Here is a 144,179-nt window from a genome sequence, read left to right on the forward strand (position 1 = left end):
GAGATGCTTGTGGGGTCCCTTCCCTTGAGAAAAGCAAAACCCAGGGAGTGATGCCCCATTGCTTGATGCCTCTTCAGAGGACAGCTGTGATTTTCTGTCTCAAGTGGCTTCATGTTGCTCCAACCAGCAGGACTTTTCCCCAGCCACAGTGGTGGAAACCACAGAGGTAGCTTATATTTTTGCTGGGGATGAGGCTGATGCAAGCACATTTCAGCTCACCAGTGCCATTTGTCCTTGGTTTACCGTTACTCACCTCCCTGAAATGCATGGGACTTGTCAATCCTGAACATGCTGAAAGCAATGAGATAGACTTAGTGGTAGCAAACTTGTCACAGTGACTGTGTCACTGGGTATCTAATAGAATGTATTTTAAAGGACTATATGCATTTTAGTGCATGTATTTAATATATTTAAAATGTGTTTTAGACTGTACAAGTTTTCTGAGCTCCGTGAGGAAATACGATGAAAGGCACTGTCCCCTGATGTATTCCAACAGCTCCGATGTTTAAACTCTGCCTTTTGTTGTGAACCTCAGCATCCCTCACTGACACGTGTTTGTGCAGTCACATAGAGTATTATAGGCACCAAGTGTTACAGTTTCAAGCCAAGCTTTGGGAGACTTTATGTGTTTGTGATAAATCCCAGGCCATTAGCGATTGCTTCATAGGTTTTTTTTCGACCAGGATATTATCAGCAGCCTAAGTGGATGCTTTCTACTGTATTTTTTTTCATGTATCCTTTGTGGGCAGAACCACATAGTGAGCAATCTGTGTGCTCCAAACAAGATAATGTGATGATACAGTGGACCTCCTGCTCAGCTGGAGATTGCTAAATAATATATGGTATTCTGGTGAGATAATAACCCAAAATGGAGTGAATATTCCTCCCTGCAGCGTTTACATCAAATACTTTGTGGACGAAGAAGTCAGAGATAGTATCATCTGATTGGAGAACAGAAAATACTTGAAAAGGGGAGAGAAAAGAGCTAGTAATTGAGATGATTTTACATTCTTGAGCTTGCAAGGCTGGGAGGCCATGGGATGAAAGGGTATGGAGGGAATAATTTGAGTTATAAAGTGTGGGCAGCAAGCTTGCTGCTGGATGAGTTAATGAGCTATATGAAAATCGAATCCCCAGCCTGAGAACCCTGTATTGAAGATGCTCTTCCTTGTGTTTTTCTTGCTGGCTATCAGCAGGTACTAGAAAATGGGATGCATGGCAGCACGGGTTTTGCCATAGATGATGCCAGGCCAACCCTCTAACACCTGATTTCTTTCTTTTAAAGGGAGGAGACTTTCTAGGCAAGGAAAATAGAGTGGCTGCGGTACTCCTGCCTTCCCTAAAGCATTGTCCGTATGCCAAGAGGATATTACAGTGTGAGTTTAAGGGTCAGTGGCCTGGGAAAGGCTGCAAAAGCAAGGGAATGTGTCAGAGGTCATATAAAATAGGGCAGAGTGCCATACTGCACAGGGTGAGCTCATGAATTTGGGAAATGAAGCAGATTTTCTGCTGAACTGAGGGCTCATGACTGCAAATTATGAGGAGAAAGACCCTGGTGCATTCTGTATGTGCAACTTACATGCAGCGTTGGGGGGGAAAAGCAAAACATGAGCCTAAAGTGTAGTAAGCAAAATAGAGATGAGGAAATATTGAAGTACCCTGTGGAACACTGAGGAGATCTCTTTGGGAATATGCCACTGTGTACTGGTCTTTGCTCCAAAGAGGCTGAGTTTAAATCGCAGCAGGTGCAGCAAAGGGTCGCTGGGAAGGGCAGGGGAAAAGGGACCTATTTTAGGCAAGGAGATGAAAAATATAATCTGTGTTTGGCCAAGGAGGTTGAGGGAGGACGTGATGCCTGCCTATAAATACAGCAGGAATGTAAACACCAGGGAGGGAAGCCAACCGATTTAGCTCGAAGGGCGATGTCAGCAGAAAAACAAATCACTCTGAACTGGGCTGGAATAAATCTAAAAGGAGATCAGTGCATGATTATAGGATCCTGGGACGACTGGGGCTAATAGGATTGCTGAGGGTGAAAGACCTCAAAACTAGTTTTGAGGCAGAGCTTGTTAAATTGATGAAAGATCTGACAGGGCCATTTCTGCTGGCAGCAAACTGGGGGCTAAGCTAGGAAATCCCTCTGGGTGTGCATTAGTGTGAGGTCCCTGGCTTCCACCCACAGCTCTTCAGTGACTCTAAGCTTATTGTAATATTAGTAATGACTATCATGAGTTTTAAATCTTAAATTTTTCCCCATGCCTATCTAATGCCATTTGAAAAAAAAAAGAAATAAGAGGAATATCTGAAAATGCCTCCTTATCTCTGGATGGATATACTGGAAAAAATTCTTCCTGTGAGGCTGCTGAGGCCCTGGCACAGGATGCCCAGAGAAGCTGTGGCTGCCCCATCCCTGGCAGTGTTCAAGGCCAGGTTGGATGGGGCTTGGAGCAACCTGGTCTAGTGGAAGGTGTCCCTGCCCATGGCAGGGGCTTGGAACTGGATGGGTTTTAGGGTTCCTTCCAACCCAGACTTGCCTGTGATTTTATGTAGCAATGCAAAGCCACTCATAAATGAGCTCACAAGGCCCTGTGCTGATGGGCAGAGCAATAGCAGAAATGTTACTAGTCCCTGAGTGCTCAGGCGAGTTAATGAGCCCGTGCACAGGTCAGGTGTGTGTCATGCCTGTGCCAGCTCCTTTCAACTGAGCTGTGTCCCAGCAGTGCTGCTTTTAGGAGCATGCAGAGAGTGATAGAACCAGCACAGCTTCAGCTGGTGAGGCAGGCACAGATGGGAGGATCTGGTGGGGTCTGGCCATTGCAGAAGTGGGTCAAGCAGTGCTGCAGGCTGCATGGTTCTGTGCCCCAGGGACAAGGCAGGCAGCGGGGGACTGAAGGGACCAGGATAAAGGACACTCAGTTCTGCTTTAAGGAAGGATGCATGGGGGAGTGTGGGCACAGCCAAACCACTCTGAGGTGCTGTGTACTGCTCCTGTTATGGGAACCACAGTATCGCATTAGTGCTTTATAAACAACAGCCCAGAAATGGGCAAAATTGACTTTTTTGTCCAGTTAACCTGAATATTTCCTGCAAGCTGAGAGCCTCCAGACAGATGAATTGTAAAGTCCTCTGTGTTTTTTGCAACAGGCCCTTGCAGGGAGATTTGCAGGCTGCCAGCCACATATGGGGTTTTGGAAAGGGTCATGCGAGGGAAGAGGGAGAGGCTACCCTGGGGCAAAAGGGTGTTTGTTCCACAGCAGGAACAAACCTAGGAATGATTTTCCTACTTTTTTCCCTAGGCGTTTTTTTGCTAATCAGATGAAGCTTGCAGATCTGCTAATTCGTTGGACTGGAATATGCTTAACCTCGTGATGAAGGTCTTGGGATAAAGCATTTGGGAGACTGTGCTGTTTGGACAGGGTTTGCTAAAGCTTGCGTGGGGTTGCAGTGACCTAATTACGACTTAAGGGAAACTCTGGCTTTGTAAGTGGGCTGGGTTTCAGATAAACTAAGAAGATACCTGGACTGTGCTGTCACATGTAGGATATAACATTAAATGAGCTTGTAAATTAGATGGCTCTCATTATAAAAGGGCAAGTTTGATGAACAGTTCCTGAGAGCTTTCCCCAGAATGATGCCTTTGACTTCTGCTGCTCATCTTATTATGGCAGGACAAGGAGGCTGGGTTGATAGGAGGGATAATGAACTGCTGATAACGCTGAGCCTTGGAAGAGCATGGCTTTGATGCTGGCAATAAAGAGCAATCATTTTGCCTCTGAGCCCAGCACCAGTAAATCTATGCATGATCACAAAGTTTAGCATGGCTGCTCAGGAGCACAGCAAAACCATTATCAGGCCCTGGGGGGCTGAGCTTCCCTTGAAAGTCATGGTCAGTGTTGGTGGAGGTTTTGGGCAGGTGTCATGCCTAGTGTCCTACTGAGGCTGGCATGGGCAGGTGAGTCACTTTTGGGTGTATTTACAGTCAAACCCAAGGAAGTTCCTCACAGCATCTCCCCAAAGTCTTCCCAGAAGCAGAACACCCCAGCGACCAGGGCTGGCACAAGCCATGGTGGAGGACAAGTCAAGAGCACTTGGCTAAGCCCTCAGGATGAAGGAGCGCTGTTTCTTCCTGCTAAAATGATCTTGACTATTAAACCCCAAGCCCTAGATCTTCTCAGCCTGATGGTATCACTTCAGAGGCACAAGATGATTCTCCTTGAGCTTTCTACTTTCCAGAACAGCCTGTGTTTCAGCTCAGCCTATCTGTGACGGCTCTGTGCTCCGGCCCAGCCAAGCGCAAAGGCTCTGGGGATGTAGGCAGTATCTTTTCTGAACACCAACGGTTGGAGGATCAGAGATGTCCATCACATTGATCATCAGGTTAGAGCAATTTTGACATGCAAGGGATAGATTTTGCTGAATAAGAAAGTTTTTTTTACCAATCCTGCAACTGAAGATGAAGCCCCTTGCTTCACATCAGCTGCATTCCTGACTCTGGTGGTCACCCTCTCTGGTTTATTGGAAATACACTAACAGATATGAGGAGAGCCTTGGCGGTTAATGGAGAGGACCTATCTTTATGGGATCTGTACTGGATTCCCCAGGGAACGCTGCAAAAGGTTTCCTGAACTCCTCTGCTCTCCTGGAAGAGGTATTAGGCTCTGACACATATCTCCAGCCAAACATCCCCAGGCAATTCAGATGTTCATGGTTCATGAACATCGTAGATGTTCATGGTTGTCTCTGGGACAAAGAGACTGATGCTCTGAGCGTCTGTGAGTATATCAGGCCCAAAGCACTTTCCTTTTGGACTAATATTCTTCTGTGCCAGAGATTAAAAGCTGCCCCATGCACTCTCCATTTTCTTTTCCTCATCTTTCCCGCACTCTTGGTCTTTGCCCACAGGTTTGTCAGGGCCAGGACTACTCCTCACAGTGTGTCTGTGCAGGTTTAGGCAATGAGGTTCCAGTGCTGGTTACACCCCTCAGCAGGAACCAATATTCCCTTAAGCTGGAAACTACATGAATAAACCCTTAATTTTTAGCACCCTGTGCGGCTTTCCTGACTCTGACTACAGCAGTTAGCAACCCTGTAATTGTCACTGTAATTATAGGGGACTTGGAAACCCTGAGCCCTGCCAGAAACATAACTTAATCTTTCCTGAGATGTTCCTTTTGAGGGCTGAGCATGGGGATTTACTCTTCTCGTGGTGGCAGGGACCAGCCCTGAGCCCAGCACTGGCAGGGAGGGTGTGGGTGGTTGCTGTAGCCTCCAGGCATGTAACAAAGTGCCCAGGTAAGGGTAGCACATAAGCTTGTTACAGGGGCTTATTCACCAGATGGACGAGCTGTTCCCAGGTAGATCTCATTTTTCATTAATATGCCATTAGCCTTATTTGTGTGCCTTGCTCACCTCTGGCTGTATCAGTCTGGCAGAGAGATTGTGTTTCCAGATCAGCCTGTCCTTGGCATCGCATTGCCAAGGAGCAATGGCTCCTCACCTCCCTAGATAAAAACAAGCGGTGCAGGATCTTTGACTACCTGGCTATGGCCATGTCAGCCATGCCAGCCTGCCCAGGGCTTGAGACTGGTCCCAAATGTGGCACTGGGTCATGGTTTCAGAGCTATGGAAAAGGCACTGCTCCCAGAAGCATGGCTCTGCCTTCCCTTCTCTGGGTGATGTGCCGTGGGGTGAGAGGAACTCTGTAGCGACAGGGATACAGGCTCCAGGGACAGCCTCCTCCTCACTTCACCTGCAGCCAAAATCAGGCTTGTCAAAAATGAATTAACCATGTTGCCCTGAGAGGCCGTAGATGCCTCATCCCTGGAAACATTCAAGGCCAGGTTTGACGGGGCTCTGAGCAACCTGGTCTAGTTGAAGGTGTCCCTGCTCATTGCAAGGGGTTTGGACTAGATGACCCTTAAAGGTCCCTCCCAACCCAAACCATTCTGTGATTCTATGATTTGACTGCAAGAGATGCCAAAGGTTTCTGTATCTTCTTCAGGTACATCCTCCCAGCATTGAAAAAAAAACCTGGGAGCTCAGAGCCCCTGGAAGGGTATCTGTGAGCTCTGCAGCATGTTGATATGAGGACAGGTAGGTGACACAAAACCTGCAGCACAGGGGAGAGTGATTCTGGACCGGGAACCTGCTGGGTTCATCTGTAGCATCTATCAAACTCCTCTGAAAAAGTAGAGCCTGTCAAAATCCCTCCTCCTGTGTCATTCTTTCTTAAATGTTTTCTGTCAGTACATTTGGTTCTCCATTTTCCACAGTACGTACTGAAATGAGGGATTTTATAATGATTCACACTGTGTTCTGCTGAGCAGCTTCAAGCAGCAACCAGGGAGTCTGTTAAGTAGGCATCCAGCCCGGAATATTTTGTACACTATCTAAATGCAGTGCTGTAATTAAAATACATGCTTGAAATAAGTGACAGAGGGCTTGGGGTTTGTTTTCTTTTTCACTCCTTTAATTTCCAGGGGAGGATAAGGAAAGGCAGGTTGAAGTTGCACTGAAGTATTAAAAGGCACAAGAAGCATATTTGAACAAATAGTATCTAACAATGTGGGCCGATGGAATTACTTTCGCTGCTAGATGTTCAGTAATCACCCAGGGAACTTTATGTCTGATTAAAAATAATTATTTCTGGCATTAAATCTATTTAGAATTACTTGGCTCAATTCATCTCTTATTGCAAGCTGCTACCATATGCCTGGTTTGTTGCGTGGAAAAATGTCTCTTTCTTTCAGATAAATAATGCTTAGTAAATATTTAGAGATGAATGTTCTGGATCAGTGAGCGTCTATTTTTTTCTGACAATAAATATGTGCAAATGAGCTTGTTTTTGGCAGCAGCTCTGCTTGAGGCAGGCGCTATATGGGGCCAGATTAATCCCAGTGTAACTGTGCAGAGGCTGTGTCGAGATGACTTACCACAGGGACAGCAAAAGGGTCATTTCTGCTGCTGAGCAAGTGAGGCAAAAGCAAATTTTTACAGATTTTCAATCTATTAAGAGCAGTATCTGCAATGCCTTCGCAGGTACCTGGATGTTTAGCAAATGCCATGAGTTTCCTTTGTAACTGCTGCAAAAGTCCCAGGAGGACCTGTGGGACATGCGGAAGGGCACGTGAGCTGGATCCCACATTGTGTCTGGGTCTGACCCTGCTCCCCAACACCTGGAAGGAAGGTTTGCCTGAGGAGGGGGACACAAAACCTCTCGGCATGCCTCAGACTCCCACCTGCCTGCCTGCTGCTGTCGCAGGCTGGTGGGGCTGGACAGGACCATGGGTTATTGCTCCTGAAGCTGTGTGATGGCAAGGGAGCTGATGCTTTGCTTCTTTCCCCTTTTACACATCAAAAGTGCTGCAAGGAAACCACTCATCTCAGTGCCAAGAAACATATTTGCTGAACACATGTAACCACCAGCACAGCTGCTCTGGCTGGGTCTTGGTGATTCACAGAAAGGGACCACAGCGAGGGCTGTCGGAGAGTGCACAGAATATTTAGAAACACAGTTTCCACATGCAGTGCTTTGTCCAGAGGCTTTAAACAAGATGATGATTCTATGATGCTGTGAAATCACTCCTACTAGTGAGATAAGGGGCTTTGCAAGAGGTGGGAGTTCAGCCAGACCCATCCCTCTGCTCCTGAGACACCTCCCAAGGAGCGGGGCTGTCAGATAGCATGTCCCAAATGATGCATTTCTTTCCCTCGGGATATGTACAGGAGGGGAGCTGCAAGTCCCAAGCCTCCAGCTGTCTTCACCGACGTGCTGCCACCTCTTCGTCTCCGTCTCCCTTTTCTTCCAGGCAAATTAAAACTGGCAGGAGATCTCAGTCCTGCCTGGCTTGGGCTGACTGTCTCAGTGAAGACTCTTCGGATGCATTTCCTTTGCATTCGATTAGATCACAAAGGCAAACAGCGAGCATTAATGAATTCATTCGTTTATGATGACAATACGTTTTTGAGTCCTGCAATTGATTTGCCAAGCAAGCTGATAAAAAGAGCAAACCTTGCATTATTTACTGCCCCGAGTCTAAAGGTAATGTCTGAATCAACAGACAGAGGTTGTTTGCTTTTTAAAATTCAAATGAAGATAATAATAATCTCCTTGCCAGGAGGCTGGCAGTCCACTGCAGGAGGGGTTTTACCCACCTCTCTCAAAAAGATGTCATGGCTTAAGGCCAACCTGAATGACCTGGTAAAACTAACTTGTATTTGCCCGAGTTTCAAGGTCTGCACTAATGCATAGAGTGGCAGATGCAGGGTCATGTTAAGAAAACTCGAAACCAGAGCAAAAAGGCTTTTGACAGTTGGCTGAGTCATCAAGTCCTCGTGGTTAATTAGGCATAATTCCTAATTAAAGTCACTATTTACCTTGGAAAGCAAAGGACTGGGCTGCTCCTGCTCTTGCTGGGTGCAGGGCTTGGCTTTGATGTGTTTTCTGAGGATGCTGAGAGGAGGATGGGTAACTGCAGGCAGACAAGAAACCAGAAACTAAGAAATAGGAGCCACTGGGAGGGTCAGAGCTGCTTCTGGCTCTCTGGGGTTTCCTCTGCACTGTCCCATGTACAGTAGCAGGATGTGATAGAATGGAGAGGGATGAGCAATGGGAGTCCGGCTGAACACAGGCTGGATCAAAACCACCCCTGTGCAGATTAATAAAACAAATACACAAACAAAAAGCAGAGGAGTAAAGAAGTTCCTTTATCTCTCTGTAATATCGGGTACTGCAGGACACACCTCTGCCTCTGTGTTCACCCCTAGAGCAGATCGAGCAAACCCTCTGTTTTCCACTCCAAAGAGCATGTTCAAGCCTTGCCCAAAGAGGCCATTACAAAAGCAAGTCAAAGCCTCGGTTTAAACCAGCTTGTTTAAATATTTTCATGCTCCACGTGGTTAGACTCCAGACTTTTACTCCCTGATTACTTTAGCCTGGAAAAAAAAAAAGGGGATGTTGGATGGCAAAAAGAAAGGCCTGATTCACTGGTGAGGGCAGGGCACTGCTGAACACAGGGTGCTACAGTTTCCCCAGGAATGCTTTTGGGTCTCAGAATGCCCTGTAGTAAATAAAAATGACCAAAGATTGCCAAGGCACATGGGAGATAATTTGACCCGACCTAACAAGTTACAGGGTGCTGTTTGGGAGAGCAGCATTCAGGGGATGCTCCTGGCCACAATTAGCAATCATTTGTGGTTATTAATGAACAGCCAATGCTTTCAGCACCATCAGATTATTTTTGTTCAGGATCCCGAAGTGACTTTGGGTTTACTGGGCATTCCCTTCCCTGCATGCCCATGATGAGAGGTTGGAAGGACCCTTCCCATCTTGCTTCTCCCTCTGAAGTGATGGCTACAGGAGAACACCAGTGCCTCTGGGGCTATGCTGATTCCAGGATCAGCTCCAGCTTCATCCACAAATTACTTATGGTCATTACTGGCTTTCTGCTGCCCTGGTGTCTTTGGGGTGTCTGGTGTCATGGCAATGCTCAGCAAGGAAAAACCTCCCAGCATGCTTGCCTTGATACCCAGAACCCTATTTTCTTAGTTTTCCTGCAGCCAGGAATGTGCTTGCAGGAACCCCTTCACAAGCCACAGACTTTGATGTCTAGGGAAGAGACCAGGGAAATCTCTCCCATACCCTACATCTGACAGGCACTTATTATGTCCTTCTTCCCTTTTACTGGTGACATGGGGCCTTTCTGAAAGCCTTCCATGGTCACAACCATCTCTCCATGGCCATGGACCAGGCACAGGATCAATGTTTTTTTGCAGAAGATGATTTTTAGGAGGACAGAAGCAGATGACAGTGGCATGCACTCTTTCCAATCAAAGATAAACAAGGGTGCCCCAAATAACTCTGTTCTTGCTGGCAAGGGGTATTTTTAACTAGCAACACAACACAAAAATAACACAGACGGCTGGAAAAAAAAGGAACGTCTACTTTTTTGGGAGATGGGTTTGCTGTGTTTCATGGGGAAAGCAAGAAGCTTCTCTTCTGCAGCCCTCTCCCGGCTCTCAATCAGCCACACCATTCCTAGGAGGTGCTACCCATAGTGTTTGCATGAACGTGGTAGATGTTTTTAAATGGCTGCTATAAAGTAATCAAGGTTGAAAGGTCAGGCTTGACTAAAAGCAGCTCCCAGGAGTCTGCTTTTACAGCCTTGCCATGCCCTAAGCTAAGAAAAAAAGAATAGGTTAACTTTATGGGTCCACTCAGCCAGAGATACCTTGGACATCTGGGTGCTCTGGCTAGTGCCGTCAGAAGGCAGAAAATATATCTCTGCCCCAGTGCCACTCTAAGAAGTGACCTTTTTGCAACACTCCTGCCTGAAGGCTGCCTTCCCCATTGTGCAGCAGAGCTAAGGCTGCCATAGACCATGCCAGGAGCAGGGCTGAGCCTGCTCATGGCAGGAAAAGGGCTCTGGTATGTCCTTTAGGGTGACCGGGGTTTTCTAGCTGTCATAAGAGCCTTCATGGCTTTGGGGTAATTTATGTACATGCCTGTCAGCTGGCTTTTCCTTTAGAAAAAAGCAGGAAACAAGCTGGGGTAAGGATGGGATGTACAGCACGTGGGGAAGTTTTGGACAGAGCCTTAGACCCCTAGGCTACGTGAGGCAGGCATAAACTGCCAGGGATGTTATATATTCAGGTGGAAAAGCAGGCGTATCTTCATGCAGATACATGCACACACATGCATAAGGGAAATTAAGCCTCTTTCATACTTGTCAGAGCTTCATTTGGGGAGAGCAGTCGGGAAAAAGAGTGGCTATGGAGAAAAAGCAAGGCCCATGCTCATAAAGAAACCCCGTGCTGGAGGAAAACCGGCTCCAGTCTCGCCAGCACCTCTCTGTGTTGTTGTGATGTGAGTCAGCTGCTTCCCTCCGCCTTCCCCTCCAGGATGAGTAATTCAGCCGTGATAACCTTTAACGAGTCCTGGGGACTGTCACAGCTTCATATTTAAATGCAGCCTTGTGTTTTATTATCAGAGCCCAGGATGGAGAAAAAGTGCCGGTGTAGGAAATGTGGAAGGGTCTGCTGGAAGTTCGAAGGAGACACCCCCAAGAAATGCATTCAATTCCTATAGCAGCATCTGCGTTCAGTGGCAAGGGAGCCCCATAACTCAGCCCTGTTGAAGTTGCAGCAGCCTCCAGTAAATCTTATTTGTGTTTTAATGCTTAAAAGCTCCAACAGCTCCGAGAGCCCTTGCCGCAGTGTTGCAGCACCTGGAGTAAGCCTTTGCTGAGCTGATCCTTGCGGTGCTGAGGCTGTGCCTGAAAGGGGAGGTCTGGTTGCATCTTGTCCCTTGAAGCAGCCTGGCAGTGGCAGCAACTCAGTCAGACCGCGTGGACCAAATGTACATTTCTGGCTCAAACCTGGCCACTAGATTTTCTTAGGCTGTGGGCTTTTTGCAGGATGGGTTGCTTTCATAAAATCATGGAATCATTTAGGTTGGAAAAGAGGCTTAAGATCACCAAGTCCCACAATAAACCTAATACTTCCAAGACCACCACTAAACCATGTTCCTAAGTGTCACATTTGTGGCTCCTTTTATTTGTACAACAGCTGGAGAGGTGAGTTGTGGCCCATGATTTGGACATTTTTTGTATCTCATGCAAATAATGACCTAAAGCACCCTGGGCTGAGTCCAGTGGGTGCTGAGATTTCCCAGAACAGGTCCTGCACTGTGAGAGAGGGTAGCAAAACTCACACCAATCCCTCTCCCTTTCAAACTCACAGAGAAAGTATCTATACTGCATAACTGATGTGCCATAATTGCACTTGGGTTGGTGAATCAGAGAGGCAAGTAATTTATGTCAAGATTTTCCCCTCACCCCTTGCAAATTATTATGTACTATATTGTCATTATAGGATAATGATTATGTCTAATAAGTAGTTTTGGGTGCTGGCATCTCTTTAAACTTTACTGCAGTGATTTCTTTGCCTGTGCAGAGGTAAAGGCAGGCAGCAAGGTCACACGGACAGGGAGGGCTATGTGGCTGCGCAAAAGGAGATGGCTTTTGGAGCTCAGAATGAAAGGAGCCATTGTGTGTGCATGTCTGCTGCCTGGCATGGGAAGGGCTTGGTGGTCAGCTGGGCTCATCATGTGTCAGATCTGAGCACAGTTGCTGCCCATTGATTTTGGGATTGAGGGGGTTGTTTGATACACTGGCGTAATGCTTAGCCCTTGCATAAACAAGGGATGCTTCCAGATTTGAAGTCATGGGGTTTTGCAGGAGCATGTGGTCACTCAAGGCACTGCAAAACCTTAGTTGTGGTCTTCCCTCTGCACAAAAGGCCTAGAAAGATGCTGGTGGCAATGCAGATGGTGAAAAAGAAGATACAAAGAGAGCAGGATAAGATGATAGCCATAGGTGAGCCATTTTAAAACCAGTCTTGTTCCCAGTGACTTGCATGTGTTGGTTGTGTTGTGCCTCTCTCATATCATAGAATCATAGAATGCCAGGTTGGAAGGAACCTCAAGGATCATCTCATCCAACCTTTCTAGGCAAAGCATGACCAAGGCTACATGGCCCAGCACTCTGTCCAGCTGAATCTTAAAAGTGTCTGGTGTCGGGGAATCCACCACTTCCCTGGGGAGATTATTCCAATGGCTGATTGTTTTTATTGTGAAAAATTTTCCTCTTGTGTCCAGTGGAATCTCCTCAGGAGATTGTCTTTTCTGTGGGGCATCTTGTCAAAAGGGAGTCTTCATCTTCTTTGTAGCCACCCTTTAAATACTGGAACATGGTGATCAGGTCTCACTGAGCCTTCTTTTCTCTAGGCTGAGCAAGCCCAGCTCTCTCAGCCTTTCCTCACGTGGCTTCCCAGTCCTTGGATCATCTTTGTGGCCCTTCTCTGGACCCTCTCCAGCCTGTCCACATCTTTTTTGTATAGTAGGGACCAAAAGTGAACACAGTATTCCAGTTGCAGCCTGACAAGAGCTGAGTAGATGGGACAATGACAATTGTCACCCTCATTCTCTGCTGGTAATGCCCTTGTTGATGTAACCCAGCATCCTGTTGGCTTTCCTTGCTGTTGCCGCAGCTGCACTCTGTTCACTCCTATTGAGCTGCTTGCTCACCAGGACCCCCAGGTCCCTTTCCACAGAGCTGCTCCCCAGCCAGGTAGATCCCAGCCTGTGCTGCACTCCTGGACTCTGTTTACCCAGGTACAAGACCTTACACTTGTACTTCCAAATGTTATAGGTCCTACACTGCAAGCGACTGTCCCCAGAGATGAAGGGCACACATGAGCCGTGTTACCTGGCCAGTGGCTGGGTGACTTCTTGTAAGCTTTGAGTGCCCATGAGCAGTCCTAATAAGGGTGAATAATACAGTTGCCATCTAATACATTAAAATATAAAAAGCCTTTTTGTTGCCCAGATCTTCTTACCTAACTCAGTTCCTCCACTACCTGCAAAGCAGATCTGCATGGGTTATTTAAGTGTAAAGTTCATTTTCCATGGCTACTGAGCAGTTTCAAAATACAACAACTCAAAAATCCCAATGTCAAACTAAAAAAATAAAAAAAGAGTGCTTTCTGTAGCCTGCTGATTTTTTAAAGTCTCAGCCTCAAGATCTTAGTGGGCTTGGTCTATACTTGAACAATTGCAGTTCGTGAGACTAGATTTGAAGGACTTTTATCTGTATATTAAGTCTCTGGTATTCAGTTATGCGTCACTTGTATGAAAATTGAAGCCACCTTCTCCCTCAGATCTCCTGCTAATAGTGTTGCTTTAATTTGGGCTTGTTAATGGGCTGTGTAATTTAAGGACCAACCCCTATGTTTGAAGCATTCCCAATCACATCAAGTCACTCATCAGTGCTGACTGTCCTGCCTTTGCAGATGGATTTAGCTGGAAAAAGCAGGGGTCTCCAGAGCCAAACCACAGGTGGATGTCTCCATCTCAAAAAGGAGTTTATGCATATGTATGTTTGAGTGGCCAAAAATTCAGGGTCTGTGCAAGTTTATGAAGATGCAACACGCCTTTGGGAAAGTCTGTCTCCTTGCTGGAACAGCCCTCAAAACCCATGGTATCAGAGTAAAGAGCAAGGGATCAAATTAGTGATGCCTGGTTTGGCAGCTGATGCTCCAGCTGAGATTTCTTCTCTGGAGATGCTGTCCCTGGGGTTTTCTCTCCTGCTGCCTCCCTGATGGTCTGCTGGGTCCTTGAGCAGCAGAAAGAGGAGGAGGAAGACGAGGAGGGCTGTCAGACAGTGCTTGCTCTTTTGGGGATTTTACAGCACGTGTGCCTGCTCCCTGAGCTTCCTACCACATCCTTCTCTGCAGAAGGATCCCACTGTCTGTGCTGTCTGGTCCCATTCTTCCCCCATGGCTCCTACCTCACTGTCAGAAGAGCGGTCCTACATGTCCTTACAGCTTTAAATTCATCCACCTCTCACTGCAAGACACAAGAGCAACGTTAAGCACATGCACACATCTCTGCTAATTTACAATCCAGCTTGGGAACTCCGTGGCTTCTGGATGTTGCTGAGTGGTTTTGCCAAGCAAAATAAACATCATCCCTCCAGGATTCCAGCTGGTAGTTTTATTTTAGGCATTTTTCCCAAGTGGGAAATATAGAATCTACTTTAATTCTTTGCTAATACCTGTTTCTTTATGAAATATGTTGCTTAACTGAGTCATGGGGGAGAGGAATTACATCTAGCTGTGGAGTCAGTTCCCACTGCTTGGGGCTTATGTCATGGACAACGTCATTTCATCAGAACATAGCTGTTGTGGACACCTCACCAGCAAGACAGGAAGTTGCACTTATCTTGTCGTGTGCATGCAGAACAGGTATCTTCATGGTAAGTCCAGTGCCAGTGCCTGACTGGAGGATTTAGTTTCTGTGGTAGGAGGAATCTCATTAACACGAACTTCAGAGGAATCCAGCACTGCCAGCCAGAAGACAAATGCAGCAATGCTGTCATCATTTGTCAAATGGAGAATGACCTTTGCTATCCATTAGGATGAAATGAAAAGCTTTGGGTTTTAACTTTGTTAAAGACATGGCTGTCTTTTTAGATCTTGGAGACGGCGTGTTGCTGAGATTAATCAAATTGTGCATTTTGCTAGTGCTTTAACAGTATTGTTATTTAATTCAGTCTCTGTGTGATTTCAAGACAGCAGGAAGAAGAATTGCACTGAGCCTGCATACAAAATCATCCTGCTGTGGTCAATGGCTGAGGACGCAGAAGGGGTTTGGAACCAAGTGCCAACCTAATGTTTTTAAATCACATCCCTTGGATTCAAGTTACTTTTGGTCAGAATTAACTTTGAGTGTCTGTAGAGCTGTGTATGAATGCTTGGAAGAGCTCAGCTGCAGGAAATGGGTGCACCTCACTCTGGTCTGCTATAAATCTCCCCATGGGAAGAGGGTGTAGAGATGGGGTTTGTATAGCATTTCACTTTGAAAAATGTTGATGTCACAAGGAAAGGTGGCCATGCTGAAAAGAGGGAGAAGAAGTCATTGATCTGCTGGCACTGGCCATCAGAGAGGGGGCCCACAGAGGGAAGTGGGCAGGGGATGAGTGTCCTTTGCCTCTCAGGAGTGGCTGGAGCAGGGGCTAACAAGCTGACCTAGGGAAAGACATCTCTGGCCGTGGCAGGGACATTGGAATTAGACGATATTTAAAGGTCTTTCCCAACCCAAACCATTCTATGATTCTGAAACCCCACAAATCCTCCTGAGCTCCTTGGCCAACATCGCACATGACCTGCACCCAACGGCTCCTAGTGTGCCTGGCAGCAATTCCCTTTGTCCCCATAAGCTCTTCCCTGCTTTTTTTTTGGTCACAGTGAAGCCTACCTCCACCCTGGTGGTTGTGTGGGTTGATAATTTGAGATCATCTGTGTCCTGGACAACTCTTGGTGTTCTCACACCAAAAAGGAATCTATTTTTCTGCATACCCCCCCCCCCCCCAGTATTTCTGTTTTCATGGCAATTCATAAGGTGAGGACACTTCTGCTGAGCCATGCAGGCAAGGCAATAAAGTGGTGGCTGAAACCTTCTTGTCTTCACCCAGGAGCTACACCCAACTCTGCATCCCTGAGTTTCCAGCCGTTGCTGCTCTCTGGGAAGCTGGTTGCTGCCATACAGCCAAGTCCCATTCCCATCTGACTTGAGCGAAGGCAGAATAGGCCTGCAGCAAACAAAACAAACCCTAAAAATCTATGCAGCTGTGTGAATCAGTTTGAGGTCTCACCTTACAGGCTTCTCTGTGTGGTAGAACTGAAAAACTATGATTGGACCTCTGGTTAGAAAAACGACTGTGTTTATAGATTGTAACCCAACCCGTATTTATTTCAGTGTAGGTCTGTGCAGATGCTTAATGTAAACCTAAAAAGATCTTTTTCTTCTGCTTAATGTATCTGCTTATTTACAAACATAAATAAAATCTGCTTTAGAGTGTATCATGTAACAGTCTTGTTTTGAAATAACAGCAAGCATTGTGTTCCAGCTTGCAGATAAGACCATAATACTTTTGCATCTAAACAACCATAATGCTTTTGAACCTAAACAAGCTGCACATATATATACTTGCAGCTTCAGTGCAAAAAACAAAAAGCAATGACCATGAGTGCTGGAGCCTTGTAAATCAACTGAGCACCATCAGCTGGTCTGACAAAGAGCAGCTGATACCTCAGTTGGAAATCAATCCGTTAATAGACAGGTTTCCTTGTCTATTCCTAGAGTTAATACAAGTCTCTGCAGAGGATCTAAAACAATTATCTGGAAATACATCCTTGTTTGAGAAGGGTCTTTGGGAAGTGTCTATCTAAAGTTATATGAACTTTCAGTCTGCCAATGACATCGATGCAAATCACCTCTGAAGTGGACTTGATCCTGGATTTTTGCTATACCAAATACCATGGATATGTGCCATTTATTTCTGGTTACTTGTAATAAGAAAGCTTACATCACTCAATTGCAAATGCATATGTAAAAGTCATTCCCAGTGTGGACTGTGAATCTGCGTGGAGCTGCAAGGCACCAGATTCACATCTTGCTCTGGCCTGGCTCTCCCCTGGGAATGTCTCTGCTCTGAGAAACTGAGCTAGGAAGCTTGAACAAGGAAGGAGTGACTAAATATTGACTCAGAAAAAACAAAGATCCTATTTAGATGTAAATGAAAAGGGGTGGGGGGGGGAGGGGAGCAAACAGGGAGTTGAGAAGAAGGAAGGAAACAGAAATACATAAAATAAGAGTCTACAGGAAGAATTATGTCGTTGCAGAATCCACTTTCCAGGCTTCCCTTGGTGAGCTATCGGCAACACTCCACATATTCGTGCAGCCGGATAGCTGCGAGGCACAAGTACATTCTCCAGTAGCAAATAATTCCCTTTCCTGATAACATCTTCAGCAGGGCTTGGCTGCAACTGTGCAAGCAGCATGGATTTTGCTCTGAAGGCAGTGGGGGCAGTGTGTCAGGCAGCTCAAATTCAAAGCAAAAGCAATATATGCACCCAGGAGGGGAGGCTTTCAAAGGCACTGTGGTTTTCCTGTGGGAGACAGGCACATCAGTGGCTGGGGGACCTTTAAGCAGCTGCCTTCACCCTTTGTACGTTGTCTACATTCAGACAGCAAAGATGATAACCAAGAGCAGATGGGAGTGTTTCAGTTCTTAACAGGATGGTGCCTGGGCACCAGCTCCAGACACAGTCAAGTTTTGGGTGTGGAGAGGACTGTGGAAGAGACACAGGGCAGGAAAATGTATTTTTTTCATCTTGCTTCCTGGCTGTGCTGTGTGTCTGGGCTGCTCGTAGAGTCCTCTAACAGTATCAGCATGTGGACTGCAGACATGTCAGGTGTTGGTGCTGCCAGAGCCAGGTCCGGACACCAGCCTTTCTCATGTCTCACCAAGTCCAGCCTCACTCAGCTCACCTCAGCCAGCCCTGCCCACCCTTTCCATTGATTATTTGCAAGCAGACTTACGGACAACTAAATAGCCATATTGACAATTAAATGAATGTGCTCTATTGCAGATAGCAAGCATAGACATCAGCACTGGGCTGCTTCTGAGTTAGAGCCATGTGAAGGTTTACCCAGGAAACCCTGCGAATTTAAGAGAGTAGTTTCTTCTTTGCCAAAAATACAAGATGCACCTTAGTGTGAAGTGTCAACACTTCAGCATTTGCAAAACAGTGCCTGTCAGACCTCTCTGCGTGAACACTAATTTCTTATAGGTGGGGAGGCTGCGCAGCCCAACAGACAACTCTGGCCTTGGCCCAGCTGCTCTGTGACCATCCCATCTTTCAAATACAGGTTGTCCATCTGTGCCACCCATCCACCTTACTTTGACTGAGGAGTTATCACCCCTGGGTCTGAGAGCGTGTGGCTCCAGGAGTTGGAGTAGATCAGGTTTGGGAAGGTAGACTTCACCCGTCTCCCTGGTGAGCAGAATGAGTGTTAAGGATGTGTGAAATCAGGTTAAAACAATGTAATATCTATTGGTTTAGCTTTTTATTTCTCTTTTGTTGTTGTCACTAACAGTAACTGATCAAGACAAAGTGGAGTACTTGGAGAGAAGGGTAACTGTGCTTTCAAGGTCAATAGTTTTTCTGAGTTCCAGCAGGATAATAAAACATGAAGGAGCAAAAGTCAAATCTCTGCTACAAAGCCCTGAGCCTATGTCACAAAATCATGCCACTAGCATGGGTTCCTCTGCTGATGCTCACACTAGTCCAAGTGTTCGCATCAAGGTGTCAAACCTTGCAGGGTCCTGCTTGCCCACATTAGCTTGGCTGCAGCTCTCACCAACCAGAAACATCCTTTTCTTTCTCTTTGTTTTTTTGCCACTTGCTGGGAAAAGGGGGGCAAATGCATAATTCTGTCATCCAGGTATATGCGATTCAGCTGCTGCTCTGCACTGGAAGCACCAACACAAGGAAGGAACTCAGCCAAGGGGTCCTGCTCTGTCAGGGCTCCCAGCAAGCACTGTTTTTACCTGACTTGGATTTTCCTGCGGATGAAGAGCATGTTATCCTTGGAGACACAACCCAGAGCTGTGCTCGCAGACTGAAACCTTGGGCCCCGCACGCTTGTTGGGGAATGGCGCATCGGCAGTAACCTCTCACAGCACACTGTGCTTAGTAGCACACATCTGCGGGGGCCTCGCTGCTTGCAAGGGTCTCCTGCTCCACAGTGGGGGAAAATGTGATTTTCCTGTGTGTTTTCTTTATTTTTGGAAGGCCTTGCAGGCTGGGATTTGGAAGCTTTCCCAGTTTTTGCAAATAAAACCGTGAGTCTGTCTGTGGAGCGTTGGAAGAGGAATCTCAGGAACGTGGGAGCGTTCTCCCCGGAGCCGCTCTGGAGTTTCTCCTCTTGCTGCCTTGAAATACTCCTAAGGCGGTGGTTGTTCTGCACGTCTCCATGTGCTGGAAACAAAGGCAAAGTGGGACCTAACAACAATTTTGTTAAAATAGGCAAAGTTCCCCACCCAAAGCAACAGGATTGGGCCCTGCATTTACAGAACAAAAAGAAGGAAATATCAAGCTCATGTGAATACATGGTGAATACAGGACAAAATTAATACCAGCACCAGTCCCTGCTTCAGTTACTGCAATTTGTAAAAGACCTCAGTGCATCTTTGTATCCTGCTTTTCATGTCACCACACAAAAAAGGCTGTCTATCAGGGCACTTAACCAGCTTCCTAACTCTAATGGGAGTCAAGCAAGCCAAGAGATATTTAGTGAGCTGAGAGATATGGCTGTAGCTGTCTCCCAGGCTGTATATATTAAAACTTGGGATGTTCCTTTCTTGTTCCCCATCTACATGAAAGATGACTACAATCTACATGAATGATGATGACTAATCATAAAATTTTACAGAAATTTATATTTACATTTTACATAAAATTTTACGGAACGAAAGCTTATGGGCATGGTATTCCCTATTTTGTGAGTTAGGAGTTGCAGCCAGTTCAGGAAAGTGATGAACCCTGAAAAGAATAAGTTTTTATTCTTAACCAAGGACTGGAGCTGTGCAGTACTACCGGCAGGATAATCTATTTCCTCCAGGCTGCTGTCTTAAAAATGTCAAGAAGTTAAAGAGATTTGAGTAAAAATAGAAAACAACATCCTGGATGACAGGGGAAGGCTTCGCATCCGGTGGGGAACTGGGGAAGTCAGGAAGGCACCAGGCAAAGCCCAGCACCAACAGGGAGCCTGGCTCACATGGGGACCTGTGGGCTGGGTTGGGAGAAGGCGAAGAAACCCTGTGGAAAACCAAAAATCCAAACTGGCCCCTTTTCTGAGGAAAAGATGGGCTTGCTTCTGCTTGTTGTTGCTACTCTAGCATGCGCATGGGACCAAAATAAGATGGGTGCCAGGGCTCAGGCTGGATCTTGGGGCCAGTGGGACGAATGTGGGGGGCAAAGCACCTTATCCTGTCCACAGCAGCACCAATGAGCATGGCAAACCCCTTGACTTCTTGCACATGGGGCACCTCAGCAAACAGGAGCTCTTTTCCCTTTTAGTAGCAGTGAAGAGGTAACGCCAGTGACCCTGGGCTGGGGATATGGAGGCATGGAGAGCTAAGCAGTGGCATTTTTCCAGGGCTTCGTGCTGAAATATCATCTTGGGATAATTGAGTGAAGAAGACTCAGTCTGTCCTCTAACAGCAAATTAAACACAACTTTGTGGGTTTGGTGGTTTGCTGCCAAGTGCCAATACAGCTCCATATTAATAGCTTATGACAGGATTATTCTCTCTGTTTTTGGCAGGAAGGAGCTCTTTGGCCTTAATCCTGCTTGTGGCTAAGGCAAGAAACCCAGCACATCCCTTTAACAACAGCCTAACTCTCACTCCCAAATATTGCTTAAATCCCAGATTTTCAGAGATTAGCACAGTAGAATGGCCCTGCATCAATCCAAAAGTGCTTCAGGATGATAGAGAGAGGTGAGGACCCTTCCTACACATCCCAGATGCTGAGGTTTTGAACATGGATTCCCTTGCGTGACCATGGGCACCTGTCCTCCCCTCAAAAATAGAATATAAGATGTCAGGTTGTTAAATTAAGGGCTCTTCAAAAATCTGTTTATACCTGTAGCAAACTCAGCATTTAAATGCTTGAAAGGAGAAAACTAAAGAAATAGTGTTGGAAATAGAAAAGCAAAGGGATTTGAAGTGGTAGGTTTAGGAGGGCAAAGCACTCAACACACAACTAGGTCAAAACCCCTTTGGGGGGCATCTGGATAAAGGCTCCCACAGCATTAATCCTTTTTAAAAATCACAGAGTCCTGCCAGGGACCTCAGTGTTCACAGAGAATATACTTAAGTGTAAATCTCCAAATTACACATGTAAACTCGTTTCCAGGGAAATCCAGCATCCCACCCTTCCCTGTGCTTGCAGCGATGAGGAACTGGCCAGAAAAGCTTCAAGGGCTTGATTTTGGGAAAAGATGAGTTGCCAGCGCTAGCAACTGATCTTCGCTGAATTGTACTGGCAGCATCACCAAAAATAAAAGCAGGAGTTTTCTCCAAGAGGGAATTTTCAGAATTTGTCCCTAATTGTCAAAGTTTTGACTGGATATGTCAGAATTTGCTGGTTTCTGTGTGGGCAGCAGGGCTAGGCTGGCACTGGATGCTTTTGGACTGGCCAGAGCTCGTGTTGGTGGGGGGGGATGGACAACAAAGATACGTGTGTGCAAACCACTGAAACCTCCAGGAAAAATGAGGACAGCCTTGAATTTTTATAAGGAGGTCAGCACAGCCATGGCTTTGTGCTTCCCACGGACCTGCGGACAATGTCCCTTCTCACTGTTACACATTTGCAAAGAGGAGGAGGGGAAATAAAAAGTCCAACTTTGTCTCCTTCGCTCTGATGGTGCCAGCCATGCCCTGTGGGCACAGAGGAGGTGATGGGGTGGCTGGGGTGGAGGTGGCACCCCGCAGCACCGAGCTGCTGTTGCTGCATTGTCAGTGCTGCACAGATCCAGTGCAAACTTGGGGAGGTAGAGATGTTTATCTTGACTTTACACTGGAAACTGTGTGTGGAGTAACCAGAAGTCAAAGCATGAATAAATAACTGTGGGGGGGAGAAACCCAAAGCTTCCTCGATGCTTGAGTCTGCTTTAAAGTTCTCACATGGCATGAAAGAGAGACATCTGCACTTTTTCTGTGTTCCTTTATCTTACCAAAAACACAGAGGAGCATTTACCCATACACACACAAACATTTCTGAGAGGGTGTGAGCAAAGAAACACTAAAATATTTAAATGTAGTACCACAGTCAGTCAATGACCTTTGCATATTTAGAAACTTTCTGATCATGGAAATGGCCTGTGGTTTCTGCTTTTGTTTTGCTTGCTATAGTCTCCATATGCTCCATTTGCATTCTGAAATTATAGATCATCTGCACTTCTCAAATGTAAAGATTTATAAGCAGCAATTGCAGGGTTAGGGGTCCAGGTGGTGGTTTGCAGGTCACTGAGGTTTTGGCTGCTGCAGATGGGACAGGCAGAGGGTGTAGCTGTGTAGGGACTTGCTAATGACTTGTAAGTTGGGCCAGTTCTTGAACGAGGAAGCTTTCTATGTCCCTGTTCCCATCTGCTCCCCAAAATCAGACTAATAAAACACAAAACAACTCCCTGATCTCACACAGGGCTGCCACAGCCTCATCTTCCTCATAAAGATGTCAGTGTGTCCCCACCGCTGGCTCCATCATGTGCCTGGAAATCAGCGGGTTTAACAGCTCACAGAAGAGAAAATGGTATGTGTCTCTTTGGGTTGTTTGTCCTATAATAAGGGGATTATGGCCACAGGACCACCTTGCATTGCTTTCGCCTTTTGGAGAGCCAACATCGTAAGACCCTGTCCCTCACCTATTAAGTCAATGAGATTTCTCTACCAGCTCTACAGTTCCTTACTATCCAGACATAGATTTATAAGGTTGATTTTGCTCTCCGGAATGCATTCAGACTAAAACATCTGAACCAAGGAGTCCTTAACTCCAGAAGGCAGATGGCGGTTTTTATTAACAAGTGGTTTCCTGTTCTTTCTGTTCCTTCAATAATGCATTTTCTGGTGCTGTAGTTAGATGTATGCTATATATATGATCAATAACACTTAGCAATGAATTCATGTTGATTTTCTTTCAGCTCACAGGCCTTTTTCATTCATTTTCTGGCTCTTAATGGCACCAGCAGGTATACGTGTGCACTTTTGCAGAAGAAAAATGTCTTGCAATCTTTTCATAGCTTCTTCTAGTGTTTCCATATAAAATCTTCCCTAATTTAACATAACTAGTAAACCTCAGCAACACATAACAGTGCTTTTTCCCTGTCCAAAAGGCAAGGAGCTCTCAACTTCTCCCAAGGTAATTCAGCTCCTTCGTAAAGGAAAGACATTTTCCGATGAGGTATGAGGCGCCTTCATCTCCTAACAATTCCAGCAAAAGCCAGTAGCAATCAGGGGTCTACCAGAACTGCATTTCTCAGCCATTACCTTATTGCTGTGCAATACAGTTTCAGCCATCCATCTGCTAAAGAACCCATAATAATGACAACTCGAGCAGTGTCTCCGCCAATCCTGACGATAGTGAGCCTTTCAGCTTACAAAGCTAATGGCTTACTAATTACCCAGCAGGTGTAGGAGAAGTGACCATCTATAACCATTTATACAGTGAAACCTCCCGTGACAAGGAGGAAGGTAGCACTTAGTTTCAGGAGCTGCTGTTGCACATTGACTTAATAGGATGTTGCAGGATATTGTTCCTTCTGCTGTATCTTCCTGACACCTGTGCCTGGATGGTGGTGGGGTTTTTTGGTGGGCTGTGCGGGGTTATTCTTTTTTTCCTTTTTTTTTCCCACTTTGTTTTTGATTTGTTTGTTGTTTTTTTTTTCTAATACTCAGATTTCAAGGTTTCAGGGACAGCAACAGCCTTTATCCATTGCCTGGCTGAAGGCAGCCTGGAAGCCTGCCAGGAGCACCTGGCAATGTACTTAGTAAATTATAGTAATGAAAAGAATGTCAAATGCTAGGAGGTAGTTATGAGTCTTTACTGATGTATATACTCTGAAGGCCAAATGCTGCTTTTAACATATTCAGATATAACCTGGCACCTCTTTACCCTAATACGATGCAGAGGAGCAAACTGATGAACTGTTAGGTCTTACTGGTGGTGAAGTCTGAGTTCCCAAACAGTTATCAGCTTCAGATCCCATTGCCCTTAGCAAAATGGTGCTTCTCTTCTAAAATTATATGCACATATCAGTGCTGCGAAGACTGCAAAAGACAGTGCTGAGGAGTTTGGGGAGATGAGGTGACAGGCCCCCACTGGCTCAGTGCTTTTGGCTGTGGAGCTGAATCCTGTTTGGGAACAGCACAGGTTGGATCATGTTGGGGATGTAGAGGATGTTTCTGTAACCCACTGAATTCTGGCTGAATAGGAACTGAAATCACTGCTGGCTGAATGGGTGCCAGGGGACCGTCTCTCATTTTTAATATGCAATAATTTCTAAACTGCATTTCATTTCTGTAGCGGAAATATGTGAAAACGATGTTTAATTTTAAGTGGCTTTGTGGGTGTTCATGCTTTGCTGGTGGGTAATATACTTCAGCGTCTGCAAATTGGGAAAGTTTTGGGTGTGAGGTTCATATTGCTGACATAGCAGGGCTCCTTTTGACCACATGCTCCTCAAGCATCCCCTGAAAAGCAGATTCCTTGGTTAATAAAAAATAGTTCTGTGATACCAGCAGCTAGATGAGGCTTTCAGCACGTGCAGAGATCAGTGCGATTAGCTGACAAGCCCTCGCAACAGGAGCCTTTCATACACAGGCTGATGTAGGGTAAACCAGAGAAACCAGAGCCAGGCTGAGATCATGAAGACAGACTTTGCCAGAGCTCCAGCACTTGAAAAGCAGAGCTCCTCTCCCACCTTATATCCTGCAATGATTTGGGTGTTTTCATTCTGTTCAGTGGGAGAAGTCTGGTTGACCTGCGGGAGTGCTGAGTATCTCTTTGTGAATGGGGACCCAGCCATCTGCTCTCGAAGCTGCTCTCCTGAAGGATCCGGAGCACCACCGGCAGGGATGGTTCCTGTAGCAGGACAATGTTGTCCAAGACTGAGAAACCAGTCTCACCAGCTTTGTCTGTGGGGATGAAGGCCAGAGCAGCAGAATTTCCCCTAAATTAGGTATAAGTAAATTATATGTCAACTGTCCCCATCCTCTACCTCCCACCTCTATGTTAACATTAACTTTCAAATAGAGACAAAATTTAAAAGGAAAAAGGGGCAACATCTTGGAGAGAAAAAAATCCATTCCCAGATGAGCAAGTGGGGCAGGAGAGACCATCCTGCATGTGGTGATTTGAGAGATGACTTGACTCTGGGCTGCAGGTCCCCAGTTATGGATGGACCTAGATCCTCCTGGGGAGAGAACAAGAAAGGCAACACTAAGATTTGGGTTGCCAGTGCTTCTGATTTTGGCAAACACATGCAAAAGGTGTTTATATCTCCTTAGCTATCACAAGTCCTTTAGGAAAGAAGCTGTAAAAAGAGTGCACAGTGCCGACACTGCAGGGAAGATGGGTAAGTGATATGGCACAGGGCAAAGGGCTGGCTCTCCTGGGCCATAGGAAAAGGCATACAGACCATCCACCAGAATAACCCATGTCACTGGAAAAGACCTACAGAAGTTTCCTGTCTCACTTTATTTGTCTTTTAGACTTAGGTTGATCTCTGAGCTGATCTTCCAAGAGAAGAACCTATAGTGACTGTAAAACCTCAAGATGTCTTTCCTGAATGATAATAGCTCAATTAGAGCCAGTCATTAGACAGATATGGCTAAGGTCATCTTCTCTTATGTACTTTACTTGGACATTTTCTTGCTTGGTCCTTCTATTCAAGGGCCTTGGTCTTTTGCAGTCAGCTTAAAATTTTTGGCTTCTCAGCAAACTTTCCCATTACAAGTTAGCTGCCTGGCCAAGGTCCCACAGTACCACAAAATCCTGGCAATATCCTCTCCCCAGTGTGAAAATAAGAACCTGTTTCTAGCCTTTGTTTTCTCTTGTAGTTAGCCACTAATCCATGAAGGCTTTCCTTTATTTCATGATACTTTTATTGCTTTGACAGCTCTTATGGTGGCAAAGCTTTTATGAGCCCCAGGTATGTGATACACTATCACCTTCCTCATCATATTCATCGACTGCTTCAAAGGATGTGAATGCGTTACAAACTTTGACTTCTTTCTGCAAAATATCTTGCTGCCCTTTCCCTGGTTTATCAGATTTGCCATCCTTAGGTATCCATACGTATCTATACTTGACTGTATTTTCTATGCATTTGCCTAGCACAGGTCAGACCAATTGGACCTTGATTCTTAAACTTGCCTCTTTAGAACCAGTTTCAAGTTTGCTATTTCTCATCCACTGTGGACAAATAGTGTTAATTGCTCATATAATTATATTTGAATTTCTTGACAAGTCTTGGGCCAGTGACATCTCACCTTGGCAATTTGTTCCTTTCTCAGTTTACCTCTTTATTCCAAAATCTCTGTTGGTAACAGTTGTATTTTAAGAAGCTCATAGTGGTGAAGACCCATTCCAGATAAAGGTGGTTTTGCTGTGCATGTCTCCAGCCCTGTCTCCCCATGCAGACACATGAGGGGCTCATTTACCCAACCAATTATGGTTTTATTTCACCCAGAACTTCTTTCAAGCTTCCACCACTTGCTCACAGCCCCCATGAGTCCCTTGTAGATTTTCTGTCTCTACTATGTTTTTACAGGCATCTTTATGCCTCTGGCAAACTGTTCTGCAATATCTTTTTCACTTGCTTTATTGTGGTTTTATATTTGCCAGTGTTTCTGCTATATTCTATTTCCCTCATTTGGATGTAGAATTTTGATGGCTATCTTTCTTGTTCATAATAGCCTTCTTCACTCTGCTACTTAACTCCTCTGCTTTTAGAAAATCCTTTAGGGTCCTTATTAAGGAGTGTTACATGTTAAAGCTGAAGCCTTTAACACACCTTTAAGCTCTGCCATGATACTTGAAAGTATTTTATACTTTTAGCTCTTCCATTTATTTTTAATGTAACTTCCCTTTCTAAATTTTAGGTGTTACTGTGTATCAAGACCACGACATAGCATGGTGGAAAATTAAGACAATAGCAGATTCAAAGCACTTAGACACCTTCCCAAATGTTGTAAAGAAAAGCAAATCTATTTTAGCCTAATCTATAATGGGCACTGAACCCCTGAAATACAGGACTGAAAGGGTCTCCAAAACATGCTAAGCTCAATACTGCATCATCATCATAGAATCATAGAATCACAGAATCATCGAATGGTTTGGTTGGACAAGACCTTAAAGCTCATCCAGTTCCAACCCCCTGCCATGGGCAGGGACACCTTCCACCAGACCAGGTTGCTCCAAGCCCCATCCAACCTGGCCTTGAACACTGCCAGGGATGGGGCAGCCACAGTTTCTCTGAGCACCCTGTGCCAGTGCCTCAGCACCCTCACAGGGAAGAACTTCTTCCCAATATCTCATCTAAGTCTACCCCTTGCCAAAAGCCCCTCTCCATTATGAGCAATCACATCATATTTTTTCCTGTAGTATATTCATTAAACCTAATTTTAAAGCATCTACAGCTCTTTCTTCTGCTGCTTTCACTTGGTGGCTGCTCAAAAGCCTTAGTCTCCTGCTAGCTGAGGACTTCCCAGCCTGAGAGGTTTGCACCCACTCAGGCAACACATGGTTGATCCTAACCTTGGAGCTGAGGCAGTTTTTCACCTTTCCTGGGGTTTATTACCTGCCCTGGAGCATCAAAGCCAGGCTGCTGCAACTCCAGAGATCAACTTCCCTAGCCCAAAGTATCCTGCACCCATGACTGAACATAGAACAGATCCTGCCCCTGGAAACCTTTCTAATAACAACAACAACTTACAGCTGGGGATTCAAACCTTTATCCCTATTTATGCACCGATCCCATGTACTGTGAGTTTCACGTGAAAGCTGCAGGTATGATGTGAGGGCTATTTACATCTTTCAATACTTTCTCTACATTTTAAGCCTGGTCCCTAAGCCCTGATTCATAGAAGTGCTGAAGTGCTTACTCAGAGTCCAGCACATATGTAAGTACTTTGCTGAATTAGATCCTTATTAATCTTCCTGCATTTAAAATAACTTTTTATTACATTTTAAAAATAAATGGGCATGTACTATTTCTTCATGTTTGGGATTTTTTCAAACATTTATTTTAATGCTCTTCTGGCTTGGCTGGATATCCTTCTATCCAGCCAAGCAGCTGCTTGTGCTAAACCTGGGAGCGAACTCCCTCTTATAGTGCCAATGCTGCTGGGAAAGAGCTCCATGTTATCTGTGATTACCACTTCCAGGGGGAAAACAACCAAACCTCCCTTCACCTCTCTGAAAGGCAATGCTGAATCCGAGATGGCAAGGCATTTTGAGTTGAAAAAATGCAGAATGCAGCTGTGGGTATATCTCTCAATTATTTCAATGGATCTGGGGGGAAAGGCCAGCCAAGTGTTGCCTGCAGCAGTTGCAAAAGGAATTTTTGGAGCTGGAGGAAATAGTGATGGTGGGGTTCAGGGCTGTCATTTGTGGGGGACGGGGATCTGTGCGATGTACAGCAAAGCTGCTCCATCCTCCTGGCTCTGCTTCATTAGTCAAAAATCTAAAATTTTAAAAATGTTTAATGTTAAAGCATGTTTCCAAGGCTGGGAGCAATAGGTCCTTGGAAATTGCAATGATTTGGGAAAAAATGACCCAGTAACCCTTAAAACACCTCATGGGGCTGGGGCTGAGCTTCCCTCTTCTCCCACCTGCCTAAAGTACCCTGTGGGGAGAAGCAGAATGAAGAGATTGTTCATGTACAAATGAAGCACATTTCCAAGGAAAAAACTTATGCACTACCACAAGCAGCAGGGCGTATCTTGCTGTCTCCCAAATGCGAGCATCTCAGATCTCTACAGCAAATGAGCTGGTTTGCATGCTGAAAAAAAAAGGTGCAGCCTTGACAAAAAGGTGTAGAACCTTGCTGCTATGAACCTCATGGGCAAGGCTCTGAGCAACTTTTCCCTGTTCTCTGAAAAGTGTAGTGTTAGACAAGAAAGTGGTAAAAAGGACAAAATCAGGTATTCAAAGTCCTTCCTTATCCACTCCATATCCATGTAGATGCTGTAAATCCAGCCACGTTAATGGAAGGTTTGACTTATGGAAAGCCCAGCTGAGCTTGGGAGTGTTTTTTGGAAGAGTATTGAAGTTTGTTTATGCCGTGCGAAAGCCAAGGTACTGCTAAGGTCTTGCTTTCGGGGGGAGAAATGGGAGAAGTTGAAGAGGATGCAGCCAGGAGGTTTGTTTTTCACACTGTTTTGGGGGTTGTATTTATTTTCTTTGACAGTGACTTACAGCCTGCCTTTCTTTTCTATTTAGTTAGGGCAATAAAGAAGATAAATCTGTTATAATTCAGCTCTCTGTCTTTAATAAAATCTTGTCTTCTTCACACAGCCCCTGGGAAGATCTCCATTTTTGCAGCCCTGTGAGATTGGCTGGGTTTTTCCATTACACCTCTTCACCAGAAACGACTGAAAGATAACATTACCGAGAAAATTAATAGCTAAATAGGATTTCAGGCAGAAGGAAAGCTTTTGTCAGGAGGAGAAGGGCTCAATCCTGACTCTGACCCTGCTGGCCCATGGGAGGATTTTCAGAGAAGGCCTGCAATTACTTTTGTCTTCGTTAACTGGCTCCCCGGTTGGAGACCTCAAACAATGGCTAATGGGAATTTCTACCCTTGACACGGATGGATGTGGAGCTGGTATTTGTTGGTTTTGTGCTTGTGCTGGGTATGGAGGAAAAGGGAAATTGAGCTCCCAGTGTAGGGGCCATGGGGCAGACACCGTGGCAGCAGCTGGTTGGGGGAAAGTCCTTGGAAGTCACTGTGGAAAGTTGGGAGTTTGGGTTCTTTTTTGCATCCTGATGCCTTTTTAAGCCTGATTCTTCACTGCACAAAGCTTGGGTTTCTGGGCACATGCCCACCAGCTTTCTGATGTAATGTCTTATCTCACCCAATTTTTTCAGAAATAAAAGTGAAAATCACAGAACCATAGAAAGTGATTTATGTGTTTGTGTTCGAGTGCTGCAAGGGGTGGGCTTTCAGGGACAGCCTATTTTTTTCCTTTTTATGGGGAGTGTTTGAAGGGAATAAAGAAGCCAAGGACCAGCTTTGGAGCAGACTGCGAAGCTGGGGATGGTGGTGGCACCTGGAAGGGTGGGTTGGAGCACTGAAAAGTGCTGCGTTTGCAATGGAGACGATCCAGAACCCGGATGTGATCTAGAACCCTTTCCCAGACAGGAGCTGACCCAGACTCCCAGGTGATCTACAGCCTCAGGCCTCTGGGCAGGAGTGTGTCTAAAGACACCCCCTGGATGCTGACATCCCCGGGGGCAGAGGTGATCTAGAATTCTACGTAGAGATCCAGCCTCCCAGTTGATCTGGAACCCAGCACCGCCCCCCTGCCCCCGCCGCAGCGCGGTCCCTTTAAGTGCAGCCCAGTCCCCTTTACTCTATGTTTACATAACACACCGAGGCTGTACCACTTCCAGGCAGCGGGGGGGGGTGTAGGGTGCTAGGACGGGGGCGGAGCGCAGCGGCGTGGAGCCCCGCCCCATTCGGGCTCGCCCCCTCCGCAGGCAGTGAATGGGAGCGGGAGGGGCGGGACTACGCGTGGCCAGGCGGCGGAGTGGGAGAGGAGGGGAGGGCGCCGCTTTGCTGCTCCCGCCCCCTGCCGCCGCCAGTTGGTACGTCCCCCTCGGTGCTCCGCCCTCCGCCCCCCGGTGTAGTGGCCGTTGTCGGGCGACCGCCGGCTCAAAGCGGGGCGCAGTGCGAAGCCCCCGCGACGGTGGGACGGCGGCGGCGGCGGCCGGTGACTGCGCTGCGGCCCCATGTTTTCCCCCAGCCAGGAGGAGCACTGTGCGCCCAACAAGGAGCCCATCAAGTACGGGGAGCTGGTGGTGCTGGGGTAAGCGCTGCGGAGGGGCGCCGGGGGGGACCGCGGTGGTGGGGGCCCGTCCTGGGGCCGGGGAAGAGGCGGGAGAGCCCTGGCCCCTCAGCACTGAGATAGCGCTCGGAGGTGCGAGACCTCCGGCGGGGACGAGGCGGGAGGGGACTGAGGGGTGGGGGGCGACGCTTCCCGCCTTTCCACCTCCCGAGCGCGCAGGGCGGCCGTGGGGTCCCGCTTGTCTCCTTGTCCCGCTGCCTGGGGGTGGCGGCGGCTGCTTGTCCATGCGGGGGGCAGAGCGGCTCGGCCCGGCGCCCGCGCGGGGCCCCGGACAAACTTTGTGCGGGGTTGGGGGTGCGGAGCTGCGGAGAGGGCGGCGGGACTCCGGCCCCCTCGTTCTGCCGGTGCCGCTCGCAGGTGCTGGCGAGCCGCGGTCCTTGGCTGCAGCCGCTTGCGGAGCGATCCCTGGCGGTTCCTCTCGTCGCTCCGAGAGACGGCGTCCTCCTTGCAGATTGCAGGGGAGATGACTTTGGAATTAGGAGGAGAGGCGGGGGGGAGGGCGAAGCACTCATATTCGGATCCGTAGTGGAAATGTTTATTTTCTCAGCTTGATATGGATCTTAAAGTAATCCGCTTGGTATTACGTACTTGCCCTGCTGTTAAAGCTTGAAGCCTTTCTGCTGAACGCTGTAGAGGCAGATGAGGGAGAAGCGTCTAAGACGTGCTTGCTGAGAGCCCTTGTGAACCTTAAAGGAGATGTTTAATTTTGGTAGTTTAATATGTAGAAACATACGGTTAATGGAATAATTTTTAGGAATCAGTGCAACAGAAGGGTTTCAAACCAGCCGTGAAGCAGAACAGTTGCATCCTTGCAACGCTATTCAGCCTCCCCCAGAATCTGTTACGTATTTGCTGCAAGGTCGTAGAAAAATCTTTATCCTGGTTTGTTAGGGACTTTTTCATTTTGTTTTGGTCACACCATTTCATAAAGAACTGTGTTCAGCTCTGCAGAAGCAGTGTTTGAATCTCTGGGAGCAGATAAAAAGAGCAGTCGTGACTGGGTACTCTTGTGTCCAATGCTGTTCCTTTTTTCCTGAAGGGATGCTAAATGTTTCTTATCACGAGACTAGGTCAAGCTGCAGTTACCATGGAATAAAATACAGCTATTGCCATGAACGTGGCACAACTGTGACTGGAAAAACTTGAATTTAAGTTGAGTAACTTGATTTGGGAGAAATACCCATATCAAACTAAATTTAATAAAGAAATAATCTTGCTGTTTCAAATGTGGAAATGGAGGGTAACCTCAGCTGTGCAACACTGTCTCTGATAATAAAGTCATAGTATAATGTTGAATCTTTAATTAAATTAGACTGCATAAATTGATGTTATGCTGCAGAGGCTTTTTGTGCACAGCTGGAAACATTTTCCTTTCTGTTGCTTACTATTTTTAGCAGCAGTTGAAAGTACAGAAGTATGAAATGTTTTGTGTTTGGCTCAGATCTTAACCTAGCAGTCTGGTGTGCTTTTCCTTTAATATGGAAACGCATTGATCTCAGCTTATCAGTTCTGCCAGAGGTCTTGATCTTCACTGCTGTGTTTTGAAACATGCTAATAACATTTAAATAAATTTCATGTGTCTTGAGTTTAATTTTTATTTGAATATCAGCTGTTCCCCAAAAACTACCGAGGTTGTATCTTCTGGATGTTACATGTGCTAAAAAAGCAAATAAATCCTCTTGTTCTTGTCGTACAATTACGAACAAGAAATCTGCAAGCAGGCAGCACTGGTCAGTGTGTCTCTGTGGGCTATACTGAAACAATGGGACATTGGCTGTAACAGCTTCCAGACGCCATGTGCCTGGTAGATGTAGAAACAGGTAGATGTGATGGAAGCAGTCTACGTAACAATGTTTTCCATGCTTGAACTGAAGACTGGGGGGGTTGAAATCCATTTGACACTTAAGGAGTTGAATACTGCATTTGCTTTCAGAGATGTCTTAAATGTTGCATGTAGTGCTGTAAATAATACAAATGTCTCTCTTTGGTGACTCAACGTTTGTGACTAGGAACCCTTGGAACAGCTTAAGCATCTGTTCAGCATTCTAAAAAAAAAAAATACATACCATACTCTTAATATCTTTTTTTGTATTAAAATCTTGTAATCTGGAGTTCCATTTAAATACGGCAGTGTAAATCTGCTCTCCTCCCTATAGTGAAACTGAGACTTGTGGACCAGCAGAAGCGTAGCATTGCAGCTTCTTGTTAGAGCTGCTTGATTAAAGTTGATAGAGTGATCTCACAGCTAGATTTAGAAAAGTTATTTTGAGAGACTGTGTGTGGTTTTGTGGGGTTTTTTTTCTTTTTAATTTTTTTAAAAAATGCTTTGATTGTGATGTTGGTGAGTAACTTCTGTCTTGATCTGTGGGACTTTTAAATTATGTGGTGAAAAGGATGATGAACAAAGAAACTGGCATACCTCATAAAGTCCTCTTTTTAAGATGACAAAACTTTATCTTTCAGTCCTCCTCTGTCTTCACAGTATTAAAGTATGGTTGTTGTATACTTGACCTTTAAATCAAGGGGAAGGTGTTCTTTTGGCAGTAGGTAGTTCTTCCACCGGAACACATTCCTGTGCTGTTTCACAATAGTTGTGATTGCTTGTCTGCGCATTAATGTGATCAGAGGGTAAAGCCTAAGGCATTTCCAGTCAGTCATTGCAGCAAACACATTTCTAATAACCTTCTCTCAGTAGTATGTTACATATCATCTGTTGGTGATGTGGCAGCGTATGTTTGGTTAAGATTTTGTTTGAGGTTTACATAATCAATGTTGTAGTGAATAAAAACAGTTAATGTAAATCAAGCCAGACAGGTCAAGATGGCTGGTAAAGAAGAGATCATCTGCTTGATTGTGAATCTGCTCGTGTACATCTGCTCGTGGCGTCATCTGTTCACAGAAGGCTGTGGATTTCTTGATGAAGCAGAAACATTGATATTTTATTTTTTGGGGGAAGAGAGATACAAATCTTTATTTGAAGTCCTGTCAAAGTGATAGCTTATTATGTATTTCTTGAAGCATGGGACTGGAGAGAATTTCAAAGGAGATACTGAATTACAGTATGAAGTATGTGAATAGAGTGTCATAGTGTTAGTAGGTTGTTTATCATAGCCTTCATCTGACTTCTGTGGTATCTGGTTAGTGCTAGAGGTGCATGTCCCATCCCCTTCCTCCCAGTACCCCTTTTTCCTCTGACTTTGAATTGCACTCTAAAGAACTTGTTTCGTCAGAATGACATTCAGGCCAGCAATGCTTTTTGTTTTGTGTGTGGTGTGTGCTGGTCCCTGGCTGTGTAGGGTAGCTTTCACTGAAGGCAGGTGTCAGTGGCCTGGTGCTGTTAAATCTCCCCTCCTTTGGGACTGTGTGATGTTGATGGGCAGCTTTAACTTCTCAGGAAAGCCCCTTGACTAAAATGATGTAAGTTGAAGGAGGAGTGTCAGTGAGGTGTAAGTTTTAGTTAATGGCTGAGTTCTCTAGCAGTGAAGGGATTTCATACCTGATGTTAGATATTTTCAGTGTGATGTATTGCAGCCGATCCTGAGGAGTTTTGGATGGGGTTTCTTACAGGTGTGTGCATGTAAATGTAATATTTCTTAGTAACTAAAGATTGCCGTTAGCTATTCATTAGTAAGGAGGCGCAGCCTGGTGCATCCTCAGCAGGGGAAGAGTTTTTCTTACCGATGTAATTTGTTTTGCAGTATCTAATAATTTTTTTAATTGAACTAGACCAAACTCTAAGGGCTGTCACTTGGTGTTGTTACAGTGGTCACTTGGAAATTGCTATCAATCCTTGATCTATAAATTTTCTATAGTCAACTGTTAAAATAAATGAATTTGTTAACTTACAGGCTGCAGCGCCTGAAGGAGCCACTGTGAATTGTTGTGAGCTTTTTTTAACATGGATAAACAGGCTGTAGTTCTGCTTAAACTTAACCCTTTGAAAAAACAGAATAAAATTCTCATCTGTGTTTGCAGTGATAAATTCCATGGTCACTTAGGGGAAGTTTTTCCAATTGATGGTCCATTTAATATGTGCAGCAAACTTAGATTTGAAACACGTCTTTCTGTGTTAATCTGAATTTCTCATACAGGCTTTTTCTGACTGATCAAAGTTGCTCCTTAACCTCTATCTCCTTGACAGGCTAAATAAAGTTCCCAAAGTGTTTTGTACTTTTAAGCACATTTCCAGTTTTTAACTTACCTGTTTGGCTTTTCATGGAACCCTTTTGTTAATCACCACCTGTGCAATTTGGGAAGAAGCTGATGTGGCTTTCCAGTAGCGTTGACAAATGCAGATGCAATATGGTGTCTCCGCTTGTCCCTGGAAGCTGCTCACTTCTGTTTATGAACCAAAGGCAGAGGGAGGATCATCCTGGCTACAGCATTAAACTGGGGACGTCTATGGCTTTGCTGTTTGATATCAAGCTGAAGCGCTTTTTAATGATTCTGTATTTTCCCACATTGTGTGGTATAGATACATTGGTGGTACTGCTTAGATGACTCAGGTTCTGCTGTTGAGCCTTATTTAAAAATACACTTTAGGCTTCCTTTAAAGGAGCATCTATAGCAAGTAATGGTAGCCACTCGTTAAGTACATTCAAGGTCATGATTCCATCTGAGAATCGTTTGCTGCAACAGTCATAGCTGGGAAGCTGCTGTTCTGGAGAAAATGATGTATTATTTTATTTGATATTGTCAGTGGCTTCTTGGAGACCTTTATGTCTTGTGCTTAAGTTAGGGTGAATCTTTTATGCTGCATATTGAGAATATGGGATCAGTGCCAGTTCAGAGCTTGCAAGTAGATTAATCAAACACCAGAAGTCTTGTGTCTGACTAGAACACTACTGCATGTAGAAAAATAGTAGAAAGGATTATATTTGAGGAAATCTTTTGTGGATTTATTTTCAATGAAAGCTTGTGTATGGCTGGATAGAGCACAAGTTTTGCTTCATTTAAGCTAAGAAAGAAAACATACTTGTGTTGGTTCTCTGGGACTATGTTATTCCATGGAGTACTTTTGACTTTGTCTCAGAGTATGGATTTGTAGCCAGCTGTAAGCTTTATTCACAGCATCTCAATACTGATGTAAAATCAGAAAGCAGAAATGTCAAACTCTAGAAACCAAAATCTGTATTTGTTAAAGCAAACATCATGTTTAACGCCTGTTATAAAAACCAAACAGAGTGCATTCTGCAAGTTAAACTGTAATCCCTTTGGTGTGTACAGGCAGTAGGTCACACATGTTCAAGGGGAAGACTTTTTTTTTTTTTTTTTTCCTCTAAAAAGATGGAAACAGACTGTTTGAGTAAACAAGTCTGAGAAATGTAAGGCACTGTTGCACTTCTCTTGTAGAACCAAAGAGCTGTGCCTTTCCTGTCTTGGCAAAGTCAGGGATGTGTAGTTTTCCATTTTCAGCTGAAATTTATTAATAACTTGTAAGTGAGCAGATATTGTGAAAGTCTGCTTGTTTCTACTTTAAAATATGGATATAAACCTAGAAATTACTTGCTAAGCTATTAAGATTTGGGGTTTGTTGCTGAAATCAGCATCTTGCTTAAGCTGTTTCATGCTCTGTCTCAACAGCAGGCTGTTTTTCAACTGTGAAACAAGGTTGCTTGAGAGCAGACTTTTTTTCCTAAGAAGTCAGGAACTTCTTACTATCCAGTTTAAATTATGGCTATTTAATGCTCAGTTATTATGGAGCTAATGCTGCTCCCTAACTTGGTTAGTCATTATTCCTCAGTAGTGAAAGCATGTATCAAGTCGATACTTTGAGAAGATGCAACTTTCTTTTCTTGTAATCTAAGGTAATGAGAAGCTGTGTGAGCATAGTATGGCGCTGAGCCTGAGCTGAAGTTTAGCTATTAGTTCAGAGTGCCAGCAGAGAAGTTTTACAGCTCTTTGCAAAATACTATTGACATGCCTGTAGGCAACAGCTGTTCAAGTAGGCTGAACCAGCCGTTGTCTTGTGGTGTTCTTCTTGCTGGTATTGTCTGCACATGCCTTGGTTCTGAATTTGTCTTGAGTATCTGTGACTAATACCGATATGAAACCTTCCAAAGGTGACTCCTGTAGCATGCTGTACAGTTGTAGTCCGACTTCATGCTTAGTTGAAGTGCTTCTTGTGATGTCATCTAGAGTTGTGTTTGGTTATTCTGCACTGTTGTACTTGTTTATTTGTCCTGTGATTGGCAAGGAAAGTGATGTAGAGGACCATTTAGTCTGAGCTCCCAGCTTGAAACAAAGACTAATTGGTTTCCAGGTGTAATTTGTGCTGTCAAATCCTGTTCCACTTTTACTATTTGATACCCTAAATCTCATTTGTGTTGAGGATGCTTTTCCTTTAATCAACAAATATCCTTATGTTTATTCTCACTCTGTCCCAAGGTTACCGCTGAGAAGCTTGCATGTGACTTGTCACAAGCTTAAACCTTGAGGGCCAGGAATGGGGATGCTGGTGTAGAGAGCATGCTCACTTCCAGAGACTTGTAAGGCAAAGCTTCTCATTTTGTTTGGTTTATAAATACATCACTAAATGGTGTCCTCACATTTTTTTTTTTCCACTTCTATCACCTGCATATGCTAATATTGTTTTGAAGGGGTCCCACTTCTCTTTTAGATTACTTGTTTTCCTCTTGACGAGATGCAGTTCAGAATTTTATGCCTCCCTTACACTTGCCTCATATTTTTTTAGACACCTACTGGTGTAGCTTTGTGCAGGTTAGTACTAAGTTTTGAGATCACAGTGCTATTTGCATTCTTGGAGGGGGGGCAGTTCAATACTACTTTGACAAACTAAGTAACATCTGGGATTCGACTGTTTTCATTTACTCGGTAGCCTAGAACAGGTTTTGGACCTCATATTAAGCAAATATTATAGTTAAGAGTAGCAGGGGCTTCTATAGTAGATCAGTATGCTTTGAGGGTAGAGGTGTAGCTTGGAGTAGTGCTGTTGGAGCTCTTCAGAGGTGGTAAGCTACTGTGCATGTTCTCTGGATGACCAGATGTGCCCCTTCTTGTGATGACTCCTACATTAACCTTGCACAGAAGGTTGCAACCTAAGTACTCAATAGTTGGGTCTCTGTGTGCTGTTGATGACTATATAATGGTTGCACTTCTGGCTATGAGATTTAAAACCCAGCAGAGACCTGGGGGAGGGAAAGAATGGCAGGCAATTAACTCTTTGGGGGGTTTTCGTAATGTCCAAGTAGGTATTGTGGTGCTGGGAGTTCAGCAATAGGAGTAACCTGTCTTCAGGTTTGCCTGACTGTACAAAATAAGCATCTTTCTACTGCCCTTCCCACAAACAGCACTTGTTGGCTAGAGTTAGAGCTTTAGATAAAGAATACAGGCCTTGTAGGGCTTGCAGTAAGCAGCAAAGCTTAAACAGTTGCAATATAAACATCAGTCTTTGAAAACTTGTTTCCAAGGGGCTGTATGGTAGGAGGGCACAGCATCTTAGTGTGGTTGGGTTATGGATGATACATGAACAAGGTGACACTGGGCTTACACTGTCTAGGTGTAGCTTTTACTTGCTCTGATTAGTATGACTTCTGTTCCTAAAACCAGCAAGTATCAGCTGTTTCGCACTGAGGTTTTGTTTAGTTCTTCCAAGGCTGGAATATGAGGTCGGTCGGAAATGTGCATGTGCTTCATAGTAGCAGCAGTTACTAGCTCATGGTGAAGAAATAATAATTCAGCTAAAAGCTCTCCTCTGTTTCACAACAGAAATGTCATATAGATGAAAGATTGCAAACAGCAATTGTGAAAGCGGATACAGACAACATCTACAATGCTGAAGAGTCTGTTGTATTAAAAGCGGAGTGGTTTTGAGATGAGCTCAATTTGATCAGGCATGATATGAGGGTGCATATTGCCAAAGAACCTATTAGGTATACTTCTATCAATAGCAATTCATTTTTCCTGTAGGGAAGGAAAGTAAGCAAGCCTTGTTTTATGCTTCTGGAAGCAAACTGCTTTGGGGGGGTTCCCCCTCATTTAACAATATCATCTTTAATAGTGGACTTAGGCACACTGCACATCTCAACCTCCCTGTACATAAAACTAGCCTACTTCAAGAATGATGAGCTAGATGTGGGACTGTTCTTAATCTAATGTAGCAGAAGGCTTCCTATATTGGGGAATGGCACGAATACCACACATGCCCTTATGAAGCATTTGGCAATAAAGGCCTAATACTAATTTGTCATATTTATCGCTTATACTGTGATACAGCTACATTACTGTGTAGTGACTAATTGCATTAAACAGAGACAAAAGCAACCAGTTATACAGCAAGACAAACACTGACTCAAAATGTCAGTTTACTGTGCTGCATCTCCAGGGGAATGGGAACAGGCAAAAAAAGTTAGAGATAGCTGGTGCATAATAAGTTTAAAAAGGAGAAGGCCAAGAAGCATTTATGGTCTTCTCCTTGAGTGTTATAACGTTAACTGATCTCCATTGTTGAAAAATTCCCTTTTTTCTCTTTGCATTGAAGGAATTGACAAAAAGGAGATGTTGGCATCGTCTTTCTTACTGATAAACGCTTTTGGAAGGCAGTCTTCATGTTACTATGTAGTGATGCACTTAGGCTTTCAAATTACTATTCACCCTCAAATATGTATGCTATCTTTATTTTAGAATCCAGTAAATCTATAAACTGTCATGGAATGATTTTATTCTTCAGACTGGATGGCTTTAGTAATGCCTAAAGAAATAGGTAGTCTTCAAACTGATGAGGTGTATCCTCTTAAGGCATGTGAATGTCATGAATGAAGAAAAAATGGTAATGACTGTGAAGACAATTAGTCACTGTGTGAAACTAAACTAAGTGAATTGAAGTGTATAAAAGCTTAAATCTCCTCTTGCGTATTGCAAATAAGCTGGAGACCAAATGTGCAAACACTCTAGCACGTGCCTTTAGGAAGAGTGAAAGAACTGTTTAGTCTAGATGCAGAAGTTAATGGGCTGAAACTTTGATACAAGCACAGCTGTATTTCTTCATGTGCGACAGCATGACCTTATTTTGATTGTTGATGTCTGATTTAGTAATGGTGGAGTCTTTGAAACAGGAGTAGTGTGTGTATGTCCTTCTTTCATAAGGGAGACCAAACTGTTGAAAGATACTAAGAAATGTATGGTTCTTGCTTCCCTGCACATCCTTTGACAAGGTTCTGTACCTCACAGATGACTGGTTTCTTTTTTATGGAACACTGACTAATAATAATAATAAGAAATGTTGTTCTGTTTCCAACTTGCCTTCCTCCTAGTCCATGCTTGACCTCTGAGAGCAAACAGCTGTGAAACTCAGTATTTGGATTCAAAATTCATTTTGCCATTGGAGAAGAGTCTTTCAGCCCAGACAGGATTCTTCACTTTGTAGCTGTTCTAACCTTTCTGCTAACAGATGTGTAAGACCTACTATGCATTACTTTCTGAATCTTAAAATTTGCTGGATAGTTTCCCAGTGCATCTGGGAACTGAGTTTTGAATTTGTGAGTTTTAGCATGTGGTGTTTTGTTGTACGATGGGAGAGGTCACAGAGCGTTGCTGTGGGTCTGTACTCCCTCTAGCAAAACAGCAGTGAAGGTAGAGGATCTCTTCTTAAAAGTGTTGCCTCATCTGATTTTGCCAGAAGATTTTATTGAAATGTGCTGTCAGTACCTCAGTGGTTTTGGCCAAAAAAACTACCGGCAAATGGAACAAATTGGTCTTGGGGCAGATCTATGAGGAGTCCAGCTTTGCTTGACATGAACAGCAGAGTAATTTCTTCCATTGAAGCTGAATCTGGAGAAGGAAGTTTGGCAATAGCCAAATGGGTCAGTCTTGTGTGGATTTTTACTTTTTTTAAATTTTTTTTTAGCTGGTCTTTGCTGGACCAATAAAAAGTCTGAAACACAAGAAACACTTCTGAACACCACTGACAAGCAGATGCCCTTGGGATGGTACTGGCATTCCTCAAAGTTATAAGAATGTGCCACTATGGGCAGTGATTCTGGAAGCTGCAATGCTTTTGTGTTATTGATGATGTGGAGATGTTTTCCTTAGGTAAGATGTATTGCTAAGGGTGCCAGGGTAGAGACTGCAGACTACTCACTTATTTTTACGAATGTACAGTGCCATTTCTTTCCACAATTCCAAAAGCATTTCTTAACTCTTTTTGGTAGTGAGCCTCTGCACCAGTTTAAAGCCTTTGACAGAGCTTTCCCAAAAGCTCTAAATATGTTCCTCCTCTTGCCTTTGAGTGATAAAGAAGGCCTTCTTTTTTCTTCCTGGTATTTTCAGTCTGCTTACTGTCAGAGCAAAAGAGCCTTAACTTTTGACTGTTCTGTGCCTTACTTTCAATCTTTGGGCACATAATACTGCTGTTACACTGCTGGCTCAGCTGTGCCTTCTCTATTTGGTTGCACAATCATACTTGCAACTGTACTACTTGAGTGCTATCAAGTTTTATATTGCAAGTTTTGAGTTTCTGGCATGCAGAGGCTGGTCTAATACAGCAAATACCTTTCCATGTAAGGATGCAGGGAGACTACAAAGTACAATTCCCTCTGTAAGCAAAGCTAGGGTTTTAGTAATTAGCAGGGTCTAAGTCAAGCTCAGACTACCTTCCTAGTTTATTATGTGCAATGTGACTTTAAATTCAGTTCAGGAATTGGCTTCTGATCATGTATTGCTAGTTTGCACCTTAAATTCCTTAGAGGAGGCTGGTTTATATTAAGGCTTTAACTGCTGGAAATCTCTCAGCATAGAGAGAACAATTGTAAAGTAATACTTTGTTAAAGATCTTTTTGTGGCAAAAGTGATTTGCTCTTTCTCCTCTGGGCATTTTGTAGCCAGTGCAGGCCGGCATGCAGGAACTGGATTTGGGTTTGGCTAGATTCCAATTGCAGACTCTATTCAGAACCAAGCCAGGAAGAGTATAGGCTGATTTGTAAGTTTTAGGTAGAGATGGCAGTTGAGAAAAACAGCTGTCATAGTTTGTAGACTGATGAAATTTGTTATGAGTATGTCAGGTAGTAGAAATGTGATGCTTTGTGCTAAGATCAATTTGTCATGTATAAGTTAAGAGAGCAAAACAGTTGAGATAAACTAAAAATATTGGTAGATAAGCATGTATGATATTCTTTACTATACAGAAAGTGTGTAATGATCTGTAAAACCAGCTACTCTTTCATTAAAACCAGATGTGCAAAGTGATGTTCTCCCTCTACCTGCTACTGTTCTTGTCTGTGAACTAAGTGAAGCCTGTGTAAGTGATGGTAAGCAATCTATCATTTACTTAAATGAAGGTAACTTCCCACCTATGTTCATTACTAAGTCTAAAGAGTGGTCTGGTTGGGGATAATACAAACTTTCCATTTTCTTCCTTCCTCCACTTGTAGATTTTATGTATGCTATTCATTCTCTGCTTTTGGAGAGAGGAGTTTTATGTACAGACCTATGCAGAGCCTGACAGCTGGTTTTATGTTTAAAAAAAGCTATAAAAATGTATATATTGGTATAGCAAGCAGTATTTGACACACCTTTTAGCTTCCTGTTATGTTGTTTGTTTTTTTTCTTTCTCTAGAAGAACAAAAGTCTAGATAATGACTGTTCACATATGCAGTTTGTCTTGGCATTAATTAAGCTTACTTAAAATTTAGATAAGTTCTGATGAGGTGCTGTTTCAAACTGATCATGGTAACTGCTCTTAGCTTCTAGAACTGCTTGTATTTAAGTGGTATGGGATGAACTTTTTAAGGATCTGATGCTCCTTTGAGACTGTAAAAGCTAGAAGTTAGATGGGGGCAGAACAAGGTAGTTGTTTTGTGGTGATGACTCAAATGGATGGAGTGAAGTAGATATCTGAGGTAGTTACTGCTCCTGGCTGTCTAGGCAGTTGTTTTGTGGGAGGACACCACATCTTCAACTCCACTAGCAATATTAGCTCCCTGTTCCAGTCATTTTCCCATCTGCCTCTGATGAATATGCTGTGATTTACTGAAAGATGTAGCGACAGGAAAGGTGGTAGGCTGTGGCTGGAAATGAAGTATGTCACTGAACAGATTGTATTCCAAAGCCACCCAATGCTGTGTGAGCTCTACTGAGGAGAGCTTATAAGATGAATGAGCCTCCCGCCCCCCCCGCCTCATTGGACATCAGGGAATCTATGTGACTTGATTCTTACCTCTGAGGAAAAGCTTCAATTTGACCTGTCACCTTGGTAGACAAAGAAGGAATCCAACTGCAAGACATGTACCCAGAGGAAATCTTACTTAGCTGGTTCTCTGACTCATGCAACTCCTTGGTTTCTGATTATTCCCTTTGTCACTACTAATGCTTCCCCTCTACTACCTGCAGTGATGGTGGGATGTCAACTTTGAATGGGAATGGACACAAATGTTCTGGCAGTGCAAGTAACTATGGGGAAGGGATTTGAATGTAGAAGTGTTGCAATCCCTAGTGGCAGCCTGAGCTGTACCATAAGGTCTGTTTGTGGAGAATACTTCAGTAAATGTTCATTGTGTTCTATGTGGAAGTCAGTACAGTGCCTTAGGATGGATAGTTACCATAAAAAAACCATAGTTTTCTGGTGGTTATTGGGGTACTAGAAAAGCCTTAATGTGCTTCCTGGAGCACACTATGTAGAGCACAAGTCTTGTGGTGATACTTAACTTTTGCTTTCAATCAGTTCATCTCTGCTTTTTCAGTGGAAAAATGATGTCCCTGAAGAACAACTCTGAGTGTCTAAGTTTTTTGGAAAACAAGCTTTTTGGAGGCATTTTAAACACAACCTTGTCGTGGTTTAAGCTAGTCGGCAAGTCAGCCACACAGCTTCTACTCCCCCCCCCGCCCTCCCTGAGGGATGGGGAGGAGAATCGAAAGAATGTAACTCCCACGGGTTGAGATAAAAACAGTCCAGTAACTAAGGTATAACACAAATCACTACTGCTGCCACCAATAATAATAATGATAAGAGAAATAACAAGGGAAGAGAATATGATACCACCTGCCGAAAATGAGCCCGACAGAGAAGAGGATGTGCCTTTCTGGGAAACACCCAGTTACATCCCCAGGCATGATGTGCTGTGGTATGGAATACCTCTTTGGCTAGTTTGGGTCAAGTGTCCTGTCCCTGCTTCCTCCCGGCTTCTCCTCCTCCCTGGCAGAGCATGAGACTCACAAAGTCCTTGGTCAGGGTAAACATTCTGACCAGCAACTGAAAACATCGGCTTTATCAATATTATTCCCAGGCCGAAAGTCAAAACCACAGCGCTGCACCAGCTACTAAGAAGGAGAAAAAGTGACTGCTGCTGCTGAACCCAGGACAGACCTGAAACTTTGAAATTGCAAATAATATATTTTAGCAGCCTCATTCTTGGGCCTCTCGTGTGAGATCAGTTCAGAACTAAGACTAGTACGCTGTGTTACTCAACATAAACATTGAGTTTTCTGGGTATGAAAAGCCTTCCTTTCCAAGTGGTTGTAAAATAGCCCAGTTAAGGATATTTGTCCCTGGCCAAAACTCTGAAAGGAGAAGTTTGTTTGGGATCAGTCCAGTTGTGAATGCCTCTGTAGTGAACTGCAAGCTTGTTATAATGGGCTGAGTTTTTACAGACGAAGATATTGAAGCAGATTGATGGGTGTGTTTTTGTACCTCATTCTTGCCTTCTGTTACCCCTCAAGGTGGCAGAGTGATGGCATCTCTCACTTGAGAGATTTCTTAGATTAAAGAATCAAAGTTGTAGGTGTTCCCATCCCTGGCAGTGTTCAAGGCCAGGTTAGATGGGGGTTTGAGCAGCTTGGTCTAGTGGAAGATGTCCCTGCCCATAGCAGGGGGTTCGAACGGAATGATCCTTAAGGTCTCTTCCAACCCAAACCATTCTGTGATTCTATGAAATGCTATAGCGCTTTTCTCTGCTTTTGGAGGAGGAAAGTAAACAATTGTGGGAGACCCTTACAAATACTCTTATAGGTATAATGTGAAAATATTGACAGAGTAGCAAGGGAACATGCTCTTTATTTTCTAAAATGCTTATGCAGTATCTTTAGGTGGGTAAGGAGGAACAGGTAAGAATTTGATTTTCTGGAAAACCCACATGAAAAGGAGATAGACTCTGTCTGTACTAGCGTATCGTCATGCACTTGCGGGGAGTGGGATGGAAAATGCCTTGGCATTGCAGTGCTTCTCTATTTAGCTGAAAACAGTGTGTCATGGCCAAGGTGCTCATACGGAGAATGATGTTGGGTACAAAAACTGGAGGGCAAAAGGGAATCTCTGGAGCCAGCCAGCTGTAACCAATTACTTTATTTTTGTGGCTCTGAACTAGCTCTCTTTCAGACATGCTTTACTGGGGAATCCACTTCCAATTTGAGACTTGGGCTCATGAGCTTTATTTCTGCAGCTGAATTTCCATTTGGCTTACAAATGCTACTTGTAAGTCCTGTAATACTGTTTGGAATTACAGCCTGTACTTTGGGAAGCTGCTTCAAACAGATTCTTCATTTTTTTTTGTCTGGTTTGCCCTGTAGGTCATCCTTGCGTTTAAAACTAAAGAAATCTAGATAGAAACATATGGGGTGGCTTGTTTTTTGAAAGCTAGTGAACAAAAATAGTATAGTAATAGTATGCTGACTGTCTTTGTGGGTTTTTGTTAAGAAAAAGAGCTGGATTTCCAAAGGAAAAAAGATGAGGGAGAACTATATGTGATCTTAAACTTGTTTTCTGTTTTACGAACCATTGTGCCACTTGTGTGCATTGCTTAATGTCTATTGGAATGTATTTTTATGAAACTTTTTTGAAACTTCAGTTTGTTGACTATGTAACCAGAAGTAGGCAGTCTGAAATAGCACTGCAAACAAGTGAAGTGAAAATTTTGGTCTTCCAGGAAACTTCACTGGTGTAGAGCCTTCAGTGTGGTTTGAGGGTTTCAGTGGTTGCATCTGTATATAAACATGGCCTTGCATAGCTATCTTGCATAAACTCATGTATTGCTGCATCACTGAGAAGGACATGCCTTCCCATCTGGAGATGGCAGTACTGCAAAATCTCTGGTTTGAACAATTGTTGCAAGGAGTTCTATAGTGAGGTTCTTCTAGGGAACAGAATTCTTGGAAATGAACAACAGTAGGAATACATGAGTTCTGTGACTTGATTCATTCTTAAGAAGTGCATGCCAGGTACCTCATAATTCTCTGACCATGTCATACTTACTTGATGTAGCATTTTGGGAAGTCCTCTGAAGGGAAGAAAAATCTCAAAATGCTGTGTAAAGGTGTGGAACTGAAACACTTTGCTGTCATAAAGCTGTTTAAATCAGAGCTGGTTTTGCTTATCAGCAGTAAACATTTAACAGCCTTGCGGAATCTTTTCCTGGCTAGAGGTGTCTGATTAACTTTGTTATAGATTATGATGAAAGCAAACACCTAAGGTTGCTGTGAATTAGGAAGTTGTCAGAGTGTTTTAAGTCTGATGAAGATATATTGAAGTCTAGTTCTCTGTATTGCTGCACCATTAATTTCTGATTTATTAAGACTTGAGAAAAAAACCCCAACCAACCAAACAGCCAAAACTCATAGGTTCAGCATCTACTATGATACTTGCGTACTTCTGGTACATGAACTGATCTGCTAGGTTTCGGGTAGTTCTATAAAACTGGGTATGAATAATTATTTCTCCTGTCTGGCTTTTAGTGCACATAGCACAGTTGTTACTGAAGAATAGCTAGTGCTTAGGTTCCTTGCTAGCTGTTCTAGGAGTAATGCTGCATTGATCCTCATGGTGCTCTCTGGACTTCTGGAGCTGTAGTTCTTCCCGGCTTGTGTACATTCCTGGTATCTCACTGGTTTTATTTCTACATCTACTTCATGGAGTGCCCATTATTTTCTTATTTATGTAGTTTGGAGGGTAAGAATTAAGAGCAGGAACCTCTGGCAGTAACTCACACTGAGTAATACTATTGTAACCACAGAACAATGCTCAGCTAGGTCAGTACATCTGGTCCAGTAGTGCAGCAGTCCTCTAAAATAACCTCCATGTTGAAGCTTTCAGCCTCTAGCTCTTGCTGGCTGCCAGAAGGTGAAAATATAGTTCTTTGGTTTTTCTGTTTACTTGCCTGCCCTAAATCTGCTTGGAGCAGACTGTGTGGTAGATATTCTTGCCTTTGACTGCTTGTGTCACTGTAGCAGTTGATGGTAACGCAGCACTAGTGATATTTAAGGAGGCTGCTGTGCTCAGAGCAGTAATGCTTACAAGTGCTACAGAGAAGGAAACCTTATTCTTTATTTTCTGTTTTTCGATGCAGACATTTGAGATTGTTAAGAAGTTGGGATTGAACAGGGAGCTGTGTATTTTAAGGCCAGGGAAACTAAAAGTAATGTTAAAGTTGATAGGATTTGACACATGTTGCAGGTCACGATATGGTAGTCAAGTGCTTCACTTTATATTCAGTACATTACTTGTGAGATTACTTATACTCACAAAATAGATACAAATTTTATCTCTTCCTCTATGCTAAATGATACTGGAATGAAACTTAGAAGATTCTTGTCATGCCTGAGTGTTTGAAAAAGCTGTAAGTAACAGACATCCTGGAACTGCTTGTTTGTGGAATCGTAGAAATGATAGTACAACTGCTTGTATTTGGAGGATAACTGAAATTATAAGAAAGCTATCACTTTTTCTTATGAAAATGTGAGCTGTCAAATAGTTCTTGATAGTGTTTTACGAAAGTGTTTGATTGCTTAGGAAATGAATTGTCTGGATTGTGCTTTTTTTTTTAATGGCCCAAATGTCCTTTGAATCAAATGTAGTTTCTCTATAATGTTCAATGTAGTGAAGTTTCAGATGGAAAATGGTGTTCATTCCTCAGACTAAAATTTGAACAGCTTGCTTTTGCACCTTCAAGAATGTATGAAGAACAGATAGGTTGGGAGCATGTTTAGAATGTCCGGGCAGGTGTGTTTTGAGGTCTCTTTTCTCCTTGTGTTACATAAAGTCTAATTTTTCTTAATTTTGAAACTTGCAGTTGTCTTTTGCTCTGGTGTTTGAGAGAAGATTGTAAATTGTTTCCTAACAAAAGTGTGTGGATCCTAAGCCTCTGGTGTTTTGGATAAACAGTCTTCCTTTTTCACTTCTTTCTCTCCTGCATTGAAGCCCAGCTGCACATAGTGCTTTCCTGTGAAAGGGGTTTTGTGTTTATCTGACTTGTTTTGAATGCAGTAAAAGCTAGATCTCACTTTCTATCATATCTGTCTGTATTTAGTTTAACAAAATGCCGTATCAAACAATTTCAGTGGCATTTGGCTAGATTATAGTTCTCAGATGAATAGCATTTCTGTAGTATGAGAGGTTTAGGGTTGAAAAGAGTATTCTCTAAACATGGTTCTTTGTCCACCTGTTATGTTCTTTTAGCTAGAATAAAAAACATGCTTTGAAATGACCTTGATTAGTAAAATACCCTGTATTTTGCTGTGCACTAAACATTGTTGGGTTTATGCACTGGTGAGTGGTTTTAGGTGACAGCTTTGGAGAGGGGCTTAAAGTGCTGAATAAAACTGCCTCCTTGTTAAGTGAATGCTTGGGGGAGCTGTAAAATGTTGGAAATAAAGATTGTTAAAGAAATCATTATATGAAAGAACAGATTCCCTTACCCTTTGCTTTCTAAAAGGAAACCCTCTTGCATTCTAATGCTCTTCTGGGATATTACTTACTGGAATTGGTATAGTAGTATCTTAAATGTTGGGGTTTGGTGGGTCTTTTCCTATTAAAGCTAACTGCTCTTTTCCCCTACTAGTATCATGTTTATTGATACTTTTAAGAAAGGTATGTTGTGAGACTATAATCATTCCTCTCTTTGGCTGTAGTGCTTAACTGGGCTGCCTATATAGGTTTTCAGCTACTAACTTGTTTGGAACTGTCAGGTTACTTGACTGCGTTAATTGAAGCTTACCTGATGTTCTGCAGACTGTCTGTATTGGTATGCCCCTTTAGGCATCCTAGAGCATTTCCTTTTAATCAAACTCTTGTGCTGCTTAAATAGTTGTCTTACACTAGCCTCTGCAGCAGATATCCTCCATTACTGCCTCAAAATACCTATTTCCATATTGTCATTAACACATGCAATTGAAGATCTTTAATTTCTTTAGTTTAATTAAAGTTGCAATGCCAGCTGAAACTTCAGCAGAAACTTGCATCATCACAGTCTGTCAAAAGTGGTGGCATGTCAAGGGTCTGCTGTCTTTGATTTCACAAGTTATTTTCTAGAAAAAATAATCGAGGGCAAATAACAAACCACTTGCTAAGAAAAAATATGGTTAAAGAGAGTGAGAAGTTTCTGTAGTAAGTTCCTCCTGCCCTAGAAAAAATATCAGCTAGTTTACATGAGTGTCAAAACTGTGCTCCTGATCAGATCTCCATCATCTTATGTTACAAGTAGTTAGAGTAGTACAGCTCTGACTCCTGTACCGTCACGTGGTGACTGGCTGCTTTTGCTACTTTGCATCTGTATTTTCATGTGCTGTGTTTTGGAGGAAACTGGATGTGTACTGTAAATAAAGCTGATTAAAAGCAGTTCTTACACAGCCGATTTGGTATTTGCCAGCCAATAGCATCCTTTAACTTTTTGTATGGGATGAAGTTACTTTAGATCAGGTGTGATTTTTTTTTTTTGAATTGCCTATATCATGTTAGCTAAACATGCATGAGGATTAGGCAGTTGTATTTTCTAAAATTATTCTCCCTGAACCAAACTTGGTTTTTTTAAATTTTTTTTTTTTTTTCATATTGAGTAGCCCTGCTGATTGGGGTGTGGGGGGGAACATGTGGAGTAGGGCAGTTCAAAAAAGCAGCCTGTGAGCTCATCTGAACTGTAGGGTACCGGCTAAGGGGAAGGAGAATGCCGATGGGAGAGACATGTGGACAGGGGAGATCCCAATCTGCAATAGGCTTTTTTTTCTTCCTTGTTTTTTTTTTTTTTTTTTTTTTTCTCCTGCAAACCAGAAAAGCAACCAGTTCTCCTCCAGAACACTAAGAGAAGTAAGGTCACCCTGGAGAACCCCAGTTACTTCACATGTGATTTCGTGTGCTGTTTTCAGTAGATAAGGTTCTTCTTAATTTGTATAGTTTGTAGTGGAAGGAAGTAGTTTCTAGGTTATCTGATCTGTTGTAGGTGCCTCTGAAGATTTTTTTTTTTTCTTTTTTCATTACTATGGGTTTGGTTTTTTTGTTTTCTTGTTTTGGGTTTGTTTTTTTTTTTGATGATATGCAGAACTGTTTAGCCATGTGTTCAGCTGATGCACACTTTTGGTTCTGATCAGAAAGAGCCTGGCTGTATTTAAACATAAAAGCACCATAAATGTAGCATACGGCTTTTGGTCAGGCTGACTGGTAGGTTCCTAATGGTAGCAGGAGCAATTAGGAGCAACTTTTGAAGGGTAGCTAAAAAAAAACAAAATTAAAAATAACTAACCCCTAGTCAGTAGCCAGAGATGTAAATCAGCAGTCTCTGAAAATACTGCTTAATAGCCATAGGGGTTATCAGGTCAGACTGCATTTCACTGAACAACTGCAACCTCTTTGAAGGCTCTAGGAGTGACAGGTAGTAAATGAGGCAGGAAATGCTAAAATTTGGTGCTGGGGAAGAGAAGGCATATGGTAAATACACAGGAGTGTGTGTATTGATCACTACACCAACAAGTACTCCGAAAGCGCCAGAGAAGGGAATACTTCCTGAAGTGTCTTGTGATAGTAAAATGACTTCACAGATGCAAATTGTGAAAGCAAACACTTGTTTCCAAATTAAAAAAAAAAAAAAAAGGCAAGGTGATTATAGCCAGGATTAACTGCTCCAACATACCTTTCTCAGGGATGACGGAGTTCACAGATGCGAAAACACTGCTCTTAATTGGGAAAAGAGATGAGATTATTTGGGACTTTGGAACTTGCTAGTTCAGATTTTCTTGCTCTGCAGGAAAACTGCTTTATTAAGCTGTACTACTGGTAGTGATTAGGAGGCATTTATGCCTATAGAGATGTCTTAGCCAGCAGAGTCTGAGGTGGGACTCTGTCCTCTGTTCAGTACTTCCTGCAAGTAAGGTTTGGATCAGTGGCTCTTGTTACTCAAAGGATGGAACTCTTTGCTTACGCATGAGTTGCTCATTTCTGTAGTTGTTATTGTAACAAAAGCTCTACTTACAACTGCAAACTAAACTAGTCTTAATTTCTTAAAATGTTTTCCTTCAGAAAGAAAAAAATATCAGATGGGATTTTAGCACATGAGCCTGCTGAGAAAAGGAATAGAGAACAGATTGTTTAGGTTCTTTGGTGCATTTGTCAGGAAGTGTAGGAGACTTGCTTTGACCTGAATGTCCCTTGCTGTGTGCAAGAGGAGAGTTTTAACTGTAAATATGTTGAAACAAGGTGAGGAGGCCTGGATTTTCCAGACTAACTGAAACAGAAATGTCATGGGTGGTCTGGATCAAGCCTTTGAGTTGGAGATGGTCTAGGTGCTTCCCTTGAAGTTCCATCTAGCTCTGTTATCTGTCATTCTGTGATCAGGAAGCAACTGTACATTTTGCCAAAGGTACATGTGTTGTAATGGGAAAGGGACATCTTTAGAAGAGAGAAGGGAGCCTTGTGGTCACCCTAGGCTTGCTGAGCTGCTTGTTGAATGCCAGGGAATGATGACAGTGAGGACAACAGTGTCCTTCTTCCAGCCTCCAAGATACCTCAAGGTGAAATGTTTTCGTGGTAATCCATTGTAGTTAGCTGTGAAGCACTACACTGTTCAAGGAGCAGCCTTGTATTCACTGCCAAAGCTTCACTACAGGAATAGGCTGATGATAATGATATCTCTGTTGGTGGAGGGTGCTTCCAAGACAAATTGATTGATTTAAGAATCATCTGGAGGCAAGCTAAAACTTAGATTCATATTGAGTTAATATCTATGGTACTGCTATACAGTACCACAGAGTAGAGTTCAAAGCAGAAAATAAACCAGTACTATCCTGTTGGTACAGAAGTACTGCTTATCTTTTCTTTTCCTATTTGGCAGCACTTGCCAATGAGATCAAGTTTGAGAATAACTTCACTGTTTTGTTTCACTGAAATTCTCAGATAATTGGCAGACAGCAGCTGCTTATTTTATGAAAGTCTGATACAGATAAACATACCTGGAATAAGTAGTCATTTTTCTTGAAATAGTACATCAGTTCTTCTACATACAAAATAAAATCGGTAGGATACAAGGGAGGGTGGTGTAAAGAGTATGAAATACTGGCAGTGATATTACATAAAAGGAAACCCAAGTTATTTTGTGGTAGTGTTGCATATGTTGAAGCTTTCTGTTTGCATTTTAATACAAACCAGCATGTAACTTTTTATGCCTTTTAGTCAGTGTTCAAGGGGGTAAATGTTGGATGCTTCAGCTGAAGAGGGCTTTTGAGTTAGGGTTTGAGCGTACAGTCCTGAAAATCTCTGGGGCTGGATATGGTGAAGGTGAATTTTTAGACTTCTACTGCTGAAGGTGAATCTTTAGACTTATACTGCTGTAGATATCATGATAACTGTAGACATACGGTACTTCCAAAGGAATCTCTTCTGCCCTTTTTACTGTTTTTCCCTTGTTGCTAATATAAGTGCTTCTGTGGCTTTGCAGTAAGCTGGAGAGCCAAGGAATTGGTGTGGTTTAAAACTAAATTTGAAGCATACATCTGCTGGTTTTTTTTTTTCCTCTTCATGTGAACCAGGGAGAGAAGTAGCAGGAGCAAACTAGCAAATGGAAGGTGGGACTGCTGCTTTTGGCAGAACTGTTGGCCCACACTAGTTTGCTCATGGTAAAAATACAGTGTAAGCACAAACGGAATTTTTGATGTGTGGAGTATATAGTACTGGATGATACAAACATGGAATGAGAACGTACGTAAAAGGAAATATTCACTGAAGCCTGACTTCAGTTCTGCAGCTTTATTGTTTAGTGCAGCAGAGATGTTTTCTCTCATTAGACCTATGGAAACAACTGAACTGTAATGTCATCTGTTCATAGCTAAGCCTGTGAAATGGGATGGTTTGCATCTAAAAATGATGAGGTATTCAGTAGAACTGTTAATACTAGGTGAGGAAAGCAAAGTGAAATACTCCTTTTTGTCCAGTAGCAATACTACCTGTGAAAATCGTAACTTGTTCAGTTTGTAGTCTTTTAGGAGCTAGGTTGCATAGGTAAAAAAAAAAAAACCCAAACAAACCAACATAAGCTATATGCAGCAGCTTCTGTGTCTGGTAAGTAGTAGATATTCCCTATAATTTTGAGGATGACTTCCCTGGGTTGAAGTCTAACTTTTCAAGGTGCAGGTCAAGATATCTAGAGCTCTTGTCCTAAATAAGAGACCTTGTTTACTCTTTGCCACTGGCTAAGCTTGATCCTTTAAAAGAACAACTAAACAAACAAAAAGCCTGTGTTACAGGCCTTGTTGATGATCTCTGAAGTAGTCAAGTAAGTTCCTACAAGTCTTGTAGAAAATAGGAACTTGCCACAGTACTCAGAGCATGGGAGCATGTGTGGTCTTGCTCTCCAGACAGCCATGAATGCATGCAGAGGAGAGGCTTTCATTACATATCCCAACCATGGGAAAAACTTAATTGAAGTTTGCAGTTCTTATATACCAATGTCCTCAACTGTTTGATGTAAATCTGTAGGAAACTGGCTTTGATAATTATGGTGCCCATAACCTGTGCCAGCACCACTCCCTTATTTGCAAGGAGTAGTGCTATCAGCAGAGATAATTATCCCACAAGGTTTCATAATGCTAGCTGTTCCAGCATTGTTGTCACTGAGAAGCATTTGGGAAGAGCGTAGGGCTGCTTTTACCACATGCATTGGTCTGATGTTTTTAAACATCTGAAGGACTTCAGAAGTGTCCCGTAGATCTGCATGTGAACAAGCTCATCTCGGAAGTAGTCATTGGGTCTATGAAATTTGATTATTTTTTCCTAGTTTGTTTTTATTAGTTTTGTTCTAGGCTTTTTGGTGGGGTGTGGGAGAGTTCCAGCTGCAGGCTGTCTTTTGGAAGTGCTGGCCATCTTGTGAAGCAAAACATGGGCGTAAAAATGCGCTGGTCCCTAAGATGTACTGGGCTTCCGGAGCTATTGTAAGGGTGTGGAGAGAAGAGAAATGGGATGATCATTTTGGAGAAGGGTCATGAGGGGGTTCAACCAGGAGCTTCTGTTTATGGAGCTCCGGTTGGCTATGGGGAAGCTTAGGGTCTCACAGTGTTCAGTAGCAGGGAGTTTGTGCCTTTAGTCCTTGTCCCTCTTCTTCCTGTGCAATTCCATCCAGTTGTTGCTCACCAATGTGCTGCTCAGCAGGACAGTTGAGAAAAATTAAGGATCTGAGAGAGCTGCTTCTCTTGTTGTAGCTCCTTGTGCTGGTGCTTAGAAAAGCTGACTTGGCAAGGTGTGGGTGGACATGCCTGCATTCCTCTTCCCGAGTACTGAAACCCACTGTGTCCTGCAGGACAGCTCAGCTTAGAAAGGCAGGGACTTGCCAAGAATTGCTGCCTCAAGAGCAATCAGTTGTACACTTGCCAGCACAGGATGGTGGGTGGGTGCAGGTCCTGTTGCGGCTGACAAGATCCCATGACATTACCACTGGTTCATTTGGTATGTAGATGGTTTGGATAGTGGCAAGGAAATGTGTGGCTCAAGTGCTGTGGGTAGGGTTTCTTTGTGGTGAATAAGTTGAGTCCTGGCCCAGAAAAAAATGAAGGTGTCTGCTGGCTGTGGAGAGGAACGAGGCAAGTTTTGATGCTCTTTCTTTTTTTCCTGTGAAACACATATGTATGCCTGGTAATTGATCTACCTCTTTTCACCAGTGTCAAATCAAAATAAAACTTGCAGGTCTATAATTAGAACATAACAAATAGTAAAACTGCTACTCAATTTCAACTGCCCTTTTGTACAAATGAAACTCTAGAAATTGGCACAAGGAAAACCTTCATGAAAACTTGTCATTGCTAATCAGGATGAATGAATTGAACTTTCACTTTGCTTGCATATCCTTCCTATTTAAAGTTTCCAAAAGGCCTTTTAACCTTGAGCAGCTTCCTTCTTTCTCCTTCAAGATAATTAAATCCCAAAGACCTGAAATGAAATCATGTAGCCTTTCCCAGTTACAATTTTTTTTTTTTGAAGATGAGGAAAAACCAAATAAAATAATCCTACTAGCCTGATTTTGACTTTCAGTGGAACTACTTGGGTTCAGTCCTGCTTAACAGTTACACAAATGCAAAAAGTGAAATTACAGAATACAAAGCTAGTGATGATTTTGTCAGGTTTTCAGATAAAAATACTTGTAGAAAGAATGTTGTCTTCAGGCAAACTAAAACTTGCTGGCATATTCATGGTAACATAATGTCTTTGAAAGAAAGCATGTGTATATAATTTGTAAGATTCAAGCTGGAGAATCAAGTCATTCCTATTTTAAGGCCTGGTGTTTAAGTTGCCTGGGGATCATACTGATACCATATGTCTTTCTAGGAATTGATCTCTTGTGATGAGGATCTGCTGTGTTAACTGAGTGCTGCTCTCTTGTGTAGGGTTAATAATAAGTTTCAGGATACTAGTAGGCCTAGCATGAAATAACAGTGATTTACTGGTGGTGTTTTTCTGCTGTGCTGGGGAATATCTTAATATTCCAGAGATACAATAGCCTTCCCTGTGAAAATAGGGGTGAGAAGAACAAGCTCATTTGTAGTCCAGCTGTAAAGCTCTTTATTATGTGTCTAGCATCAACTGTTAAATGTATATTGAAAAAAAGTCTGGTTTTATGCTCTAGAGTACTTAAATTTGAGATTATCTCAATCTTAAATCTGTTCTTGTTTGTGCTCACAAATGTTTATCAGTCCTGCAATTCAGACACTGTGCATGTGAAGTTTTAAGTTATCTTCCTGTGTGACATCAGGTCATCCTTACCCAAAGAAAATAAGTATTCTGCAGGGCAGTGCTCCAGAGCCTTAACAATGAGACCACTTGCTTTCATCTATGACCCATTTCTCATTTGTTTGCAAAAAGATACGTGGCTCTCCAAGTGCATTCTCTTGTTACACAAACTAGTTAATTACATACACAGAATGTAGTGGCAAGTAACATTACCCTTTAATGTTATTTTCTGTACTTCCTTTCCTAGTCAGCAATGGTCATAGAACTGCTCTATGTGAGTTGTGAGTATGTGAGTGGCTGTTGGCCTTCTGCAGGTCTACCAACAAATGATTTTGATCTGTAGATACTTTGGATGTAGAGCCAAATCACTCTGAAGTGTATCTCTAAGCAGATAATGAGTTCTTCTATCTTTTTTGTTTTTTTTTTAATCTCCCCTGCTTTGCAGGAAGTTAGTCACCTTTAAGTCTTCTTGATTTTCCTTTTCATAATCTTTTCCTGACTGTGATGTTAACTTTTAATCATAAAGGCTGTAGGAGAGGGTATATGTGATCATTATAGAATAGACCTCACCAGTAAGACAAATGAGACTTGTAAGTGGAATAACTTCTGTAGTTCTTCAGGTAAAAGTGTGAAATCTGAGGATCAGGCATGGCAGAGACATCTGTGCAGTGAAGGTCCTGAGCTGAGAGTTAGCAAGAATGCTGCAGGTGACAGTGCTGTGATGAGAAACATCTACCTGTCCTAAATCTTTGGCTGGGTGGCAGTGAATTCCCTGCTCATGCACTGCAAAGATTTTCAGTTGATCCCTTCCCTGGGGAAGGAGTTATGTCCCCCTGAGGCTGAAGACTTCTCTGAATAATTAATCTGTTGGGTCTCCGTCCTCAGAGAGAGACAAAAGAACTGTTGAAGGCTACTGTCTTACACCCGATGAAGGAAGTCAGTGAGTCTGCAGATAGTCACATAAATTAAAAACACTTGCATCCTCTTGCTTAGTAAATGAAGCCTTTAGGATTAGAGTTTTAAGAAAACAAAAGGGGAAAAAAAAACCCAACTAAAAAGTTGTATGTAAGTAGAATAAAATTCCCTTTTATCTAGGTTTACATTCTCTAAATTACTTTGTTTTTCCAAATCATGCCTGTTCTTTCTCTTGTCTTTTCCATTCCTGCATGAGATGTGAGAAGGCCATTGTAGGGTAAAAAACCACCATTTTTTAAAAATTCCCCATTTTTTGAAATTACGGAGAAGATTCAGGGATTATTCTCCAAAATTCCTTTTGATTCTAGAAGTAAAGTAGTATTTCATCAGCTTAACTACTCAATATTTCATTAGTAGTTTATTATTTTATTAAGGATGAATAAAATATCGATCATTGACAGGTAAAAAATATTTGAATACTCATAATTCAGGAAACAAAACTTACCATGGTGGTTCTTGCTTTTGCCCCATGTATTTGATGATATCAGGATACCGTGACCAAGTTGCTGCTCTCCTTTTCTGTGTTGCAAATTGGTGGTGGTTTATGCCAAACTTTTTTTGTTTATTTCTAGGTATAATGGATCCCTCCCTAATGGCGACAGAGGGCGCAGGAAAAGCAGATTTGCCCTTTATAAGCGACCAAAGGCAAACGGAGTTAAGCCCAGCACTGTTCATGTGATTTCTACTCCTCAAGCATCAAAGGTATGGGGCAGTGGGGCATATCCTGTTTTTAATGATGATCCTGGGTGGTGAACATCTCCTGTATTACTGCTGATTTACCTTGCTGCTGGTCCATTCTTTGGTAGTCGGATATATTTGTTTTAATGAAAAGACTGCAATGGATTTTCTTTCCGGGAGTATAATTTTCAATTTTAATCCAGTTACCTGTTTAAAATAGTCTTTAACTTGAGAACCTTTCTGCTGCTGGACCAGAAGTGGACTTTGTCAGTTTTAAGCCATGGGGTAGTCAGGTGATGCAAATACAAGCAGTGTGCTAATTTCTCTCTTACTGGGTTGGTATGTCTCTTTCCCCTTCAGGAAGGTAACATAGTATAAATCAAGTAGTGAATGCCTCTGTGCCTTTCATTTTTGTTGCTAATAATGGTATTGTATCTGTCTTTACCTGAAGTTTAGTGTAGATGAAGGTGAATAAGCAGTAAATATATTAACATAATTTATGGAGGAAAAGCAGTAAATTAAATATGTCAGTATAGTAATATCTTAATATATAGAACTGTCTGGTTAGAGTTCTGGTTATGGAGCACATTTTAAGCTGCAAAAAGTCATGCAATGTCTCCTCTCAAAGCCTTTCTCCTGGAAGCAAAAAGTGACTAGAGTCACTGGAGGGGAGAGTTCTGTGGTGATGACACACAAATGGATGGGTTGTAAGAGGTGTACATCACTTTTACTGAAATACATATCGGGGAGGAAGAGAACCTACACCATTCTCAGATGTGTGCTAACTTAGACCAAGAGAGGAATACCATTTAATACAGAGTATAGGCTTATATTTTCATTTACAATACATACCATGCACAGTAAGCACCTAAACTTATCAAAATCTACAATATCAGAGCTTGTTATTTTTAAAGATTGTATAGGGTGTGCCTAGAGCAGCTAAATATGTAATTTCTGTAAGTATTTTTCAGTGTCTGTATCCTCAAAATGAAAGCATTTGGAAGTTACATCTTTCTGACTAAATAAACCTTCACAATAGGCCTGTAGTATACGTTTGTGTGTTGGTAACTCTGGTCTGTTGCTTAAAATTTAACAAATTAAAAAAAGTGTTATATACACTAGCTGAAGGGAATATACACATGTTCTTGGTGGATAATCTTAACCATTTGGACTGCGGATAGTATTTCAGTATTTGAGTTGCGAAATATCTAAACACCTGGCAGACACTGCAAGGTATCTGGTTAATGTTCATTTATGGTGTTACTGTAGTGAAGATAAAATGTGTGGTGTACAAATTAGTGCCCTTATAAAGATAGCACAGGGCTGAGACATTAAAGCCCCTCCTTTGAGGATTTGGATTCAGGTAGATATATCAGGTTGAATGTATTCTTTTGCACTTTCTCTGAACCCTTATAAAAGCCCTTTTGTGTATTTATACTGTTGTCTGGCACAAGGCTGGTGGACTTGTGCCAGAACAGTGGTGCAGTAGATTCCCGTTAGTGCTCTTTCGATGCACAGAAAGAATCTTATGTTTTAATTCTCTGGTAGACTTTTCTGACATCTTAGACACCAGAGCCTAAATCTGTTTCACTAGGGATGGTTTCTGCATACAACTTCTGTGAATGACTCCAGAAACATAGATGAATAAAAAAAAAAAGTGAGCTGCTTTGTTCTTGAAAAATAATGTGCAGCTTGACCTCAGGAGTTTTGTTCTGCTCTCAGTCTTTAAGCCTAACTCTTTTTAGAAAGATGAAACAGTGCTGCATAGGTTATTAAAAGCTTTTTTAACTCTACATCCTTCCTTCTAACTTTCCAGATGCCAGTTCTCTGTTTTGCTTTGCTTGACTGTCACTGTATAAACTGAAGCTTTGAGTAGAAAGAAATTTTTAGAGTACTGATGCTTTTTTGTGTGGTGGATTTAGAAGTGGGTAAAGCAGTGATTGTCTCCATTTGTTTTGCCTTTGCTGTAGCATGGATGCTCGAGTAAGGTGCATGGCTAGGTTTGTGCTAATTGCATTAATGCAGTAGCTCAAGAGCTGTAACTGCCACCAGTTTCGAGTGTCAGCTTGAAAACTGCAATAGATCATAAGAGGGTGCTCGTCATGTTCCATTGTTTCTGCTATGCAGGTGTCAAGGACAGCTGGAGTAGCAATGGCTTCAGTAGCAAATTTAGCTGAGTTAATTGCATATGAATCAGTGCCTTTTGTGTTTGCCACTGGAATGCTTGTGGTTTTGCCACTCTGCCTTCTGGAGTTGCAAAAAAAAAAATTTAGAATTGTTTGGCCTTCTGAGGAAATGGGAGAACTGGCTACCCTGGATTTGGAGAAGGCTGAGGTTCTTAATGACTTCTTTGCCTCAGTCTTCACTGGAAGTGCTCTGAGCCCACCGCTCAAGTCTTCGAAGGCAGATACAGGGACTGCGAGAATGAAAACTTTAAGCCCACTGTAGGAGAGGATCAGGTTTGAGTTCATCCTAAGAATCTGAATGTGCACAGGTCCATGGGACCTGAGACATCCATCTGCGGGTCCTACAGGAGCTGGCAAATTAAGTTGCTAAGCCACTGTCCATCATATTTGAAAAGTCATGGCAGTTGGGAGAAGCTACCTTCATCCAGAGGGACCTTGACATGCTTGACAGGTTGGCCAGTGCCAACCTCATGAAATTTAATAATGCAGAGTACAAGGGCATACGCCTGGTCAGGACAATCCCAGGCACAGCTGCAGGTTGGGTGGAGAAGTGATTCAAAGCAGCCCAGTGGAGAAGGACTTGGGGGTGCTAATCGATGAGAAACTGAATGTGAGCCAGCTTCAGTGTGCGCTTGCAGCCCGGAAAGCCAACAATATCCTGGGCTGCATCACAAGGAACGTGACCAGCAGGTCGAAGGAGGTGATCCTGTCTGTCTATTCTGCTCTTGTGAGACCCCAGTTGGAGTATTGTGTGCAGTTCTGGTGTCCTCAGCATAAGAAGGACATGGAGCTGTTGGAGCAAGCCCAGAGGAAGGCCACAAGGATAATAAGGGGACTTGAGCACCTCCCGTAGGACGATGGGCTGAGAAAGTTGGGGCTATTCAGCCTGGTGAAGAGGAGGCTGTGTGGAGACCTCATAGCAGCCTTCCAGTATTTGAAGGGGGACCTATGAGGATTCTGGATTGAGATTCTTCATTAGGGACTGTAGTGATTCATAGAATAGTAGAACAGTTTGGGTTGGAAGGGACCTCCAAAGGTCATCTAGTCCAAACTCCCTGCAATTAGCAGGGACATCTTCAACTACATCAGGTTGACCAGAACCACATCCTGCCCAACATTGAATGTCTCCAGGGATGGCGCATCCACCACCTCTCTGGACAACCTGTGCCAGTGTTTTACCACCCTCATTGTAAAATATTTTTTCCTCACTTCCAGCCTGAATCTCTTTTAGTTTGAAACCGTCACCCCACATCCTATCACAGCAGGCCCTGCTAAAAAGTATCTCCCTATCTTTCTTATAGGCCCATTTTAAGGACTGAAAGGCTGCAGTAAGATCTCCCTGAAGTCTTCTCCATGCTGAACAACCTCAACTCTCAGCATTTCCTCATAGGAAAGGTGCTCCATATTGAGGGCCCTAATACACCCTGTCTATGTAAAATTGTATGATCCCAATTTCTGCTAAGCAAAGATACTCAGGTTCCTATATATATATCCAGTCTGTTGATTCAATGGGCTTTTAGGTTAACACCTTCCGCCTGTGCAAGCATAGTTGGAACATCAGTTTGTTTCCTCCTCTTCGTAGCCGTTAGCAGCATCCTTGTTGGATGTTGTTAGTTGGAGTTGTTTTTGTGGAACAATGGGTGCTGGCAGCTGGTGTTAACAATGAGGTTACTGGTGATGCTGAATACTGAAGACCTGTAATGCCCTCATGACTTAAGGTTTATGCACATTTAAATTTCTTTATTGGTTTCCAATGTTTTGGAATTATATCCATGGATGTGAAGTTTAGAAAAATGAAGGAGCTTCATGCCATAGTTCAAGTAACTCAAATGCACATTAGGAAGCTTGAATTGTTGACATTAGCCCTCCAGGATTCCCTAGGATTACTGTGGAAGCATGAATGAATTCTAGAATTCTGGAGTTTGAGACCTTCCAAAGTGTTGTCAGTAAGCAGGAGAATAAAACTAGCAAGCACTAGAAGTACTCCATTCTAGCAAGTGAATGTTGTGCTTTGATACCTGTTTCTTGCTACTGACTTGATAGAAGATCGCAAATGTCTTAAATTGCTGCAGAGTACAACACACACACACACACCCCCCCAATACTGTTTTATGGTGGTATGTCTTGGTATTTATTGTGTCTGTCTGTCTTGGGATCAAAATTTTCCTTTGATAACCTGTGGTAGATAAAGACAACCTATTTTCTCCCCTATGAAATTACAATTTCAAGCTGACTGGGGAAGATCTTTCCCACTTCAAGTCCAATTACCTGCCTAGTTGGCTTCTGCTTTGTGCTATCACAACAGCAGCTTGTATAGTCACTGGCTGGGTTCCTGCAGCTCAAATCAAGCTTCATGTTGCTACTGGAGAAGAACAAAATGCAGCCAGACAAGTAATTACTAGGTGGAGAAGAGAGCTGCAATTTGTGCTTTGAGTGATGAGATAAAATGAAAGTATAGGATTCTTGTGATTAGTTATCTACTGTAGATATTGCATCTGCTTTGACATACTTCATGAATTTTGAGTAAAAAGACCAGAAATCCTTTTGGCACTGACAGCTTTTTGATGTTTGTTCTGGATGAGAGCTGTAAAGCTCAGCTGCTGTCAGGAGGATACTGTGCCTGTCAGTGGCTTCTGTCTTTCCTATTGGGCTTATTTATGGTGTAATCAGTTCACAGAGCACTAATTTGTTCTGAAGTAACTTAATCACATAGGTATCTTGAGAGACTTGAGCTGTGCAGAGGCAGCTTTTTCTTGGCTCATCAGACTGAGTCTGCCTGTTTCCTTGGTGTAATGTCCTTGTCTTCTATTAAATGAGCATCACAATAACATGCTAAGTCCCTGTCCCCTTGCCCTTGCAGATAGTTGGGAATGGTTAGACAGAAGAAAATAGTTAGACCAATTTCATTAGTAGGGCTTAATAAATAACAACTGTAACTTGGTTTGAAGCTCTCCTTCCTGAGCTTTTGGGACCCATTAAGCAGAATGCATGTCAAAGGCTTTGGAAAATCATTTTATAGTGTTTTCTAACAAAAACCAGATGTTTAGTGAAGGAAGGCGATTAAAAATTGCTGAGGACTACAACAATTTTTTTTTTAATGACTTAAAGTTGCTTTTTGTTTTCATGCTCTCCTTTCAGAGGGTAGACAAAAGATCAGAAAATGCTTTCCTTGTAAACTGTTTAAACTACATCTGCTCTAAATCAACATTTAGACTAGGTCCTACTTTACTTTAATTTGGGTGCCCTTTGAAAGCAGAGGAAGATGCAGTGATCGCCAGACCTAGTGTTAAGAAACTCATTAGTGTTACATTTCCCCATATGCTTCCACTTCACTTCCTGCAGGGAAGTGTAACCTGCTGCTGTGCAGTATCTGTCAGTTTGCAACTTCCTTTACCCTGTCAGAAATAACCGGGGGGAGTTAGGTCTTGTGGTAATGGAGAGCTAAGTAGAGACTGTATCCCAGCTGAGTTTAACATGCTGTAGTGTAAGGTCAGATGTTGCAAACCTTTGCTGTCCATCAGGGAATATCCTCAATTGTTTGTGCCACTGGAAGAGCTTCAAGTAGTAGTTGTGCTGCAGGCAGCAGAGCCACTCATTTCACTGACAGATAACAATTTCACTACTCTAGCTTTATGTAGCATGACTTGTTTAAAACTGTCGTGTTCCAATTTGACTGGGTTCTGCATGCTTCCCTACCATTCCTAGGATTTAGAGTGGAAACTTTAGACCACCTACTGTAGTGGTGAAGGTCTGTCCTGTTCTGCATTTATTCTACTTGGACTCTTATTGGCTGGAATGGATCTGGTATTAGAAGTGCATGTCTCCTGAGAGCTGGGCTGGTTGGAGCCTCTGGAAAGTTAAGAGAAAACACAAAACTGGTTTCAGATCAAATGAAGCTGCATGGAGTGTAATGTTCCTGCTTGTGTGGTGGTAATGCCTTTTGTTGAACTTGCTCTCGGGGATAACACATCGTTGCAAGTTGGCATTACTAATTGAGAACCTCCCTAGAATATTAAAAAGTGAGGGCAATCTACTGTTGTGTTCCAGGTGTTTGGGTGGGCTGTGCTGCAGCACAGTTATGAACAGCCTCATGACTACAGGGGCTTCTACACAGTTGTTGCAAGAGTCTGGGACTGTTAGGAATAATAATGGAGGAGTTCCTAGCTACTAGTTTGGAAATATGCTTCATCATTTCTGTTGTGGGGGGACTTTACACAAGTCTGAAGCGCTGTTTTCACATTAGCTTTGACCTTCAAAGGCACTGTAGAGACAGACATTTGGATTCTAGACTGTATAGAATTAGCACATATAACACAGAGCCTGTCCTTGACTGAGACTTGTACCACAGAACTGAAGACAGATACGCTGGCATTTTAAAGAGGCAGTGTGCACATTTTTCTTGTCTTACCCTCTTTCAGTGAGATGAAAGGTTACTGGAGTATTTATGAATGTTGCACACGTAGGTCTTTTCATGCTCAAAAGAAAATGTGGGAACATGCAGCTAATGACATATATGCTTTTCCTGTTATCTCGAACTTTAATGTCCAAATTAAATTGTTTTAAATGAATGGATTGTTGCGTTTTGGAAAAATCAGGTAGCATATACTCAGTCACAACAGTATGGAACAGCTCCCCTGGAACAAAGGAGTTGGAACTGCATCAAAGAGTAGAGACTCCTATGCTCCAAGGCTTTGTTGAGAGGGGCAATTATTTTGAAAACACAGAAAGCAGTTCAAGCTTCATGGGCCAACAGTAACTTGTCAAAGAAAGAAACAGCTGCTATTCCTGTTTTACAAATTAGAGAATACTTATTTTCCAGACTGCTTTGAGATTTTGTTGATGGAAAGAACAAAATCTAAATATTCCTCTTTTTTGGAGTCTTTTATGACTACATCTGTAAAATAAGTAATTTTATTTGTTCACTAAGTGAAGTGCTAGAGGGGTGACTCTCCTGTGAGATGACAAGATTCCTCATTCCACTGTTTGTAGGGCTCTTGTCTGAGGTGTGTTTTATGTTTTCTTTTAGATGAAGGACTACTTTATTTTGTCATCTTGCTCCTATTCAACACCAAAGACCTCACAAAGATTTTTAGGAGAAAACAGGGAGTACTTTATTAGGATAATCTCTTGAAGGGATGGATCCCCAGCAAAGTTGTTATGCTTCATTTGCTGAATGCTCCAAGCTCTTTAGTGTCTTTGACAGTCATAAAAGCAATTTAGAATTCTTTAGCACTATGGGTTTGCTTCTACAAGATCATTATCTTTGTTTTTGATCATCTCATGAGCTGTCCTTTCGTGGCAACAAGCTTGTCTAGCCATTGGGTCTACATCAGAGCTTGTACTTACATGACCTCCATGCAAGACTGTGTGGTGTGTACAGGCTTGTCCTTAAATTCTGCGTATGTCTGTTGTCCGTAGTGCTTCTGTCAGTATTTCAGGAAGTTCTGGACTCTGCAGATGCCTGTTGTGAGATAATATGTATGGCAATACATACCTTGGCCTTCTAATTTCAGTAACAGCAGATGCCTATCGCTTTGACTTGAGGAAGCTCGTTGAAGGCCCAGCACTGCCAGCTTGCTTGGTTATATAGTACTCTTGTTTTCCTCCAGCTCCGTATCAGAGTGAGCTCAGAAAGATCTCTCCTACACTGAGTTCTCAGTCAGGGAATAATGAATGCTTTCTCCTCTGCTTTTTGGTACTGGCAAGGAAGGTGGGGTATTGGCCCCTATCAAGCTGAGAAACTGGATTTGATGTGCTGAGCTCAGATTTGCATATTCCCCAGAACTCTCACTCAGGTGACTACTGGCCTAGCATTTGTCAGGTTGCTCATGAGAAGGAGACCAGTGTCCCAGCAGTGATCTGTCTTGGACTGGGATCATCCAGAAGCATTGTGTGCTCGGGCCTTAGGTACTGACAACTACTACTTTTGTGGTTGCAGAGATTTCCTTGGGAACCATTCCTGTGCTATCTTACACCTGTTTAGGTATAAGATAAAGGGGAAGCAAATATTTTGTTTGTGTGGTTGTGGTTTTCTTTAGTTTTTTTTTTTTTCCATGGCTCCTATGTAGCCAAAGAAACTTCAGATCCAGGGCCTCTTGTGTAGCTACCTGTAGTTGCACAATTCTGTTTCTCCTCCCAGACTTCTCAACTGAGTGAAGACTTAGGTGACAAAGCATTCCAGTTTGCAGCTTTGATAGCTCTTGTGTCTAAAACCATACTGTTTCAGCTGTTCATTTTCAGTGAGGGAAGTTGTTCTAGAGCAAGGGAATTGGGAAAGAACCTGGAACTTTCCTATTGATATAAACCACACTATTACATGCTTACTCTGCAGCAAAGTAAACTTCTGGGTTTTTATTGCTAGTTGATCTCAAACTTCAGTGAAGTTTAACTGAAGAGATACTTTCCTTTTGTAGGATCAGATTTCTTTGGGGAATCAGGACTTGTGGAATTCTCTGTGGAAGCTGTTTTTTGGGTAGGGATTACTGCCTCTGAGGATTTGAGTTTCTGTTCCTTCCCCAGTGTTCTCCCTAAGCAGCTGCTGTTGCTGAAGCTTAATTGCAGCTGAGAGAGGTTATTCCAGCTTTTCCCTTCCTGACTATAAGGTGTGTGCATTTTTGAATGAGTTGTGCTGTCTTCTACTGACATGAGCAGCAATGCTCCATCTCTACCACAAATAGCTAAAGGTTTGGTCATCTTACAGCTGTGTTAAAACCTGCTGTGGACTCTCTTGCATTGAAATAACTGAACCATTCCTTAAAGAATAGTTCAGCTCTTGAGATTTGCCCTGGTTACATGTCACCGTCATTAACACAAATGCTGAAGTGTCTAGAAAGTGTACTTGGAAAAGGTTGTCATTCAGTCCTTGTCTTAAGTGTGAGCTCCAGCAGACTGCTATGCAACTGGATCTTTGGGGTTGGAGTTCTTCTTGGAGTCCCTCACTGTATGGGTGGACCTAAGCTGATCACTCTGATAACCAACCAGCCTCTCTTTTGAAGCTTCTTCCTTCACAGTATTTTGAGTATGCATCTGTTTAACATGCAGTCTCCTTCTGAGTCCAGAATTCCAGAAGTGGTAATTAAGGAGATTTAGATGTGGTTGAGAGATGGTGAGGGAGAGGTGTATATTTTTTACGCTTGAGGTTTTAGAGTGATTGGTGAGTGTAATTAAAGCAAAACTCTGTACTGCATGAATGCAAAGAGAGTGCATGAATGGTCAAAAAAATCTTCAACAGTTATGGGCTCATTTCTGTAGTTTGCACATCTGATGGCACTGTACTTCATATATCCAAACCTTACTAGTTTTGCATTTTCTACAAAGCAGGTTTGGAGGAAACGTGGAATAGGTCAGTGACTGCAAACCCACAGAAACTGTAACGAGGACTGAAAGGAACTTTACAGGGGCTTTTTGGGTTAGTTATGACTGCTAGCCTTAACATAATGACATTTACTATTCTAAACTTCAGACAATAGACTACTGTGTAAGACACTGAAATGTGTCCTCCTCCCTGTTTCCTTATGCTAGCATTTGGATTTCCATGCTGTTTTCTCTGTGCTTAAGCCCACCAAAGAATCTTACACTGCTGAAGGTCAGCAATAAGGCAGTGCCTTGGTGGTCCAGGTGGGAGGCAGGCAGGAACAAAGCTGACCTCACTTCAGCATGGGCAGCTGCTCTTTATTTTTTTCCAAATGGAAAGCTGGCCTTGGAAAGCTGGATTGTGAAACTTCTAAGAGCTCATAAAGGGTTCTTCTGAACTCATCCCTTCCCCTCAAAGCTTTCTGAAATCTTGCTGTTTGGTGTTTTGTTACAAAAATTGACTCTTGCTGCTTGAGCGTAATAAATAAGTCAAAACAAAATGCTTGCAATTTGCTAGAGACAACCAATGTTAAATAGCTTAAAATATCACTGTGTTATGATCTTGACTGTTGCTGGGAAGTTCTAACTCTAGTTTCCTTGGTTAAAAATATCTTGGTTATTTAACATTTTATCTTGGTATCTGTATAGTATAGTAGCAGATAGTGCTGTAGTAGAAAGTATCACTGTGTCACTACATAATGCATGTAAAAAAGCCAGGACTCTTCCTGAGAAACTTCTTTTTATTCTGGAAATAATAGAAAAGATTTCATAAAAGCATGAAGTTGCATATCTATTAAGTTCCTTTGGATATGTGAATTTACTTAACGTCTCCATTAGATTATGGAAAGATCAGGCTATCAAGTTAAAGTAGCCACATTTATTACTAGTGTACAACTTTTCCAGAAATGTTTTTGTCAAGTACCTATGTAATGTGTGTATTTAGATGATGCAGCATGTATTTTATGGATATTTTTCTGAACTGCTTTTACAGCTTTTGCCATGGAAATATGTTAGGAACTGGGGAAAAAAAGAAGGCATTCCAATTCTTATTTAAAGAGTACTGTAATTTTTTGAGAGATAATTTGTAGCTTTAGTTCGGTGGCTATAAAACTTGTTACAGTAAAATTTGGGTACAGAGTTCATTCAGTAAGGCTAAACAGGAGTATATGACCTGTACCTTGTACTTTGTTCAGATATTGGACAACTACTATTTATTTACCATCAGTTACTAAAACACTTTGGCAGAATGCTTTTCTTCCTATTTGCTGTGGGGTTTAAATCCAGATATTCAAGTTCAGGATGCTTTTTCCTGGTGAGTAGGTGTGAGGAACATCCACAGATCCTGACAGATTGGCCTGTACCTCCTCTGCAAACCTCTGGCATCCAACTTTATTTCTATTTGGTGGGCTGATGCCAACCTTATGAAGTTTAACCATGCCAAGTGCAAGGTCCTACACCTGGGTTGGAGCAATGCCAGGCACAGCTACAGGTTGGGCAGAGAAGAGATTCAGAGCAGCCCTGCAGAGAAGGACTTGGGGGTGTTGGTCGATGAGAAAATGAACATGAGCCGGCTTCAGTGTGCGCTCACAGCCCAGAAAGCCAACCGTATCCTGGGCTGCATCAAAAGGAGCGTGACCAGCAGGTCAAAGGAGGTGATCCTGCCCCGCTACTCTGCTCTCCTGAGACCTCACTTGGAGTATTGTGTGCAGTTCTGGTGTCCTCAACATAAAAAGGACATGGAACTGTTGGGACAAGTCCAGAGGAGGGCCACAGGGATGATCAGGGGACGAGCACCTCCCGTATGAAGATAGGCTGAGAAAGTTGGGGCTGTTCAGCCTGAAGAAGAGAAGGCTGCGTGGAGACCTCATAGCAGCCTTCCAGTATCTGAAGGGGGCCTACAAGGATGCTGGGGAGGGACTCTTCATTAGGGACTGTAGAGATAGGACAAGGGGTAACGGGTTAAAACTTAAACAGGGGAAGTTGAGATTGGATATAAGGAAGAAATTCTTTACTGAGAGGGTGGTGAGGCACTGGAATGGGTTGCCCAGGGAGGTTGTGAATGCTCCATCCTTGGTGGTGTTCAAGGCCAGGTTGGATGATGCCTTGGGTGACATGGTTTAGTGTGAGGTGTCCTGCCCATGGCAGGGGGGTTGGAACTAGATGATCTTCAGGTCCTTTCCAACCCTAACTATTTTATGATTCTAATGTGCTTTAATCTCCCTCTATACCACATACTTCCTGCTGTCCTGTCTGCAATTGCTTTTGTTCTATTTTTCCTCACATTGTAAACTCTTGATGTGGAACACTGTCCTAATGCTTTGGGAATTTGACAGTTGTGTGGTGGCAGTAATATGGTGGCATTGCATTGCTTGATTCCCTTACCTTAAGGAGGTATTTCCCTTCCTGCAGTCTTTCTAGATGAAGATATACTTGCTAAGATGAGAAAGTAGGGCCCTGATTTTTCTTTGTGACTGTGTGAGTAAATGTTCAGGCATTTTGTTTAGAAAATATCTAAACATAATTGCCATAATCATAAATAAAAATACATGTATGCTTACTGAATACAGATGACAAGAAGGAACACCACCATATAAAGCATGGCAGTGTGAATGTACTGAAGGTTTTTTTTTTTAAACTGTAGTAGTAATTTGTTCTCCTTGGTGGAGGTGAAGGTACCATATTTAGCCTTGAAGGGCTTTGAAATAGGAATGTTGAGGTACCCTCCTAGGTCAGAGGGCTGAATGGCTTCAAACAAATCTCTGAAAAGGAGAAAATTTTGGAATGTAACAAATGGTACGTCTGCCTCAGGTAGGATTGTGGCTATGCAAATGCTGAGATATGGTAGTTCTGCCTCAACAAGCAAATGCTTCAGCTTTCACAAAGCAGTAATCCTTTCTGTTCTGGTGTTTGCCATGCAATGCTTAGCTGCAGTGTTGACGGCAAAGCATTAATGTGAATTAGGTGATCTCTGATACCCAAACAGTCTTGCTTCTGGCTGTAAGTGTAACAGTCCTGAATCTGCTCTGAATAAGCCAGTTTCAACTAGCTAAGAAGAAAGCACCACAGCAGTGCTCAAAGGTAGATCCAGGGGAGATGGTCCATCACTCTGGCAGCCTGGCTGTTTCAGCAACTCTTACTTGTGAAGGTTATTGCAAGGAGGGCTGGGGCTATTAAGGCTGAACGTGAGGCTCAGTCCAGACTCATACCTGCATTGACACACTTACTATGTAGGTGAAGATGCTGAAGCCTTGTCAATACAGGATTAGGCTATATATATGTCAGGAGTCTAGCATGCGGCTCAGTTGAGCAGCGCTTGACTGTTCTGGAGCAAACTGATTTAGCCAAGGTTCCACTGACTCAGTAGCAGCTTAGACAATACCATGTGATGCGTATGGTAGGTCATACCAATCTAGAATATCTTAATAGCTGATTTAACTAATACCAGCTGAAGATGACTCCAGAAGGAACTCTAGCAAATTTGGGTACAGTGAATATTTGACACCTTGGGAACCTTGCATAATGCTCAAGGGTAATTTTTTTTCTGTACATTTGCCAAAATTCAGATATTTTTCTTTTTTTAATACCCAGAATCGTTCCTTAATTGTTCATATTTAGGGCTGGCTTTATTAGTGGTGAATGCTCTGTCTTAAAGGCAGTACTTTATTGGCTTTCACTTGCCAACTTGTGAATTGAGTTGAATCTATGAGCTTTTGCTAGTACTACCTAATCAGCCTGTTTATTGTTCCAGGATTGTCGTATGTTTCTCAGGTTTGATTAACAGTAAAGAGAGAGCACTTGTTGCAGGTACATAATGTCTCTTTTGTCCTGTTTGTTAAACTTTTCCTGTTATGTATCAGTATGTACTTGAAGGATAATGAAGATAAAAAGTAAGTTTTATTTAAAATGGGAAAAGTGTTCATTTGAATGTTGAGGACTTTGTCTCATTTCAGTGACTGGCCAAAGCATTCACATTAATTTGACATGATGGCTTGCTATTATGCAGTTTATTTTGGGGTTTGTTTGGGTTTTTAGTTGCTTTGGTCTAGATACCGCACTCCTCTTGTTACTTAAAATACATTACTAGTGTTAAAAAGGAAACTTACACCTGTTGGGGGGGGATGCAGTTTACAGTTGCAGCTCTTTCATAAAGCATCTCAGATACAATTGAATCTGTTTAGTGCCTGCTAACTATAGCCCCTATGATGTTTGAATGCTGTTTTGTGCAAACTAGTGGAAGACTTAGTGGAATAAGATTCACCTTTGATGGCACTTGCTAACAGAGCTTTGTCAACAGCAAGGCCAAAAATGCACTAAATGTCTCGCCATTCTCAGTGCTATATTAATCTAACTTATGATTGTGCCTTGCTGTAGTTTTATATTATTAGTTTGTTACATGGAGTATATGTTTTGTTTCACATTTGGGAAAAACATCTTCCCTTGAAAATAGGATTGTGATTATATTAAAGTGCTTTTGGCAGAAACTGATAGATACTTTGCTGGGGCAGGTTGTCTTCAAATATGCAGTTTGGTTGTATGTGTAAGCAACGTGAAGACTTGCTCTCTGATATGGTGTTTTGGGTGAATTGCTGCAAAGTTAGTAGGCTGGGAGTTAGTTCCTAACTTTGCCAAGGTTTTAAAAACTGCGGTTGTGGGGGTTGCATTAAACTCTTAAAAAATAAAAGTACAAGATCTGGCTGTGACATAGTTTTGGAAGGGTGCATTCTAAACTTATTACGAGAAAATGACATATAATGTGGAAATAAGCTGAAACAGAAGCTAGTGGTTTGTCTTTTTTCTCCTTACACAGTCTTCTGTGTGTCTTATGAAAATACACATAATGCATAACTTAGGGGAGCCTTTGGTTTGATGAATTTCTCCCATCCCCTGCCAGTTACCCATCTTGTGCTTCTCCTCTACTCCATATTTTTCTTGTCACTGGAAAGTAAGGGACACCAAGAATATTGAGGTTATAGGGGGTGTTTTTTTGGGGGGGGGGGTTGGTGGTTTTTTTGTTTAATGTTTTTTCCTTAGTTGGCCAATACAGGTATAGGTGAGATGCCTTTGCTGAGCTTCTTAGAAAGTATTCTGCAATGTTCTTTTTGGAAAGAAAATGTTAAAGCTGTACTCATGTTTTTTTAAAAGAATTTGCCTGCTCATTTTGCATGTAATATATAAAACATGCACTGTGCTTAGCACTCACTACGGTTGTAGTGCCTTGTTCCTGCTGGAATACATAAAGTAAAAATAGTCCAGTATGCTCAGGAATTGAGACTTGATGTGTCCCAGTTTTCATTTGTACCACTAATGCTTTGCACCATGTCGATCCATCACTCTGTTGATAGGATTTGATTTTTATTTTCCTCTTAAGCTGTCAAATGAGAAACTGGGTTTTACCATAGCAAGTTTCTTGTCTCTGAACACAAATCACAGCGGTGCAGCAATAGGAAGGGAGGGGATGTGTTGTCAGAATGTTCACATATAACATCAGATCTGGGAAAGATATTGTCATCTAAAATGTAGAATTACAGATTGTTAATAATTTGGTTTTAATGCCTGTGTTCATGAAGGTAGTTCAGAATACTGTGGGTTCTGGCTTAAATCCTAAATTCTTTATTGAGTCCTAGTTTTGAATCTTCATAAAGAAATAGGTCTTAACTTTGTAAAGCAGGAAATTGTAGTATTTTATTGCACTGCTGTTTGTTCATGTTCTGTGAAGGGGGATCTTGGGATAATAAACATGCTTCTATAATTAGAATATTAGTTACAGTAGATTGTATCTTCATTTTACTATTTCGTACTGAAAATCAGTACTTTATATGCTTTGCGAAGTAAAATGCACAAAAACAAACATTAAAAATTACATGTTACAGACTTCAAACTCTTCTGCTGCCTTTGTATTTTACTTGATATTGAGGCGTTTTGCTACTGAAGGCAAAAATGCTGTTCTTCCGTAGCTGCCATTTCCTCAAAACTATTATTTTCCTTGGAAGCTAGTCTGAACAGAAAGTGTCTGTCATCTGTGTGCATGTCTACCAGCAGAACACTGATTTTTGATCTCCTAGTGTCACAAATAAAAGGAGTCTTTCTGGATCTGGACAGAATTTCAGATTATTTTTCCTGTAGCATTCACACTGGAGAAGCTTCATAGTAACAACTCAGCTTTTTTCCTCCAGAAGGAATGTCTTGTCTTTTGTTCTCACAACTTAAGTGCATTGTTCTTTTATGAATGCCTTTTCCAGAAATGCTGTGGGGTTTTTGTTTGTTCTTAACTAAAATTGAAAATAAAAATCTTGAATTAATTTGTGAAATTGTGTCTGAATTTCCTAACAGAAGTTAGTCAGGTTGATGTGCAGAGATACAAAGCTGCAATTATCTCTAGCTTCGTTACTCCCGTGGGGCTTCGTTAAAGTGGCTCCTCTTTAGCTGCTTCTGTTGCCCAGCGCCATGGAGTTTGGGATTCAGCAGATGCAACAAATATTTCTTGTGTGTAGTACTCCATACCTGCAGATGGAACATTTAACTGCTGTTTTTCACTGCTGTTGTAGCAGCAGGAAAATCTGTGTGAAGTCTGACAGACCTAGTATTTAAACCTACTTGTGTGATAGTGATGTAGCCAGAAGTATAGACTGTTTTGTTGCATCAGCTAATTCATTGCTCTCAGCTACAGACAGGGACAATTGTATCTCTGAAATAGCATTAAACTGGTCTATTTCTAATATTGCTTAATGTTGTTTAACAGGCACTTAATACTTTACTCTAAAAAGTTATGCTTATCTTTGAGCAGTGAGTATTAAATGTTCTGGTGTTGTGCATTATTTTGTTTCGTTGCAGTGGAAGACAGGACTATATGAAGGATGACCCCTATTTTTTTGTAAGTGGTGTTGTCATCAATTATTGAAGATAATTTGGAGCACCCAGGCAAAGTGTGTTATGTATGTTAAATAGCATATGTGAGAAACTCATTCAGGAGGTTCTAGTCCAAAGAAATTCCTTGCTTGCCTACATAATAATTCAAGGAATCTCTAAGTCATCACTAGTGATGAAACTTTCTCTGGCATTTCTGTAGCTTCCTGAGGATTTTTGCTGGTATAATAAAGGACACTTCCAGAAAGCTTAAGAGGAAGTAGGAAGAAGGAACGTTGTATTCTAAACTACATACCCTCCTGTTTTTGTTGAGGAAGGGGCAGGAGCATAGCATGAATACCAGAATCTATTTTCTCATCCATTTCAGTTATTTGGGCCCATTACAGTATCTTTTCTGTAGTTGGAGTAATGAGGCGTTCTTTAAGTTTGTTAGGAACATGAGAAAGCCTGGCTGTCTTTCATTCCCAGAGGGGGAGGTAGGCATGATAAAGCTTGCCCAGCATGTCCTCAGTGCGTTTTCATCCCTGTTCACATGTATTTGTTGCCTGTATTTGGGGAGAAAAACAAAACAGCATGTCTATTCACTGGAGAGTTATGAGGTGAGTCCTGGTTTATTGATATGTACTAGAAGAATCATAGAATCATAAAATCATAGAATAGTTAGGGTTAGGATCATCTAGTTCCAACCCCCCTGCCATGGGCAGGGACACCTTACACTAAACCATGTCACCCAAGGCCTCATCCAACCTGGCCTTGAACATTGCCAGGGATGGAGCATTCACAACTTATCTGGGCAACCCATTCCAGTGCCTGACCACCCTCTCAGTAAAGAATTTCTTCCTTATAGCTAACCTAAACTTCCCCTGTTTAAGTTTAAACTTATTCCTCCCTGTCCTGTTTCTACAGTCCCTAATGAAGAGTCCCTTTATTGCATCCTTGTTAGGCCCCCTTCAGATACTAGAAGGCTGCTATGAGGTCTCCACACAGCTTCTTTTCTCCAGGCTGAACAGCCCTGACCTTCTCAGCCTGTCTTCATAGGGGAGGTGCTTGAGCTCCCTTATCACCCTCATGACCTCCTCTGGACTTGCTCCAACAGCTCCATGTTCTCCTCATGTTAAGGACACTTTTTAAATAAGTTTCCAAGAATCCTAAGTGGCCAAAGAGAGAGCAGGAGCACATGCTGGCTTGGTGATTCATTACTGGTATTAGCAGTGGGGAAATTCCTGCAGAGTTTTAATGGTCTGCTGAGAGTGTGAAAAGGTAAACTGGGTGATAAAGGGACTGGGACTGAATTTCTTACAACTCCATGTACAGGGTGGGAACTCCGTGTTCAGTGTGCTCTTGTCGATAATGTACTGATGTATACAGGACCTGGGCATGCAGCTTGTCTGATTTAACTGTATCAATGCCCTGTTGCGTGTAATCCTAAACAAGTTACTGTGGCTCAGCTGCCTGGTCATAACAGTTGAACTGTGCTATTTACTATGGTAAGTGTGAGGAAGCTTACTTGTTTTTAGCTGAGAGAGTAAAATTACTGCTAGTGTTCCACAGTACTGTGTGACACTAAAGTGGGAATTGTGCACAAGGATGGTAGGGCAGCTCACTGATGGTAACTTGTGCATTGTATCTTCCTTATTCTCTAAGACATTATGTTTTTTAGCTAATAATACTCTGATATGAAAAGTCAAGAAAACACATGGGAAGGAGCTCTATGTGATTTTATAATCTCAACCATTATCAGCTGGCTGTTAATTAAAATCCCAATAAATTATTTGTGGAATTTGGCTGATTACTAATGGAATTACACAGCAGGAATTTATAGCACTAAACACATCATTTGAAAGATTTTTATTAAAAAAAAAACCAACAAAAAAACACACACACAAAAAAACCAAAAAAAAAAAAACAAACCAAAAAAACCACCAAAAAACCCTAAAGAACCCCACATAGCAAATCCCAGAAACTTCATTTGACAAAATTGTTAGCAGTTCAGCTGTTAGAAGGGTAAATAAAATAAAGGTGGCTGCATAGAGCGGACTAAATGGTTTGGTGATAACAGTTCTTTTTTCGAAGAGGCATGTTGTTTGTAATAGAACTTTAACCAAAATACCAGCAATGCTAAATACTTGGAGGGTTTCAGTAGGGTCTGTACCTATTGCAACAGGGACAGTATCTTGGAAACAAGAGGTTTCTACACTTGGTAAAAAGGCGTGATATAATTCTTGGCTTAGATTAAGAGGGAAGCAGTAGGAGTAAGGGAATGGCAGCACTGCATAGTCTGTGATGACGAGGCTGCTTAATGAAATACTGTATGCAGTTCTGCTGCCAAGTTTTCAGAGGGATTTTGAAAAACTGGAGAGGATGCAAACAGCAATTGCAAAACTGAATTGAAGGAGGGAATAGACTGACATGAAATGAAAATTGGCAGCTTAAAGTAGCTATTCTTCAAGTTACTTACCACAGCTACTCAAGAAACTGCCATTTCCATGGCAGAAAGTGACTCACAAATTTGCTTCCCAACTGCAGGAACTGCCTAGCAATTTAAACTTGCTGCTCTATGAAAGCTGAAACTCCTTGAAGAACAGCCTGTTTTGCTTCTCAAAAACTATGGAGCTCTGTTAGCATATAGCCTGTGGCCATGGAAATATAGGATGCTAAAAGGCATTCTGTTCTAGCAGGAGGATCAATAACTACAGCTAGAAGCTGAAGCCATACCAACTCAAATGAGAAGCTTTTTAGGAGAATAGTTAGCTGTTGGCGCAAGTTAGTAAGAAATGACTTAAAATCTTGGTGTCTTTTAGTATCTTTATGAAATCAAAATAGCATGGAGCAGATTGAAAGATGCCAAGCATTGTCTACTTAAAAATTAATATAGGGACAAGTAGATGAAACTGGAAGATACCTGGTATGGGGAAATTTTGAGGTGAGAAAGAAATTATAATCAAGATTTTTGGACTCTTTAATTATAATTAAAGTGCTCTTTTGGAGAAAATAGTGCCCAAGGGTCATTCTGAAGCTGTTGCTTACTCTTTTCTTTAACGATGGGGTGGGGGATGAGGTAAAGTTGTGTTGCAGTAACTGTGGTGGATTGAGAACGATGGAAGATATTCTTGGTTAGAGTAGTCACTGTTTGCAGTGCCTGAAACTGGATGTGAAGGGAACTGGATGTTATAAAAGCAGTTAGGGCTGTTTGTGAGTAAATGCCAAACTTGAGACTTTTATGTGAAGAAAATGATAATGTTTATAGAGAGACAATAGTATCTATTTATACAGTGTGGGTGGAAAACCTGGGAAACATTAGTCCTGGAAAATTAAAGGAAGATACTATCTTTATTGCCCAAATGTGATTTGTAGCTTCAGTTCTGTCTGCAGAGGCATTGTATTGCGGGGAGGAGGTGGTTGTGGTTAAATCATGACAGAGGTAAATGCCCATGCTTTCATGGATGTGGAGAAACCCTCTCAGCTGTCGGGGCTTTTTGCTTTCAAAGCAGATGCCATCCACAACTAACAAAGTAGAGATTTAAGAGGTTTTTTTTGCTACTCCCTTATAGAGGCTCAATAAGAAAATCCAATGCCAAAAGATCCTCAAACTGAAGCTTGTATTTAATCTGCAGAATTGTAAATTTGGAATGATAATGCATGTAGTGTAAAGAAGTGGTTTAAAATCAACCATGAGTTTTAATTTATAGCTTCTGTCATCACTTTAAATCCCTGTGTTACCCATAATCACTGACCTAACTTAATAGTCAGAGGGTGAATCTCTTGAGTGAAACCAGTTTTACATCAGTTGCCATGTACAGAAGGTAAATGGCCACAATGAGATACTTTCATAAAGGGTATTTATAAATTACTTGTTATAGCCATTTTATTTAGTAAGGGGCTAATACAGCAGGATAGATTAACGTAGTTGAAAAACCCTTTTAGTTCTGAAATGTTTTCTACATATGACTTCACTTACTGGGCTTGCTATTAATAAGTTATTATTAATAACTGCCATTATCCCAGAGAATTAATAAAGCATGGGAGAGTCAATGTAAACATTAATGTTTTAGTAGGACTAGGCATGCTGAGACAGTAAATTGTTCTAAGTCATTTGCAGGTGGGCAGTGCATTCATTTAGAGATGTTCAAATGCTTCCTTACGTACTTATAGAAGAACTGAATAGGGGTTCCACTACAGTTTTCTAAAAGTGATTCTTTCATTAAAACTGTTTGTGTACAATCTACACATGAAGATAATATTTCTTTGGCATTGCACTCTGTGTGGTCTGTGTTTCTCCAACAATACTATGTTACTTACTACTTGTTTTTAAGAATCACTGTATCTGTACTAGCTTGTTGGGTGTTTGTTATGAAAACTGATAAGCTTTTTTCAGTTATAATTAAATGTGAATTTGAATACATTCGTCAGTTACTGATTCTGGAGAGATTATATTTTTTCTTTGGATTTCCATTTATTATATTTGTTCTCAGAATGTGTAAGTTCTTAATATTTTTTTTTTTTAACCTGGCATTTGATCTGGACTGCCATTTTCATGTTGTCAGTAATTAGGCTTCCTGCTGGTTTTTGTAGCTTTACAGTTCATACCTCGTGAAAGAATCAATTGATTTCAGTGCAGATACCCACATTAACTATTCTTAAATTACCTCTTTGGTTCAGCATAGTGGTGGCTGATCAGTTTCTGCAATTTTATCTTCACAGTCACTGCTGCCTATTTTATATTATTAAAAGCCTCTTTGTAATTTTTCTACTGCTGCCTGTGTTAGATAACCTGATCATTTATTTGTAGATAGCGGTTGCTCCAAGGAGTAGCTATAGCTGCTTCCAGGTTCACTCATATACAGTTGACTTCACTTGCCGTTTGTACATTCAGTGTCCTGAGAATTCCTTTGGACAGAATCATAGAATAGTTAGGGTTGGAAAGGACCTTAAGATCATCTAGTTCCAACCCCCCTGCCATGGGTAGGGACACCTCACCATCCACATATTAAAGAAGTGTACTGGAATTTGACTAATATTTGACTTAAAGCCATGTGATTTAAATGTTTTTAATTATACACTCTATATAATATATATTTTCCAAATCGTGCAACAGCTGTCATTAGATATTGGATCAAGAGACTATAAAGGGTTGATATGTCTGAGGTGAAGGTGGGTGCAGAAAAAAGGGATAGGATGGTGCAAATGATTTAGACAATTCTGGGAATGCTTTTATGCAGTAGCTCTCCAAGTGGTAATGGGACTTTCTGGCAGAGGACTGCAGAAGGCAATCTTCTGTTCTTATGTGCAGCATAATTTTTATGCTGGAGTCATCAAAGCCTAGACACTAATGTTGGTCTGTAATACACGCAGTTATTTGGCACGTGAAATGAATACACACTAAGCTAAAAACCTGTGTAACAATCAACAGGCTAAACTTCAGATCTGGTTGTGGATAAGAGACATTGTCCTTCAAACTGCTAAGTTGGTCAAAACCACATTAAATGGTGGGTATCTAGCTCAGCTCATGGTTCTAGACATGTTTGGGAGCTTACGCACAAGCTGTTTCTTTTCGAACAGTTGTGTTCATGGGCTGAAAAGAGTGAGTAAGCAATTATCTCTTTAGCTGAATACATGTGTAGGTGTCTGTACTACTAACACACTTTAATGGGCAATCTCCAGTTCACGTGCTGCCTGCAAGGCAAAACGGTCAATGTCTCACCAGCAGTCAGAAACATGAAACGTGGGGCAAAGTCTTTTAGATGTTCAGAGCTATAACTTGAAGGCAGTATGGTGATGTTGTACAGGGGAGTTTTGCAGGCTCCTGACATAGCATGTGTGTTGTGCTGCAGTGTAAAAGGTTAAGAAATTGAATACTGGGGGGTGGAGGAGAGGGCATGGCTTTGAGGTTTTTTACTTACTTTTCAGTAAACTTGTAGAATTGTAGATGGTGAGGTGATTTGACTGTGAAAAATGTCACATATTGCTATTAAAACTCTCAGAAACATGTATCTAAATTTATAAGTTCTTAAATGAGTTCAAGACTATTGTTTAAATGTATCTTTCTTATGGGCAGCCTAACAGTGCTGCTAACTACTCTTAACTGTCCCAAGACTGAGAGCTGAAGCTCTACCAGAAGAGTTCAGTGCAGCAAAGATTATTTTTTTATTTTTTCAAACATGTTAAAACCTGATTTAAACAACTAATTTAAGAAATGCAGTAGTTTTAAGACACCAAATTAAAAACATGATTTAAATCATCAGTTAACACTGTGAAACATTAATTTCTGTGTAAAGAACTTGTACCCAGGCATGCTGGGGGGTAAAGGTACTTGATGTGCTTTTTGCTGTATGTAATTCCATAAGCCGCCTGTATTTTCTATATAAATGTAGGCTGCTTTATCCTCAGAAGCACTCAATATTCTATAGCCCTAATTAAAACCATGCCTCATTTACACAGTGGGCCTGCTAAGTGCACTGTATCATTATTTAATATTGTTTGTCAGTGTTTGTCTCATTCAGTATAAAACTCCAAATTCCACGCATCACTGGGTACTAGTCTGCATTTTTCATAGGTATAGTGACACATCCCATAATTTTGCTGTTACAACTCTAGTCTTGTGCTGAATCTTGAAAAAAAATTATACCTTTCTGATCATATATTCAGATAACTTGGTCCTTATTACTAAAGATACATGTGGAAAAAAAATGTATTAATACAGGATGAAATTCTGCCTTGCTTATTTCTGCGGGAGCCTGTATGTGTGTGTGTGGGGGGAGGGACACATATTGGTGGTAAAATCATGTTGTGTTAAGTGCATAGCTTCTGATGAGCTGTTCTCTTATCTCGCATTACATATGAATATAAAACAAGTAGTCTGTAAAGCTTGCTTTAAATTTGAATGAACCGCAGAAGAGGTAAGTGGTGACTTCTGGATATGAGTGCATCTAGCACAGCCTGCTAAAACTGAATTCCACCATTATAAATTTTAAAATGAAGCTTTGTGCCTGGGATTTTTAAGGTGGCATTATAGATTTAAATTTTAGGGACATACATTTTCCTTCCACCCCTCTGTCTGAATCAGTCTTCCGGGAAAATGACAGAAGATTGGAATTCAAGAACACAATGAAAATAACAGGACCTGAGACCAATAGCGATGACTAATCGTCTTGTTACGTTCTCTGAACACTGGGAATTGTGCTGCAGAATATCCTTCATTATGATCTAGAGTAAGCTAAATTTATTCCATACCAAAGCTACAGAGGGAGGGATTTCGCTGCCGAGTCATAATAGTAATGGGCTGTGGTGGTCTTTTATCTGATATAACAAAACAGATGTGTACTGTGTCAAATGTCTACAGCCATGTATTTTTCTGGGTGTTACTTATCCTTTGCTCACCCTCAACACCCTGGGTTTTGGAATTTTCCTAAATGGTACGTAGAGCGCTCTGCAAGGCGAGGGCTGAGAATGTGGCCTATCTGCAGCAGTAACTGTTTGGGTTGGACTGACTTATGAAAGTTAAGTTTGGCTCCACTCAGATATCAAAGCTATTTAGTGGCAGATGTGACCCATATTTTGGCTTAAGTGCTCTCAGTTCTTATGTACTCTATTTACTCAAGTTGATACTGAAATTTTCCCCAATCTGGTATTCCACGCTGCAGTTGAAAAATAGACAAAGGTGCTGAATACTTGGATTTCAGCTGAACCTTTCTGTCCTAGTATTGAATGTATTTTGTGAACCTAGCTGTTAGCTTGGACTGTAAAATGGCATGAGAGCCAGGGACAAAGCATTCTGATAAATGAATCCTGAATGTGGTTGTTAACACTTTGTTATAGTTATCCAGGTGGGTGACCGAGAATGGGATATGTACGTGTTGCTTTCTGACTGTTCTTTCTTCTCTGTTTGCAAGATGGAGAGGCAGTGTTAGTTACTGCAAACTGCCAGAGCTGTGCTATCTCCTCTGTGAAGAGATGGGGTTTTTTTGCCCTGGGTAATTAAAAAAAGTCTGGGAATTGGGGCCAGACTTGTTTTCAGTTCTGTACGGATTCAGAGACAGCATTGGAGGAGCTTACAGTCAGTTATGTTTTGAAATGAGCTTGGCAAATACAGTGAAGAAACCTCCTTGCTTCCTGCTTGTTAGAAAGTTGATATTTTTCAGCTTACATGCATCAGCATAAATCAGGATTGCATTTTGTCTGCTGTATAGTGTGTCATCTTGTTGCCTTAAATCACTTAAGTAGCTCAATTAAAAAGAGTTAAAAGAGGATGCTTAGTGATATGTATAAATGGCAAGTAGAAAGATTAGAAATGCTTTTGTGTACTCTATATTCATAGGACTTAAATCAAAAGTGATTGTTTCCCACATGCAAGATTTGTGCTATTAACTTGCATGCTATTTCTTCTACTTGAGTATTGTGTACTGAGAACCTGCTGATCAGACTTATCACCTTCATCCATATACGAGACTGATCTTACAAATACACCTCCTGTTACTGCCACCCCCAAGAATGTCTTGCAATAGGATGCTCTTTTTGGCAGGTGGGCTGAACTTGCTTTTCCTGTGGGCTGCTGTCAGTATTTGTCCAACTTGGTTCAAGTACCAGCTGAACTGTTCTGCAGGAGTTGTTTTTGTTGGTAACCTCTACAAAGGAAAATTTTAGAAAGTCTGGTTTGTTGCAGTGACTTGTAATTTCTGTAGGAATCTCGGACTGCTAGAAAAGAATCTGATAGCTTTTGAGTTTGATCTGTCAAAGAGTGTGCTTTCTATCAGGACAATACTCCAGCTATAGTGTGAAGTCTAGAAAGCAGCTTGTATCCCTTGTTGGGCTCTGTAAAATGTAACTGCTTTCTATGAGCACTTAATGGCTCTTTCAAAAGAGGAGGTTCAATTTTTTTTTATTTTTTGGTTTTTCCTTGTGGGAGATTTTTGTGCAGCTGCTTAACAGGTCTGTTAAGGTAACTGTCTGGAGAGCTTTTGGCTGTCTTAATGTAAAATTGATTTGTGTCAGATTGAATTTATGGCTTCTGGAAGCTACAGGATGATATGCATCTTCTCTTATTATGTGCTCTCCTTTGGCAGGCAGGCTTAGATTGGTGCTCATGGGTGCTTTGATTCACAGAAGCATTCACTGCTGATGCACCAAGTGTAGAAATCTTTCAGTCCCTGTGTTGATAGAAGCCCTCGAGGGGACTTTGTCACTGTGAGGTTTTTTTTGGTCTGGTTTTTAGTTGAGGATTCTAATCTGTGGGTTTTTTTTTTTTTGCGCTTGGCATATCCAATTACATAAGTGTAGCAGGCATCTGCTGCTTTTGTTCCTGATGTATATAAATGAATTGTAGACTGTTGGCACCAGTGTTCAGCTACAAACACTGTTGCATCCTTCTCTAATTACTGATATTTTTGTGGGTGTATCAAGAGTTTTGGGGGATGTGCTCCAGCTGCAGTTGCAAAATCATGTTTATGCCTTCATGTTTAAATTTATAGTCTTCCAGAAGAAATCCTACACTTAGTTCACTAATGCCAGGAGTTTTTGGGGTCAGAAGTTTTGTTTTCAGGAAGCCACACATCAGGGAATGTCTTACTGGTCTTCAGTATGTGATCTTAATAGAGTAAGCATCATGTTCAACACAACTGTCTATATAGTAGGCTTTTTTCAGTCAACCATTTAGTCTTTTTGTCCCTAAAGAGGTTGTAGCTGAACTGACTCTTGTGCAGTCTCTTTCAGTAGACTGCTAGTTTCTTCCGCTCCCCTTGCTTTCAAACAAAAAGGTTTCTTAGGTGTCTCTCCTGTGGAGATGAGGAGAACCAGCTCCATTGTATAAAGGTGGTGAGCCTTAGTACTACCGAACTCCCAGCAGCATGACCAGAAACAGGAGCTCTCAGCAGAGCTGGGCTGCTTATCTCTTTTCTTCCCTGTTTGTTGCAGATAGAAAACCTCGAACACTCATTTATATTGTTAAAAGGTCTCGTTCCAAAGCGGCATCCTGGCAGGAATAAGCTCAACTTTTTGGTCCTACTTTTCTGGGCAGTTTTGCTTCCTTTTTACAGATGGAAATAAAATATCCTGCAAAGCCACTCTGCAAATTCACACCTGTATGCACTTTTTTTTTTTTTTTAAGACAGTGGTATGACTGCATGATGGGTTGAAGCTGAAACAGGGACAGATGTGTCTTCTAAAAAGTTAAGAATCATTATCATTTGGTTGTAGTCTGTATTGACAGGTATATGGGAATCTAACCTGTAACACAGTGGGTGCATCTCTGTATGCTCCATAGTGATAAGTTGAGATAACATCTGATGAAAAGAGAATACCTGGTGGAGTAAATGAGAAGTTGTAGTACGAGTTGTATGTAATACATGTAATTAAGTACAGGATGGTGATAAATGTATGTCTCCTGGTTTCCAAAGCAGGTGAAATGTGTCTGCAACACAGGATTAAAGCAGGCAGCTTCAGAGCAGTTGCAATAGAATCACACCTTCTAGTAACAGCAGTGTGCAGGCAGCGATTTGCTCAGAGGAGTGTTCTGGACTTTGGGGTAAATGATTTATGTGGTGGGTAGCTGGTGTATCTGACACTGCTGCAGCCCTATGTTGTGCCTCTGAGCTATCTCTATCTCTAGTCTGCTTGGGGGAGGAAATTTACTAACCTGACTAAAGGTGGAAAACTACAGACTTAATTTCAAAGATAGATGAAGGATCACTTGCAATATAATGTTCCTGAATGCAGATGGAAAAAAATTGAAAGGGTATAGAAACATTTTAAGGACTAGAAAAGCTAAAAGGTGGCATGGGGAGGAAAATGATTCACAGGTTGGTTAGGTAAGGTGTTGATTCACAACCACCAAAAGTTTGTGATTGAGAGAACAATTCCTGAGCTACTGTATCATGTACCTGTGCCTGTTAGTATAAAATGGTACCTATTTTGAGCTGCTTTTTATACTTTGAATATTAAGTGGGACACCTTGGGTTACTTTACCAGAGCTGGTCAGGAGTCATAGGTATGAGGTAGGACTTGGGTCTGGTAAGTGGCTGCAACAATGATGATTTTGGCCACCTAACTTTAATCTGTGCACTGTGGTTAACACCCACTGTGCATTTTGAAGATGTGTTTTGAATATTCACAGCCTACCCTGTTATTCTCTGGAATAACAACATGCAGTTAAGTGTCTGTCAGCCCTGACCTAGCTTATCTAGAAAAACTTTCAGATCATTGCCCCCTTACCCAAAATGGAGAATTAGGGAACAGCATATTTTGACACCTCTTCTGGAGAAAGAGTGGTATGCACTGTGCGGGCTGGTTGTCTAAAATTGCACACCAACACAAATTCAGCAAATGGAGAAAATCATTTAACATCTGCCTATTGAGTTGATGAATGGTAAATTGCTTGAGTGGCAGCACACAACCTCACACGTGCACTTGTAGCAGATGGCTTTGATGTATGCTGGAGACAAATCTGATGTCCCCTCTGCCCCCTCCCCCTTCAGTCTCCAAGCTCAGCTTGAAAGGGTATGTAGAACAAACTTGTGAATGCTTTGAAAGCTGTAAAAGCCTGAAGTGTAAATAAACTAGCCTGTTTGCTCAAATTGTTTCTGCATAGGCACAGAGCCTTGTACCATGAGTTTTGGGGGGTGATTCACATTCAGCAGATCGAGGAGGGGTGGGCTGCAGGCTGTGTGCATTAGCTTGATTGCTATGACTGGGGTTGCGGACCTTGCCACGCATAAATCATTTTAAACTGTTTCTTCAAAAGTCAAGTACTTGTTGTCCAATTGCTCGTTACGTGTGCATTTTTAACTCCCCCCTGGTCTGTTAGTGTTTAAATCATGTAATTAACAAAACCATCTGAAATCAGTACAGAATTTGTCATGTTTTTGCAGTTAATTAGTGTTTTTCAGCATTGTTCTATTCAGTTTGCTATGTAAGAAAAAAAAACCAGTTTGCCTGTAGGTAGCTGCAACATCAGTATATGCATTAGTGCATATTTCTGACAAATATTTAAGTGCTGTGTACAAAATTTAATTTCTTTACGGTGGCATGTTTTTATTTGTATTTGCTAACTCTTAAGTCTTTTTTTGACCATTTCCTAACATACATTTAGTTGTCAAGAGGATATTAACAGCTGAAATATTAGACACAGACAAAATGTACAAAAGTGTGTGCATAGATGTTGCAGTTCTAATGTAGGCACTTGTTTTTGAGAAAAGAACATTGAACATGGGCTTGTTCAGAGCAGCGCAGGCAGCAGATGCAGACTTGTTGAACAGCTGGGCCTGCGGTTCCGGTTGCTTCAGTCATTTCAGCCATTCCTGTAGGCACATGAAACCCATAAGGTTTCCATGATAATGTCTATTTTCTTTGTAAAACGCTAAAGGAAAATTATGTATAATGGCTGTATCAGTAGCCAGAGGTCAGTGTAAATTTTCAGTGTTATTGCAATCTAGTGTTACAGAAGCAGTAATTCTGTGCAATTACTGTTGGGTTTAAGATGAGACAGGGTAAAATTGCAGTCTTTAGTTATATGAATTGACACTTGTCACAATTTGCTGGGAAACTTCCAAAGTGGACATGCTTTTCTGATGAAGGCAAAACACCAGCATGTCACATTCATGAGCTTTTGTTGTGTTTTCTTATGGTAACTTAATGTCTGCTGGCTCTGGAAGTCAGTCTGTCCAAAAATCCAGTGGAAATGTGATGTGTTCTTTGCTTCCTTCCTTGCTAGCTAAAGCTTCCTTTTAAGTTGCAAGATCTTTTGTCTGACGACCCTGAGTGTTTCTTGTGTTCTCTTTTTATACAAAGAAATTGAAGGCCGGCAGCCAAGTAAGAAAGCATTTAACTCATGAAGGCACTGCTGTCATTAATTTTAAACATGTCAGTGTGGTGTCGGTCAGCTTGACTACCAACAAAGAAAACTAAAGTGTTCCCATAAATCATTTTATTGTCCTAATCCAACCTAATTAACTAAACTAAAACTCCTATTCTAATAGAGCAGCCCTTCCTGTGAGACATCTGCCTCTTTCTTAATGGATTTTAGCCCTCGCTTTCTGCCATAGTGCAGAAGAGTTGGTAACCATAATAATGTTAAGTCTCTCATGATCTGTGGGGAGCTTGCTAGGCACAAGTGAACTGGGAAGTTTAAATTTCAATTTCAATGTGCAGAGTTTTGTTGGTGTGGGGTTTTTTTGATTGTGTTTGTTTGGTTGGTTGGTTTGTTTGTTTCCTTGGAAGCATTGCAGACCAGAAGAAAGCAAGATCTCCATTTCTAGAATTGGGTCAGACCTGCTTCTTGCAAGCCTTGCAAGCAGCAGCTTAAAGGCTGTGAGAATTTTGGGATCTGCTTTTCCAGTTCATTGATGTGCTCCTTACATAGAAGGTTTGACCTAATAGTGTTAAGTTAATGTAGTCATGCTGTGAGCTGCTGACCTGTTCTTGAACTCTTGGGCTGAAGATTACTAAGGGAAATGAGCAACTTTGTCAGTGTGTGGGAAGAGCTGTGGCATACCAAAAGATGGCCTTAGATAGGCAACATCTGGCTCAGGGTAGTTGTAACATCTGCACAGAGAGAAATATAGAATATCTTATAAAGAAACTTACTAAATAAACAACCAAAACCCCAACTGTACTTCAGGTTTTGAGCCTCAAGCTAGAATCTTTGCTATACCCTTACGTCTGTCATAGGTCAAAACAGGGACATCCTTATTACAGAAGACAAATTTTAAGAATACACACTAGTTCATCACTGTGTGCAAAGCAGGAACTTGCAGAGATCTCAAAGAACAGCCCATTTAAAAAAAAAAAAAATAAAGAGTTTAAGGAAAATGGTTTTTCTTGTTGCACTTGGAGAAATCCAACACTGGTATAATTAACCTCTTGGAAAAAGAATTCCATCTTAGATCAGATTATTTTACAGGCTTTTTGTATGCTCTGCAGAAGGGGTGGTCTGCTCCTGTTTAACCTTTTGTCTTGTCAGTGGATAAAGGCATTTCTGGAGATGTGTTTGACACTAATCTGTTATTGTGCAACAGGAAACAGTTAACATTTTTACTGACCTTCTGCTTGTTTCCAGGGCAGTAGCTGCCTATGCTGTCAGTGCTTAGGGGAGAGGTGGTACTCTGGAGTGTTGTCACTTAATGCAGTGCTCACTTCCGGGTAATGCTGGATGTTTGCAAATGTGGTGTTGTGCATCGCTGCCAGTTGGTTAGGTCTATGTCCAGTCTACTGAAGACTTACTACTTTTTAATTGTGTTCTCTCCTTTTTCTGTATCTCTGCTAAAAAAGGCAGAGGATTAAAAAATGCAGGTTTTGTGTGTTCTTATTCGCCTTATCTGCAAGGATTTTTATATGTGGGATTTAGGGAACTCTACTTTTTCAGTTCTTGAAATGATGGTAAAACTGATAGCAGCTGCCTTTCCAGGGGAATGAGTGGAGGGCAAAGAATTCAGGTAGGCTGGGATGTTCCAGTTGCAGTGTTGCTGTTGGGAAAGCAGCCTCTATTTGATCTCAGCTCCTCTGAGACCTGGCAGATTTGTAAGCCATAGCCTTTAACTACTGCTTTGATTGTGAGTGCAGAGTGCTGGAATGTGGTTTTGTTCTCAAAACGGAGAGATAAGCGCAAGAATGAAAAGTGTGTGTAAGGAGGCAGGGGAGAAACAAAGGCCAAGTGTAATGCCAGCCAGCAGAAAGAATATAGCTCAGAACTGAGCTACTAGGAAAGCTTGAAAAAAGAACCCCAAAGCCACAAATATTTGCCTAGTCCATATTAGCGTGGGGGAGAGACAGCATGCCTTCTTAGATGCAGCTCCTCTCAGTCTCTGATAACATATGGCAGTTTTGATGACCCAAAATCACTGGACAGACATCTCAAGGGAGGGGGAGTGCCACAGTGGAGGTAGATGCAGGGTTTGCTTTTGAGTGATGGGAGGGGAGGAGTCTTGCTGCTGGGGTAGACTCACTGCTCAACATACAGTGAGGCTTGGAGCTGCTGCACACTCTTCCAGGTTAAAGCCCTGTGAAGAAGGATGGATTACTGTGCAAACACAAGCTCTGCTTTGGAAAGATGTTGAGATGTCTGTCCCTTTGTGCCAAGTAGAATATGGCACCTCAATATTCCCTTGTTGCTTTCATTTGGCATTTGGACTTTCTAAAATCCCTCAGACCTAATGCGAACATAAAGTCACTGGCAGTGAAATCATGCTGGAAAAGTCCCTTATGGCTATTATCTGTTTTATCAGTCCACAGGGGTTTTGTCAGTCTGCACTTCACTGTTTCCTCCGAAGGGAATTACTTGAATTCAGCAGCTTGAGACAGTTAACCATATAAAACAGACTGTTGTGTGGGCGACTGAAGTAATCTAGCCTGTGTCTCCTGTCGTGGTTTAAGCCCAGGCCGTAAATCAGAACCACGCAGTCTACTTCCCCCCTGACCTTTCTTCCCTCCGCTCCTGGAGGGATGGGGAGGAGAATCGAAAGAATGCAACTCCCGCGGGTTGAGATAAGAACAGTTTAATAACTAAGGTATAACACAAATCACTACTGCTACCACTAATAGTAATAATGATAAAGGAAATAACAAGGAAAAGAATACAACCGCTCACTGACCGGTACCTCACCCCCACCCTGCAGTGATCCAGCCCTTCCGGGCACTCTCAATTCTACATCCTGGACATGATGTGCTGTGGTATGGAATACCTCTTTGGCTAGTTTGGGTCAGGTGTCCTGTCTCTGCTTCATCCCGGCTTCTCCTCCTCCCTGGCAGAGCATGAGACTCACAAAGTCCTTGGTCAGGGTAAACATTCTGATCAGCAACTGAAAACATCGGCTTTATCAGTATTTTTCCCAGGCCGAAAGTCAAAACCACAGCGCTGCACCAGCTACTAAGAAGGAGGAAAAACTGACTGCTTCTGCTGAACCCAGGACGTCTCCCCACGAGAATTCTTGCTGGACAAGAGGTGGCATATGCTATGGCCAGTCTGGAGCCGCATGTTTCAGATTGGTTTGGCAGGCTCAGGCTGTATACATTAGTGAGGGTTTTCTAATAATTTGCCTCTGCCAGGAACTAATGTAGCTTTTTTTCTGTGCTCAATTGATGACTTTCATTAAACTTTTAAGAACCGAAAAGATATGAGACAGCTGCTCTCAAATTAAGCTGATACTGGCCCATACACTGAAAAGCTTTGCTGGACACTGGGTACAAGCTTTGAAAATACTCATTATTGTTTTGATGGATCTTGGCAGCCTTGAGGTGGAGTTGAAGGGACAGAGGTAAAGTTTAGTGCCTGCTTTTCGTTCTTTCATGTTTTAGTTCCTGCCAGGAAGGTGGACATGGTGGTATCCAGCATGAAACTCTTAAGTCATCTGCTACAACTTGTAATGCTGCTGTACATCTTGCAAGAGTCAGGGCTTTTCTGGCTTAGCTGCTGCAGTAGTGCAGCTATGTGACAACATCAAGGTTTGTGGCAGAGGGGATGATATCCTACTGGTGGGGGGAAAACAAAGGAAGTCTGGAAATTTGAATGTTAAAAGCAGTGAAAAGGCAACCTCAGTATTTTGGTTGCCACAAACCAATTTCACCATACTTTTTTGGGGTCTTGTAGCGTGATTCTGTAGCTCTTCAAGCAGAAAAAATCCTTCATGATCATTCAGCATTCCACTTACAATATTGTTTTATTAAGATACTTACATTTCACTGCTTGGTCGTTGTGAATAGCTCATAGTTCTTCTTTTTTTGTGTAATTCCTGAAATACTGCTGTTTGATATTTTTTTTTTTTTTCTTACTTGGAAGTGGCGAATTGCTTTGAGACCAGCAATTAATGTGGCTATAAAATATATATGAATTGGAGCAACTGTTGGTACTGAGCAGACTGTAAAAGCACAAGTTGAAACACTTCTCATAATGTTCTTTTATTTGACAAATGATTACACAATTCCAGGAAATTATTGTGGCATTTCATACTGAAAATAACTGGATTTAAATAGTGGAAAACAAAGAGGAGGGGAAATAAATGAGGAAGAGAAGTTGGGAAGGGAAAGGAACACCTGGAGAAAAAGATTGTGTCCTACTCCAGTGTTTCAGAGGAGATACCCTGGTCAACCTAATGAGCATCATTAACATATCCCTTCCCAGGAATTTTACCAGATTGCTGGTGGTCAGTGCTCCACAGACTGGCTGGTGCTGAAGCCAAGGACCATCATAGAATAGTTAGGGTTGGAAAGGACCTGAAGATCATCTAGTTCCAACCCCCCTGACATGGGCAGGGACACCTCACACTAAACCATGTCACCCAAGGCTCTGTGCCACCTGGCCTTGAACATTGCCAGGGATGGAGCATTCACAACTTATCTGGGCAACCCATTCCAGTGCCTCACCACCCTAACAGTAAAGAATTTCTTCCTTATATCCAATCTAAACTTCCCCTGTTTAAGTTTTAACCCGTTACCCCTTGTCCTGTCACTACAGTCTCTAATGAAGAGTCCCTCTCCAGCATCCTTGTAGGCCCCCTTCAGATACTGGAAGGCTGCTAGGAGGTCTCCACGCAGCCTTCTCTTCTCCAGGCTGAACAGCCCCAACTTTCTCAGCCTATCTTCATACAGGAGGTGCTCCAGTCGCCTGTGATATTTGTGGCCCTCCTCCGGACTTGTTCCAGCAGTTCCATGTCCTTTTTATGTTGAGGACACCAGCTGGTGATAGGCCTGTCCATCATTGTATCTGCAGCTGTTACAGTTTTGTGGAAATAAACAAAAATTTTGTGTGTGAAAGCTATTACTATCTGGTGTTTGAAAGTGATATCTGATAGTAGGAATATAAATTCATTATTGCAGTATTATGCTTAAAATGCAAGGTGTGAGGGTCTCCTGTTCATCGCTCTGTTTCATTGATATTCTAGAAATACCTGAGACCTGCTCAGGGCTGGAGAGCCCCTTGTTAGTTGTCAAACATGCATAGAGAAAAAGGCCTTCATGTGTATTTCAGACCTACAGTTCAGTGTCTTAGGATGTCCCAGAGTGTTAGTGATTTCATTTGAATTGCATCTCAAGCTCATGTTTGTTCTTGCAACATGCTGTGTTCCTGTGTAATGGTTATTACAAAACATTATAAATTTAAGCTGGTAAATTTAGAATCTGTGTAACAATGATTATCAAATAATTTTTACCTCACTTTTCAGCTCTTGGTACAATAATTGGAACAAAAAACAATGGCTTGAAATTTTGTCAAAAGCTTCATTGCAGAAAAAAGTACTGAAGAGATTGGGAAAGGTTATCTTGCTTAGTCAAAGAATCATGTCATTGAATGGTTGATGTTGGAATTGCCCCTTAAAGATCATCCAGTTCCAACCACATGCCATAGGCAGGGACACCTTCCGCTAGACCAAGTTGCTCAAAGCCCTGTCCAACCTGGCCTTGAACACTGCCAGGGATGGGGCAGCCACAGCTTCTCTGGGCAACCCGTTCCAGTGTCTCACCACCTCCATAGTGAAGACTTTCTTCCTAATATCTGAAGAAAAGCTGTGCCTTCTTTTCTGTGGCAGAAGAAGCCACTGGCTTCTTCTGTGCCAGTGCTTCACCACCCTCACAGGGAAGAACTTCTTCCTTACATCTAACTTGAACTTCCTGTGGTTAAGTTTGAACCCATTACCCCTTGTCCTATCCCTAGACACTGTTGTCAAAAGTCCCACTCCAGCTTTCTTGAAGACCCTCTTAGGTACTGCAAGGCTGTTCTGAGGTCTTCCAGGAGCAGCCTTCTCCAGGCTGAACAAACCCACATCTCTCAGCCTTTCTCCATAAGAGAGCTGCTTCAGCCCTCTGAGGTCCTCTGAACTCACTCCAAAAGGTCCGTGTCCTTTTTGTATTGGGGACCCCAGAGCTGGACGCGGTACTCCAGGTGGGGTCTTAATGCAAGCAGAATAGAGAGTGGGAATCTTCTCCTTTAGACTTTCTGTGCTACAGGTGCACATTTGCTGGGTCATGTTGAGCTTCTTGTCAACCGAAATCCCCAAGTCTTTCTTCTCAGCGCTGCTCATAATCCAGTCTCTGGCCAACCTGTATTTGTGCTTGAGGTTACTCCAATCCATGTGAAGGATCTTGTACTTGGCCTTGTTGAACTTCACAAGGCTGGCACTATCCCATCTCTCCAGCCTGCTCAGGCCCCTCTGGATCCCGCCCCTTCTCTCCAGCGTGTCAGCCACACCACACAGCTTGGTGTCATTGGCAATCTTGTTGAGGGTGTGCTTGTTGAGGTGCAACTGCCCACATTGCCAACAGAGATGTTGGATCCTTTGCCTCCAGGTAGTAACTCCTAAGCCTAAATCCTTAGCAAGTGTTGAGCACTTGTTTAGCAAGTGTTAAGAGCTTTCAGTGAGAGGCGTGTTGCAAAAGTAGTCTCTCATCTGTTGCTGTAAATGCATGAGATTTACAGAAAAGAATTCTTCCATTATGTGTTTTCAGTAATTCTGTGTCAAACACTTTTGCTGTTAGTAGGCTTTTAATATGCATGTAGGTGGTGTTAATACCTCCAACATTCAGTAAAACTTTTAATGATTTGTTTAATATTTGATCTATAGCTTTGGGATCATTTAGATTTTTGTGAGAGATGACAGAAGAGTAGAATATATTTAGTTGCTAGTTTAATCATCCCTATCTGTGGATTTTGTAGGTGAAGAGCAGCATGAAGGAATAGAGTTAGTGAGAAGAACCTTTTCTAGAAAATTACCCCCCTTAGCAGAAATCTGGAGAAAGCTTTAATTAACTTATTAATTCAATACATAAGTGTCTGCAAAGCGTTTCCTCAGCAGTAACAGTCATTACCTTTCATAATTGTGTGCAGTTATATGGACCTTATATTTGCATGTATTTCCCTATTTGCCGATAGATTTATTTCTCAGCTTGTTTTCCTCTGTCCTGAAGCTTTTACTGGTGCGTTTACATTGTACAGTTAGCACAATTACACTTTGGCACCATTTAATCATTTGAAGTGAGTGTTGGTCTTTATGCTTGAAAAAATTATCATTGGTGCCACCAAGATTTTTGTATGCTGAGTCTCAGAGGTTCTGAAAGGATCTCTAGGTCCTGCCCCCATTATGGCTCTCTGCTGTGGCAGCTATGCTCTGTATTTATTAATCAAGGAAAACTGTTTCTCTCAGTCAAGGTTCCTGTTTCTTTCCAAGTTGAGACTGCTTCTGTGTTGGAGTGATGTCTCTCTTCTGTTCTCTGAAGGACTTGCTGGACCAATAAAAAGGCAACCTAGAGATGTAAACCTGGGAAGTCTTTAACAAATAAGGAATTAAACCTTAGTGATGTATAACAGAATAGCAGTTGTCCTTTTCTAGTCTTGCTTCAAATACTAGAATACTATTTTGTCTTTGCTGTATCCATATCTATAGAGACCAGTTTCTTTTGACAGGTAGTATGAAGTACCCTTTTAATGAGGAAAAACAGGCTGAAAGTGTTCACTCGTCATCACATATGAAATTGTTAGGCTCTTTCTGATGTAACTAGAAATCTATTTAACTGTAATGGTATCTCTGAAAAAATCCTGGCACTTTTAACTGTAAATCAAATGTATTGCTCACTTGCTTGAAAAAACAGAGAAACCAAAGAATCCTAAACCCAAAGTCTTTGCTAGGATGCAAGTTCCTATGAGGGTTAGGAACTTAATATAAATTCAGAGAAAACCATGTGTTTGGAGTCTAAACTGTGAAAATGGTAGGTACTGGGTACTTCTGAACTAGAAACAACCAAGTGCCACCTGGGGTTTTCATTAAGGGCAAAACAAAAAATCCTAGTGTATGTGTTTACCTAGCCTTGGAATGACATGTTAGGATACACTGCTTTTCCTGATCATAGTAAAGGTGGTTATATAGTGAAATGAATTTGATTATACTGTTTTTGTGGAAGCTGTATATAATAGACATATTCTTTTATTCCACAGGCAATCAGCTGTAAAGGTCAGCACAGTATCTCTTACACATTATCCAGAAACCAGACTGTTGTAGTGGAGTATACTCATGATAAAGATACAGACATGTTTCAGGTAAGACTCTATGCAATATATGCATTGTTTTTTTAAAGCAACATGGAACCACAGGTCTGCATTACATTATTCTGGGTGTCCTCTGTGATCTGCGGAATTTCCATGGTTGAACCCAGTTGCATTAATATGGGAGCACTTTGCAGTTCCGCATTCTCTGCTCTTCTCAAACCAGCACTAGCATGTTAATATCCTTACTCTGCTTTTTCTGCAAGGACAGCATAGCAATTTTACACATATCACCAGAAATAAATGTGTGCTCTGTTTGAATTTGTAAATAAGCACAAGAATACACCCCTCGCCCTCAGTTAATCAAGTAGCTGGAGTAAAAAGGAGTAGGACATGGGATGGAGAAGGAGGAAGGTAAAGGCAAAGGTAGGGAGGGGAATGTGGGAGCTGTGCACTAAAGGAGACAAACTAGTGATAGAATTATAAAGAAAGCCATTCCTGGATGGTGTGCAAATATACCAAATGGTGTAGGGGACTGTGCCGAGTTTCTCTAGGCACACGTTTTTCTAACACTTTTTCTCTCCGCTGTATGCATTTGTGTTTTTCAGAATCTAACATTCTGAAAACCGAACTTTTTTTTTTGTGCTGTGCTTTATTTTATATACAAGAGACCAGAAATTCTGCACAAACTTAGACCTCCAGCTTGGAAAAAAACCAACATGCACAACCTTTTCCAATCTAGACTAATAAGGTTTGTCTTGTCAACGACCTCTGTGATCAGACCATCTTATCATGAATTATCACTCCTCATTCAGTCTTTCCTATTTAGAAGGGTGTGTAGTTGAGTTGTTGACAGACACTCTGTCAAGATGTCTGTGCTTCATGTGGCTTCTGGTTTTTTGTGCTATATAAAGTCTAATGTGATTTTGGAATGGGTAGGTCCAAATAGAGTTCGATTTTAAAAAAAAAAAAAAAAAAAAAGTAAATACAAAGTCTTGTTCATTGCTGGTTCACGAAGGATTGCACAGCCAGAGTGAGCTGAAATAGGTTTTCTTATGTTGACTGGTAAAAGAAAAATTTAACCCATCCTTTTAGTTATTGTGTGATACTTGTTTATCTTTACAATATTCTTTTCTGCCTTTATTGGCTTCAGTGAAACTTTCCTGTATGTAAATTCATAAAATCACCAAATGGTTTGGGTTGGAAGGGACCTTAAAGATTATCCAGTTCTGGGACCTTAGATTATCCAGTTCTTAACCCCCTGCCACAGGCAAGAACACCTTTCAGTAGACCAGGTTGCTCCAAGCACCATCCAACCCAGCCTTGAACACTACCAGGGATGGGGCAGCCGCAGCTTCTCTGGGCAGCCCGTTCCAGTGTCTCACCACCTCCATAGTGAAGACTTTCTTCCTAATATCTAATCTAAATCCTCCCCTCTGTCAGCTTAAAGCCATTCCCCCTTGTCCTATCCTTACAGGCTCTTGTCAAAGTCCCTCTAAAGCTTTCTTGAAGACCTCCTTAGGTAGTAGAGGGAAGCCTTTCCAAAGAAATGGTCAATGGGACAGGTTGTTTTCCCAAACCTATGAGTATCTCATGTGTTTTTGGATGCTAAAGGGTTTCACAGGCAGAAGAGCTCTGTGCACTCCAGCCAGTCATTGACATAGAGAGCAATACCCCCTCCTTCTCTCCCCAGCCTGTTCTTCCTGAAGAGCCTGTATTCTTCCATTCCAGCACTCCAATTGTAGGAGGCATCCCCCCACCCTTCCATGATGCCAATAAGGTCATAGGCCTTTAGGCATGTGCATGCCTCTAACTCCTCTTGCTTTTCACCCATCCTATGTGCATTGGCATAGAGATATTTAATTTGGGCCCATCAATTAAGCTGTCTTACTGTCAGGAATGGCTGGAAGTCCTTTCTGTTGCTCTTTAGCTGCTCCCTTGCTGTCCTGCAATCCCTTTTCATGCTCTGGGCATCTCCTGCTGGCACCAGGATGGAACTAGCAGGAGCAGGATGAATTGAAGTTCTCCTTCGCTAGCAACTCTAGTTTAAAGCCCCGTTTGCCAGCTTGGCAAGCCTGTATCTGAAGATACTCTTCCCATTCTTTGACAGGTGGTGAGTCCCATGGTCTAAGTAGCTGAATCACTGGCTGTAGCACCAATCCTGTAACTATTTGTTGATTTGCCAGATTCAACTGGCACTTTCAAACCCTTTCCATTCAGCTGGGAGAATTGATTAGAAAGCTACTCCAAACAAAAAAAAAAAACAACATTTTGAAAAGCTGTTTGTGAAAGCTGGAATTAAAGAGTTGCAGAACAGCTGCTTTTCTGGTCATATCATATGACCAGACAGCTCTTTTCTTGGTTGTGCAATATCCTAGTGGTGCTTACATCTTTTACTTGGGGGGTACTGGTCAGTTGGGGTGCTGAGCTGTCATTCTAATAAAATCTAGCAGTCTTAGGCAAGGAGATGCATAATAGGCAAAGCAGTGCTTCACAGGTCCAAGTGACCCTTGTCTAAGGCGGTAGGTTAAGGCAGCTAATTAAGGATGTTTTGGATCTAAAGTAGAAGTTTGACTTAGCTAGAAATGGGCTAGTTAATTATAGAGTAGCCCAGCTAACAGAATATCTTCCTCTGCTTCCCTGTGAGACTCATTGGTGCTTGATAGTGGAGGAATTTGCACAGGGTCATACACTGAGATGGCTTGGGCTGGCTGCCTAACTCAGAGACCTACTATACTTCCATAGCTGGCACTGGAGTGTACATCCCTTGCTGCACCCTCACAAGCACAGCTCATGCTTTCTCCTTCCAGCAGCTCCTGGCTGCCCAGGGAAATTTCACAAAAGCCCTAATTTTGGTCCATGTATTAATTCACCTGTGTGACTGCCTATGGTTCAGGCAGTTATCTGCCATACATTTATAGTTAGGTGACTAGCTTGTAGTGGGTAAAACTATCCCATCTTAACAGTAAAACTTTTTTGAGCTGAATCTTGTGTTGATAAAGTGTCTCAGTCCTCCTGGTTCACCCTCAAATAGCTAATATGTCAGAGTTAAGGCTTACATATTGCTTAAAATTTCTCTTTCCAGTGCAATCTGTTTCTTCTGTCTTGATGTGTAGACTGTCTTGCTGTGACTTGATCTTAGCTTGACCTCTAGCAGTATGTCCTGGTTCGTGTTTCCATTCTCTGTGGCTGTCTTCTGAGGATTGTGCTCCACACATTGGCCTAGAGGGGCTGATAGCTGTGAGAATTGGAAAAGGAATAGTCTGGTAGACTGAGACAGTATTTTGCTGCTCAAGCAATGCCAGAGAGCTGAAGAGGTTTCCATTATTTAGAGAAGCCATTAGATTTTAATCATACTCAGTAAACACTCAGTGAACAGTCAGATTATTTGAGGACTGATTTGTGCAGCCCAGTGGTACATGATGACAAATTACATGTCCTCTGTTGATCCAGACAGTAATGGCTTACTGTTGATCAGGCATCACTTGAATAGGCAATCCTTGGGTTTTGCTGTTTTCTTTTGAAATGTATGTGCTTCTGTCGAACACTAGCAAGGATGGGGAAGCTGAAAAGTGAAAGATAATGCCTGGACCACAGAATTACCTTGAAGCTTAAGGCCCCTCCTTGGCTGCTGCTAACACGTATTATCTTGGGCAAATAACTTAATGTTGTTTTGGTTTTTTTTATCTTCATCTTCCCCTCTGTGAAATAGGATAGTAGCACTGCTTGACTTCACTAAGGTAACCATAGTAAGAAATGTGAGAAGCTTAGAATGGTGGTTGTTAGTAACACCTTAGTCAGTAGGACCTGAAATGGGGAAAAGGGACAGCAAAGGTCTTTGTTTCCTTTGTCAGGATGCTATTTCTAACCTGAGAATAACATGAAAACAGGAGAAGTGATGTGTTGGTGACTTGTATTCTGCAGTTTTTCCAGAAACAAATGGGAAAACTGTAAAGATTACAAACCCAGAATAGCTTCTTATTTTATGTTTTCCAATTTTATAACCAAGAAGAAGCATAAGTAGATGTTTATTGGAAGTGAGGCATATATGGAAAATGTGGGGAGACTATATAACTGTTGTTATATGTAAGTACCATGCAGCCACTTGCTCCCTCTCTCCCCCCAGTGGTATGGGGAGAACTGGAAAAAGGTAAAAAACCCATGGGTTGAGATGGTAACAGTTTACTAATTAAAAATATAAGGAAAAAGAAGAGTAAAAGCCAAGAAAAGACAAGTGATGCACAATACAATTGCTCACCACCTGCTGACCAATACCCAGACTGACCTGAGATCAGTCCCTTCCAGGTGGCTCCCCCCAGTTTCTATACTGGGCATGATGTGCTGTGATACAGAATACCCCTTTGGCTAGTTTGGGTCGGGTGTCCTGTCTCTGCTCTGGCTTTCTGTCCTCGCTGGCAGAGCATGAGACTGAAAAGTCCTTGGTCAGAGTAAGTGCTACTGGGCAACAACTAAAAACATCGGTGTGTTATCAGTGTAATTCTCAGACTGAAGTTGAAAACACAGCTCTACCAGCTGCAAGGAATTAAAGAACTGTTAAAGGTGAAACCAGAGCAACAAGGGACAGTAAGGAAGCTCAGAAGGCATTGAGGAGCAGTGTTCAGGCTCTCTAAATACCAATTTTATTGGCATTTTCTATAATAAAATGAAAATGACCATATTTTAATGCATAAACTTAGCAGTTAATGAAGTGTTTAAATCACCATGCATCACCAGATGTCCTGGACATCTCTATGATTCTGCTCTTATGTGCTGAACTGTTTGTTCTGCTGTGTTGTGTGTGGTTTGAGTTTTGGTTTTTTAAGTGTAATTCTATAGTGAAATTTGTGTACAAATGCAACTATGTACCTTTGTCTTGGTGACATCTAGATCATATTTCTTCAGGAAATAACAAAGAGAATGTACTAATGCGTTCCATCTAGCATCTCCTAGAGTCTACATGCTGCAACATCTATATGCTGCTAATAATGAAGATTTTTTTCATTAGAGTTCAGTAAGCATTCTGTTCATGATGCATCAGTTAGAGCAGAACCTGCTTCTTCATGGCTTGATTGGATGAGAATGGGTTGATTATACCTGTTCATATAATTATGAAAGGAAACAAAATGTGTACCTGTACCCTAAATAACTACAAGTTTATACAAGAAGCAGGTACATCCAATATGTAGAATTGATTTTTTAATATTTTTTTTTCTGAAGAACAGCCTTTCAGAAGATGCATGGTCCAATTCTCCCTGTCATCAAAGTGAAATTCTGTTGGAAGTCCAAGAATCTGTAGCTGTTAAATTATCTACTGGCAGGTTACCTTGTTTGCTTTGTCTCAAGAGTGAGTGTTTTTAATAGCACTTCTTTGATTGATGGTAGATGCTAGCAAATTGAGTGACTGCCTGGCTTTTACACAGCTTTGAACAATAACCTGTAGTGTAGACAATAGAAGTGGCCTGATGCATCAGCAGGAAGGTTTATGATTTGTTATTGGAAGTTGCTTAGTGAAATAATATATATGACACAGTTAACAAGAAAAGTCCCAAAATACAGACTAAAACTACTGGAAAGAAGGCAGTTTTCTGTGCTATTGAGGAAAATCGAAGAAAAATGGGTAATAAAGTCTGCAAAGAGTAGCTTTGAATAGTGGAACCAAGTCTGCAGTGACTGTAATCTGACTGCAAAGTCAGATGTGTTAAACTTCTTGGTAAGTAAACGCACCTTTTTTCAGGTGATCTCAACCCCAGAATTTTTATTTGATATACAGAATGAGGAAATTGCCATGAGAAGGCCACTTCTTAAAATAATTTCTAGTATTAAATTGTAGCACAATACATTGTAATACAGATCCTCTAGAAGGCTTTTTCAGTAAGAGGGATGCAGGGGGAACAAGCAAAACCCCAAGCAAACAAAAGCAAACCCAGTGTTTAAATGTTCTTAAAGTCCTTTCCAGCCCTAACTATTTTATGATTCTATGAATGAGGTACATATAATATTTTAAGGAACAAAATAATTATATAGATTTTAATGCTTACATATGAAGTGAAGCATCCAGATTTCATGTTGACTGATTAATATGATATAAGGAAGACTAGGAGCACACACTAGTGTGTTTGTCATCATTTAAGGGAAAATAAGGCAGGTTTTTCTCTTAATTGCATCTAAAAGGTGAGTCATCTATTTGAGAGTCTGCAATAGGCAGAAACTTACAAACAAATGCATTTGATGTTTGTTTCTGGTTATCCTTTAAGAGACTTCACATACAGATACAGTCAAAAGTTATGAATAAGCTTCCTGCTGTTAGTCAGTGCTGACTCTTAGCAGGAATTGGATGGGAAACAGAAGTGTGCTGGAAATAATACTGTATTATAGAGTAATACTGTATTATAGAATATAGCTCTAAGTTTTAGCTTCAACTTGTCAAGTTACATAAATCAGAAATGTCCCATATTAAAGAGTTTCTAAACTCTGTCTCTTGGGTATTCTAGTAGTCACTTTGTGCGAAAAATTGAAGTGCATACTTTTGATTAGGCCTTTTGTAGTATTTCCTCAGCACTTTTATCTGCAGCAAGCTGATCACATCGTATACTTGGGTTGAGACCTGTGATTTGGAGAGAGTAACTCGATGTGTCACTTCAGGCATGAATTTCAACATGTCTTTTAACACTGCAATGTAGAACTGAGAAGTACAGGAGTGATCCCTCTATTGTTGCTCTCAGTTCAGTTGTGACAAGGGTTAAGTATTAATAATGTCACTTCCCTTGATGCTTGAATAATGTTTCTTTACAGTAAATCTAGTTTGCAGAGATGTATGTTAATGGTGAAACCATACATGTCTTCCCATAGCTGGCTTTGAAGAGCAAGAAGCTAAGCAGAGTAACTTCTTAGGGGACAATGAGATCATGTTTAGTCAGAAGGTTATTTTATATAAATGTAGATGCCTCATATTGCAGGTAGTTTCATGTGAAAAATATTCTCAATTTTCTTCTGTTTGATCACAGGGTGTGTGTAAAATTAATATTCTTTTCCACTCCTTGTTCCTCTGCTCCACTTTCCTAGTTATGCTCAAAGTTGGTATAATGCTAATTTTCCTGTAGAAGTATTGATGTGTCTTCCTGTACATTTGGTTGGCATTCAGATCCCTCTGTCCATTTTTAATCAAATTTTCTGCTCTAGCTGCCTCGATATTTTCAGGTTTGGAATTAAAATTTGTAGATGGCAAGATAGAAAAATATTCTTGTCTACTGATCAGCTGTGTTGTCTTTCTGCTGAAAGAAGTTGTTTAACTTCTTTAGTTACGCATGTGCATAATTAGGAATAAATTTAATCATACAGTGGGTTTTTCCTGAAAGCTCTTCTATTCTGGAGCTACAAATTCTGAAAACATGAGGGTGGGTATTTTTGTTACGATGTATTTAAATAACTGAGTTCTGGGTCTAAAAAAAGTGCTTTATTTTCATGCAAGCTAACTTGGAACTAGAATGTGAATAAAACTTGTCATTTCAAGCTAATGTTTTGGTGGGTTTTTTTAATTTCTAGAATGTAGTGGTAAGTAGCTCGCTGTGGTTGGATTATGAAACAGCAAGGTGATAATACATCCCTGTTGTTGACAATACTCTACCAAACAATTAATTGCAGCTATGTTGGGCAAGCATGTACTTCAGTCGTAGTAAGTGAAAATTTATCATGCCATGTCAGTGATGCCTGCCTAGGACAAATGTGAAAATACAGATTAGTCTCAGTTTGGATCTTGCCATATCCAAAAACTTAGTAGGTAGTAGTTTAGCAATGTCATCAGCATTAACTTGGCAAATTTGTGTCCTTAATGCTTGATATTTCTATGACTATTCCTAATTTTACTGTTATGTTAAATTTTTTTTTTCAGGTTGGGAGATCAACAGAAAGCCCTATAGACTTTGTAGTAACAGATACTATTTCTGGAAGTCAAAATAACGATGAAACCCAGATTACCCAAAGCACCATATCCCGTTTTGCATGCAGGATTGTCTGTGACAGGAGCCCACCATATACAGCAAGGATTTTTGCAGCTGGATTTGACTCATCTAAAAATATATTTCTTGGTGTAAGTAATAACAGTTATGGTATGTATGAACAAACTCTGGTTTTTATTCTCCTATTTTCAAGCCCCACAATTTCCCTGTACTAGTTGATAACTTATCCTGTCATGGGACTTTTATGATTTCAGTATACCAGCTGCAGTGTTAAGTAGAAATGGCAGTTTTATGTGCGTGATTTATTACCAGTGTGGACTCATGGTCATAATAGTCGTCAACAATGAAACTCTATTTTAGTAATTGTTAGTGGATTTTCTTTAGGTTCATTTGATATATTCTTGTTAGCCATTATGAATAAGCTGCTATTGCAGTTGTGAGCACTGCAGGAGCAGATCAACTGCATTATGGAAAAGGATGTGCCTTTACAATAGTATTCCAGTAACTAGGAGTATCCTACCTGACTTTAAGCCCTTAAGTCTTACCTGACCTGCAGTCGGGGCACTCAGCTGAGTTAAAAACAATATTTTAAGAGAGAATAGTAATTGAAGATGCATAAGCAAAAGATGTTACCAGTCTGGCCCAAGGTATTAAAAGTCCCTTTTTTTTTTTTTCCTTTGTAAATCTGTCTTAAGTATTGCCAGCTGGTGAGGAAATGTGTGTTAAACACCACTAGTAAAATATTAAGCATGTAAAACTTCTTCAGTCCATGCAGTTTTAGACAAACTTTTTCTGTGCTGGGGTGATTGTCACATGCAGGAAAAAGCGGCAAAGTGGAAAAATCCTGATGGCCATATGGATGGATTGACAACTAATGGGGTGCTGGTTATGCATCCAAAAGGAGGGTTCACGGAGGAGTCTAAACCTGGAGTTTGGCGGGAAATCTCAGTCTGTGGTGATGTGTATACTCTCCGGGAAACCAGATCTGCTCAACAAAGGGGGAAACTGGTAAGTCAAAAGTAATTGGTAATTAGAACAACATAAGGGATACTTGTTTTCCTGGTTTTGAATGGAGGCAGTCATAGGGTGACTGCTGAGTGCTAGTGTCATGGGTAGTGCTGGGTAGTGGGCACTGAAATAATCTAAGTAAATGTGTGTTACAGTAGATTCTGTACTGCTCTTCTGTTTATGATTATACAGGAGAACACTAAGTTTTCTCCTAATGTTGCTTTTCCAACTGGAATAGCACAGTGTAAAAGCTAAATGAGCTTTGCACTTGAATCTCCATCTCGGAAATGTTCTCCTGAGACATGGGGACATGTGGAAATTACTGCATGGGAAGCTGTCTTTTGCAGTGCTGTCTTAAAAGGAAGAGTCCACTTGCATGCAAAACAAGTTTTGCATAACACAGCTTCTGTTTGATTTACCTGCCACTAGGAAGAGAAGCCCTGCTAAGTATATTCCTGTTTTATTCTTTGAAGCAGGATGGGCTTTGCTGCCACAGGGACTTGTGGCATGCATAACTGGGAAAGGGGTTCCCATGAAAGCATGTGTCTGCTTTTCATAGAATCATAGAATGGTTAGGGTTGGAAAGGACCTTAAGATCATCAAGTTCCAACCCCCCTGCAATGGGCAGAGACATCTCACCCTGGACCATGGCTTCCAAGGCTGTGTCAAACCTGGCCTTGAACACTGCCAGGGGTGGAGCATTTACCACTTCTCTGGGCAACCTGTTCCAGTGCCTCATCACCCTCATGGTAAAGAATTTCTTCCTTATATCTAACCTGAACTTCCCCTGTTTAAGTTTAAACCCATTGCCCCTTGTCCTGTCACTACAATCTCTCCTGAAGAGTCCTTCTCTGGCATCTTTGTAGGCCCCCTTCAGATGTTGAAAGGCTGCTGTGTCTTTCCGTAGAAGATGAGAAGGAATTCCCATAGCTCTCGTTGTTAACCACCACCGTATAGAAGTAGCCCAGCAAAATACATAGGTAGCCATATTTCCAGTAAGGCTTCCCCGGAAGTCCTCTTTGGCTTCTAGATAGGTTAGAATGCTGTATTGCCTGCAGACCTGGAAAAGCCTGTTCTGCTCTGTTAGGGTTCAAGGGTCATCTTCACAGTAGCTTAAGGATGCCCCTTTTATAGTTTTATAATCCAGCTAGTAGACTTTAAAGACTAAGAAAGTGTGCGTCGTGATGGAGAATATCTTCTCTTTTTCGTGCCAAAGTTACTTTTGTGTTGCTACCTTAAGTTCCTATTAGCTCGATGGTGTTAGAGATATCCCACATACTTGCAGAAAACTGGCTTTCCAACTTTGACATCGGCTTTGCAGAAAACTGACTGCTCAGAGGAGTTAGGAAAATGGAGTTTGACTATTTTGTTCTGCTTTCAGTAGACAGCCTTCTGTACATAAATTGCTTTGTCACTTCAATGATGGCAGGCAAACATTGCCTTGGGGACTGGGACAGATGATGTTGCGATTGCACCCTTTGTATCTGGTTAACAGAACACCTTTTTAGTGCTGCTGAAGAAAGGCATACTAAAACAAATAAATTCCCTTTCCTGCATCCAAAATGACTTGAATTCTCATTTAAATAAAATTACATGGCACACTGGTATTCATGTGATCAGTGTTCGTTGATTGGGTTCATAAAACCAAATGCACTCTATGTAATGAATTGAGCACATTGCATATGAGAGAGCTTTTTGCTTTGCTGTTTGTGCAGGAATTATCTGAAAAGTCCATCAAATCAAGGCTTCTCTCGTTTCTACTTCAACTGCTGAATTTTTCTGTTGGAAATGCTTTACACTGGTAACCTCTTATCTGTAGTCTGTAATGTACCATCTAGGTGTTTTGTGCAAGGATGATGCACAGTTAATCTCCAAATTTAAACTGGATTTAAATGTAAATGGAAAATTGGTTGTCATGCATAGTGTTCTTAAGTAGACATGATGATTTTCATATGACCTACTTTGTGTATTTGTATTTGGCTATTTGTTTTGCCTTAGTGGTATTGTCTATGTATTTTCTATGCATAAAGCCAGCATATGTCTGTTTTCCTCTTAAATTTCATAAAGAATTTTTTTAATATATGTTCATTGTTACTGAACTGGTAGCAATAGTAGAAGATGCTTATATGCTTGTGACATTAAAATAAATTAAAGAATATTTCAGCAAAATACAATGTGTGTTTGGCATAATCCCTTGAAAATACTTTAAGTACCTACATTTGGTCACATGAGAGAAACCTTTAGGCAGTGCACATTGGGGCTATATTTGCATGCAATAGTTCATTAAATAAAAGGCCTAACTAGTTGGGATGGTTAATTGTTCTGCAACTGAAGCCACACAGGCTCAACTTCTGAACTTGTTACTTGAGAAATTCAACTGGTAACTCACTCTGCTGTAATGATAATCTGTGCAAGTACCTGTGCATGTAGCTTGCAGTGCATTTGTCATTTATCCCTAATGTATCTCTAGAAGAGTTTCACTGTTGATAAGGTACACTATGGGAGTTCATGCTCCTGCAAAATGCTTTATGCTTACCACAAGCCAAAAAAAAAAAAAAAAAGGTGTCTGAATGGCAGCTGGTCTATTCTGGGTGGCAGTTTCCAGTCCAAAAAGGATCTTCTGCTGTGTGAGCAGCCTCTGCCAGTCTAACGGACAAAGAATTCCAGGGGAGCAATCTACTAAAACAACCCTTAGGGAACGGCAAATTTCCTCTTCAGGACTTACCTTTAACCATGACAAAGGCACACAGAGAATCAGTATTAGAGAGGAAAAGTAGCATGCTGAGAGGTAGGGGATATTTGTGAATAAGTTAGTGATTACTAATGTAATACTTTTCCCAAACTGCAGGCAGGAAGACTCTGTATAATTATTAGTATTGACATAGCATATAACAATTGCAAAATTAAGACAAAATTAAGACCAGTACCAGCACAGAATGAGACACCAATGCTTGTTATAATCTTAAATATAGGATAAGATATAAGAGGTGGATTGGATTCAGGCAAATGAAGGGGTCACAATGAAGCAATAGAAAAATATTATCTAATGTGCTAGGGATGGTAACAGCTTGGTGAGAAAGACAACATACTTACAGAACTCAGTTGTTTGTAAAAGCTCTCAGGCTTAACTACTTGTCCTTGTGTTCTACCTGTAGGTAGAAAACGAGACCAATGTCCTACAAGATGGCTCTCTCATTGACCTGTGTGGAGCCACCCTTCTGTGGAGAACGGCAGATGGACTGTTTCACACTCCAACTCAGAAACACATTGAAGCTCTGCGACAGGAGATAAATGCTGCCAGACCACAGTGTCCTGTTGGGTTAAACACTTTAGCATTTCCCAGCATCAACCGTAAAGATGTGGTAGAAGAGAAACAGCCGTGGGCGTACCTCAGCTGTGGTCATGTTCATGGCTATCACAACTGGGGACATCGCAGTGACACAGAAGCGAATGAGCGGGAATGTCCTATGTGCAGAACCATTGGCCCCTATGTGCCTCTCTGGCTTGGTTGTGAAGCGGGCTTTTATGTGGATGCTGGTCCTCCAACTCATGCTTTTACCCCTTGTGGACATGTATGCTCAGAGAAGTCTGCAAAATACTGGTCTCAAATCCCCCTGCCTCATGGTACTCATGCATTTCATGCTGCCTGCCCTTTTTGTGCAACACAACTGTCTGGGGAACACAACTGCATCAAGCTAATTTTTCAGGGTCCAGTTGACTGATACCGCTTTACAATGACCACAATAACATTTTCTTTAACAATTTACTGTGAAGATTTTGCCACTAACTCTAAATTTTACCTTTTTTTATAATGTTATTAATAGGGTGGTAGGGTGGGAATGGGGAGCTGGCAAAGGAAATTGTGAGGGACTGTGGTGGAATTGAGATACATTGATACCTGGAACTTGACAGATATCAGTGGTTGTTGCATGCTCAAAAGCAGCATATTCATGAAGTCTTCTTGGTCCAATTGTAGTATATTTGTAATCTTTTTATTAGTACCCTGGATCAGAAAAAGGTGTCTTAATGATTTTTTTAAGCTAAGATTTTTTAATGGAAAGGTTTTTTTCTTCTAAACTTTGACAAGCCTTTAAAACCTATTTTTCAAATCTAGAAGGAACATACAGAATGTAACTGTCTTTAATTTGCGATATAATTTAACTTGAATAGTTTCTCAAGGAGCTAATACAGAATGTGTGGACAGCCGTAGGTGAATGTTCACTAGAGATAATTGGATATGTAAGAGAAAAATCAGCTGTCTAAATTGTAGAGTATAAAAGCTATTAAAATATCTATTATGGCATAACACAGCTGGCCAAAAAGGCATCAAAGATTACTTGAAACTGAGGAAATCCTGTTTGCATTGATTTCCTTTCAGTGTAAGGTATCCACTGTTCATTATGTATGGTATATGGCTGATTTTTATTTTTCTTCCCCTTCCCCCACTTTAACCTGCATCTGGTGAAATTGCTTTACTTTTTTACATACTTAATTCTGGGGTTTAAGCCAGTGTTCTGTATATGTGTAGTCCAGCCTTTTTATTTCTGCTTAACTTAGCTTGCCCTGACTGCTCCTTGCATGTCCAGGACCATTGGGTTCATTGAGATGTAGCAAGCCTTTAAAAACTGCATTAATGAAGGGGTAGTGCTGCAGCAAAACAGAACGTTTAGGTACAGCTTATACAGAACTTATTTACATAGACCTAAATTCAGGAAAGCACTTAATTTGTGTTTAGATCTAAACCCATGGATGGGACTATTTAGATTCTCAAGTGCTTCAATGGATTGCGGTTATATGCTGTTATGTTTTGAAATAGAAAAGCAATTAGAAGTCGGGGTTTTTTTTAAGCTCACTTACTAGCCAAAACGCCGTAAGGAGAGTGTCGATTCTAGTTCAGCTGAGTATTTTTGTTCAGTTTTCAACCTGCTCCCGTCTGTCACCTTTTTTTGCAGATTGAGTTGTGTTTGTATCCATTATTTTTTTTCAAATGTGTGCAAATCAAACAACATTCAAATGTAATCAAATATATGCACCAGGGTGGTACATCTGAAGTGGATCACTTGAAATTCCTCACTTTTTGAGAGCTGATAAATGTTTACTATGGAAAAAATTAAATCAGAATTTCATGAGATGTACCCTGCCCACTGTTAGTTTCATTTCATACAGGATGATAACACTTTGATTTGTGATTTAGTTTGGGTTTTTTTTTCTTTTGCTTTCCGTACCTTTGGTATCTGAGGTATCAATCTATCCAGGTTAAAAAAAAAAAAAGTAAAGAATTTGGGAGAAAACTGTAACATCTTTAGATGAAATTGATCATTCAAGCTCAGTTCCGTTTAATCAACTATAGCTCTTTGCTATATTTGTGCCCTTTGTATAAATACATAATTTATATGATTTTAATATATTCTGTATATATATATACTTGAATTGGCCTGTTCATATTTTGGTTGTAAAGTTGTTTTATAGTTAACCTTATAAACATTTTGCATGTCCCTTGCCAGTGGTGATGGGACATACTTTGTCTGCTGCTGGTTTTAGTATGATTTTGCTGTATAAATGTTCAGCATTTTAATAATTTGGAAATAGCCTTTCTTTTTATGCTTTTGCTGTTCAAAAAAAGAAAATCTGCAGCATTGCCTCTAAATATCCCAAACTGTACAGTTTTTGTCCCACTCAGTGATTGGAAATAGGGTGAATCTTGTTAATCTAAAACTATATACTTCTTCCTAGTGCCTTTTCAATGAGATCCTCTTGTGATTCTGTATTCTGAGTCTTTACTCCCACAAGACAACCTTGTGGCTAATCACCAAGAGCAGCAGCCCAGCCAGATTGGGAAGAAATGCCTTTGGCCTTCAATTCCTTGTTGTGGTTTCTGTCATAAATGTGAAGGTGCCTCTTCCTTGTTTATATTCAGTACAAGTTCCTCAGGTCCCATATGCATACGGCAGCATTATTTCTACTTAGCATATACCTCATCTGCGAGAGGCAGTCTCACCTCCACCAACTCCTTACCGGACTCTGTGAAACACTTTGTTCCTCACAAGATATGCTATGAAATACACTTTCAGGAAATGTTCTTTGTTGAATTAGGGCCATGAGCTGTGTATTAAGGCTGGTGGCCAGAGGTCTCGAGCTCCATGTATGACAGCTTCCCAGGTCTGGGGTGTGGTAACTGTAGTACTGAGCGGGGCTTGGTTGGTGCTTGCATGTGTGGTCTCCTTCTGAGCATAAATGTATTGTAAACATGCAGGTTCCCAGGTATCTCCATTACTGAGCTGCTTTACTTTCTTCTTTCACTGTTGCAGTTTAATTGCTCCTTCAGGGCTCCATATATCTCTATACGTTGTGCAAAGTGAATGTACAGTGTCAGAAGAATCCTCACTGCAAACATCTAGCACACCATCTGGTTGTGGTGTGTTTGCCTTGCATGAAGTGGAAGATCGACTACTGGTTTGTATCCAAGTGAAGTGTCTATTTTAAAAGACTTTTAAGCAAGACTGTTGTTTTCTTTTGCTGTTGGCAGTTCTGTGTAACACAAGGAATACTGCAGGGAGGAAAACTCTCCTGGTGGCTGGGAAGTAAACTTCCACAGTTCCTTTGTATGAATCCAGGTACTGTGCCATTAACCAGCATTCAAATCTAGGGTGAGTCCTGCAGAGCTGGATTTGTTGGGAAGGCAGAAAAGTTTGTAGCATTATTTTTCTCAAACACTCCCGCCACATTTACTGCTCTAATGAAATGATGGACTGTTGGGCTGATAGCCCTTTTCTCCTTCCCTCATCTCAGCAAACACACCTTCTGGTCTGGTAACTCAGTAGTGAAAGTATTGCTGGTTAAATAAAAACAGTTCTGTTTGGAGTGAGTAAACTTGAGAACCACTCTCAAACTTTGTTTTGAAAGCTTATTTCGTAATTTTCAGTGTTAACTATGTTTCTCGTGTACCATTTCAAATGCTGGTAAAGTGTTCTGTAAGGAGTTTTTTCACTTGTTACTGTTGATTCTATTTGAATGCTTCAAAACCAGCTTTCACTGCATAACATAGAGGTAAAAGTATTTTTCTAGTCTGATCTTTAAAAATAAGTGTCATACCCATGCATGCTGGAGCTGTTACACTTCCCTTCTTCCTGGCAGCTTTTTGATACAAGTGCTGGAGTCTAAATAGACATCTGAGTGGTAAGCATTGTTCTTATTTTGGATTGTGGTCCAAGTAGTATGAAAGAGTTAGCATGATACTGCATTTTAATCACATTTTTCTTTTCAAGTGTGGTCACTTTGTGTGTCAGGGTACAGTAGTAGTGCTGTATTGGCAGAGTAATTATAGGAGGATTTGTTTTTGTCCTTTGTGAGGCTGGGAATGGGGCTCAGAAGAGACTAAAGCCACTGTTGGGCCAGTTCCAGTAGGGACAGATCCACCCTGAAGCAAAGGCATGCCAGGAGCCCATCAGAAACATGATCTGAAAGCTGGTTCGTGCTCTAAAAAGGATTCTCCTCCAGTTCTTTGGGAAGCTCTGGATGGCATGGAAAGGCTGTGATCTTCCCAACAAAACACTCTGTGATGTTTTAGTGGGATTTCCTGGAATTTGAGTGTTCTGCTTCAGAGCCTGAGTGCGGAGCAGAGCTGCTGGGTGATCACAGTGACAAAATGCAGTAGTCTCTGAATATAACCTTTTTTTTTTTTAACTTAATGCACCAGCCAAAGGAAACTTGGTTTCACCCATGGTAACTCTCCTTTTAGTGCCGTTGGAGTAGTTGGTCACTTTACTCACCACTTTTTTTCCTTCTTCTGGACGTGGAAGGAAGCTTCTCCAAGACTCTCATGTTTCTGTTCATCCAGCTCATAGCCTCAACATGGCTGTGGGCTCAGAGAACTGTTGGTAGTGATCTGGCTATCATGAGAACCAAGAGGGGTGTTTAAGTGCATTTTTAGCGTGGTAGGAAAACTGACCTGGCTTGACTCCTGCTCTTGCTTAAAGCTGAGCTGCAAATGTGCTCTTGAAAAGAGCTGTGCTTGTCTGTTCATTGTAAAGGAAGGCTCTGTCACAGGTGGTTAAGTCTTGTTTTCCCTAAGACTGTTGCTAACATGCCACATGGAATGCAAAGTGGAATTGACAAATTAGAGCTGTTGATGGGCGCAGGTAGGAACAGAAGAGTCTGTTGGTTATATGATTTGAGTTGGTGTGGACAGCCCAGCAATTCTGCAGTATTCTGGCCAGGGATTCCTCATCATTTGCTCGGTTCTCAGCCTCTCATGAGTTCTTGGCTTCTCTCACTTTCTATTTATCCATGTAGTTGCAGGTAAACAGAGCTTGGAAAACAAGGAAGAGGAACAAAAAAAGATACCTTTCAGGCTTGCTTATCTCTTCAAGGGAAATATAAATTGGAGTTGCAAATATCTCTTAGAGATTTTCCTCATTCTAATTTTTAATGAAGACTCTTCACAAGCCTTCACACCTCATGTGGATTAAAAGAAAAACATAAGAGATAAGGCTGTTCTTGTGGGGGGTTGGGGGAATGAAGGGGGGATAGGTTTTTAAGATGAAGTCGCAGTAGTTCTGCAGGCTCTGTGCAAACCACATGCCCCTGGCTACAGCAGACACACACTGTTCTTGAAAAATCAGTTGTCAGCCTCAGCAGGTAGCAAAGATGGGTATTTACCTTTTGTGGTGATAAGAATTTTCATTTATTGGCAGTGGAACAAAAATAACAAGTTGCTTGAACAGTCAGACTACAGGCGAAACTGGTGGCTGTCAAGATTTCCTTTTAACAGGGCATATTTATACTTTTCTGGTGGGCGATTCAGTTTTCAAGTCCCCTGGAAGTCTGTTCTGTTCATGTCATGGCAATTAGGGATAGGTGTTGCTTTCCTCTTGGATTAAATACGTGATGGAGAGCCCCTGAAAGGCGCCTTCTTGGGACCCAACTGTAGTAAAAGTCTCGTGCAGGAAAGTCCAGCATGATGAAGATGTTTACTTTTCAACAGTGTTAGCAGCTGCTACACTTCTGGGTATATTTGTAAAATTGGTCTTTTATATACCATATGAAATGGACTGAAAGAATTTCTTTGCTGTTGTACCTGTGGGAGTACAAGCCATTTTACAGAAAAAAAAAATCTCAGTATTGTCACTGACTCCTTCAGTGTTTTCTCCCTGCCGGTTGGCTGTCAGCGTTTAACTTTGATTTGCAAAATATATAAATAACTTAAAACAGTTTCTCCTGCCCTTTTTATCCCCTTTCTTCTCAGAAACAAAAACCTAAGCTTTTGAGGATTCTTACGTATTCAAGGTGTAGTGGAGTGTACTCAGGTGTGAGCGCCCTGAAATTTCAGTTAATTCACTTCCCTGATTTTTAAATTGAACTGTTTGTTTTCAATGCCAACTGCCTTCTTGCGGTGTTAACATAATTGCTAAATAAAAGCAATTTCCAGGAATAATATGCTTTGTGACTCTTAAAATTAATTTCCATAATGGTAATTCAGTGTTCTGTTTGCATCTGTGTATTCATCCCTTTTTGTATGCAGTCCCTGTGAGTACGCAAGCTTCAGTTTTTGGTTTTTTTTAATGAGCTAAAATGAATTGTCAGCCTTTCTTGGTAAGTAGGAAAAAAATTAATGTTGGTGTGAGAATAGGAAAGGGATATAAGGATATCTGCAACTTCTTTTAGATGTGGTTGTCAGCCAGCTGGCTATCAGGTGTCCTTGTAATTGAAGAGTGCTAAATACTTTCCAGGGAAGATGCTCCCATGTGAGTGTGAGGGGGAAGCTTTGGGTTTTTGTGTAACTGCATGTCCACCTCTCCATAGAAGAGCAAACCTCCTCTGGGACCGTCGCTGTCGGTGCAGGGACTGGCTTCTCTCAGGACATCGTGGATGGTGCTGGACACATGCTGTACAGACATGGTCAGATGGGTCTCTGCCCCAGTGGGTTTCTGAAGAGCTAATCTGTGCTTGAAGTGCAGTGCATGGGTGGAGAACAGCAGTTCACACCTGGCAAAGGTAGACATGATCTGATTCTGTTTAAAACAGAAGCAGCTGAAGAGAAGTAGTTCTGCTGGGGATGTTGGTGAGAGAGGTTTCTGCTAGTCCTTTAAGGGGAGACAAGCCTGGAGGCAGGAACAAGGACTGAGTGGGAGGCACAGGGAACTCTGGTAAGCTGAGGTGGCTGCTGATAACCCAGAGGCAATACTATAGTTCCCCTTGGTAATAATCTTCTGTGAGGTTTTTGTGCAAATTCCATGGATTTTTGTATCAGTTCCATCAGGTAACACAAATTTGGGTTTTAATTCAAACCTACAGCTTTCAGTCTGTTCTCAGTTCACTTTCTGCAAGACAACAGAACCAAATGTCATCCTAATGATCCCATTCCCTTCCTGCCTTTCTCATTCCTCTAACTACCTGATGAAAGATGCTGTGGTCTCTCTTCACTCCCCACTGAAGAGAGCATGTATTCCTGCCTCTCTGTTACCTGGCTGTAAAACTTACTTAGTTACTGCAGCTTGTGCTGCTCAGAAGTGATTTTTGTGAGAGGTTTCCAGAGCATTTGTGATTACTGCTTCTCTTTCCCTTTCAAGGTGCTGCTGTATGGATGCATATTTTTAGGAGGAACTTAAGAAATCTCTTTCATGTAAAGCTAAGGCAGACAGAAATTTGACATAGGAGTCTGAGCCTGTTGTTTCTTTTTAACTCACTGAAAAGTCATGTCTGAAGATGGGCTCAAGATGAGCAAATACTTAACAGCACAAAAGAACTCAGTAGAAACCCAGTTACATCAGTGCTTAGAATTATACAGAATCATGAAACGGTTTGTGTTAAAAGGGCCCTTAAAGCTCATCCAGTTCCAGCCCCCTGCCATGGGCAGGGACACCTTCCACCAGACCAGGTTGCTCCAAGCCCCATCCAACCTGGCCTTGAACACTCCCAGGGATGGGGCAGCCACAGCTTCTCTGGGCACCCTGTGCCAGCGCCTCACCACCCTCACAGGGAAGAATCTGAATCTCCCCTCTGTCAGCTTAAAGCCATTCCTTGTTGTCCCATCACTTATGTATGTGAAGAAATACATTTTGTGAAGTGTTTGCCTTACATGCTGTTTTGCTAGAGCTACCTAAAGCAGGCTGCAGGGGCCGTCACCTTCAAAATAGGCAGAAATGTGCAACTTCTGGTAGGAGCTGACTTCTGTGAGAGAGCAGCAGGGTGAAGAAGGCTGTACTGAAGTCTAAAACTAGCCTCAGACTCCCTTGCTGTATGCTGAGGCACTGGGGACTCTTGCTGCCCCTTCCAGGGAAGCTTCTCAGACTCTCCTCATCATTCTGGGGTTAAACAGCAGAGTGCGGCTGGAGCTGTGCCCACAGACCACAAAGGGATGCTGGTGGGTCTCCTCATGGATGGTTTCTCTGTTGCCTTTCTGACAAAGCCTTGTGGATGCCAGGGAGGTGTGTGTGCCATGAGCAGCTCCCAGGTGGCTGGAATCCAGTTGTGGCTCTATGGAGAGTTGCGCAGCCAGGTTTGTCGGGAAGGAAGGGAGCCAGGCTTGGCCTCAGCCTCAAGGGACATGTGGGATTTGGGCCAAATTGCCTTTCAGGCTAAGGCCACAAATCCAGCTCAGCAAGCTGGGGAGAGCAGTGAGTAACATCTGGCTCATCTCAGGTCTGTGGTGCATCCCCTCCCCTCTTTATTTCTGTACAATTAAATTGAAGTGAGGAGCCAGGGATGGGGTGGAGGAAGGTAGAATGGGCTGCAGTGATTCTCCTGATGATAGGCTCTAGACAAGGACTGGGCTAAGCTTTCTCCAGGCAGTGTCTGTACAAAGTGGATTTACTTCTCGTGTTAGATGTGATTCAGCCTGCACATACACTGCGTGTGTGTATACCAGGGGCCCTGGGCTCACCTCTGTCCTGCTTCATACTCCTCGGAAAGCTGCTTTGCTTTCTCCTCTCCTGTGTACACCCAGGTGGTCTTGTCCTGTTTGGAAATCTTGACTTCCACTGAAATCTTCAGGTTGATGCAGAAAGGCACTTACAAGTGCTACCGCAGCCACCGTGTGCTGTGGAGGCTGTATGGGCACCTAAAGCCAACAAAAGAACTGATCCCAGGGGAAGGCAGCATGTTAACGGGGAGGGCAGGTCTGAATGCTGCCTTTCCCTGCTCGACCGTTGGGTTGGATGTTATTCATTTCCCTTTTGCTATCTAAAGAATAGGAACTACAGGGCTACCTAGCCCTGCTTGGAGGTTTGAAATGATTTGAGGGTTTCCTGACAGAAATATGGCTTTAGCTTGAAGGGTTTTATCTGTGCTCCCTGGAGGATAATAATATTTATTATCCCCAAGGAAAAATAAATGTTTCTCTTCTTTTAAATGGGAACGTTCCCTGCAGAAAACAGTGTTTTCCTGTATGTGCTTGTTCTTCACCCTCCCTGGACTTGTAGGGGTGCCATCCCTTTTGTAAGATCTATTTTCTCATTCCCCTCCCAGTCAAGACACATCACCCCAGTCACAAAGTCCTTTGGCCAAGCCCTGCATATCAAGATCCTCCTGCCTTTCCCTTGGCTGGGGAGTCGTGCTGGCAAGGAGAGTCAGCCCCTCCTCGGGAGGAGAGCCAGGAGAGTCACTTCAAGCCAGATCAGGAGCGCCTGGGGATTTGAGTGCATGTAACTGAACATGTCTAGGCAGCCAGGAGCCTCCAGTGGAGAGAACAGCGAGTTTTACAGTGCTCCTTGATGTGCAAGGAGAGATCGTTCCTCCCCAGTGCACGTGTGGGCCAGATGTTCCTCCTTGCCATTGCTGCAGTGATCTGTGGGCTCCTGAGCTGCGTGGACAGCAAACAGCAAAGGTGAGCTCTTGTCCTCTTACCCAAGCCGAGGTTTGCCTGGCAGGGACAGGCACATGTGCAGCAGATGCAGAAAGGACTCAAGATGCAACTGGAGCAGCGGGGACCTGCTGTCTGGGCTGGCAGGCAAGGAAAACCAGGGCATTAGGGAAGACTCGGGTTCAGTCTATTCATGTAGGTTTGAACTCAGCAGCAGCAGGTCTGGTGTGTCCCAGCTGGGGTGGACTCGTCGCAAGCCGTTAGGTCAGAAAGTGCATGCCAAGCGGCTCTCTGCACAGGACTTCCAGCCTAGGGAAGAACACAAACATCCAAAGCTTTTTTTTTTTTTTTTTTTTTTAATTTTACCTGGGATAGAATTTGCAGGTGGAAGAGGAAATCTGTAGTAAAATTTAAATAATTTATAGCCCTACAGTTAGGAAGTCTCTGTAGCCTCAGTGGAAGGGTGCTGAATTTAGGGCAAAGGAGCAACTTGCTTGTCTTCATCTTAAGCGTTGTCTCATCCGGTTTTCAAGGAAGGTAATTTTTTGTTGTTCTTTGCTCACAAATGCAATGCTCCACGGCTGTAGATTGCTCCAAATAGAAAAACATCTGATCTGCATAAAGTTTCCCCCACTTGGAAAACTTTAGCCAGTTTGGTCTGAATAAACCCAGTAGTGTGAGCATCATCACTTCTCCATCAACTTCCCAACAGAAGTGTTGGGAGTGGATTGTTCTGCAGCAGCTCTCAGCATTTTAAACCTTTATCTTGAACAATTAAATCAATTAAAATACTGAAAACATCTTTTAACATTTCCAGAAAGGTTCAGAGGTTCAAGCTAATGCCTCCACAGCGGTTCTGGTTACTGCACACATCTTGTGTGCCAGCAAATACAGCAGAAATGTCCTCGAAACCCCAAAGTCTTTTCAAGTGCTTCACGATGCCAGACTGGCCAGGAAGAGAACCCAGCCCCTGTCTGCAGATTGAAGAACTTGCTGTAGTTTGTATTCAAGGTCTGCAATTAATAAACACAGAGCCTGCTAGGAGCTGGGGCCCTGGCTCCTCATCTCAGGAAATGTAAGGGGCTGATGAAACTACTGTGCTACGCTTCTCTGGATCCAGCTGCTGTTCAAGGGAAGCTTTTGCAAACAGATCTAGGGTGTTTGGCAGGAGTTCTCCGAAGCAGGGCTGGGTTTAGCTTGGGAGGATGAAGCACTGTTAATGTCACTGCCCTGTCTGTGCCCCTGCATCTCCTGTACCCTGCAGGCAGGGATCAAAGCAGCCAGGTCCTGCCCTTCTGAACTGAAGACATGCTTGCACGGATGGATTTCTCTAGGGAAAAAATAAAAATAAATAAATCTTGGTTTCGAAACAAGGAATAAATTCACAGTGGGAAACCAAAGCATCGGCTGGATGCCGTAGTCCAGGGTTTGCTTTGGCAGCCCTGCCCAGTGCCCAGGTTTCCTTCAGGACCCTGATCTGCAGAGCATCAAGCAGCACTAACTTACAGCTTCCAGCCTCGGGGCTTGTATAAGCTCTTCTTTCAAGAGGGATGTGACAAGGGTTAAACTCTCAGTATTTACCTGCGGGTGAAGCTGGCCAGAGTGTAACCAGGGGCTTATGTGTGTCAAACATCATGGTTTTAGAGTTGTTTAGGAGGTTTTTTTGTTGGTTGCTTTGTTGTTTTTTTACTAGAATCAGCAGTTTCTGGCTTAGTTTTGTTCCTGTTGACGATATCACTATAGGATTATGCATTGATGTTGAGTTGCCTCCTGCTGTCCTTGTGAGCTTGTCCAGAGGCTCTCCATGGTAAAAACCCAAAGCACCATCACCCTCAAGCAATTGGTCTGCTCTGTTTCTGGTGACCTACTGGTTTCCCAAAGCACCAGCCTGTGGGCTGTGTTGAAGGGCTGGATGGAAAGGAAAGAGCAGTAGTCGTTCCAGGGACAGTGGCTGGGCACAGTGTGATGCTGCAGGAAGAGGGAATGAGAGGAGATGGACACATGGATGGGAACATAGGTGGGATGAGCCACTGTTGTTGGGCTTTTGCTGGGGGTTTGGTGGCTCTAGAGGCTTGTGGGGCTGAGTACACTTAAACAGTGCCTTGCTAGTGTGTCTTAATAAGTTACTCTGGGTAACTGAGTGCATGAATTAATGCATGGAAGGAAAATGAAGGATCGGAAGTTAATGGCTGCTGAGTGTTTCGGCACCCAGCACAGACTCTGAAAGCAGATGGATGAGGGGATGGCTGCTGAGAGCCAGTGCCAGCAAAAGTGGTGCTTGTTCCTGTTGCAGTGGTGCTCCCCAAACCTCCCTCCTCAGGATATCACTTGAGGCCACCTTCAGTCCCCAGGTCTGAGACATGAGGGATCAAAAACCCAGCCCAGACTGCTGTGTGCCGGTCTGGTTTGAGCTTGTGTCCAACCAATGCATCTCTCGGAAGACGCATCCCCACTTTTGAGCCATTTGGAGAGGAATATACCCACCTTCCCTTGGAGGCTCTCCTGCTGTTACTCACCCTCCCCATGAATGAGGTACGCCTCATTATTTCAATAGAGTCTGGCCCTGCTTTTCAACCATCCTCTTTCAAAACAAGCTACAAACCCCTCAGTTCTCAGGTTTTTCTTCCTGTTCAGGTTCACAGATGTAGTCAAGCCAGCATCAATCTTCTTTCCCATAAGCTTAAGCAGGATGAGATCCTTACCAGCCTTTCTATATGGTATTTTTTTTCTGCCCTTAAAACCATTTTTGTGCTCTTTCAAGTTTCTCCACTAGCTCTCTGCCTGCGCTTCCCTGCTGAGCTCCTCAGTGGGATGCAAAGATGTAAGTTCACATCCCATCTTTGCAACCACCCTCATCATACCTGCAAGGCTCTGGGTGTCTGGTAAGTAGTGGATGTTGCTGGTTTTGCTGACATGAACTGGGTGGGATTGGGGCTTCCCTGGCTGCAAACCCCTGCCTGAAGCCCCCTGTCCTCACTGCCATCAGCCCCAATTCAGGTCTGTGCTCAGCCTGCCAGACGAGCCTGTTTGCTCTGATAAATGTCCTCCCTTCCTCCATTGTCACTCTGCACACACTCAGCAGAGATGTTCAGAGACATTTCCAGCTCATTAATAACAAGGTCCCTAGGCAGCGGCTCAGCACTGATCCCCACTGCGCCCTGGGGAGCTCCCCCAAGCCAGTCTGGTATTGACCACTCCATAAGCCACTTAGCCTGTGTTTATTGATATTTTGCAGTCCTGCTTTCAAGTGCAGGGTGTTCAAAGTCAAAAGCCTCCTGGAAGTCTCTTTGCATTCCCTACAGTGTGCTGGGCTGTTAGTAAACCTGACTGTTAGCTCATTAAGAACAAGAGCACGTGTGTTTTGCTGATTTCCTGCACAGCCACCCAGTGGAACCAGTTGTTTTTGCATTTCGTTATTCTTCGAGTTGAATTGTGCACAAATGCATGTGGTTTTACACCTGGGACAGACATCCGCTGGAAGCAGTCTGGGTGACCCTCATTGCCTTATTTGATCCTAGATCCACGCTAAACTATCGTTCTATTTTTGGAGACCTCCCATGCTACCCATAATTAATCAGATATTATTAGCAGTGCTGTGCGAGCTGCCACTTGGCTCTGGGAGGTTTCTTGCCTCTGGTTTTTATGGGAGCAGAGCCACAGCATGCAGGGATGACTGGCTGCTGCTTGCACTAGAAATGCACTTCTTCACCCTGTCTGCTCATGCACGAGCACTCCGCACACAGGCAGTTGCTTTCTACTTCCCTATTTTTCTCTTTCTGTTCTTCCCGCCCCGTCCCCCCCCCAGTGATAACATCAAACTGTGTACTCCAGGATTTACAAGGTAAAGCCACTCCTCAGAGAATGCTACAGCAGTGATCAAAGTCACAGTAGCTTGTATTCCCTGGTGATTAGCTGGGTGCTCCCACCAGCCCCATGCCACACCAAGCAACACATCCATTTTATTTAATCGGATTATGCAAAGCATTTTGCTGTGCAATGGCAGGATGAGGTAGGCCCCTGGCACGGCGGCTGTGCCATTATCTCTGGCATTGCTCAGATTTAAGGGAATACTACATGGGGATGGAGGAATCCATGGGCAGGGCTGGGGATGCCCTTCAGGGATGCTCACTGGGCTGCTGCATGGGGTTTTCCTTTAAGGAAAGGTTTTCCTCTCAGGAGGAGCAGGAATTGGAATGGAATTCTTCTTCCTGCCTGGTGCCGGGTGCAGGATGCAGCCATGGGAAATGGGGATTGGCCCTGTCCCTGTACCCAGCTCCTGGGAACAGCTTTGACTTGTTCAGGACCTATAAGGGTTGAGCTGGTTTTTTTTTCCTAGGATTTTATCTGCCAATTTATGGCCATGTCCTGCTTTTCTAGCAAATCCAAATCCAGGAGAGCAAGGAGGCACCCAACACACCCCCATCTCAGTCCATGCCACTGCTCTTGGACATATGACGTGGACCTCTGAGATGCCCTGAGTACCACATGGGATTTCAGGTGTGGATGCAGTTCTCAGAGATTTCCACCAGCTATTGGAGCTTCGTCCTGTATTTTTCCCCTCTCCGTCTGCTTTGTTTCAAGGATTAACATCTGGAGCTGTGTGAATGTATCGGAATTGCAGCTATCTTTTTGTCTTCTTTTTTAAAGCCCATATGGTTGCAGGGAAAAACAGAATCCCAAAGAGAAGATACATCAAAAGAAAGCCAAATATAGAACATTAGGAAAAAAAAAAAGACAATTTTGAATAATAGCAATGTATGAGTGAGTGTCTAAAAAAACTCTGCCGACTTTGAAGCCGGTCTCATGACTTATGAATATTTAGAGCTGACAGTCCTGGATACAGGCTTTCTCTTGAGCTTATTTGGAAAAGCTGGGCTAAACTCAAGTATGAAGCTGATAATGTGATGAGCTCAAAGTAACCCAGCCTGGTGGGGCATGTTGGGGTTATGTGAATGTGGCTTCTTCAGTTTGGGGGGCTTGGTTGGAGGGCCATTTCCCCAAGATGTGCTGGGCTTTTGGGAAGGAGTCCATCCTAATAAACCTGCTCCATTAGTCCTGTGAGCTTATCTGGGTGACAGTCTTGAGATTGGAAAGGGGATGTTTGGGCCTGTTTATCCTTGGCTGCATCTTTACCTGCTCCAGGAGACCCATGTGGTCCTCCTAAAATGCTGTGAGATGTGAGAGAAGAGCAATCTTTGGGTTTATTTCCCCTTTGGAGCATGGGGAAACAATGCTGCTGCTTTCAAAGGGTTTGGTGCTTTAGAGAAGGCTGGAGGAGAGTGCTGATGAGCAAGTTGGCTTTCCCCGTTTCCCTGCATATGTCCAGTTCTGGAGTCTGGCACTTGTCCTGGGGCTGGTGTGGGATGCAGCTGTGGGTATCATCCATACGTGTGATGTTTGCCATGTAAACTCCACCAGAGTTAAGCTGCTCATAGGAATTCAGCTAAAACCATCGCTGGTGAACTTTCAAAGGTATTTTTCCTCTTTAAGTCTGAGCATCCAACATAAGTGTATGAACACACAGTGAGCCCAGAGGCCAGATGTTGAGGCCATGGGTGGCTGCAAGGGTGCAGGAGGGCTTGTGGCTGTTTGAGTCCATGGGGAATCATTGGCTTGCGCACAGGATGCGCAGGGATTCTGTGCTGTTACCAAATGCCATTGCATCCACCTAGGGAGAAGCTGGGCTCCAAGGCAGCCCCAGACCCCCCACCGTGGTGTATGAGATGCTGTGAGACCATCAGAGCATCATTTCTCAGCCAGAGCCACTGCACCACTCACAAGCAAAACTCAGCTGCAACATCTGAGCATCCCCAGCTCTGCAGGTTCCAATCAGCCTGGGCAGAAGAGGAGATGTATCCAGTTATTTTCATCAGAGATTTACTGTTTTCCTTCCCTTGCCAAGGCCACTTTGCTTTTACAGTGAGAGCTGTGAGGGCTTTGTCACAGCTGTGCTGTAACTCACAGGAAAGCATCAGCACAATGAAGACAGTGGCCAAAACCACTGAGCTTTCAGCAGATGTTCAGCTCCTGCAATACATAGCACTGTGCGAGTGCAGGTGATGCTCTCGCTAACACCATCCAATGCAGTGGAAAATAGACCTCCCCACTCACCCCCTGAAACAAATCTGGAGGGTTCGTCTTGGAGGCTTTGGCAGGAGGAAAAGTGGAGCTCAACAAATAATGAAACAAAAGCACAGCTCGAGGTCTTGCTGGAAGCTGTTGGGATAAAGGTCCTGGAGTGCTGCGAGAGGGCTGTACATGCAAGGAAATGCTTGTTGTAATAAATAAAGTGATTATATGTTTTTCCAGATGTATTTAGGGCTTGGAGGGTAAGAGGAAATTCCTAGCTGAATTCCTGCCTGTGGGATAATGCTGTTTCCATGGCCTTTCCCTGCCAAGAATCACTTAATTATGAGTAATTAAAAAAATCCAAACCAGAGCTTTGATTTGGCTTAAAAATGCTGAGGGATTTGGGGACAGGAAAATGGAATAGGATTAAAAACAACAACAGAAAAGAACTGAGGGACCTCCTGTGCGGGTGGCACTCAGCAAAGGGGAGGATGCTGGTGGAAGGGGATGCTGTTTATCAGGGAAGGGATTTTGGCCACAGACAAGCAGTGTCTGGTACAACATGATCCCACACACATGGTGGAGCCAGGGATGCTTTTCAGTTCCTTGAATAAGCACAGCTCCTTTGCACCAGAAGAGTTGCTAGTTGTGTCGTTTCCCTCTTTATTCTCCCTGCCAGGCAGAATCTCCTCCTGGAGGGATTTGAGGTTGCTGTGAAGGACCAGGAGCTGCTGGCTTGCCAGTGCATGGAAAGATGTATCTTTCCCAGGATGCTTTAGTGAAGTATTAAGCCCAAGAGAGATTTTTGTGTGGTCCACCCATGTTATCTCTGTTCCCATAACTTGGAGACAGGGGGTTTTACACTTATACGTTTAACCCTGCTGGGGCTGTGGGCTTTAGGTCCTGGCACTAACTGCTCCTGGTTTTCCCATTGGAATTGGTGCCCTGAGTCCTGAACAGGGGTGGATTTGCACTCACGGAGGACACACATGTTGCAGTGAGATACTTATTGATGCCAAGCATGTCAAAGCCTGCTGATTACAACCTCCCAGGCTAATGGCTTTAGAAACAGTCCTCATTTTGTGGGATAAGGGGAGAGAGCTGGAAGGGATGGAGAGAAAATGTGATATTGAGGGAAATGGGTGGGACAGGGATGGAAAAGGAGGGACAGGCTCACGCTTTTGCGTGTTTAGGTTATGAAGGCAATATAAAAAGTGTGAGATTGGGATAGAGCCTATGTCTGTAATCTCTTTCCCCAGGGGCTGGTCCACCCGGTTGGGTGTGTGGGCTGGCTCCCACAGCCAAGGGGAAAGGTGGGGACAGGCGTTGACAAATGCTTGCACTGATTGTATCTCTCCAAACCCAGAGTCATGGATGTTTAAATGACCTCCAGCTGCCAGAACAATGGTACTGTTCTGGTTCAGCTGTCAAGGGGGGAGGAAAAAAATAGCTCAGGCCACAGAAGGACTGCCAGGGATGCTGAGCAAAGCTATTCCCTTGCCTCTGTGTCTCTATCCTCACCCAACAGGAGTTCATCAACTGGACGTGGTAAAGGCAAGGCGATGGGTGTCACCCACTGTCCAGATGGGTGGTTGGGTGTCTTATGCAGTGCGCATGTGACAGCATTTATCAAATGAGAAGATGCAGCACAATATTACCCTAGGTTCCTTAGTAAATGCCCAGATGCAGCCTTCAGGCTGGAGAGGAGCCAGCAACAGTGGAGAGGAGCACGGTAAGGGCTGGCTGCTTCTCCAAAGCTTTGCATTACCTGCTTGTGCTAAAGCTGCAATCTTTCTCCAAAGAGGCTGAAATCCGATATAACCAGGATTGTTGTTGTTGTTGTGAGGTACTTAATGTTCGCATTGAAGTAAAATTCACTTAGAGGTAGGATTGCAAGTGGAGGGACTGGGCTTACTGACTGGGAGGAGTTGTGCCCATCTGCCGAGCACGGAATGGGATCAGGATGCCCAGGCAGCCCCATGAACCCCCAAACTGCTTGCTTAGCAAAGGCACTGTGAGGAACTGGTGTCCCTAATTGTGGCAGGAGGATTGTAACTTCAAGCTTGAAGGTCCCTTCCAGCCCAAACCATTCTGATTCTATGACTTGCATAAGATGCTCAAATCCAGATCAGGTTGGGGAAGGCAAATGTCTCCTCTTTGTTCAAACCAGCCGTCGAGGCCGAGAAATCTGGGGAAAGCCACGTTTGGTGGTCTAATGAGAGACACTGGTTGAAGTTTGCACTCCTGCTTTTGTTCAAACAGCTATCATCTCATCATCTCAGACACCGATTCAGTATCTGCCCATTGTCTCTCTAGGACGACTGGGAATAACAGCTTATATCTTCACTTCCCAGCTATAAAATTCTTTTAAACCTTTTGCAAAAAGCCTGTAGGTTTTGACAACATACTCCTGATGAAAAAAATCACAGCAACTGTCTCAAGCAGCCCTGGCTGTGATCTTTAGCTGCCTGCAAGAGAGCCATTGGCATGGATGCAGGCTGAATAATAAGGACTCCCACGGCTGCAGAGGACAGGACAATATATTTTTGCAGGGCAGTAAAACCTGCTCAGTGCCAGGCTCTGCAGGGGCTGGGGCTCTGATCTGCTCCTTCCTCATCTCCAGGTATGGCATTCCATGGTTTCAGCCCCGTGCTGTGGCTCGATGTGGCACATTCCCACTATCCCATCCTCGCAGCGGTTTTTGAGGTGTGCATGATGCAGAGCAGGGGCTCGCCTGGACCCCGCAGTTTTTGGGCAGCTGTTGAAAGAGCCTCTATTGCAGAGCTCCCAGTTTGTGTTTAATCTTCCCCCTTCATCTAAATCATGGGGGAAGGTTTTATATACAGCTCTGACGGTGCTGAATGGCTCTACCAGAGAGGTATGTGGGTAATTTATAGTGCACAGGCTGATGCTGGTTAATATGCAGGCAAGGCTCTCAGCGGTGAAGGATTTCTGGATTTATCGGAAGGGAGGCATAACGGTAAGGCAGGAGCCGGCTGGGAATCTTCCCAGTTGAGGCGGTTTAACCTGCAGGACCAAAGGCTTTCAGGGCTGATGTGAGGGTATGTGTATTGCTGTGAGGGATGCCTGGGCACCCCATCCTCTCCTGAGGACCAAGGAGGGCGTGTCCAGGGGGGTACATAGTTTTCTGATGCCAGGCAGATGCACTGAGAAGGAAGTAAGAGATGGGCTGGGTTTTGGGGTTGGGATTTGATGTCCAGCACCCCAAGACCTGCATCCCAGTCCTAAGCAATGCTGGATGAAGGTGCAGAACAGGAGTGGAGGGCACTTGCATTTCCCTCTTGGCATCTCAGCCCCTTCACATCAGCAGTGCCCTGAGTCCTACGATTCATCATCTTAAACCAAAGAAGCAGCTCATTTTTGAGCCCAGCTGGGTTTTTGCAGGTGGAAACAAAGGTTGATCTTGTCCTGAGCCCAATGGAGACTGCTCCCTCCCAGGATCAACCCTTCCCCAACCACACTGAAATACTGGCACGCTGCCTTAGTGCTGGTGGGGACTGCCCTGCATCACCCCCTGTTCTGCCTTCCCCCCTAACTCTGCCCATGAGTCCTGCACTTAGATACTGCCTTCATGTCTGCTTTTCCATTTCAATCTCTTGTGCTGTCAGCCTGAGTCCTCACTGGCCTGGAGATGGTTTTTATTCTATTCTCTCTCTTACCCTTCACGCTACCATCAGCTTTCTGACATGGGAGTGTTATTGGAATAAAAGTAGATTTTTATCTCCCAAGCCTGTTTATTAAACTCTCTCCCTTCTTTCACAGCAAGCTACCACCCACCCTCCCAGACGTTTGTCGATTCAAATCAGGTTTAATCAACTCACAACATTGGACACATTAAAATTGGATTTCTGAAAGCCCAATAAAGTTGTGCCACTGCACTGTACCGTAGCTCGAGGAGCTCTGATTTCATCACATCATGTCAGCAGCTGCAAGAAACAGCCCATGAGAAACTCATCTACTGTGCTCCAGCAGGCTGCTAAAAACGGATGAAGCCTCTCCTGAAGAAATATTGAGTATTAGTATTCCTATTAACATTCTGCTGTCAGAAATGACCAGTGGTAATAAATACAGCTGTATCTTTTCATTGTCCTGCCCATTCATCACTGTCTGGCTGAGCTTCCCTCGGTGCCAGGCACACTCACCATTGCCGCAAATGGCCCCTTCTCTTCACCCGTCTCCTTGCCTAAAAGGAGCTGTTTGCCCTCATGCTGTGACCTTGATTATTTTTTTATCATTGTTATTTTCTTCCTTCTCTTTGATAGAGCAAACAGCAGAGCAAGAGGGAGTTTGAGAACAGCTTCATCTGTGCCTGCCCCAGCAGAAGGGCCCTCAGAGATGGGAAAGGTCAGGATGTGGTCCAGGCCCCTGCAATGCTCCTGCTCGCCCGTTATTAGATTTCCATAGTTATAATGAGAGATGTTGGTAGACTTGGATTATCCTCACGTCTTATTTCTTCCCTAATCTTGGGTGAGCTTTGGTGCTAATGTAAATCAAGCTGTATTTTTGCAACTGCTTTGAAACAAACCTAGCCAAGCTGGATTTGCCCTGTGCTACTGCCCAGCACCAGCCTCCTTGTGCTGGGGCCACACTGTAAACCTGATCCAGGAACTTACCTGAACTAAGCCATCCCTCTTTTCTTTGCAGGCTGGTTTTAATCCTGACAAGCTCCTTGCTCTGGCTGTGTGTGTCTGCAGGATGGCACAGACATGTACATGGTTGTGTACAGGAGGGAAATATGCTGTGTTGGAGCAGGGAGAGGAAAAATTTCTTTGGATATTGAAGGGACTGAAATGATGTTGTGAGACAGCAGGTTTGGGCTGGAGTCTTTGCCCAGAAGCATTACCTGGGTGAGAGCAAATGTCAGCAAAATCCGTGTTTCATTTAATTCTGGCAAGGATGTGCCTTCCCTCACTCGCTGCAAAACCAGCCACCAAGGAAGCACATGACAGAGAACGATGTCATTAATGCAGAGGGGAGCCCATTCATTTATTAACAAAAGTTGTGTCCCACCTTGGGGCAAAGGGAATTTACTGCCACAGACCTGGCAATTTCTCTCCTCCCCAGTTTTTCAAGGTGCTCTGTTTCACCTCTCCCTTTCACAGTGGTTAGCTTTGTCCAGGCAGGTGGGATTGCAGGAACTTGGAGTGCTCCTGCCTGCATGGGAGAGAAGTCCCAAGGAATGATGTATGCATTTAACACCAGGTCATCATGAAGTGGCTGCTGCTCCATGGAGGCATAGCTCCTGGAGGCGAGCAGCTCTGGGTAGGCTCTGCTTTTGATGTGGTCAAGAGTGGAAGCCCCGGATGCCTTTCAGTGTAGTTGGTTTGATGGAGATGGAGACTGCTTTGAGGGAGAGATGGTCCCTGGCTATTGCACAGCCATATCTTGTCCCATGGGGGCAGTGTGCAGAAGGGGTCCGTCACCATGGCCTTCTGTGGAGTCTCTGCTCACTGCAGTGATGCTTCATAAATTCATCTGAAGGCAAAACTCCTCTCCCAGAGTGAGGCTCAGTCACCAGCCATGGTCACCGTGGCTTTGTCCCCACGAGCATGGGGAGTGGCAGAGGGTGGCTGTGCCCTGCTGGCAATGAAAATGAGCAACAGGGAGAGCAAAGCCCTTGCTGCTCACCAAAAAGAGCTTCTTCTGAGCTTAATATATTTGTATTAGCATCACCTCTGCAGTCAGGTGTGTTCCCACATCCCTGCAGCAGTATGGCAGGTCCCCAGGAAGGCGACATAAGGGCTTTCTTCCATGTGTAGTCCCAGGAGGAGGCAGCAACCTCCAGCACCATGCACTCTACCTTCTGCCAGACTGGGAACAGAGGCTACAGAGCCTAATATTTGCCTGTGGACATAAAGACAAGAGCTTTCGTGGGTCTGTGCTCATGAAACCAAACCTGGGCACCCCTCATGCATTTAGCTGTGGGGGAATGGCACCCCTATGCCAATACACCAACGTAGCTGTGGCCAACAAGGCCAGCTTGAATGAGGCTTTGCTGCTCTGGAGGAATTAAGTATTTCCTGAGCAGCGAGCAAGATGTCTCTGCTGTTGAAAAGCAGTGCTTTAATGGCTGGGAACCAATGCTCACTGGCCAGTCTAGGGTAAAAAATGCCATAAAGTCAAAGCAGTTCATTTTGGTGGGCAGGTTAAAGCCAAGCAAAGGGTTTAGAGCAGGTTTTCCCTTAAGGCATTGGTGGACATTAATTATCCAGAGGCAAAAGCATGAGGATATGGTTGGGGTTCCGATTTCCCCCCTGTGGTCTGTCTCGGTGGGGCCCAGGGAGCTATTCCTGGTGGATCCCGTCCTGGGCCTGGAAATTAAATCCAAGCCAATTTCTAGGTGTCCCAACCCACCCAGCACAGAAACAGTCTGCTCCTAAATAAATCAGCCATGGTACGGAGGCAAGGTGATACGAGCACGGAGATTGGATTAAGGAGCGAAGGTGGACAAGACAGATGGTAGGGTGGGAAGGGATGAAATGGGCTGGTGGAAATCAAAAGGGAAAAGATGACAAGGATGCCGGGCTCACTAAAAAAGACAAAGTGCTGGGGTTGTCCTGCTGGGAGCTGGGAGAAAAACAGAACACTGAGGAATGTGTTACATTGCTGCCAATGTTGGTTGCTTTTGGGATGTGATGGGTTTTGCTGGGCAGTGCACAGCAGGACCTGGTGCCAGCCCAGCAGGAATAGTTTTCATTTTTAATTAAGAAGAAGCACTATAACCCATTTATTAAATATGCTTTGAATAGCTCCATTGTGAATTAAGGTCAAAATGCAATTTCTAAATTCTCAAGCTATGATGCAGGATTAGCTTTATTGATTTCCTGCATGATTTGTAGGAGCCCCCCATCATTATTTTGACAGTTTTATCATGCAGTAATAGACTTCCTTTTAGATAATTACAGTTACTGCATTCACTTTCAATCTGTAGGACTTTTCCTTCGATAATCACACTTAGATCATGTTTCTTTCTTTAGTCATATATATGCAATAAACTTTGGATAACAGCACTAATTATTTTAACACTGATTTCAAGCACAAGTTCAAGGGTTAATTATACAAGAAAACTTTCATCTTTAATATCTGTTGCTACACTTGTCTTTCAGAAAACAAAAAGCAGAGGAGGTAATGTTAATACATAGCTAGAGTTAATTTTAAGTTGGTAAATTGCATGAAACTTGTTTTAATGGATACCTGTTTTTCACTCAGCGCATCTTCAGTGGATCATGGAGGCGTCCCAAGGGCTGAAAGTACTGCTGCCTCCTTCACCTGGCTGAGCACTGTGGGTGTTTGAGACCATTAATTAGGCTTTGCCATCAGTAACGAAGACAGATTCCCCCTTCAGATCAAGCATGGGAAGGTGCTTATAGTTGATGCTTCAGCCACCTCTGGGGTCAGAAATATCCCTGCATCTCCCAGCCCTGAGTGATGTCTCCCTCTGGTCCCTGGTCATTAAAAGGAAATTAATTTCACCAGGCACTGGAGTAAGTAAACTCTCTGATTTCTGGTCTGTTATGACTGTTAACCAGCTAGATCTCACTTTAATAGCTTATTTAAAGCACTGGGCCTCTGACAGCCTGGGTGATGGATGGAGCTGTCAGCATCTGCTTCGTTTGGAAAGGAGAGGAACATCTAGAGGAACTAGAAGCTCTATAAATCAAAAGGATGAAAATCAGGGAGTGCATTTTTCTGGACAGGGGCGTCCTTCTCCCTGAAAAGTATAACAGGCATTAAATTGAAGTTGGATTTATCGGGTCTGAAACCCCTTTCAACAGGGGCTTTCACAGCTGGAATGCAAGAGAACAGGCATGGAGCGGTGAAGCTGGCAGCCGCCGAACCGAGCACCGTCTTATTTGCAAACCCCAACCTCGCCATCAGCCCCTCAGTGGCAATTTCAGAGCAATTGCTTGCAGATACAAAGCACCACTGCTATTCCCCATGGCCAATGCCCCCCAAATCCCATGTGCTCCATGGATACATGGGGTTTCATCCTGCCTGTGATGACTGGAGGCTTGACGATGCCAGACCCATCACACTTGTGTTAATGGGAAAAGGAATGGGGTAAAGTTTTGCACTGGGAGATGGTTCTGCATCCTCCCTCACAGAGGAAAACCCTCATTCAACTCATGGGGCTCAAGCAGAAAACAAAGCAAACTCTTGGGTTTTTCTAGCCAGAAAACCACCATCACATGGCACAAGATCGAGCAATATATCAAATATTATTAGGGCAGGTTGTTATTGATTCAGTCTCTGCCAGGTTTGAGATCCCTGTAGCACTAGAGCCTTTTATCTGTGTTTTCTCAAGGCTGCCTTTCACACACAGCTGATGGATGGGAGCAGAACCCCACCCCCAGTGCATGATTTGCTGCGCCTCAGTTTTGTTTAATATTGAAAGACATTTAAACGTTAAAATGGCTCTGACCTAGATCAGGAGCTCTTCGGGGGAAGGCTGTCGCTGGCACAGACGGGTTGGGGAGCAGCCGGTGGAGGCAGGGCCCATGCCTCGCTGAGGAGGGCTGCTGCAATAAAATAATCATTTAAGGATGGGAATTGACCCACTTAATCCATGACTCTCTTGGTTTGATCCTCAGTGAGTGCTGAGAGGTGACTTGAGGTGTGCTGCTCCTTCTTGGCCACACTGGCCCCTGTTGCTACTCCTATCTTTGCCTTGTTTCCAGGACTGTAAAATATTCGGACCTTCCCCTTTCCCTTTCTCCCTTTCCCTTTCTCCCTTTCCCTTTCTCCCTTTCCCTTTCTCCCTTTCCCTTTCTCCCTTTCCCCCTTTCCCTTTTTCCCTTTTCCCATTTTTCCCCTTTCTCTTTTTTCCTTTTTCCCTTGCTTTGCCGGAGCTCCACTTTAGCAATCCCAACTCCACTGTAAGCAGTAAGCACACTGCCCTGTTGCACCAGGTAAGCAGAGGGGGCTTTGGGACTCAAAGGATGGATATTTTTTGAAAGCACACCTAAGGAGGCCTTTTTAGGTTGAAATCTGCATTTTTAAACTTCCCAACATGAAAATGCACCCTTAAAACAATTCAGCAGAGCTGTCACATCGCCCTGGGATGGGTGTCTGTAATGACCTGTAAAAAAAAATGAATTCAATTCTTTCTCTTCCAAAACATGAGTGTGTGCCCAGCTGCTATGGGACTGCCAGAGCTGTGCCTTGGGGTACGTGTAAGCTGTACCCGCTTTGATGTATTGAGGATGCATTGAGGATGCAAATCTCCCAGTCATTCACAGCCAGGGTTTGGGTTTGACATACAAGCCCCACGATAGTCCCGCTGCTCTTACAGGCTCATTCTAAATCACTCAGACACTTCCTTTTTGGAAGGAGGAGGCATTTTGTGCCGTTGTGATGGCAGAGCATGTCTCCCTCCCCATCAGATCTGGGGGTTTCATGGCAAAGCCATCTAAGGGAATGGGAAAACTAGTGAACCACATAATTAGTTTTTGCTTCAGTGCTTAGTATCACTTGCAAACAGGTAATCACAGCCTGAGCAGGCTCCTTCGTGATGTTTTTCCTAATGAATGAATGTAGCTGGCTGGTCCTTTGCCTTTTGATACTAATACAGCGGCAGCTGCCACCAGAATAAATAGAGCATCTCCCAGTGAGAGCAGACCTTTTCCTTCAGGATCAGTAACTCCCTGATACTCCCCAGCAGCTCCTTGCTGCTGATCTTAAGCCTGATCTTAAACCATCCCCTTGCAAAACCCCCAGCCCAGCATCCTCCCATGGCCATCTGGCAGTGATACTGGCCCATCCAGCCTTCCCTGCAAACTGTTAATTCCAGTTTACATTCAACATGCAGCAATCAACCTGGAGAATTGTATTTGCTGGTAAGACCAGGGGCTGCATTTTGGCATGCAGGAAAGGCATTTGTATTTAAGTAGTTGGATAGTGGCTGCGTATGAAATTGTAATGGCTCAGTAATCTTGTCCTACAATAATCCTGAGTGTGGCTGTGGAGCGCAGCTCCCCCTGACCCACAGGCAGAGCACTGCCCATGTTTAAGTGTGATTTAATGAGGCTGGAAGAGCAAGCTCTGCTTGCTTTGGTTTTTACAGGCAGATGGTATGGCCACCATGAAGGAATAAAAATCATTTTGGGGATTGGTGCTCTTGGCTGAGCAGAGGAGTTCGGTGTCAGGATGAGCCCCAGGGTCAGCCCTGGTGCATCCCCAGGACAGAGGGTGATGCAGCTCAGTGGTCCGTGCTGTAGTCCCTGTGCCATGAGTGTGGGGCTTCTCTTTTTTTCCCTTTTATTTTACAGCCTGAGTAGTTATCCAGGCCAGTTGTCCTCAGAGGCTGAAGAACTGCCTCTCCTCATTGATATTTTAGGTGCCAAATTTCCATGTACAGGCTGTTCCTCTCTTTACACAACCTGGTCACTGGTAATGGGGGTCACAACTCAGTGAAGCCAGGGACACAGATGACTCTATTGCTATAATATCCAGGCACTTCTCGTATATTTAAAAATAGAAACACCAATAATGATCTGTCTATCAAGGCCTAAGGGGAAGTAGCTTGATTAGCTTATAGATCTCCTCGTTTACATGTGAGTGACCATGATGTCAAGAGAAAGGAATGGAGGAGGTGGGGATGTGCAGGGAGAAACTGGGGAGCATCCCAGAGGGGAGACCCCCTGGTTGTATCCATGGGTCATGATGTGGGTATCTGGACAGCGCCAGTGTCTCCAGGTTTGTGTCCCCAAAACACCCTCAGAGGCTGGTTTTCAGTGGTGCGGCTGGTGCGGAGCTGATGGATGAGCGGGAGCCTTTGGGGCGCCACGCTGGGCTGCATCACCGTGATCAATAGCAGGGAGACAGGGAAATATGAATAGGGAGAAGGATGAAAAATGCAGTTCATGAACTGTGGCTGTTTGGTGGTAACTTGTAATGTGAGATCCATGGAATGGGTCCACCTGCAATGCTTTCGCCCTCATGTCTCTGCACTCAAACCAAAGGTCCCCAGGGAAACCTTGTAGGGTAAAGCAGGGGCTGCTCCTAGCTCCCTGCTTTTTATGTGACCTGCTTTGTGTTCCTTCCTGAAATCCACGGCAGTAACAGGGATTAGATTATTTTGCAACCTGCAGTTGCTGCTCTCTTCAATCCTAATCAAAACCCCAACTCAAGAGGGAAAGGAAGAGTGGAAGGTGCTCGGGCCTCATCCAGTTGATGAGCAGGTTGGTGTGGAAGTCACAGGCATTCACTAGCATGGTTTGAACATGTGAATTAGATGAAGCTTGGTGTGTTTAGATGGGAGTCAACCGTCCAGAAACCCAGGAGCAGAATGGGGCAGTGGTGGTGTCAGCTGCACTGGCCAGCAGCTGCCAGGGAGCACATGGGATACAGCAAATATGTCTCCCAACGGCTGGGGAGGGACTGGCTATGCTTTAAAAAAGTGATTTATGCTCTAATCGGTCTTGAAGCTTCGTTATTCCAAGCATTAGTGTGTCTGAGCCAGTGGCCTTATTTGTTAATGCACTGAAAGCAGCAGCAGATGTGCTATTTTTCATCTGTGACCCGATCAGCTTGCTGATTCATCTACTTCCATTTTCATTTCCTTGTCATTGATTTATTAAGGATGTCTTACTTATCTGGGGCTCTTTCAAAGGGCCCCTATGGCCCAGCCCCCAAGGAGATGCTGGAGGAACATTCTCCCCTCCCCAAATATCCCATTTTTCAAACCATATTCACCCTCATTCCTCCAGAGATTGATGCTTTAATCATTTAGTAACCAAACCAACCTCCGTGGCTTGTACAATTTGTAGATCATTTGTCTGCTGAGAAAGCAACCTCTCTCTTTTCCACTGCAGATAGGGTACCCCATCCTTTGGGAATGGATTTAGGTGGGGAGGATGTGCATGGGGGCTGCATCCAGGAGCTCCACGGCATGCACAGGAGTGAAAAAATTGACTCAGACTCTGGGGAGCTGTCCTGGGTTCAGCAGTAGCAGTCATTTTTTTCTCCTTAGTAGCTGGTGCAGCGCTGTGTTTTTGACTTTAGAATAGAATCATAGAATAGTTAGGGTTGGAAAGGACCTTAAGATCATCTAGTTCCAACCCCCCTGCCATGGGCAGGGACACCTCACTAAACCATGCCACCCAAGGCCTCATCCAACCTGGCCTTGAACACCGCCAAGGATGGAGCATTCACAACTTCCCTGGGCAACCCATTCCACTGCCTCACCACCCTAACAGTAAAGAATTTCTTCCTTATATCCAATCTAAACTTCCCCTGTTTAAGTTTTAACCCATTACCCCTTGTCCTGTCACTACAGTCCCTAATGAATAGTCCATCCCCAGCATCCTTGTAGGCCCCCTTCAGATACTGGAAGGGAACAGCCTGGGAACAGCGCTGATAACACCAATATTTTCAGTTACAGCTCAGAAGTTTACTCTGACCAAGGACTTTGTGAGTCTCATGCTCTGCCAGGGAGGAGGGGAAGCTGGGAGGAAGCAGAGATAGGACACCTGACCCAAACTAGCCAAAGAGGTATTCCATACCACAGCATGTCATGCCCGGGGATGTAACTGGGAGTTACCCAGAAGGGCTGGCTCACTGCTCAGTCGGGCTGGGTTTCAACGGGTGGTATTGTATTCTCTTCCCTTGTTATTTCTCTTATCATTATTATTATTGGTGGCAGCAGTAGTGATTTGTGTTATACCTTAGTTACTGGACTGCGCTTATCTCAACCCGTGGGAGTTGCATTCTTTCGATTCTCCTCCCCGTCCCTCCGGGAGCGGTGGGTGGGGAGAAGAAAGGGCAGGGGGGGTAGACTGCGTGATTCTGATTCATGGCCTGGGCTTAAACCATGACAGGAGCTTATGTGGACTTTCTTGGATGAGCAAGCCCTTTGCTACCTGTTTGACCTGGGCCATGCTGAATTAACAAGAAATTGTTCTCTCTATCCTATTCCAAAAAATGTCTTTATTCCCACATCTGTAACAACAAGGCTGGAGCAGATTATGGGTTTGCCTTTGCTGTGTAAGGGGATTTTCCTCCTTCCTCTGTCTCATTAACGAATCTCTTCTGGACAAGCCACCAAGCAAAACGAGCTGCAGTGACCTGGGAAAATGCTATGGCGAGCCCTGTCCCACAGTATCTGCAGGGATATCCATCCATGGCCACTGCCAGGCTCTTGGCATCCAGCATCTCTCGACTTTTTCCTCTGGAAACCTTGTTTCACTCGGCATCACACTTCGCTGAGCTGCCCAGAGTAAACCTGTACCCAAAAAACCTTCTTACCAAAAGCGTCTTTTTGCTGACCAACTCTGACCTAATGCCTTCGGGGCTCTTCAGAAACCAAATTCTGCCATGAAACACACACATAAAACCACTGGATTTGGGGAAGGTTGTTTGAAGTGTATTCACAGATCCCCAGTGCTTTTATTCAACCAGCCCTAAAGCTTCATCCCTTGCCCCTATAAATTGCTCCCAGCTCCCACCTTTCCTGCTGGGAACACCTGGGAAATATTATGTTTCCAGCTGCTTAGCTGAATCCCTGGGGGAACTGTCTTTTGCTTCTGGGGGGATATTTGAACGATTTACGGTGTTGTTCAAGTAACTGATCCCTGAGCCTCAGATGTGCCAGTGATCTTGCTGCTCTATCCAAGTGCTGCTTTGATTTCCAGCCTGGTTAACTCGTTGGCTCTTTGCACGGTAGTTGGCTCATTACAGGGTATCTTGGCCTTTACTGGAAACATGGATTAGCCTCCTCTTTTTTTTTTTTTTTTTTTTTTTCCCAAGGAAAAATGAAGTTTTGTGGGGTTTTTTTCCCTTTGCCTTTTCCCCTTCTCACGTGATGAATTTTACATGCTGATAAAGGACTTGCAGGATTAGAGCCAGCAGGTCTGTGTTACATTATTGGCACTATAGACAAGCCCTTGCTGCTTTTATAAATGTAAGTACCTTTCCAAATCAATAAATCAACATTAACATTGCTTTAAATTGGTACAACACGTCGAGGGAATTTGATGGGTAATTCTTTTTCTTCCTGATTAATTCATTTTGTCTGTGTAAAATTCAGACTCTTCAGGGGCAGATCCTCATCTTGATGTCCTGGATTTTCACCAATGGCATGTCCAAACAGTGCTGTGGGTACAGCCCAGCTTCAGTTGGGTAATGTGAGAGGAAAACAAATGATGTGGTTTTGTTCTCTTTCAGAAAGGAAAATATCCAGTGCCACAAACAGGGATAAAACCCTTCCCCAAACCCTCTGGGAGCAATAGCTCGGAGGTGCTATTCTCTTCCCCTGAGCCAGACATGCCCACTTTCTAAGACTGCTCAAATCTGCATTGAAATGGAAGAAAGGGGCTCAGTGTTTGGTCAGGGCTGGGATTAATTCCCATTTTGAATTGCCTGGGGAGTGCCATGCACCCCACCTGCTTCTCCCCCACAATTAGGGTTAAAGCAGCTTGCTTGGAAATGCCCTAAAGACATGTTTGCACATTGACACAATTCATTACCCTATCACCACCGGTTTTGTTGTCACTATTCATTAAAGACTCTGGAAATGGGCAAAGCTGCCTGTTACAGGCTTAGATGGAAACCCCAGCCATCCATGTGAAAAATCACTGTCCCGCTCTGAGGCAGCCGAGACCTGCTTCCGTGAGCACACGGACCTGATTTGTGCCCTGGGTAGGAAACTTTCTCATCTTCTTTTTTTCCTGAAACATTTTGAAAACAAAGCACCCGATCACCTCAGCCCCTGGAGCATCTCGACCCTGGGAGCCTCAGCTCATCTTCCCTCATATAAGGTGAAACGTGGCTGTTGTATTGGGGCACTTCACTTCGGCTTATGTCCTCTTCACAGTTCCTTATTAGTAGGGCATGGATTAAGCTCACATCTTTTAAAATTTCCTTGCAGTTTGCAACCTTGTGGCTTCAGCCTCTGCATCCCTCCAAAGTCAGGGTCTCTTTCTGGCCTCCTCCTGCAGTTTTGCATCTGGGATTTGGACTGCAAGGCCTTTTCTTCCCCCTCCACCCCCCCCCCCCCTTTTTTTCTTTTTCTTTTCTCTTTTGTTTTTGTTCCCTCCCTCCTCCCCCCAACCCCTGCCACTTCTGCTTGCTCGCAGCTTCCTTATAGCTTAGTGTATAGATTTGGGGAAAGCCGGGCGTTGAAGTGGCGGCTTGGGCTGCCCTCTCTTGGTACTGCTGCAGGTTGCACAGAGCAAAATCTGCGTTTCAAGACATCTTCCCTGGTATGGCTGCCTCTCTCACAATGGCTGATGAGAAAGGCTGGTTTAAAGCTCTCCATCCTCTGCTCTCATTACATGGTGATCAGGTTCTCTGTTTTAAGGTCAGGGATCCTATTGCGACACTGTGATTCGGGCACATCTGTCTGCCAGCTTCGTTAATGAACCTTTTCAATCTCACTTTTGGCGCTACAGTAGCTCTGCCACAGCCCTTGGGGGAGTAATTAAGGATTTCTTCACAACATTTGTGAATGTGACCTCCTGCTTCTCCCCCTGACAGTGGAAATCACTGCAGTGCACATGTGATAAAGCACGAAATCCCCCTGAGTCATGAGGGCATGCTGCTTGATAGCGCTTGGCAAGTCCTGCAACTCGTTTTTGGCAGGCAGGCTGCTGAAATCTCATCAGCAAGGCAGAGAAAGGTTATAGCCGAAGGTTATAAGCAATCTTTTCTCTTTTTTTTTTTTAATATAAATTTGGGTAATATTGATCCGGTTAAGTTGCTTTCCTGCAGCTTGTTGCTTTTTCATTCCGCAAGGCACAGTGCTGGGGGGGGCACATGATGCCAACCCCCAACCTGGCCTGGGGAAGGGCTGTTTCCTACGTTTGGAGACTGTGCTCAGCTAATCTGTGGTTTTCTCTGTAGTATGTCCAGTCTGTTATGGGTTTTATTTGCTATGAGCGTGTTACATTTGCAGAGAAGAGATTTGGGGGATGTTGATTGCAGGGGGGCATCTTGGTGACCTCAAGTGTTACCATGCCAGTAATATGGTAGGCAGTTGGAGATCAGCATCTTTCCTTGGGCTCTGGAGCAAAACCAGCTGAGGGTTCATTCAAAACCAGTGAGGGTTTTTTTTGCTGCAGCAAAGATTTTCTAGAGTCACTCCATGGTCCAGCACCTTCTAGTTACCAGGGCTTGAACCTGGTGCTCCAACGGGATGTGGGTATGCATGTGCTGGGCATTTGCAGAAGTGGTACCAGGAAAAAAAGCCCTAAAGCAACGTCATCTTTCTGACCTGTTTTGTAAACATCCCTCTGGTTTCCAGGCACCCCTGTCTCTGAGGAACCAAAGGACACGATGCTCTCTGTCCCTCTGTCTTTGTCACATAGACCTGATAAAATAGCTCTTGATTGCTAATTTCTCTGCTGGGGTTTTCTCTGTGACTCTTATCAGGATGGTAGATAAGACAATGTGAGACTGAGTGAGTGGATGTGTCAGGTAGAAACATAAATACTGTGCCTTACAAGTCCCCTCATGAATTTGCTGCAGCAGCAGCCAAGAAGCCTCTTTCCCTTCTCCATTTTTCTTACAAAGTGACGGTCTGTTCCTGATGGGAACAAAACCAGAAAGCTGGGACTGAAAACGTTGTTTATGAATTAATACCCATTAAATGGTTGCTCACCACCTCCTGCCCAAGGGCTTGGGTGTGGGACTGAAGGTGATCCTTGGCTGAAGACTGCATTGCAGTTTACAGTGGGGCCATGCTCCAGTGCTTCACACAGAGCAGCCCCTGCATATCTCTCTAATCTGGTCCCAGGGAAAAGGACCCCCAGCATCTCCTGAACACAATCTATGAAGCTGAAAATCAGTGGGAATTTCTTAACTCATGCCTGAAACTTCGCAGAGCATCCTTCTCTGCCAGCTGGTTTAAAGGAATCACCCCTTTTGCTGCCATGACATCTCTGGGAACAAGAGTTCTTGTGATGTGTCTGTACTGGTGACACCAGAATGTTGTGGGATTCATAGTGGTTATTCCAAACTCATGTCTGGAGGTGGAGCGTCACTTCCTATCCTGCAAATTGCTGCCAAAATCAGGCTTACAGCAGGGTATCCCAATGCCCCACATTGTGCCCCACCGCCCCAAATTAAATGTAACCTGTACTATAAAAACTGATGGGTTTTCTGTGTTTTTTTCTCAGCAGATGACTTTTCTGGGTGGAGCAAGGAGGTAACCTGGCATCTCTTTATGGATTAGTGGAGTCGGAACTTGTGGGAGACATGCCCAGCTCTCTGCCTGCACCACCCATATGCTCATCACCATCCAGCACTCCTGGATAGTCCCTTCTCTTCCTGGGGTGGTGGTAGAGCTGCTTTGGCTTCAATCCCAAAGATGCTCTGGAGGCCATGATCAGCAGTGCATCCGGAATAACACAGACAACCCGAAGCTGCTTTCTGAAAAACCTACATATTCTCTGCCAATGCCCAATATTCGCTGCCGCCCTGGAATGCACAATACGAGCAAAAGCCTCTCCTCCGCAGAAGTGACCTAAAGCCGGTAATGAGGTGCCTGGCTGAAGCCGAGGGCAGGGGAAGGCGTATGGGGGGAGCTGCCGGGGCTCCTCCATCCCTGAGCGCTGCTGCCATCTAATGCCCAAAGCCTGGAGGTGCAGGGAGGTTCTGTACGCTGCGGCCCAGGAGAGCGCATCATCCGGGAAAATAAACCCGAAGACACCTTTTGGGTGCTAAGAGAGAGAAAAAAATGCCCCCTTTCTTTAAGGGATATTGTTTCTGCAGGTGAATGATGCTCCTTTCCCAAGCGCCAGCCCGAAGAACCTTACAGATAATCAGGAGTAGTAGGAGCATCTGAGCAGGGCTGCAGGATGACCCGGGGTGCTCTTTTGGTCAGATGCAGATTGCTCCTTTTGGCTGAGCCCATCCAAAACTTGCAGGAAAACCACACTCCAGCTCACCACGGCCAGGACTCTGGTCCTGCCAAAACTGCTCTTACTTTGCCTTTCTCTGCCATGGAGGTAAAGTAATTGATTTCTTGGAGAGTTGGGGTAAGGAGCTGGACCAGAGGTCTGCGGAAGCACAGGGGATTTTTTCAGGTCAGCTCTTATGGGTTCATTAATATCTGTATTTAAGTAGTGTTGCTGCCTTTAATGACTTTTTCATTTAATACTCCTTGAAGTACTCAGCAGCAGGTTTCTTACTGTGCATCACTTCTGCAGAGGTTTATTTTTTGTGTCTTATTTTTTGTTTTCTATATAGCTTTATATTCACAATTATCACTCACCCAAATGGGTGAGAGCCCATGTGAAATTGATTAAAAACCAGGTTGTCCTACCCAAAAGAGACTCTGAAAGTGGTGTCTATTTAAGCTCTTGAAGATCTTCCAAGAGGTTTTGAGGATTTCACCAGCAATGACTTTGCATTTCCTTCCTTCTAGTTAGTAAAGGGTGCAGGGGGCAGAAGGTCTATGTGGCTGAACACAAGTAAATGCAGCATTTGGAGGTCACAACTTCTGGGGCTGCCTCTGTCTTTCGGCAAGGTGCTGCTTGTTGCAGGGAGTCCTGGGATGTGAGGAGGGCAGAGATGAAGGGTGCTTATGCATCCGAGGCTGATGGCCCATGTGCTCATGGTACCCAACCAAGGAGCTTCATAATGACTATGCCAAAAAACAAGGCTTGATTTTATTTAGCTCCCACCTCTTTGCAGGACACTATGCTCCTGATGGGAGCTCCTGATGGGAGCTCATGGGCTTCTTGCTAGCCAGTGCAACCCCAGTCTGACAGAGAAGCACATGGAATTGGGCATGGAACCAATGAGTGGCCTCCAGGCTTTTCCTCAGGTAAGAGAAAAGATTTTTCTCCTTTATTTTTCCTTTACCACTGGAAAATCCCCATTCACACACACACATTTGGTGGTCACAGGACATCCATCCACTATCTCTGGCACTTTTTTGTATGAAGTTTCTTTCCAGGAAACCATTTCCTGCTGGCTTTTAGCTTTGCCCTTCACTTTGGATCAGCCCAAAATTTAAGGTTTCCTCTGAACTCTGAAGAGCTGATGCTTATGATTTGGGGATGAAGACTCATTGCAAAGAAATGGTGAACTAGAGATCCCTGTCTGCTGCAAGGAGAAGGTCATGCCATGGTCTTCAGCAAATGGGACATTTGACAGGGAGTTTGTGAAGGGCAGTAAGGATTAAATTAGGAAACTTTCTGCTCAACAGGGTCTAGCCAAGGCTCCTTGGTACTCTGTTGTTTCCCACCATCTCAGCAGGCACCTGGCCAAAGCCATTGCTATGTGCAAAAAGATTAGGTAATACCGGCTCTGTGTTTGGGGTCTGAGTGCTTCTTTCAATTTAGCTTAACTCGGTGAGGAATTGACTTAAACTAGATTGATATAAGCCACTCTTAAAAGATTTAAGCCCCATCGTAAGAGGATGTGCTCATGGGTTTACACTGTATTAACCCAGGCATTTGAATAACAGCTCCGGGCTAGGTCTATACTTGGTTTCGATACCAAATTATTGCAGTTCAGGCCTGCCTGTTTTTTTAATTAAGTCAGTGAAAAATGTTAATGTGGCTTCACTTACACTGATGGGAAATTATCTTACAGTGAGTTAACTTTGGGAGTCATCTAGCTTTCCCAAGAGGAGGACGAGGGAGAGTTGCATGCTTGAAGGGAAGAAGGTTTGTAAACCCAGATAACCCTTAATATATTCTAATCAGTGCAAAGAACAGAGGAACCAAAATGTCAATTAAAACATATTTAAAATTAAACCCTTCACTTCTTCGTGTAGCCACCAGCCTCTGAAAAGGAGGGAGGGCAGAGATGGCCTTGTTTGTGGGGCAGAGCCGGGACACTTGGCTGGGCTGGAGCAGCAAATCCTGGGGCAGTGGTTCCCCCGTGATACCCCATTCTAAACCCAGTGATTTTGGCTAACACTTTGGTTGTTAACAACATGCCCTGCTCACAGCTCTGGCTGATGGGAGATGTCTGTCCCACATCAGGCCGGACGCCTGTGAAAGCAGTGCTCAGATGCAAACTAGCAAGTTTTGGCTAATCGCTCTCCTAGCACAGTATATCCCTTGCACGTATATGCCGCTGCTCTCTAATAGTATTAATAATTCTCCCTTTATTTCTCACTCAAACACTCTTAGAAGGATCATCCAATTTAAATCACAGCTTCTTTAGTTAGCGTGTGTCACCACGAGAGGGCAATAAATCATTTAATTACAATGATGGAGCCGGTGTCCTTTCACAAAGCCACCCATGATGAACTTAAATGGATTTTAAACATTAATATAATAGGCATTTAGTAAAGAATGGGAAGGAAAAAGAACATTTTAAACAAGCCAGCAGGTTCCCCGAATGTATTTGGGATGCGGGGCTTGGATTGGCCTCCGAAGCCATCCTGATGTGCAGCGTGATGCTGGAATTAAAACCAGGGAAGGGAGTCCTGCCTCTTTGAGATGCTAATTCAGGTAAAAAGCTCATTTTGAGGAGTGCAGACGTACTGACCCTAATGATTGAGAGCTATTTGGAGAGCTAATGGAGGGTTACTAATTTCAAAGCATATCAATCTCATAAAAAGTGAAAGAAGATGGTTCTTTACTTGACTGTCCTGTGAGATAACTGCAAACTAACTGGCTCCTTCCAAGCCAGCCACTGGCTCCACATGCCAAAATGCTCTTCCACTTTCATTGCTGAGGCCTGGCCCTACAAAAGCCATGGAAAAACCATGTTATTCCTCAGGCTGATGCTGTCAGGAAGGAGGATGAAACTAATTGTAGTTGCTCTAACTCATGGCTACTCTAAGCTAGAGTGTTATTTTTGCTGTAAAATGGTTCTACTCTTTGCTTTTTCCCCCAGGGTGGTGCAGCAGGGTCCTGGTGGGTGTTTTGTGGGTCCTGTTTGCAATTCCCAGATGAGGCCACTGGCAGTGGCATGAGCAGATGGCTCCCACCTCTTGTTGGATGTGTGCTGGAGCGACCCTGGCTTGTTGCTGGTTGTGAGCTGCTTGAGGGGCAAGGACAGAACATGTCCCTGAGTCACCCAGCTTTGGTGAAAACTTGTCTTGGCATTCATTGATCTCTGATAGGAGTCCCACATCCTCATTGTCCTCCCATCCCCAGTCTTCCCAGCTCCCAAAAGGTGTCTGCTTAGGGACACAGAGTGCAGTTACAACTCATTACTTAACTGGTACTGCAACAGGTAGACAAGTCTATTTTTAATCTCATGTGGAAATCCCAAATTCTGTATTGACCTCATCTCAGCCCTGACCTGGGAAAATAGGGCATCAATCCATAGGGCAGGATTGGCTGTTCAAGGGGTTTGGGGGTTTTTAAGGGATGCAAGACAAGGTGTCCCTAGCATATCCGGGTTGTTTAATCTCTTCCCTTTGCCTTCCCATGCTTGGTTGGATGAACTGGTACACCTGCC

General features: G+C 43.0%; 1 protein-coding gene across 1 annotated transcript; it reads left to right on the forward strand.

The window, feature by feature from the left end:
- Positions 1–30,816: 30,816 nt before the first annotated feature.
- On the forward strand, positions 30,817–110,699 carry PELI2 (pellino E3 ubiquitin protein ligase family member 2). Its single transcript, XM_080619516.1, has 6 exons — positions 30,817–30,997; positions 57,503–57,632; positions 94,914–95,015; positions 102,850–103,047; positions 103,736–103,924; positions 107,080–110,699. Exons 1-6 carry the CDS (start codon positions 30,921–30,923, stop codon positions 107,644–107,646), a joined length of 1,263 nt encoding a protein of 420 aa, XP_080475642.1. The 5' UTR covers positions 30,817–30,920; the 3' UTR covers positions 107,647–110,699.
- The last annotated feature ends 33,480 nt before the right edge of the window (positions 110,700–144,179 follow it).

This window comes from Psittacula echo (genome assembly GCF_963264785.1).
Source record: "Psittacula echo genome assembly, chromosome: 5".
Classification (NCBI taxonomy): Eukaryota; Metazoa; Chordata; class Aves; order Psittaciformes; family Psittacidae; genus Psittacula; species Psittacula echo.

Coding starts and splice junctions, on each gene's coding strand:
- PELI2 (XM_080619516.1), top strand. CDS start 30,921: ATGTTTTCCCCCAGCCAGGAGGAGCACTGTGCGCCCAACAAGGAGCCC. Junction 30,998..57,502: donor GGGGAGCTGGTGGTGCTGGG/GTAAGCGCTGCG, acceptor GTTTATTTCTAG/GTATAATGGATCCCTCCCTA. Junction 103,925..107,079: donor CTCAACAAAGGGGGAAACTG/GTAAGTCAAAAG, acceptor TTCTACCTGTAG/GTAGAAAACGAGACCAATGT.